This window comes from Bos javanicus, chromosome 1 (genome assembly GCF_032452875.1).
Source record: "Bos javanicus breed banteng chromosome 1, ARS-OSU_banteng_1.0, whole genome shotgun sequence".
NCBI classification, from domain to species: Eukaryota; Metazoa; Chordata; class Mammalia; order Artiodactyla; family Bovidae; genus Bos; species Bos javanicus.
In genome coordinates this window covers 4066602-4210780 of record NC_083868.1, presented here as the reverse complement: position 1 = coordinate 4210780, position 144179 = coordinate 4066602, and the positions used below count along the sequence as shown (strand labels likewise).

The window sequence follows — 144179 nt, the reverse complement described above, 5'->3', positions numbered from 1 at the left end:
CACTTAGGCAAAATAAAGAGGAAAAGTTCTCTTGTGGAGCACCCCTGGGCCATCAAGGCAGAGGGGCCTCAGAGAGGAAGAGCTCAGCCCTGCTAGAGGGCCTGGGGAAGGGTCTAGAAAAAAAAAAATGGAACTTGAGCTGTCATTCCAGGGATAGGGAAAGCTCTGGATGACTGAAGGGAGAGAGGAGGCAAGGTGGGCGATGGGGTCAGTGCTTTCCCACAGTTTGTACTTAGTTGGTAAGGAACTCAGACAGGAGATGGGGTTGGCGGAGGGGGGCGGTCCGTGATATGAGAGACTGCAGCGGGTAGGAAGGATGGGCAGAGAGGATCAAATGACACAGTGGCCCTCAGCTTCCCAACAGAGAGCCTCTGATGGGCACACGTGTTAGCACTGTCACAGATGACAATATGGAGGCACAGAGAGGTTAAACTGTTGCCCAAAGCTGCACAGCTGTGAAGCAGTGGAGCCCAGGCCCCCTGGCTCTGAAGTTGGCACTCTGATCCACCCCTGCTGAGCTGCTCACTTTGATGATGGTGGGAGTCCTGGAAGAGCAGCGTGGCCCAGGCTGCTGGCCACTGAGTTCTGGGCAGAGGGGGTCGGATGAGCTGGAAGGCACAGTCCCACTTGCGTGGGGCAACCAGTGGGAAACAGTGAAAGTGAGAGTGTTAGTGGGTCGGTCTGTCCGGTCCTTTGCGACCCCATGGACTGCAGCCCACCAGGCTCCTCTGTCCATGGGATTCTCCAGGCAAGAATCCTGGAGTGGGTGGGTTGCCATTTCCTTCTCCAGGGGATCTTCCCAATCCAGGGATTTAACCCAGTTCTCCCGCACTGCAGGAATATTTTTTACCAACTGGTAGGGCAGAGGTTTTGCCAAAATCTCAGCTAAGGCTTCTGCAGCCCTGCTCTAGCTTGGGGGATAAAAAGTCAGCTGGGCAACTGGGTTGGCAGGGTGGGGACCTGAGCCGAGGAGAGGGAGGCGGGAAGGCTGGGAAGACAGGGCTTGGAAAGCAGAAAGAGCCTGGGGTCAGGAATGCAAGCAAGCAAAGGACTTTGGAAAAGTGGGAACTTTTTTTATAAAGAGAGATTTTTTTTAATAAAGATTTTAAATAATTTATTTATTATTTTTATTTGTCTGTGCCAGGTCTTAGCTGGGGCATGTGCGATCTAGTTCCCTGCACAGGGATTGAACGCAGGCCTCCTGCATTGGGAGCTTGGAGTCTTAGCCACTGGACCACCAGGGAAGCCCTTTTTTATTTTTTATAAAGACAGGACATAAAGCTTTTGAGTGTTGAGGTGTTGAGGTATCCATTTTAGAAGGTGATCTAATGACTTCCCGGTGTATTCAGCCCAGGTTGGGGACCACAGAAGGAAGCCAGGTTCAGTGCCTGGGCCCAGAGGTTCCACATGCGGGGGGGTGGGGGATGCTGGAGTAAGGCAGGCCCACTCTGGGGCGGCTTCTGCCCCGAAGACAGGACTTGGCTGCACATCCGTCTTGGAAGCTGCTGGGCAGGTTTCATTTTAATTTTTTTTTAATGTGTGTGATAAAATGTCCATTTTATAAAATGTACCATTTTAACAATTTTTAAATGTACAACTTGATGGCATTGAGTACATTCATCTTGTACCATCATCAATCACCACCATCCAGCTCTAGAACTTTTCATCATCGAAAACTAAAACTCTATACCCGTTAAACAGTAACTGCCCTATCTCCTGTCCCCTCAGCGCCCCCGGTAACCTCTGTTTTACTTTCTGTGTCCATGAATTTGCCCATTCTGGGTACCCTGGATATGTGGGATCATACAGTATTTTTCCCTCTGTGACTGGCTCATTGCACTGAGCGTACTGCCTTTAAGGCTTATCCGTGTTGTGGCATGCAGTGTAAATACCCAATATTAAGCTTTTGTTTTTTTAAATAAAGAGAGATTTAAAATAATTTATTTATTTATTTATTTATAATTCTTATTTGTCCGTGCCAGGTCTTAGTTGGGGATCTAGCTCCCTGACCAAGGATCAAACCTGGGTCCCCTGCATTGGGAGCTCTGAGTCTTATTTACCAGACCACCAGGGAAGTCCCTTTTTTTTTTTTTTAAATAAAGAGAGGACATTAAGCTTTTGAGCATTGAGGTATCCATTTTAGAAGACATTTTTTTGAACAAGCATATTTCGTGCTCTGTGACACAGCTATTAGCTAAAGAACCAGATAAGGAACTGGACCCATGCAGGTCCCCTTTGAGAAAACCCTGGACAACCGGGGTAACTAATTAGTGACCTGCCTCTGTGCTGCCGGCTTCTGATTCCTGCTCAAATTAACCAACAATGAGTGAACCTGCAAAGCCTTAGACACCCTGATAAAGGCAGCACCCCATGTCTGCACTCAGGGTCTCTTGCACCCTCTGAACCCATGAGCTTGCTGCATGGGCCGTGGTGTGCTGTGAACCCTCCGTGAGTAATAAATTCTGGTTCTGGTCCCATTGGGGAAGTTTCTGTGGGGCAAGTGCCTGCATGCATTCTTAGCCCAGAGCTTTACCAATGTCCGGACTTTATTTCTTTTTAGAAAAGTTGACTAATGTTCCATGGTATGGATATATCGTCTATTGTTTATCCACTCATCCACAGACAGGGGTCACTGAAGCAATTAGTCACCCCGGTTGTCCAGGGTTTTCTCAAAGGGGACCTGCATGGGTCTAGTTCCTTATCTGGTTCTTTAGCTAATAGCTGTGTCACACAGCAGGCAATACTCTTGTTCAAAAAGATGTCTTCTAAAATGGATACCTCAACGCTCAAAAGCTTAATTTCCTCTCTTTATGTTAAAAAAAAAAAAGGGACTTCCCCGGTGGTCCAGTGCCTAAGATTCTACGCTCCCAGTGCAGGGACCCATCATCTGCTCATGGCCATATGGGGTGTTTCTATTAATACCTTCAGCCATTGTGAATAACACTGCCATGAACACTGGGGTAACAAGGATCTGCTTTCAGTTCTTTTGGGTGCACACCCAGCAATAGAATTGCTGGATCACATGGTAAAGCCATGTTACACTGTCTTGCACAAGGACTGCTCCATTTTACACCTCCACCAGCAATGAACAAGGGTTCCAGTTTCTCCACATTCTCAGTAGCACTCACTGTTCCCCGTGGGGAGGGTTTTGAGTGGTCCAGGCTACCCACACTTCAAGGGGTGGTGAATCCCTTTTTTATTTAATATTTCTTTTTCCCCATTTTGCTTTTCTTTCTCCTCTTCTCTCAAGAGCCACCCCTGATAAACCCTGCATGTGTGACTTTGATGTGCAGGCAGAATAAAGAAGCATGACCATAGCTCTTTTTAGTGACACTGGGCCCCAAGGTACGCGCCGCCACCCCCCGCCACCAAAACCTGTCTCTTTAAGGACACTGCCACTGGGAGACTCACACCTTCTTAGGAGATTCCGCTGTTTCTAGGTGAACAGATGCAGCTGACAACCCACTTTAAGCCGATTTGTTGGGGGAAGGGGAGATGCTTCCTAATGAACCCAAACCCAGGTTCTGCACCCCAACACCAAATTAGATCCCAGAGACAGAGTTTTAGGTGAAGAAGAATAGATTTATTTCTTTGCAGAAAAAGAGGGGGGAGCAGTCCACAGTGGGCTAATGCCCTCAAAACTGTTTGTCTCACCCTGAAGTGGGCAGTGAGAAGTTTTACAGCAATACTTTAAAGAGGGCGTGATCTGCTCATGGACATTGTTCTTTAAAAAAATTTTTTTTTCATTTATTTTATTTGGTTGCACTGAGTCTTAGTTACAGCATGTCAGCTCTAGTTCTCTGACCAGGGATTGAACCCAGGCCCCCTCCATTGGCAGCACAGAGTCTCAGCCACTGCACCACCCGGGAAAGCCCATGGACATTGTTCTGAGTGGTTGGTGGTGAGGTAAGTGGGAGTCAGCACCATCAATCTTCTGGTTCCAACAGTTCTGGGGTCTACATACTTGTGGGCAGCATATCGTGAACTCTCCCACCTGGTGGCGGCTTCAGTATCTGCAAAACAGCTCATACTGTTGTGTGTATCCCTTGATGAGGAACCAGGATCCTGTCCCAAGTCTGCACCATTGCTTCTCTTGACTGTTTCTCCCTGTCTCATATTCTCTCCCTTTCCTAATTAACAACAGCTTGACCCTGCCCATTGGAACTCGGGACAGTCATGGAGGCTGAATGAAGCCTATTTTCTGTAATCAAGAAATAGGCGTGGCAGGGAGGGGGGCTTTCCTGGTGGTTCAGTGGTTAAGAATCCGCCTGCCAATGCAGGGGACACAGGTTCGATCCCGGGTCGGGGAAGATCCCAGCTGCTGTGGGACAACTGCGCCTGTGCACCACAAATACTGATGCCTGAGTGCCCGGGAGTCCATGCTCCACCATGGACCAGAGAAGCTACCACAATGAGAACCCTACAACCACAGCTGGAGAAAAGCTCTCACCATGAAGCAACAAAGACCCAATGCAGCCAAAAAGAAGTAATTTTTTTTTTAAAGAAAGAAGTGAGGGACAGAAAGAAAGAAGTGAGGGACAGAAAGAAAGAAAGGCTTTTATGCCCAGGAATCCCAAAAGGTCTTGCTTGGAATCACTAGGACTCTGGTTGTTAAGGATGTGTTTAAGCATGTGAAACACATTCAAGGCTGTGTGGGTTATTCTCCATTTGCCCCTCCAGACCTGTCCCGTTGCCTGCCTTTCTCAGCCCCACACTGTGCCCTGGGGCTGACCCCTGGGCTTTATCTGAGTTTCCCTCTCTCCTGGCTTCCTGTGGGCTTGGCCCATGGGAGGTATCAAGAGATGAGACCTGGAGGAGAAAGAGGCCAGGGTGTTTCTTCCCTGTACTTCCTGGCCCTCCCACTTTCCTGGGCCCACTTCCTGCAGCAAGTGTGTCTCCTGTCTCTGGCTCCAGCTCTCAACAAGGCTCAGTAACAGTTTCTTTCCTTCTGTTGTTGTTCAGTCCCTAGCCAAGTCCCGTCCAACTCTTTGCCACCTCATGGACTGTAGCATGCCAGGCTCCTCTGTCTTCCACCACCTCCCAGAGTTTGCTCAAATTCATATCCATCGTGTAGGTGATGCTATCTAACCATCTCACTCCTCTGCCTCCCCCTTCTCCCTTTCCACATGAGGGTCTTTTCCCGTGAGTCAGTTCTTCGCATCAGGTGGCCAAAGTACTGGAGCTTCAGCTTCAGCAACAGTCCTGCCAATGAATATTCAGGGTTGATTTCCTTAGTATTGACTGGTTTGATCTCCTTGCAGTCCAAGAGACTCTCAAGAGTCTTCTCCAGCACCACAATTTGAAAGCATCAGTTCTTCGGTGCTCAGCCTTCTTTATGCTCCTACTTTCGCACCCAAACATGACTACTGGAAAAACCAGAGCTTTGACTCCACGGACCTTGTTCTGCAAAGTGATGTCTCTTCTTTGCCTTAGCTCTACTATTGTTACTGACCTCTCAGGGTTCCTCCACACCTCTGTGCATCCATTAACCCTGTAGCTACTTCAAAACCAATGCTTTGTTACAAAGTTCATTTCAGAATTCCAAGGGAGTGTACCTTCAGTTTCCTGCTGGGACTCCAGAATTATAGCCAAGTGTTAATAAGAAAGCTCTGCTCCGGGGTAAGGGCAGGATGCTCATTAACACTGGAATGTTGCCGATGCCAATCAGTTACAGGAGAGAAGACGGATCCCTGTGGATCTGGGAGGGGGCCCCACTCGGCTGATGCCTCCTCCATGCATTCATTCTTCTCCATTTGCCTGCTCAATAGGAAGATGGATTCAGAGGACGGTTGTGAGTGTGGAGGAGAAATATTTTAATGTGAGACAAATCCCTCCAATCCTAGGGCAAAGGTGAAATCAACCTTTTATTGGTTGTTGAGAGTTCTTGGCTTGGTGTCAAATACTTATATCTGTGAAAGTTTGACCAGGCTGATTCCACCATGAGATCACACAACAAATTAAGTAAAGTTAAATAAATATATTTATATAAATTATTGGGCTTCCCTGGTGGCTCAGTGGTAAAAGAATTCGCCTGGCAATGCAGGAGACGTGAGAGATGAGAGTTTGATCCCTGGGTTGTGATGATCCCCTGGAGGAGGAAATGGCAACCCACTCCAGTATTATTGCCTGGAAAATTCCATGGACAGACGAACCTGGCAGGGTGCAGTCCAGAGGGGTCCTAAAGAGTGGGACACGCCTTAGCGATTAAACAACAACAAACACAGAGTTAGATATAAATTATTAATAAATACAGAATCAGATTTGTTTCACACCCATCCTGCTCTGCGTTCTGCTGAGCTGTAGTTAATAGTTTACAAAGAGACCCTAGAGTTCCCGCTAGAATTTCTGTTCTTAAAAGGATCAAATCTATTGAATAGGGCCTATTTGAGGATTCCTTAGCAGCCCCTTTGCCAAGATGGCTCCATGCAGGATGGCCTCAGGACCCCCTTACAAAATGCTCCCTAGCCTCCGTCATCTGGCAGAAGCTCCTTCCCTCGGGCTTTCTGCTCCTGATGTCCTTGCTGCTGCTGCTGCTGCTGCTAAGTCGGTTCAGTCGTGTACGATTCTGTGCGGCCCCATAGACGGCAGCCCACCAGGCTCCCCCGTCCCTGGGATTCTCCAGGCAAGAACACTGGAGTGGGTTGCCATTTCCTTCTCCAATGCATGAAAGTGAAAAGTGAAAGTGAAGTCACTCAGCCGTGTCCGACTCTTCACGACCCCATGGACTGCAGCCTACCAGGCTCCTCCGTCCATGGGATTTTCCAGGCAAGAGTACTGGAGTGGGGTGCCATCGCCTTCTCTGCCTGCTGCCCTTAGCACTGCCAAAATCTTGGTTCTCTGGGCACTGAGGCCAAACAGAAATACAGAGCCAGAGTTATAGAGGAGAAAGAAAGAGTGGTTTTGTTTCTTTGCCAGGCAAAGGGGGCACAGAGTAGGCTAGGGCTTCAAGAACTGTGCTCCCCTCCCTGGTGAATAAGGGAGAGGTTATATAGCCAGGCAAGGGTATGTGATGAGGATCAAGGCAGTAACTAACGCTCTTGCAATCTTCTTCCTTCTGCAAAGTTTCAAAAGGGTAGTTGTTGCTCAGTTGTGTTCGACTCTTTGTGACCCTGTGGACTGCAGCATGCCAGGCTTCCCTGCCCTTCACCATCTCCCGGAGTTTGCTCAAACTCAGGTCCACTGAGTCGGTGACGCCATCCAACTATCTCTAAAGGGTGGAGTTGCTGACAAGATGAGAGGGTGTGCAGGGTCTCAGGTGGCGGGTCTCCTAATCTTGATGAGTTCTCTGGGCCTTTTAATCTTGCCTCATGTGGTTTTGTGGCTGCTCCTCCCTTGATTGCAATTGTTCAAATCTGCTCTTTGGAACTCAGGGAAGGTCATGGAGGCTGGAGTTTTGCCTACAAGAAATAGGGGACAAAAAGGCCTGCATGCCCAGGAGCCCCATAGGGCCCAAGCTTCAGCTCCTGTAGGAAAGTGTCAGCAGACATCATGCCCTTTGATTCTGTTTTAGAATTCTCTGCGGGCTCCCAATTCATCTGTTCCTACTTCCAAAGATACAGGTATTGTCCATGGAGAGTTTCAAGGCCTATGTCTTGATGGCTCTAAGGGAAAGGAGTTAGTGTCTTCCTCCATCTTTTGGATTTCAGTTTTGTATGTCAAAAGTCAATGCAGCCAGTCCTAAAGGAAATCAGTCCTGAATATTCATCAGAAGGACTGATGCTGAAGCTGAAGCTCTAATACGTTGGTTACCTGATGTGAAGAGTCGACTCACTGGACAGGATCTTGATGCTGGGAAAGACTGAGGCAGGAGGAGAAGGGGACGACAGAGGATGAGATGATTGAGGGGTATCACCAACTCAGTGGATATGAGTTTGAGCCAACTCCAGAGATGGTGAAGGACAGGGAAGCCTGGTATGCTGAAGGGGTCACAAAGAGTCAGACATGTGTGACCATGGGGTCATAAAGAGTCAGGATCATGACTTAGTGACTGAACAACAATGTGGCAAAAAGGAATTATCGCTTTTGATGACAGACAATGGAATCCAGTCAACGAAGGGACTGTCATTCAATGGATTCCCTTCGAGGCATTGCAGTGGTTAATTTCATGTGTCAACTTGGGTATGGTAACAGTTGCTTCCTTAACTAGCAGTCTAGATGCTGCTGTGGAGGTATTTTTTTAGTTGTGACCAATATTTAAATCAGTAGATGAGGGGAGCGAGCGATATGCGTGACATCTTTAGAGGTAAACGAGACAGATTATAAATGAAAAAAAAAATTACAAATCATATCTCAGGTGTTTGGAACAGCTCTGACATTGGCCTGGACTTAGGGAAACTTCATAATCAAATACAGACCCTGGAACACTCTTGATTGGATTTTCCGCTGCTGGAGCAGCTAATTACTTTTTTCACACCTTCTCTAACTTTTATTTCTGGAAAAAGCATTCTGTCTAATCTTCTCATAATCATTCTTCCTTGTATTGTCAGGATTCTTTGGCAGAACATTCAGAATCTCACGACTGAGCTGCATATGGCTGTTTTAAGAAATAAAAAGGGGGAGATGCGGGGAGCGAGCTCCGCCCCTGGCAAAGGTCATGAGGAAGGAGGCTTGGCATACACAAAGGCGGGATCAAGCCTCAGGAGTCTCCCTGGAAATTCTCGAGCAATCTACCCCCAAAACCAGAGTCTGCCTACTTTCTGCTTTGTGCTTTCACCTACACCTCTGACTTTAAGGGGGGCTGTCCCCCACTACCTCTCTCTGAAAAAAAGAGTTAGCTTACAGCTCCAGTTAATAATTCCTGGGTGTGACAGTGTTTCAACCTACAAACTCCCTTGGAAGTCCTCTAGCCTGCCTGAATAGGTTTTTCCGGCCACATGTGATTGCTCAGAGCCTCCAAACTGTGAGAGGCATGAGATGTTCTAAACTGTCTAAATACAGATTCCTTTGAGCAGTTAAAAGATTGATTAGAAATTGTATTGGTGAAGGGATTTTCACTTGTTGGGCCAATATTTGCTGCTAACTCTCCATATCCCTTACCTGCTGTGTCCCTGGCAGTGTATTGATTAATATAATTGGTGTAAATAGTAGCTTTAATGTTTGTAACCTGGGACCCTTGAGTTAAGGTATGAAAACTACTTTGGAAAATAAAGTGTGGGCCTTGTTCACCGAAACTTGGTCTCACCATGTCGTTCTTTCTCTTACCTTCTGGCTGAATTATTTAGCCTCTTTTCTCCACTGAATTTTTTCACTGAGCTATCTTTATTTCAGCCGCTTTTCTCCACTAAATTTCTTCACTGAGCTATCTTCATTCTATTATTCTTTATATCCTTAATTAACGTTTAATTAAGCAATTGTTTCCTGATCTTCGCGTACGCCATCTCTCCTTCGAATACCCTGGATCCACCGGGGCTGGACCCCGGCAAGCAGACCTTGAATAAAGTAGATTACCCTGCACAAGTGGATGAGCATTAATCAGTCCGTTGAAGATCTTAAGAGAAACGACTGAGGTCTCCAGAACCGGAAGGAATTCTGCCTCCAACCTGACTTCAGACTCAAGATTGTAAAATGACCTCTTCCCTGGGTCTTCAGCCTGCCCTGCATATTTAGGATTTGACAGCCCCCATAACCACATCAAAAGATGCTCAACATCACTAATTAACAGAGAAATGCAAGTTAAAACCACAAGGGACTTCCCCAGTGGTCCAGTGGTTAACAATCTGCCTGCCAATGTAGGGGACACAGGTTCCATCCCCTGTTGGGGAAGACCCCCATGCTGTGGGGCAACTAATCCCACACACAACAATTACTGAAGCCCAAGAGCTCTAGAGCCCACGCTCTGCAACAAGAGAAGCCATCACAGTGAGAAGCACTTGCACCCCAACTAGAGAGTTGTACATATAAATACATAAAGAATTATATATACATATAAAGCATTAATTTTATATATGCCTGTGTGCTCAGTCACTCAGTCATGTTCAACTCTTTGCGACCCCATAGACTGTAGCTGCCAGGCTCCTCTGCTCATGGGATGTCCCAGGCAAGGATGCTGGAGTGGGTTGCCATTTCCTTCTCCAGGAGATCTTTTCAACCCAGGGACTGAACCTGTGTCTCTTGCATGTCCTGAATTGCAGGCAGATATTTTACCACTACACCACTGGGGAAGCCCTGTGTGTGTGCACACACACATATGTATATGCCATCCTTAGTCACTCAGTCGTGTTTGACTCTTTGGAACCCCATGGACTGTAGCCCACCAGGCTCCTCTGTCCAGGGGGATTCTCCAGGCAAGAATACTGGAGTGGGTTGCCATGCCCTCCTCCAGGGGATCTTCCCAATTCAAGGATCAAACCCAGGTCTCCCTCATTGCAGGTGGATTCTTTACTGTCTGAGCCACCAGGGAAGCCCAAGAAAAATGGGTAGCTTATCCCTTTTTCAGGGGCTCTTTCCAACCCAGGAATCAAACTGGAATCTCCTGCATTGCAGGTAGACTCTTTACCAGCTGAGCCACAAGGGACAGGCTACCCACTCCAGTGTTCCTGCCTGAAGAATCCCCTTGGACAGAGGAGCCTGTTCACAGGGTGGGCTACAGTCCACAGGGTTGCAAAGAGCTGGACACGACTGAGCAACTAAGCACAGTATATATGTATGTATGTGTGTGTGTGTGTGTGTGTGTGTATATATATATAGAGAGAGAATAGGGCTTCCCCAGTGGTGTAGTGACCCACTCCAGTACTCTTGCCTGGAAAATCCCATGGACGGAGGAGCCTGGTGGGCTGCAGTCCATGGGGTCGTGAGGAGTCGGACACGACTGAGCGCCTTCCCTTTCACTTTTCACTTTCATGCATTGGAGAAGGAAATGGCAACCCACTCCAGTGTTCTTGCCTGGAGAATCCCAGGGACGGGGGAGACTGGTAGGCGGCCGTCTATGGGATCACACAGAGTCGGACACGACTGAAGTGACTTAGCAGCAGCAGCAGCAGCAGTGGTGGTGTAGTAGTAAAGAATCTGCCTGCAATTCAGGAGATGCAAGAGATGCAGTCAACTGTATTTCAATTAAAAAGTACTTTAAAAAGTTAAATAAATTTTTAAAAATGAGCCAATTTCTTAAAATCAATCTATTTCACGTATAACACACACACATAAATACTTAAATACATGTGTATGTATATATATATATATGGGGCTTCCCTGGTGGCTTAGAGGTTAAAGTGTCTGCCTCCAATGTGGGAGACCCGGGTTTGATCCCTTAGTTGGGAAGATCCCCTGGAGAAGGAAATGGCAACCCACTCCAGTATTCTTGCCTGGAGAATCCCATGGACGGAGGAGCCTGGTAGGCCACAGTCCACGGGGTCACAAAGAGTCGGACACGACTGAACGACTTCACTTCATTTTATATATATATACACACACATACATCCTATTGCTTCTCTTTCTCTGGAGAACCCTGACTGATACAGCCGTTATTCAGGATAAAAACAGCAATCCAGGCTTCCCTGGTGGCTCAGTGGTAAACAATCCTCCTGCCAATGCAGGCATCAGGGGTTCACTCCCTGGCCCGGGAAGATCCCACACGCCGTGCAGCAACGAAGCCTGTGCACCACGACTACTGAGCCTGAGCTCTAGAGCCTGGCAGCTGCAACTACCGAAGCCCTCATGCCCTGGAGCCCGAGTTTTGTAACAAGAGAAACCACAGCCTTGAGAAGCCCACATGCTGCAACTAGAGAGTGGCCCCTGCTCACCACAAATACAAAAAAGTCCTGACAGCAAAGACCCAGAACAGCAACAAAGAAATAGATAAAATTATAAAAAAAAAAAAAAGGAAAAAAAAATCAAGCAATCTGTTTTCCCAGGAACTTAGTTTCAAGTGCTATATAGAAGGCTAGAATTTAGTATTGCCAAGATTACCCTCATGAACTCCAATTCTTAATAAGAGCCCAACTTGACACAGTATGTTGGTGAGTGATACATCAGCTGTCCAAAACAGTCCTTTGCCCTGTCCCGAGAGATGAGCCAATTGCAGCTCCTGTGTGCTTGTTTTCAGCTGAGCCTCAGTGGAAGTAATTGCTTGTGTATTCAGGGCCTTATTACACAGAAATAAATATATACGTAAAATAGTAGGATCACACTCACAAGGTGAGATCCTCACACTGAGAGTTACCAAGGAACTGAGATCTTCTGAAGGAGTATTTAAGTCAAACCTCCAGTCTTTTTTCTACTCTAGGCCATATATTTATTGACAGGGATAGCAGGCAAAAATCTCCTTCATGAGTTAAGTTCATGTTCTCTCTCTGTTTCTCTCTGCCCCCAATATGCATTTGTAATTGATACTATGTGCTTGTACGCTCACTTGTGTCCGATTCTTGAGACCCCATAGACTGTAGCCCACCAGGCTTCTCTGTCCATGGGATTTTCCAGGCAAGAATGCTGGAGTGGGTTGCCATTTCCTCCTCCAGGAGATCTTCCGGACCCAGGGATCGAACCCATGTCTCCTGCATCTTTTTCACAGCAGTCAGATTCTTAATCACTTAGCCACGAGGAAAACCCCATGTGATGTGAGTTATATGTAAATGCATGTTGGATGTGACTTTACTATACATTAAGAGTGATGGTCTGGGTTTCTATCAGATTTACTGAACGAATTTCCTGAGACTATGGTGTGCTATTAAAGTGGCCTGATTTTGCATTATAAGGCCTCTTTATATCTGTCCCCAAAAAAGTCATCAAGTTTGGATAGAAATGTGAGAGAGACCTCTCTGATCTTGACACAAAAATGCCAGCATAAGTAGCCCCATGGAAAGTCTGTCTTAAAAATTGCTGACCGGGGACTTCCCTGGCATGTCAGTGGTTAAAACATCACCTTTCAATGCAGGGGGCATGGATTCAATCCTTGGTTGGGGAATTAAGATCCCACATGCCACCACGCAGTGTGGTAAAAAAAAAAAAAAAATTGCAGACCGGACTGTGCAACCATCAGTCTAAATTCAAATGCTTCCAAAGAATAAAGAAAATAAAACAGTTGACCTCTTTGTGAACAGAAGCCCTACCATACCACCACGTATGTGACTGCCCAGGTGGCTCAGTAGTAAAGAATCCACCTTCTAACATAGGAGACATGAGTTCGATCCCTGGGTTGGGAAGATCCCTTGGATGAGGAAATGCCAACCTACTCCAGTATCCTTGCCTACAAACTCCCATGGACAGAGGAGCCTGGCGGGCTACAGTCCATGGGGTCACAAAGAGTCAGACACGACTGAGCACACAGGTATATATACTTTATACACTACTGAAAAATCACACATGTAATCGACTTTTAGCATATAGCGTATCAATGTCTGTAGAGATGAAAACGTAGTTATGCTTATACTAAAAAATAATATCCTTAATGCTTCTTTTCACAACACTGGCAAAAGAGTTTGGCCACGATTCCTAACAGCCACCTAGTTTCCTGGTACGTGCATCTCACGTGAGACGTAAAATATACAGACAATACACGTATTAGCTGGGAAGAGGCGGTTTCATTCTTCTTAGCGTCTCTCATTTCTGAATCTGAAGAAAATTTCAAGTGCAGTTCTGTGCATACCAAAAGAGATCGGAAACTTCTGATAAATGTCCTGTTATTTTTCTTCTCAGACCTTTTGGTATGAAGCTAATTTTTCTTTTTTGTTTTAGTAGTTCTGGGGTTATCATCAGAGGTCTAGTTTAACTCTGGTAATGTTCTTATATTGTAATAATATGAGGCTGGTAGCCAGCTTTGTAAGACGGGCCCTCTCTATGAATCCTTACATTCTGCTGTCCACATATTTGTGCAGTCCCCTTCTACCCTGGGCGGGTCTACGTGATCAATAGACGACCGTGAATCTGGCATGTGGCTTCCAGGTCTGGATCATAAGCTACACTGCAGCTCTGCTCTGCTCCCCTGGGTCACTGGCTCTCAGGGGAGTCAGCTGCCACGCTCTGAAGATACGCTCAAGCAGCCCTTGTAGAGGCTCAAGCACAGAGGAGTGGAGACTGTGCCAACCTGCAACCACGTCAGAAGCCACGACGGAAGCCCATCCTGTAACTTTCGTCAAGGCGTAACTCAAGCCCCAGTTTAAGAGGGACCTTAATCCAGAAGTGCACGGCCAAGCCACTCTTGAAATCTTGAAAGATCATAAATCATCATCATTGCTGTTTTAAGCCATTGCATACGTAAGAGGTGATTTGTTAGAACTGAGAAGGATAAAGGGCTCCCTGCCAGATCAGTAAACAAAGGATGCTGCAACCATGAAGCTGCCCGAACAGTGAGCCCTAAGGGACCTGAAGATGGAGACGAAGCAGTGGCAAGTGCTCCGTCACTGCGGCCACTCCAACCGTGTGCCGGAGGGGACTCAGAACAGGGTGTCCTGGGAAAGAACAGGATGCTGGCCCTGGGTAGCTAAGGTGCAGATTCGAGGAATGATTTCAGTGAGCACAGACTCTTGGTTCTTCCCATACACAGAAAAGAGTAAACTCTTTGAGGTATCTGGTTTTCTTTATTAACAGTCATCTTTTGCTTTTCATTGTGACGTCCAGGTCTTTGTTGCATAAACCGTTATATATCCCAGTTCAGTTCAGTTCAGTTCAGTCACTCAGTCGTGTCCGACTCTTTGCGACCCCATGAATCGCAGCACGCCAGGCCTCCCTGTCTACCACCAACTCCCGGAGTTCACTCAAACTCACATCCATCGAGTCAGTGATGCCATCCAGCCATCTCATCCTCTGTTGTCCCCTTCTCCTCTTGCCCCCAATCCCTCCCAGCATCAGAGTCTTTTCCAATGAGTCAACTCTTCGCATGAGGTGGCCAAAGTACTGGACTTTCAGCTTTAGCATCATTCCTTCCAAAGAAATCTCAGTACTGATCTCCTTCAGAATGGACTGGTTGGATCTCCTTGCAGTCCAGGGACTTTCAAGGGTCTTCAACAACACAGTTCAAAAGCATCAATTCTTTGGTGCTCAGCCTTCTTCACAGTCCAACTCTCACATCCATACATGACCACAGGAAAAACCATAGCCTTGACTAGATGGACCTTTGTTGGCAAAGTAATGTCTCTGCTTTTGAATATGCTATCTAGGTTGGTCATAACTTGCCTTCCAAGGAGTAAGTGTCTTTTAATTTCATGGCTGCAGTCACCATCTGCAGTGATTTTGGAGCCCAGAAAAATAAAGTCTGACACTGTTTCCACTGTTTCCCCATCTATTTGCCATGAAGTGATGGGACTGGATGCCATGATCTTCGTTTTCTGAATGTTGAGCTTTAAGCCAACTTTTTCTCTCTCCACTTTCACTTTCATCAAGAGGCTTTTGAGTTCCTCTTCACTTTCTGCCATAAGAGTGGTGTCATCTGCATATTTGAGGTTATTGATATTTCTCCCGGCAATCTTGATTCCAGTTTGTGTTTCTTCCAGTCCAGTGTTTCTCATGATGTACTCTGCAGATAAGTTAAATAAGCAGGGTGACAATATACAGCCTTGACGTACTCCTTTCCAGATTTGGAACCAGTCTGTTGTTCCATGTCGGAGAAGGCAGTGGCACCCCACTCCAGTACTCTTGCCTGGAAAATCCCATGGACCGAGGAGCCTGGTGGGCTGCAGTCCGTGGGGTCACAAAGAGTCGGACACGACTGAGCGACTTCACTTTCACTTTTCACTTTCATGAATTGGAGAAGGAAATGGCAACCCACTCCAGTGTTTTTGCCTGGAGAATCCCAGGGACGGGGGAGCCTGGTGGGCTATAGTCCATGGGGTCACATGGAGTCAGACACGACTGAAGTGACTTAGCAGCAGCAGCAGTTGTTCCATGTCCATTTCTAACTGTTGCTTCCTGACCTGCATACAAATTTCTCAAGAGGCAGATCAGGTGGTCTGGTATTCCCATCTCTTTCAGAATTGTCCACAGTTTATTGTGATCCACACAGTCAAAGGCTTTGGCATAGTCAATAAAGCAGAAATAGATGTTTTTCTGGAACTCTCTTGCCTTTTCTATGATCCAGAGGATGTTGGCAATTTGATCTCTGGTTCCTCTGCCTTTTCTAAAACCAGCTTGAACATCAGGAAGTTCACAGTTCACATATTGCTGAAGCCTGGCTTGGAGAATTTTGAGCATTACTTTACTAGCGTGTGAGATGAGTGCAATTGTGCGGTAGTTTGAGCATTCTTTGGCATTGCCTTTCTTTGGGATTGCAATGAAAACTGACCTTTTCCAGTCCTGTGGCTACTGCTGAGTTTTCCAGATTTGCTGGCATATGAGTGCAGCACTTTCACAGCATCATCTTTCAGGATTTGAAATAGCTCAACTGGAATTCTATCACCTCCACTAGCTATGTTTGTAGTGATGCTTTCTAAGGCCCACTTGACTTCACATTCCAGGATGTCTGGCTCTAGATGAGTGATCACACCATCGTGATTATCTGGGTCATGAAGATCCTTTTTGTACAGTTCTTCTGTGTATTCTTGCCACCTCTTCTTAATATCTTCTGCTTCTGTTAGGTCCATACCATTTCTGTCCTTTATCGAGCTCATCTTTGCATGAAATGTTCCCTTGGTATCTCTAATTTTCTTGAAGAGATCTCTAGTCTTTCCCATTCTGTTGTTTTCTTCTATTTCTTTGCATTGATCACTGAGGAAGGCTTTCTTATCTCTTCTTGCTATTCTTTGAAACTCTGCATTCAGATGCTTCTATCTTTCCTTTTCTCCTTTGCTTTTTGCTTCTCTTCTTTTCACAGCTATTTGTAAGGCCTCCCCAGACAGCCATTTTGCTTTTTTGCATTTCTTTTCCATGGGGATGGTCTTGATCCCTGTCTCCTGTACAATATCACAAACCCCATTCCATAGTTCATCAGGCACTCTATCTATCAGATCTAGGCCCTTAAATCTATTTCTCACTTCCACTGTATAATCATAAGGGATTTGATTTAGGTCATACCTGAATGGTCTAGTGGTTTTCCCTACTTTCTTCAATTTAAGTCTGAATTTGGCAGTAAGGAGTTCATGGTCTGAGCCACAGTCAGCTCCTGGTCTTGTTTTTGCTGACTGTATAGAGCTTCTCCATCTTTGGCTGCAAAGAATATAATCAATCTGATTTCAGTGTTGACCATCTGGTGATGTCCATGTGTAGAGTCTTCTCTTGTGTTGTTGGAAGAGGGTGTTTGTTATGACCAGTGCATTTTCTTGGCAAAACTCTATTAGCCTTTGCCTTGCTTCATTCCGTATTCGAAGGCCAAATTTGCCTGTTACTCCAGGTGTTTCTTGACTTCCTACTTTTGCATTCCAGTCTCCTATAATGAAAAGGACATCTTTTTTGGGTGTTAGTTCTAAAAGGTCTTGTAGGTCTTCATAGAACCGTTCAACTTCAGCTTCTCATATAATCCAGCTCCTCCCTTACTTCTTCTGAGCAGTCCCTCAGAGTAATCTGAGAGGTGTGAGGTCCTGAGAAAGTCCACCAAACACAACATGATTCTCAACTTTTAGGTGGTGTGTTTTTTTTCAGTTGACAGCAGGAATACATAACTAATACAGAGATAATATTGATCATGATTTTATTTTTAAAATTACTTTTGTGTGGAAAAATGATGAAACGAACCATGTTCGACAGCAATTCCTGTGATTTGTAACTGACATACTTCTGCACTCTTACTCTGTAAGTTGTCTTACTTGTTGCTCATTCATTAAGTTGTGTCTGACTCTTCGACCCCATGAACTGCAGCACACCAGGATTCCCTGTCCTTTGCTGAGTTTGCCCAAACGCATATCCATGGAGTCAGTGATGCCATCCAACCATCTCATCCTTGGCTACCCGCTTCTCTTGCCCTCAATCTTTTCCAGCATCAGGGTCTTCTCTAATGAATTGGCTCTTCGCATCAGCAAGCTAAAGTATTAGAGCTTCAGCTTCAGCATCAGTCTTTCCAATGAACATTCAGGGTTGATTTCCTTTAGGAGCGACTGGTTGGATCTCCTTGTAGTCCAAGGGGCTCTCAAGAGGCTTCTCCAGCACCACAGTTCAAAAGCATCAATTCTTTGGCATTTAGCCTTCTTTATGGTCCAACTCTCACATCCAGACATGACGACTGGAAAAACCACAGCTTTGACTAGACAGACCTTTGCTGGCAAAGTGAGGTCTCCCCTTTTTAATACGCAGTCTTGTTTTGTCACAGATTTTCTTCCAAGGAAGCAAGCATCTTTTAATTTCATCCCTGGATATGTTTCTAGATATTGAAGACTACGTACAATTATAAAAATGTTTTTCAGTCCAAGATTTGAATTTAGGAATTACTAGCATCTATATATGTTAATTCCTAATATATTACTGATAGCATAACCTAATACTGATAATAATAAGTTACTAACATCTGTAGTCTTACTAGATGACTGGTTTATTATGAAAGGATATATAACTCAGGAACAGCCAGATGGAAGAACTGCAGAGGGCAGGGCATGTAGGAAGGGCTGTAGACTCCATCCTTCCCCTGGGCACATCACTCTCCTGGCTTCTCCACGTGTTCACTGGCTCAGAAGCTCTTCAAACACCATCCTTCTGGGGTTTTATGGGGGGGTTCATTACACAGGTGTGACTGATTAAACCACTGGCCATTGGTGATTGATGTGACCTTTAACCTCTCTCCCCTCCCAGGAGGTCAGGGAGGTAGAACTTGACAGTTACAACCTCCCAGCACATGGTTGGTTCCCCTGGCATCCAGCCCACATCCTTGGGGGCTTTCCAAATGTCACCTCATTAACTCAGTCAGGGTTGAAATGGGTTTGTTATTAATAGCAAGACAGCTTTATCCCTCTTGGTGCTTCCCTGGTGGCTCAGACGGTAAAGTGTCTGCCTGAAATGCAGAGACCCGGGTTTGATCCCTGGGTCAGGAAGATCCCCTGGAGCAGAAAACAGCAATCCACTCCAGTACTCTTGCCTGGAGAATCCCATGGACGGAGGAGCCTGGTGGGCTACAGTCCAAGGGGTCGCAAAGAGTCGGACACGACTGAGTGACTTCACTTTCTTTTCTTTCATCACTCATCACTTAGGAAATTCCAACGGTTTTAGGAAGTTTGTCCAAAGGATGAGGACAAAGACCAAACATATATTTTTTATTATAAGCCACAGTATTGCAGAAACATTCGAGGAGGAGTTGTGGAGTGAGCCCAGAGCAAACAGCAAAGAGAAAGGGCTTGAGGTGGGAGGGAGATGGTGAGGCTGAGGAGCAGCAGAAAGCCCACTGACTGGAAGCAGGAGAGAACGGTTAGAGGGTAAGAGGTGGGTGGGGCAGACAGCAGGCCCGTGAGAAGGTGAGGGAGGGACACGTGGACTCCTGTGGACTTTCTGCTGAGGGAGGCAGGAAGCCATTAAAGCCATGGGGCAGAGAAGGGGCACCGTAAATTTAAAACCTGAAAATACCGTGTCAGGATGTATAGAATCACAGACTCTCGTGCACCAAGTTCATCCAGTCTAGAGGAGAGTGCCCAGAACACTGGAAAGTTCAGTGTGCAGGTACCCGATCATGTATCAAGTTCATTGTGGAGACAGGCACAACGTAATATGTATGAGAAGGTACATCCTGGTTAGCAAAGAGAATTAGAGTTCTCCAGAGAAGCGGAACGAACGCACCTGCAGGAGACTGGTTTCAGGACCTCCCACAGATACGAAAATCCAAGGATGCTCAAATCAGTTATACAAAATGGGGTAGTAGTTGCATATAAACTCCCCACATCCTCCTATATACTTTAATTCATCTTTAGATAGGGCTTACCTGGTGGCTCAGATGGTAAAGCACCTGTCTGCAATGTGGGAGACCCAGGTTCGATCCCTGGGGTGGGAAGATCCCCTGAAGAAGGAAACAGCAGCCCACTCCAGTACTCTTCCCTGGAAAACCCCATGGATGGAGGAGCCTGGCAGGCTACAGTCCATGGGGTCACAAAGAGTCAGACACAACTGAGAGACTTCACTTTTACTTTAGATCACTTATAAAACTTAATACAGTGTAAACACTGTGTAAATAGTTGCAAGTACAAGGTAAATGTTAGTTGCTGTTGCACAGTAAATGCAAGTTTTGATTTTTGGAACTTTCTGGAATTTTCTTTCCTTTGGAATATTTCTGATCCATGGCTATTTGAATCCACAAATATAGAACCCAAGGATACAGAGGCCAACTGTCATCCTATTTGTATTTGAGACCCTAGAATGAGACCTAAAATAATTGCCTTCCCAAACCATGAACTCACTATGATATTTAATCAAAAGAGGAAGTCCCCTTCCCTGCCCTCCAGAATAATGTGTCTGTCACCATTGGAGGTAGCTATGGGTCCAGCTCCATACTCTGAAAATTGATCATTGAAGGAAAATAATTGAACATTTATCTTGCCTTTACTTTAGGAAATATATTTCAGAGTGACCAAATAGGCCTGAATAATGAGAAAAAGCCAGTTAATAAATGTAAAAAAAATCACAGTATTAAAATTACCATTTTGCAAACTCTAATAAAATAATTGATTCAGGCAACACTCATCATTAGATGAGAAAACCTTTGGGTGAAAGACTGATGGGGAGCAGAGTGTCAAGCACCTTGCCGGAGATTACTTGCTGGTTGAAAGAGGAAAGAGTTCTTCCATGAGGAATTAGGCTTTCATTACCGGAACTCATCAGATCTTAGCATCATATTAGTAATGGGGCAGCCAGATATTTCGAGCACCCTGGTATGTTGAAACACAAAGCACAAGACATCATCTTTGAAGTATTCTTACCAAAAATGCTTAATATTTTTATTAAGCCTGAGCAGGATTTTAGGTCTACATTACTGTTGACAAGAAGTAGGACTGTGTCTGTGCTAAGTGGCTTCAGTCGTGTCTAGCTCTCTGCAACGCTATGGATTGTAGCCTGCCAGGCAGGCTCCTCTGTCCATGGGATTCCTCAGGCAAGAACTGGAGTGGGTTGCCATTTCCTTCTCCAGGGGATCTTCCTGACCCGGGAATGGAACTCGTGTCTTTTATGTCTCTTGCATCGGCAGGCAGGTTCTTTACCATTAGCACCACGTGGGAAGCCCAAGAAGGGGACAGGTTAAATGACTCCATGAGGAGCAACCAACCAAATCCAGAATGTGGGACATTTTGCAGAAAGACTGATTTAGCTGTCTCAATAAAACACTGACATTTAACAAAGAAAAAGCATGGAATTGTTCTACATGAACTCAAATCAACTGTAATAAAGTGGTTTTTTTAAGGACAATTGGGAAAATTCAAATAGAGGTTGTGTATAAAATGGTATTGCTGCTGCTGCTGCTGCAAAGTCACTTCAGTCATGTCCGACTCTGTGCGACCCCATAGACGGCAGCCCACCAGGCTCCCCCGTCCCTGGGATTCTCCAGGCAAGAACACTGGATTGGGTTGCTATTTCCTTCTCCAGTGCATGAAAGTGAAAAGTGAAGGTGAAGTCGCTCAGTCGTGTCCGACTCTTTGTGACCCCATGGACTGCAGCCTACCAGGCTCCTCCGTCCATAATGGTATTAAGGAATTAATTTTTGTATGTGTGACAAAAGAATTATGGTTCTGAAAGATGCTGTCCTTTTTATTTAGGTTTGAGATACTATGATGTTTGTAATTTACTTTAAAATGTTTCAGGAAATTACGTAAAAAAAAATGAGAAGCAAAGAGGGCAAATGATCCTTGGTGAATCTAAGTGATGGGTTCACTAAGAAATTCTTTGTACTTTTCTGAATATTTAAAAATCTTCTTATACAAAAGTTAAACTGGGTCCATGGGGCCCCTAGGAAGAATAAATTCAGAGGTTTCAGAAGTCATTTAACATTTGAGAAGTCACATTCGAACAGAAATTGATGGATATAATCAGATCAGATCAGATTAGTCGCTCAGTCCTGTCCAATTCTTTGCGACCCCACGAATCAAAGCACGCCAGGCCTCCCTGTCCATCACCAACTCCCAGAGTTCACTCAGACTCATGTCCATCAAGTCAGTGATGCCATCCAGCCATCTCATCCTCTGTTGTCCCCTTCTCCTCTTGCCCCCAATCCCTCCCAGAATCAGAGTCTTTTCCATTGAGTCAACTCTTCCCATGAGGTGGCCAAAGTACTGGACTTTCAGCTTTAGCATCATTCCTTCCAAATAAATCCCAGGGCAGGATCTCCTTCAGAATGGACTGGTTGGATCTCCTTGCAGTCCAAGGGACTCTCAAGAGTCTTCTCCAACACCACAGTTCAAAAGCATCAATTCTTTGGTGCTCAGCCTTCTTCACAATCCAACTCTCACATCCATACATGACCACAGGAAAAACCATAGCCTTGACTAGATGGACCTTTGTTGGCAAAGTACTGTCTCTGCTTTTGAATATGCTATCTAGGTTGGTCATAACTTTCCTTCCAAGGAGTTAATGTCTTTTAATTTCATGGCTGCAGTCACCATCTGCAGTGATTTTGGAGCCCAGAAAAATAAAGTCTGATACTGTTTCCACTGTTTCCCCATCTATTTCCCATGAAGTGGTGGGACCGGATGCCATGATCTTCGTTTTCTGAATGTTGAGCTTTAAGCCAACTTTTTCTCTCTCCACTTTCACTTTCATCAAGAGGCTTTTGAGTTCCTCTTCACTTTCTGCCATAAGGGTGGTGTCATCTGCATATCTGAGGTGATTGATATTTCTCCTGGCAATCTTGATTCCAGTTTGTGTTTCTTCCACTCCAGCATTTCTCATGATGTACTCTGCATATAAGTTAAATAACCATGGGGACAATATACAGCCTCAATGTACTCCTTTTCCTATTTGGAAACAGTCTGTTGTTCCATGTCCAGTTCTAACTGTTGCTTCCTGACCTGCATACAAATTTCTCAAGAGGCAGATCAGGTGGTCTGGTATTCCCATCTCTTTCAGAATTGTCCACAGTTTATTGTGATCCACACAGTCAAAGGCTTTGGCATAGTCAATAAAGCAGAAATAGATGTTTTTCTGGAACTCTCTTGCTTTTTCTATGATCCAGAGGATGTTGGCAATTTGATCTCTGGTTCCTCTGCCTTTTCTAAAACCAGCTTGAACATCAGGAAGTTCACGGTTCACATATTGCTGAAGCCTGGCTTGGAGAATTTTGAGCATTACTTTACTAGCGTGTGAGATGAGTGCAATTGTGCGGTAGTTTGAGCATCCTTTGGCATTGCCTTTCTTTGGGATTGGAATGAAAACTGACCTTTTCCAGTCCTGTGGCCACTGCTGAGTTTTCCAAATTTGCTGGCATATTGAGTGCAGCACTTTCACAGCATCATCTTTCAGGATTTGAAATAGCTCAACTGGAATTCCATCACCTCCACTAGCTTTGTTCGTAGTGATGCTTTCTAAGGCCCACTTGACTTCACATTCCAGGATGTCTGGCTCTAGGTGAGTGATCACACCATCGTGATTATCTGGGTCGTGAAGATCCTTTTTGTACAGTTCTTCTGTGTATTCTTGCCACCTCTTCTTAATATCTTCTGCTCCTGTTAGGTCCATACCGTTTCTGTCCTTTATCGAGCTCATCTTTGCATGAAATGTTCCTTTGGTATCCCTGATTTTCTTGAAGAGATCCCTAGTCTTTCCCATTCTGTTGTTGTCCTCTATTTCTTTGCATTGATCACTGAGGAAGGCTTTCTTATCTCTTCTTGCTATTCTTTGGAACTCTGCATTCAGATGCTTATATCTTTCCTTTTCTCCTTTGCTTTTCGCTTCTCTTCTTTTCACAGCTATTTGTAAGGCCTCCCCAGACAGCCATTTTGCTTTTTTGCATTTCTTTTCTATGGGAATGGTCTTGATCCCTGTCTCCTGTACAATGTCACAAACCCCATTCCATAGTTCATCAGTCACTCTATCTATCAGATCTAGGCCCTTAAATCTATTTCTCACTTCCACTGTATAATCATAAGGGATTTGATTTAGGTCATACCCGAATGGTCTAGTGGTTTTCCCTACTTTCTTCAATTTAAGTCTGAATTTGGCAGTAAGGAGTTCATGGTCTGAGCCACAGTCAGCTCCTGGTCTTGTTTTTTCTGAGTGTATAGAGCTTCTCCATCTTTGGCTGCAAAGAATAGAATCAATCTGATTTTGGTGTTGACCATCTGGTGATGTCCATGTATAGAGTCTTCTCTTGTGTTGTTGGAAGAGGGTGTTTGTTATGACCAGTGCATTTTCTTGGCAAAACTCTATTAGTCTTTGCCTTGCTTCATTCCGTATTCCAAGGCCAAATTTGCCTGTTACTCCAGGTGTTTCTTGACTTCCTACTTTTGCATTCCTGTCCCTGTGATGAAAAGGACATCTTTTTTGGGTGTTAGTTCTAAAAGGTCTTGTAGGTCTTCATAGAACCATTCAACTTCAGCTTCTTCAGCGTTACTGGTTGGGGCATAGACTTGGATTACTGTGATATTGAATGGTTTGCCTTGGAAATGAACAGAGATCATTCTGTCATTTTTGAGATTGCATCCAAGTACTGCATTTCGGACTCTTTTGTTGACCATGATGGCCACTCCATTTCTTCTGAGGGATTCCTGCCTGCAGTAGTAGATATAATGGTCATCTGAGTTAAATTCACCCATTCTAGTCCATTTCAGTTGGCTGATTCCTAGAATGTTGACATTCACTCTTGCCATCTCCTGTTTGACCACTTCCAATTTGCCTTGATTCATGGACCTGACATTCCAGGTTCCTATGCAATATTGCTCTTTACAGCATCGGACCTTGCTTCTATCACCAGTCACATTCACAGCTGGGTATTGTTTTTGCTTTGGCTCCATCCCTTCATTCTTTCTGGAGTTATTTCTCCACTGATCTCCCGTAGCATATTGGGCACCTACTGACCTGGGGAGTTCCTCTTTCAGTATCCTATCATTTTGCCTTTTCATACTGTTCATGGGGTTCTCAAGGCAAGAATACTGAAGTGGTTTGCCATTCCCTTCTCCAGTGGACCACATTCTGTCAGACCTCTCCACCATGACCCGCCCATCTTGGGTTGCCCCACGGGCATAGCTTAGTTTCATTGAGTTAGACAAGACTGTGGTCCTAGTGTGATTAGATTGACTAGTTTTCTGTGAGTATGGTTTCAGTGTGTTTGCCCTCTGATGCCCTCTTGCAACACCTACCATCTTACTTGGGTTTCTCTTACCTTGGGCGTGGGGTATCTCTTCACCGCTGCTCCAGCAAAGCACAGCCATTGCTCCTTACCTTGGACGAGGGGTATCTCCTCACCGCTGCCCTTCCTGACCTTCAATGTGGGATAGTTCCTCTAGGCCCTCCTGCACTTAACTTTGCAATAAGCTTGTCTCAGAAAGGCTATTAATCCAATTAAAAAAAATCCACCACTAACAACAAAAATTTAACAGCTGTTTGAGAGAAATTCAGGGTCGTGATAGCAAACTGGTCAGGCCCTCGGTGCTCAGAGGTGGATCAGACCAGGGACCAGAAGACTTGAGTTCTAGCCCTGGGGCTGCCAACTGTTATTTCTTCTAACCTGAGCCTGACTGTTCTTGTTCCAAAGCAGGGAATCTGCATCTGTTCAACTCCGGGAACATTTCTTAGCCATGAACAGTGTTCCAGCACTGGGTTAGGTGCTTCTGAGATGTAGAAAAAACAGAAAAGGCAGTAGGAAAGACAGACAGTAGAGCAAACCAGGGAATTCCCTGGTGGTCTAGTGGTTCAGTTCAGTTCAGTCTCTCAGTCGTGTCCGACTCTTTGCGACCCCATGGACTGCAGCATGCCAAGCCTCCCTGTCCATCATTGACTCCTGGAGTTTACTCAAACCCATGTCCATTGAGTCAGTGATGCCATCTGACCATCTCATCCTCTATCATCCCCTTCTCCTCCCGCCTTCAATCTTTCCCAACATCAGGGTCTTTTCCAATGAGTCAGCTCTTCCCATCAGGTAGCCAAAGTATGGACTTTCAGCTTCAACATCAGTCCTTCCAATGAACACCCAGGAATGATCTCCTTTCAATGTAAATCTAGATTACATTCAGATAAAGGTTAAAATCAGCCAAGAGAAGAGACACACAGGGTGGAGTCAGGAGAGGTCCCTACTTGGCGTCCAGGAATACAAATGTAACTGAGCAGGACTCAGTGGGGCTTTCCAGGGACAGACCCCCTCCCTCCATGTCCTCAGCTTTAGCTCCTCTCCGAAGCACTAAGATAACATTATTTGATATACATTTCTGGAGGTGTTTTTACAGATGTGAAAAACCCCCACCAAAGGGACTATGTTAACTCCTTGATGGACATGAGCACTCAGCCCCCAGACCTACCTACACCTCACAGCTGGTAATGTCAGCACCACCACCCGCTGCGGGAGGCTGCCCTGATACCAATCAACCAGCCAGAGAACTGCGCGTGAGCCGACTACAGACCCGTAACTCCCCTCCCTCACGTGGCCTTAAAAATGCCTCCCTGAAAACCAGAATTGAAAGAGACACGTGTACCCCAATGTTCATCGCAGCACTGTTTACAATAGCCAGGACATGGAAGCAACCTAGATGTCCATCAGCAGACGAATGGATAAGAAAGCTGTGGTACATATACACAATGGAGTATTACTCAGCTATTAAAAAGAATGCAGTTCTAACGAGGTGGATGAAACTGGAGCCTATTATACCAAGTGAAGTAAGCCAGAAAGAAAAACACCAATATAGTATACTAACGCGTATATATGGAATTTAGAAAGATGGTAACGATAACCCTGTATGCGAGACAGCAAAAGAGACAAAGATGTAAAGAAGAGACTTTTGGACTCTGTGCGAGAAGGTGAGGGTGGGATGATTTGAGAGATAGCATTGAAACATGTATATTGTCATATGTGAAATAGATGACCAGTGCAGGTTTGATGCATAAGACAGGGAGCTCAGGGCTGGTGCACTGGGATGACCCAGAGGGATGGGATGGGGAGGGGGATGGGAAAGGGGTTCAGGATGAGGAACACATGTATACCCATGGCTGATTCATGTCAATGTATGGCAAAAACCACTACAATATTATCAAGTAATTAGCCTCCAATTAAAATAAATAATTTTTTTTAAATGCCTCCCTGAGTTGGAGTATTTTGTGTATTCGCTGCCCTGGACTCCTTGTTTGGCACCTTACAATAAATACTAAACTCCTTCATGGCAAGCAGGGTCAGTAGATTGGCTTTACTGTCTGTGGGTTAATTTGCTACATTTGCTGTTATCAGAGTCAATGGCTTAGAGACCACCTCTGGGGAGCTGAAGGCAAAGACCAGATCTCTCTCTGGGCAAGGCTAAATTGTTTATTATACAGGGCCATTTTCTTGTGATACATTCATACCTGCTCATGACCTTGGAGGAAGAGCCAGCCTCTGTGCTCACGTAACCGGCATGAAGAAGAATCCCACTTGGCTAGACAGCAGGACTGGGAAACAGACACGGACAGCCAGTCTGCAACAAAATGTGCAAAAGACTCTGGTTGTTGAGAAATACCCCCAGCGTTTTTCTCTATTCATCCAATATGGAAGAGAAATGTCAGTCTGATCCCACACGGCTCTTGCATCAGGCCCGGTTGGCCTCATTTCTGATTTGGTTGCATTCAAAACCCATAGTCAGCATCGATTTTCAGTTGGAGCAGCAAATCATTTTTTCTTAAAAAGGAGGCAGGGGTGGAATCCCAAAGATTAACAAGCTTCTTGTCTCTATCAGGTTGCCTTTCCCAGTGAGGTAATGTTACCATGAAGACTGCCTTTCAATCTGTACAGGAGGGGGAAGTTCACATCTTTATTCATTCTGGGACCTTGCTGACACTTGAAAAAGTCTTCTGCCTGCACCACAGACAAAGTTCAATAGATGGGGGCCACCAGTCTTACTGTTTATGGATGGAGGAGGGGAGAGGAAAGGAAGACAACTTTGGGCCTGAGGATGCAGGGGATGGGGAAGGGGTGAGAAAGGGACTAGAAGGAAGGAGAAAACCTTTTCACTTGACCTCACAAGTTTTCTCTACACCCTGGGCTATCCCGAAGGAGGAGGGGAGAGTCTCTTTTCTCTGGAGGTTCTCCAGGCCCCCAGTGTCCTCAGGATTTCCATTCTCCTCCAGCTTTCCTCCGATAGGAAGCCAGAGCCACAGACAGATGCTTTATTCCTTCATAACATGGACAAGCAGCAAAAAAAAAACCCATCCAAACCCAACGGCCTGGGTGACCAAAGCCTCCTTGGGGGCCTATTATAAGGACAAGAGTGGATTTTAGCTCTTCCCCCCAACCCCACTTTCCCTCCTGGGCCTCATTCCTAGAGGACCCAGTAGCTTCCTCCTGGGGATATTTTAATTATTTATGAGAAACACTGGGCTGGAAGAAGCACAAGCTGGAACCAAGATTGCCGGGAGAAATATCAATAACCTTAGATATGCAGATGACATCACCCTTATGGCAGAAAGTGAAGAGGAACTAAAAAGCCTCTTGATGAAAGTGAAAGAGGAGAGAGAAAAAGTTGGCTTAAAGCTCAACATTCAGAAAACGAAGATCATGGCATCTGGTCCCATCACTTCACAGGAAATAGATGGAGAAACAGTGGAAACAGTGTCAGACTTTATTTTTCTGGGCTTCAAAATCACTGCAGATGGTGATTGTAGCTAGCAAATTAAAAGACGCTTACTCTTTGGAAGGAAAGTTATGACCAACCTAGATAGCATATTCAAAAGCAGAGGTGTTACTTTGCCAACAAAGTTCTGCCTAGTTAAGGCAATGGTTTTTCCAGTGGTCATGTATGGATGTGAGAGTTGGACTATAAAAAAAGCTGAGCCCCAAAGAATTGATGCTTTTGAACTGTGGTGTTGGAGAAGACTCTTGAGAGTCCCTTGGACTACATGGAGATCCAACCAGTCCATCCTAAAGGAAATCAGTTCTGGGTGTTCATTGGAAGCACAGATGCTGAGGCTGAAACTCCAGTACTTTGGCCACCTCATGCAAAGAGTTGACTCATTGGAAAAGACCTTGATGCTGGGAGGGATTGGGGGCAGGGGGAGAAGGGGACGACAGAGGATGAGATGGCTGGATGGCATCACTGACTCGATGGACGTGAGTCTGAGTGAACTCCAGGAGTTGGTGATGGACAGGGAGGCCTGGCGTGCTGCGATTCATGGGGTCTCAAAGAGTTGGACAAGACTGAGCGACTGAACTGAACTGAACTGAACACGTACTTATTAATACTGAGCATCCATTACTGCCAAGCATTCGTGGGAGTGATGACAGAGAGACACAGCCGATAAAAATAAACAAGGAGTAAAAGAGTGCTGGAATGACTGGGTGGAAGTGCACAGGAACTGTGTCTTTAAGAAAGTGACGTTGAAAAAAAAAATAAAAAGAAAGTGATGTTGAGGGACTTCCCTGGTGGTCCAGTGGCTAAGACTCTGCGCTCCCAATGCAGGGGGCCAGGGTTCGATCCCTGGTCAGGGAACTAGATCCCACGTGTCACAACTAAAGATCCTACATGCCACAGTAGAGACCCAGTGCAGCCAAATAAATCAATTAAAAGCACACACACACACCAGGGGACTTCCCTGGCAGTCCAGTGGTTAAGACTTCACCTTCCAATGAAAGGGTTGTAGGTTTGATCTCTGCTCAGGGAAACTAAGATCCCACATGCCTCGGGGCCAAAAAACCAAAACATAAAACAGAAGCAATGTTGTAACAAATTCAATAAAGACACACACACACACACACACCAAAAAAAGGAGAAGGAGCAAGCAAAGCTAAGAAGGAAGAGAGGAAAAAAACCTTTATTGGACTATGTAAGCCTTGAACTGAACTGGCTGAGATGTTGCTTTTACACCTTGTGGTATGAGTGTTCAAAGTAGAAATTAAGTTCAGCCACAGGAAAATTAGCAAAGCTACAATCTTCAATGTGCTTCCCAGGTGGCGCAGTGGTAAAGAATCCACCTGCCAACGCAAGAGATACAGGAGATGCCAGTTTGATCCCTGGGTTGAAATGGAGTAGGGGAAATGGCAACCCGCTCCAGTATTTTTTTTTTTCTTTAAGGAGGAATTAAAAACATTTTATCTGTGTATTCTGAATCACACATAAGTTATCTTTACAGTTCAATTTACTATATAGAAACCATTTGGATTTTATATTTTCAGTTAAATTCTAAACTTACAGTATTGATTTTTTTTTTTTTAAAAAGGCTGTTAAACTAATTCAGTGCTTTTTTTTTAGCATACCAAATTGAAATACATTAAGTTCAAACTTCAGATTTATGGCAAACAGTCTTCAAATACAACACAAACATTTTTTAAAGTTACCATATTGTTCACATGTGGTACTTGCAACTGTGAGCTGTTATACACAGAATAACTCTCTTTTAAATATGGCAAAACTGACATGCCATGAAGCTCAAAGTTGTATAGTCAAGCCAAGGACTCAAAGTTGTACCATCTCTTGAAAGATTCAGCATTTCTGAACCAAAAAGCACAACATGTAAAGAAGGTTGGGAACAATTCCTCCTCCTCATTACAGGTAAAAGATGTTGCATGGTAGCTTGGAATTTTGCATAAGACCCCACATTATACCTTTGAAAGTTCCAAGGGTAATTAGTTGACATCCGACTGGGGTCCTTTTTCCCACTCCAGTATTCTTGCCTGGAGAATCGCATGGACAGAGAAGCCTGGCGGGGTACAGTCCATGGGGTCGCAGAGTCAGACACGACTGAGCACACACGCATGCACGCACAATCCTTATCACAGAAGGGGAAGGCTGGGAAAAGAACCAGGCCTTGGGTTGACTGCTCCAGGGGTTCCTCCAAGGCTAACTAACCCTCGTGGTGACCCACATCAGGCTAAGCATGGTGGGCTGGTGACAATGTGGACTCCAGAGTCAGAGGGACAAAGCTTTGAATTCTAGGTGTGTGATTTCAGGCAAATACTTGATGCATTGAAGCCTCAGTTTCCTCATCTGTAAAAGGGGTCTAACGAGCCCTCCCACGGAGGTCAGGAGGGCCAGATGTGATGGCCTGTGGGGACTGTTGTCACAGAGTCAGGCACCAAGGGCCCCAGAGGGTGGGGAAAGACACACAGCAAAGGTTCTTGTGGCCCAGGGGATAGACAGCGCAGTGGGATAGACAAGGCTCCCTCGGGTGTTCCGAGGCCTCAGAAAGGAGGAAATGCCTTTACTACCTTAAGGGCTCTTTTCTAGCACGCTCTTCTTGGCAAAAGAAAAACATCACTCTCTCAGACTACGGTTGCATAACTGCTTATGTAACTGCTTAAGGGAAGCATAGCTCTACTGAAGTCTGAGATTTAACAGGATCATCTGTGATCGCTTTAAAATAAACCATTTCCAGACTTCCCTGGAGGTCCAGTGGCTAAGACTCCACACTGCAGGGGGCCCGGGTTCGATCCGCAGTCAGGGAACTAAGATCTCACATGCTGCATGGTGCAGCCAAAATAATAACAATAATAGTTAAAAAATAATAAAATAAACCATTTCCCCACACCACCACGGAAAGAGCAAGCCTAACAGTCAGTGCAGGTGGTTCCCCACCACCTATGAGGTTCTGATTAATGGTGGCAGTTAATATAAACTGAAAGTAAAAGGCAAGAGTAAGCCCATCTTCTCTGGGAAGGCAGGCAATCAGAATTCTAGCCCTGGCTGGGGAGGCTTGCACAAGTCACTTACCCCTTGCTACTCAAAGTGTGGTCCACGCATTAGCATTCTGGGCACTGGGAGCTTGTTGGAAAGGCAGAGTTTCAGCCACACCCCAGATTTACTGCATCAGAGCATACATCGTTAACCAGATCTCCAGGGGATTTTATGCATGTTGAAGCTTGAGAAGCATTGACTTACTATTCTGAGACTTTCTCTCCTAAATGAGGGGCCAGAGTGGCATTTAAACAAATTGAATGTAAGTACGATTGGCTTTTTAGAAGATAAGAAACATATATTCATAAAGAACACATTAAGCAAGACAGTGAAAGTGAAAAGCAAAGTCCTTTTTCAGCCCAGAACTCCCCTTCAATCCACAACACCCCCCAGGCTCTGCCTTCCAATAACCATTCTCTAAATGTCTTCAAGCTCAACCTCATATTCAGCCTTTCTTTCTTCCTGGCAGCCCATCCACACTCCAGTCAGGCCTCGCTCTCTTTTTTTCATGGAAAGGCATTTAATTTTAAATATAGCAGTGTGGACATGTCAGTCTCAAACTGCCCATCTAACCCCCCTCTCTCCCTTCCCCTGTAACCATAAATTCCTTTTCTAACTCTATGAGTCTGTTTCTATTTTATAAATATGTTCATTTGTATCATTTTTTTAAAAAATTCTGCATATAAGTGATATAATAATATGATTTATCTTTCTCTGATTTATTTCACTTAGTATGATCATCTCCAGGCCCATCCATGCTGCTGCAAATGGCATTATTTCATTCTTTTTAATGGCTGAATAATATTCCATTGTTCATAGTACCATATCTTCTTTATCCAGTCATCTGTTAATGGATATTTAGGTTGCCTCCATGTCTGAGCTATTGTTAACAGTGCTGCAATGGACATTGGGGTACATATATCCTTTCAAAGCTAGGTAGGCTTCTCTTGAAGCCCTGTTATTTGCCTTGAGTTTGGGGGGGCATGGAAGTAGAAAATACCCTTTCACCCCAAGCCAACCATGCTCTTCAAAGAAATGCTCACTCTGATCTGGCTGATAGATTCTTCACTTTCTCTCATATTGTTTACAGGAGCATTCCAGGTCAAAAGATTGGTCCAGCCTCCTCTTAGCAAATTATGAGGGGATATCCTTACATCTCTCTTTAGAATATCAGGGACCTGTCCCCTATCATTCATATTAGTGGCTTGGGGCTTCAGCTAGTGTTCCCAGATGGAGGTCTGCTACCATCTTCCAAACCTGAAGTTCTACAGATTGATCGCAGACACCTGATATGTTCACCCACCATTTCATGGCTGTCTCTTTCTCTATTTCTTCAGTGTGATTGTGACTCAGTCAAAATATGGGTGGGCCATTCTGGCCACCCTAAAGGGGATCTCCAAGCACCGTGAGCCTCCATAACTCCAGTCAGATACTTCCCATCTTTCTCCAGATTTAAGCGTCAGGGCATCTCGCATGCATTTGTGCTGTCACATCCAACTCTTTTGCGATCCCATGGACTGTAGCCCACCAGGCTCCTCTATCCATGGAATTTTCCAGGCGAGAATACTGAAGTGGCTTGCTGTTTCCTCCTCCAGGGGCTCTTCCTGACCCAGGGATCGGAACCAAGTCTTCTGTGTCTCCTGCATTGGCAGGCAGGTTCCTTACTGGCTGAGCCATCAGGGAAGTCAGTCTTAAGGTCAGTTTATTAGCTGCAGATTGATTCCAACAACCCTCTTCCTTGGGTTTAATTAATTTACTAGGGTGGCTAACCCTAGTAGCTTAGGGTGGGCTTCCCTTGAGGCCCAGCTGGTAAAGAATCCACCTGCAGTGTGGGAGACCTGGTTTCGATCCCTGGGTTGGGAAGATCCCCTGGAGAAGGGAAAGGCTACCCACTCCAGTACTGTGGCCTAGAGAATTCCATGGACTGTATCGTCCATGTGGTCACAAAGAGTCGGACAAGGCTTGAGCGACTTTCACTTTCAGGGTGGCTCACAGAACTCAGAGAAACACTGAACTCACTAAATCATCAGTGTATTATAAAAGGAAAGGGCTTCCCAGGTGGCGCTAGTGGTAAAAAACCTGCCTGCCAATGCAGGAGACGTGAAAGACAAGGGTTTGATCCCTGGGTTGGTAAGATCCCCTGGAGGAGGGCATGGCAACCCACCCCAATATTTTTGTCTGGAGAATACCATGGACAGAGGAGCCTGGCAGGCTACAGCCCACAGGGTGTCTGCCCAGAGTCGGACACGCCTGAAGCAACTTAGCACGCACGCCTAAAAGGATATGAACAGCCAGATGGATGCGACGTGTGAGGAAAGGCATGCGGAAGGGACGTGGAGCCTCCTTTCTAGGCATCCTTGTCTCCCCCACCTTCACGTGTCCACCAGTTCAGAAGCTCTCCAGATCCTATCTTTTGGAGGTTTTCTGGAGGCTTTGTTACTGAGCAGAGTTCTTGGTCTTCCCCAGTCAATAGAAACTGACTAGAGGCCAGACAAGAAATTTTGGCAAGGCGTATTGGGGCTGCTGCTGCAGCAGTGAGGAGTGAAAACAGCACAGGCTCCCTTGCTTGCTAGCTCCCAGACTGGGAGCAGCCGGGGTTGGCCGGGGAGCAGGTTTTTTCCTTATATGGGGTGAGGGTAGGGGTGTGTCTATGAATCAGGCCAGAGGGGTGGCTTGGGCAGTCTGCCCACCCCTTAGGTGGTGCTGAGTGCAGGGGGCACGTGCAGTGCCCTGCTTTGGCCCCCAACACCAGGCTTTCGCTCTTGTTGTTCACTCCGTCGGGTCTGGCCGGCCAGCTCTTTGCCACTGTTTGTGACCCCAGGGACTACAGCACAGCAGGCTTCCCTCCCTGCCCTTCACTATCTCCCAGAATAGGCTCCTCAAAAGTGGCAGTGGGATTTTTGGTTTCTTTGTATCTTTTGGGTCCAGAATTTGCCCCAAATGGGTATGCTCACCCACGCAGTTATTTTTAGTCTCACATAGTTTCTTTGTTTGTTGCTTGAGGCAAGTTGTGTCCAGGTGCAGTCATTGCCACTCTGTAGCAGAGAGTCCCAGGTCTCAGCCTATCTCTGGTTCATTACATAGGCATCATTGATTAAATCATCATTGGTGACTGATTCAATCTTCAGTCCCTCTCCCTGAGGGGCCAACCTCTGATCAGTTTCTCCTGGCAACCAACTCCCATCCTTCAGTTCAGTTCAGTTCAGTCGCTCAGTCGTGTCCGACTCTTTGCGACCCCATGAATCGCAGCACGCCAGGACTCCCTGTCCGTCACCAACTCCCGGAGTTCACTCAGAATCATGTCCATCGAGTCAGTGACGCCATCCAGCTATCTCATCCTCTGTCATCCCCTTCTCCTGCCCCCAATCCCTCCCAGCATCAGAGTCTTTTCCAATGAGTCAACCCTTTGCATGAGGTGGCCAAAGTACTGGACTTTCAGCTTCAACATCAGTCTTTCCAATGAACACCCAGGACTGATCTCCTTTAGAATGGAATGGTTGGATCCTCTTGCAGTCCAAGGGACTCGAAAGAGTCTTCTCCAGCACCGCAGTTCAAAAGCATCAATTCTTTGGCACTGAGCTTTCTTCACAGTCCAACTCTCACATCCATACATGACCACAGGAAAAACCATAGCCTTGACTAGACAAACCTTTGTTGGCAAAGTAATGTCTCTGCTTTCAAATATGCTATCTAGGTTGGACATAACTTTCCTTCCAAGGAGTAAGTGTCTTTTAATTTCATGGCTGCAGTCACCATCTGCAGTGATTTTGGAGCGCCCCAAAATAAAGTCTGACATTGTTTCCCCATCTATTTCCCATGAAGTGATGGGACCGAATGCCATGATCTTCGTTTTCTGAATGTTGAGCTTTAAGCCGACTTTTACACTCTCCTCTTTCACTTTCATCAAGAGGCTTTTGAGTTCCTCTTCACTTTCTGCCATAAGGGTGGTGTCATCTGCATATCTGAGGTTATTGATATTTCTCCCGGCAATCTTGATTCCAGCTTGTGTTTCTTCCAGCCCAGTGTTTCTCATAATGTACTCTGCAGATAAGTTAAATAAGCAGGGTGACAATATACAGCCTTGACGTACTCCTTTTCCTATTTGGAACCAGTCTGTTGTTCCGTGTCCAGTTCTAACTGTTGCTTCCTGACCTGCATACAGGTTTCTCAAGAGGTAGATCAGGTGGTCTGGTATTCCCATCTCTTTCAGAATTGTCCACAGTTTACTGTGATCCACACAGTCAAAGGCTTTGGCATAGTCAATAAAGCAGAAATAGATGTTTTTCTGGAACCCTCTTGCTTTTTCCATGATCCAGCGGATGTTGGCAATTTGATCTCTGGTTCCTCTGCCTCTTCTAAAACCAGCTTGAACATCAGGAAGTTCACAGTTCACGTATTGCTGAAGCCTGGCTTGGAGAATTTTCAGCATTACTTTACTCCCATCCTTAGGTGGAACCAAAAGTCATCTCATTAACATAAAAAAAGACACCTTGGACTTCCCTGGTGGTCCAGCAGTTAAGGATCTGCCTGCCAAAGCAGGGACATGGTTTTGAAGCCTGGTCCAGGGAGATTCCACACGCTGCAGGGCAACTAAGCCCGTGTGCCACAACTGAGCCAAAGCGCCAAGGGCCTGTGCTTCACTAGAGAAACCACTGCAGTGAAAAGCCCGCGCACCGCGACCAGAGAGTAGCCCCCACTCCTGGCGATGAGAGAAAGCCTCGTGCAGCAGTGAAGACCCAGTGCAGCCAAAGACAGATAAAAAATTTTAAACAAATAATTATTAAAAAAGGACATCTTTATCTCTCTAGTTGCCTAGAAAATAGCAAGGATTTTAGGATCTCTGTGTTGGAAATGGACGAGGACCGAATATTTATTTCATTATGTTATCATACTGAACCCGTGTACAAGCCCCTGTGTCTTTGTCTTCTGAAGTAAAATGCTGACTTAAGAGTTAATTGGGCTCCCCAGGTGGCACTAGTGGTAAAGAACCCACCTGCCAATGCAGAAGACATAAGAGATGCAGGTTTGGTCCCTGGGTCGGGAAGATCCACAGGAGGACATCATAACAACCCACTCCAGTATTCTTGCCTGGAGAATCCCACTGACAGAGGAGCCTGGTGGGCTACAGTTCATAGGGTCACAAAGAGTGAGGCATGACTGAAGCAACTTGGCAGGCACATAAGAGTTAATGATTGGGAAATGTGACCATGTAGAGAATAATGCTCAAAATTCTCCAAGCCAGGCTTCAGCAATATGTGAACCGTGAACTTCCTGATGTTCAAGCTGGTTTTAGAAAAGGCAGAGGAACCAGAGATCAAATTGCCAACATCCTCTGGATCATGGAAAAAGCAAGAGAGTTCCAGAAAAACATCTATTTCTGCTTTATTGACTATGCCAAAGCCTTTGACTGTGTGGATCACAGTAAACTGTGGACAATTCTGAAAGAGATGGGAATACCAGACCACCTGATCTACCTCTTGAGAAACCTGTATGCAGGTCAGGAAGCAACAGTTAGAACTGGACACGGAACAACAGACTGGTTCCAAATAGGAAAAGGAGTACGTCAAGGCTGTATATTGTCACCCTGCTTATTTAATTTATATGCAGAGTACATCATGAGAAACGCTGGACTGGAAGAAACACAAGCTGGAATCAAGATTGCCGGGAGAAATATCAATAACATCAGATATGCAGATGACACCACCCTTATGGCAGAAAGTGAAGAGGAACTAAAAAAGCCTCTTGATGAAAGTGAAAGTGGAGAGAGAAAAAGTTGGCTTAAAGCTCAACATTCAGAAAACGAAGATCATGGCATTCGGTCCCACCACTTCATGGGAAATAGATGGGGAAACAGTGGAAAGAGTGTCAGACTTTATTTTTCTGGGCTCCAAAATCACTGCAGATGGTGACTGCGGCCATGATGAATGGATAAGAAAGCTATGGTACATATACACAATGGAGTATTACTCAGCCATTAAAAAGAATACATTTGAATCAGTTCTAATGAGGTGGATGAAACTGGAGCCTATTATACAGAGTGAAGTAAGCCAGAAGGAAAAACATCAGTACAGTATACTAACGCATATATATGGAATTTAGAAAGATGGTAACAATAACCCGGTGTACGAGACAGCAAAAGAGACACTGATGTATAGAACAGTCTTATGGACTCTGTGGGAAAGGGAGAGGGTGGGAAGATTTGGGAGAATGACATTGAAACATGTAAAATATCATGTAAGAAACGAGTTGCCAGTCTAGGTTCGATGCACGATACTGGATGCTTGGGGCTAGTGCACTGGGACGACCCAGAGGGATGATATGGGGAGGGAGGAAGGAGGAGGGTTCAGGATGGGGAACACATGTATACCTGTGGCAGATTCATTTTGATATTTGGCAAAACTAATACAATTATGTGAAGTTTAAAAATAAAATAAAATTTAAAAAAATAAATAAAAGATGCTTGCTCCTTGGAAGGAAAGTTATGACCAACTTAGATAGCATATTAAAAAGCAGAGACATTACTTTGCCAAGAAAGGTCCATCTGGTCAAGGCTATGGTTTTTCCAGTGGTCATGTATGGATGTGAGAGTTGGACTATAAAGAAAGCTCAGTGCCAAAGAATTGATGCTTTTGAACTGCGGTACTGGAGAAGACTCTTGCGAGTCCCTTGGACTGCAAGAGGATCCAACCAGTCCATTCTAAAGGAGATCAGTCCTGGGTGTTCATTGGAAAGACTGATGTTGAAGCTGAAAGTCCAGTACTTGGCCACCTCATGTGAAGAGTTGACCCATTGGAGAAACCCCTGATGTTGGGAAAGATTAGGGGCAGGAGGAGAAGGGGACAACAGAGGATGAGATGGTTGGAAGGCATCACTGACTCAACGGACATGGGTTTGGGTGGACTCCGGGAGTTGGCGATAGACTGGGAGGCCTGGTGTGCTTCGGTTCGTGGGGTCGCAAAGAGTCGGACACGACTGAGCTGAACTGAACTGAACCTGTGTCCTGGCACGAGACTGGACCGGAGGCTTGCTGATGAGCAAAGGAGGCAAGGTGAAAGTTGAAGAAAGGCACCGCTCTGAGATGGCTTCCCATTCTTTTCAATTCTGGGAGGAAAAACTCTCTGAGAACTGAAAGCCTTACTCAGTCTTGTGAAAAGTTAAACTGAGGTATATTAACTGTTTTAATAGTTTATTTGAGCAAAGAGTAATTTGAGTCAGTCAGCATCCAATCTAGGAAACAGAGCATCTCTGAGGAGCCGTACAAAATGAAAGAGTCCTAAAGGCAGAGGGAGCAGAAACAAGGGGGCAGCGAGACAGGCTAGGACCTGGGACCCTTTGTGGCGGTGCTTGTACCTGGACACACCTCTCCTCTAGCAACAAAATACAAAGAAACTGTATGGGACTAAAAATAAAAATAACTGCCTGCATGAGCAGTTGGGGCAAATTTTGGAGAAAAGATACAAAGAGACCAAAAAAAAAAAAAAAACAAAACCCAACTGCCACTTTTTAAGTTGTTGTTATTCAGTTGCTAAGTCAAATTGATAATTTGGGTCTGACCCTTTGTGACCCCATGGACTTCAGCACACCAGGCTCCTCTGTCCTGGACCACCTATCCCGGAGTCAGCTCAAATCCATGTCCATCGAGTCAGTGATGCTCTCCATCTCATCCTGTGCCATCCCCTTCTCCTGCCTTCAGTCTTCCCCAGCATCAGGGTCTTTTCCAATGAGTTGGCTCTTCACACCAAGTGGCCAAACTATTGAAACTTCAGCTTCAGCATCAGTCCTTCTAGTGAGTATTCAGGACTGATTTCCTTTATGATCGACTGGTTTGATCTCCTGGCAGTCCAAGGGACTCTCAAGAGTCTTCTCTAGTATCACAATTCAAAAGCATCAGTTCTTCAACACTCAGCCTTCATTATGTTCCCACTCTCACATCTGCACATGACTACTGGAAAAACCATAGCTTTGGCTGGAGCAAAAGCAGGGTATTGCACAGGCCCTCTGCACACACCAGTGCTACCTTAACCAGTGTAGGAATCTGACAATTCCTGATTGACTAGTTAAAGATTCCATTTCTGGGAGAGCTGAAACTGTAATTAAATTACAGCTTGGTAACATGGGGCTTAACACAAACGATTCCACTGGGGGCCTGTTATCTTGTTTTAAACAGCCTCAGCCAGAGGTGTAAAATTTATCTTAGTGGTATTTTTAATAGTTAAGCATTTAAAGATATATGTACTAAAATATTTTTGGAAAATACATGAGCATGGTAAATTCAAATGGCCCAAAAGGGTGAGCAGGTAAGTCAGCACCTCCCTTCCCCAGAGCTGATAGGGGAAGTTTTGGTTTAGGGCCTGGGTCGGGGGGAGGGGAGGTCCTGGTAAGCTCTCCTTTCTTCTCAGGCCTGTTCTAGATGCTCGGACCAGAGGGCTCTGGCTTGCTGGCCAGAGAGAGTGATGGTGGGGATGAGATGAGTCCCCAGTCCCCAAGAAAGGCATTGGATTCACATATCTAACTAGCTGTTTAGGTGGGGCTGGAAGTCACTCATTGTCAAACGCTCCTGAGTACGACACTGATCCAGACATTTGGGGTACAGCATCTTGGAGGTGAAGAGCTAGGAAGGGGTGGGTGGATGAGTACCTGATGTGAGAAACAGGGCAAAATCTACCTGCTTCCCCACCACTCTTAACGACAAATCAAACATTCCTAAAACATTAAAAAAAAAAAAAAATGACTTGCTCTTTGAAAAATCCAGCTTGTTAACATTTCTGGAACATTTTATCTCCAAAACAAAAGTAAACAATAAGGACATTCCCCAGTCACTCTCAAACTAACTTATTAAGAACCACTTTTTCAGAACTTGCCTATGGTTCGCCATAGTGTGCTTGTCTTAAATTGTTAATTTCTCTGCTATTACGCAAACAAATTCGTCTTCCTGGTAAAATACCTAGTTCCCAACAAAACCAGATTGAAGCACTCTCCCACCAAGTGAACTGGTGTGACTTGTCTTCCTGGTAAAATTGGACTGAATTTCTCACTTCAAACCAGTTCAGAGTTCTTATTCCCATGCAAATGAAGAGCTTTACGAGAAAAAGAATATATATACCATGTTGGTTCATGCACAACTAATTGCATATGTAGCAGGACTTCTATTAATTTAAATACCTGGTCATCTCTGGAATTACTGTGATTATGAGTCCTGTTATATACAGCACTAAAAGTAAACTCAAAACACGCTTGTAAGAAAACTGTAAGGGGGAAAACAGTCCTGATCAAGTGGCATTTGAAGGAAAATTACTATTACTTTGAGTAATAGAAAGCCAAACAGACCTTAGAGACCTTAGGTACTTAGTATGTGTTTTGTCTGAATCAAGACACGTGAGAGTCTTACAGCGATTAGTCACTTTAATCAGGCTTCACCTGCAAAATTAGAATAACCAAGTGAGGACAACGACAAGACATCATTTTAGACTTTAAAACAAATTTCATGGTGTGCTTCCAAGACTGCTGGCCTGGAATGGACCCTGGTGCTCGTCCGGGTTTTGCCATTTCTAGGCTGTGATCACCTCAGAGTATTAATTCTCAGTCTGTAATTTGGGGATATGATACTTGCCTGGCCTCCTAACATGTGCTTGTGAGTGCAAAGTGGAACAGGAAGTGTGAGAGCAATTCACGGACTTGACTCTCTGTGCCAAGGACGGTTTTGTGTAGGAGGGAGGAGCTCCGGGTAGACAGATGATAAGGCTGTTGGCACCGATACCCTCACAGTGTGAAATGCCAGCCCTCTCTAGCAAAGAAAAAAGTACAGACCTATCACAAAACAAGCAGCTGCAAGCTCATGTTCATAACCAAGTCAGTTCCTTGCACTGGGATGGTCCGGCTTGACATCGCTAGTGACCACCTGGGCATCTTCCTCACTGCCCTGAAGGTTCTGAGGTGTTCTCCGCAGGCTGACTTTCTCTCCTGGCTTTGTGTGCCAGTTAGGATACTCTAACAGGCAAGTGAAGAAAACGCTTCTCAGAATGGCTTAACTGGTCACAGAGTGCATTATCTTGCAGAAGAGATCCAGAGAAGGGACGGGTTCCAGTTAGTTAACTAACAGGCTAGAAAATGCTATCTTTCAGGTTGACCATCCTTAGCTTGCTTTTACCCACATCATGTTTGCAGGATGGCTGCCCTAGGACATTCAGGAGGAAAAGCCAAATTCTTTTCATGTATCTTTTTTTTTTTTTAATAAAGTCATTTCTTTTTAAAAAATATGTATTTATTTACTTGGCTGTGTCGGGTCTTAGTTGTATTATGTGGGATCTTTCGTTGCAGCACACGTACTTTCTAGGTGTAGCATGCAGGCTTGGGAGTGTGTAGGTTCTGTAACTGTGGCAATTGGGTTAGTCGTGCTGCAGCACGACACTGTTAGCTCCATGTTCCATCTTAGTTCCCCGACCAGGGATTGAACCTGCATCCCCTGCATTGCAAGGCAGATTCTTAACCACTGGACCACCGGGGAAGTCCTGGTCATAGTTAAGTTCGTGTTGTCTTGTGGATATCTAAGATAAGAAAGGTAACAATGGACTTTGCCTTTCAACTTCAACTTCACAGCACTTCACACTGTGAGGGTATCTGTGCCAACAGCCTTATCATATCCTGTCTACCAGTGAATCTTTTTTAAAGAAAGCAAACACTCCCCAGAGTCCCTAAATGACTTCCCCGCTCCCCACCATGTCTCACTGACCAGAACTGAGTGTCAGACTTATGGCTCTACTTCTCAGTGACATGTAGAATGGGGTGACCTGGCTGGTTTAGACTGTTTCCTCCAGTCACACAGCTGACGTCAGACACTGGAGCAAAATCTACACTCTGCCAGTCTGCACGGAGAAAAGAAAACAGGGCCGTCAGGCAGGCAGGCAACAGTGCCTGCTGGAATTGGAAAATAATCTTTATAGTTCGGTTCAACTCTGTGTAGAAGTTGAAAGGGAAGGTCCATTGTTCCCTTTCTTATCTTAGATATCCAAGTGACATCACAGACTTTACTATGACCAAAATGAAACTACTGATCTTTCCTTTTCCTCACAAAGAAAACCTGCTCCACCCATAGTCTTCCAGTCTTCCCAACCATCCTAAATAACAACAATCTCACACAGTGAATTGAAACCCTGGAATCATCCTCGACTTCTCTCCTCTTGCACCCAGTACTCCAACCATCAAGCAACTCCTACTGGCCTTGCCTTCAAAACTCATCCACTCTGGGCCCCAGGACACAAAGAGCGGCAGGGAGTTGAGAGGCCACACTCTGGTACCCGAGACGAGGGAGCATCTGGAGGCAGCATCCTGGCGTGGAACTGGGGGCCCTTTTGATGGGAAGCTGCAGAAGCGAAACTGCTCCAGGTGGCTCTGGGGACCACGGAGGGGAACAAGAAGCCAGAGTAGAAGAGGAAGGAGAAGGCCTCGTGGGGGGCTGCAACTGACATTCTGGTTTGTGGGCACCTGTGAGCTGCTACTTGGGGCATGCCCAGAAATAGCTAAGGACACTGGGGGACGGAGAAGAGGGCTGATGCCCAACAGAGCTGGTGGTGCTTGTGCCTGGAAGGAAGTGCAAACGGCTTTTATTTCGTGGCTGAAGGATAATCAGGCTCTTTGGTGCTATAGGTGCGTGGTTCGTAGCTCAGTCACGTTCGACTCTTTGTGACCCCCATGTACTGTATAGCCTGCCAGGCTTTTCTGTCCATGGGATTCTCCATGGCAAGAGTACCAGAGTGGATAGCAATTCCCTTCTCCAGGGGCTCTTCCCAACCCAGGGATCAAACCTGAGTTTTGTGTCTCCTGCATTGTGGGTGTATTCTTTACCACTGGGTCACCTTGGTGCTATAGGTGGGAAACTCAAATGAATGTAATCGGGATGATGTTTTGAAGATATTAAACCTTTATGTTTTTGTTTCCCTCTTAAATCACATTCCCTGGCAGCGTTCCAACTCCAAGTTTGAGCCACCAGCCTCTTTGTCCCAGGAGAGTCCGTTTACTCCTAGAACAAGGAAGTTATGGCTTTGCGTTCCAAAGACGATTTTCTTGAGCTGTAGCATGGGGTAAACAGGCATCCTGGTTTGCCTAGGGCAGTCCCAATGACTCTTGTGATCTTGGCATTATTGTTATTAATATTAATGCACCTAACCATTAAAGGTATCCCCGTTTGGACAAATAAATTATAGTCACCCCCAAATTATAGGCCAATAGAAAGATTTTTGTTGAGAAAAAGGATTTTTTAAGTTCCTTTAGCATCCACTAACAACTCACGTATCAAGTCTTCTGAAAAGATCTTAGAATTTCACTTTAAATTGAGGGGAACAAGAAATCAGGGTAGAAGGTAGACCAGTGGTTCTTGCAGTGTGATTAGAAGACCAGCAGCAACAACATCACCAGGAGGCTTGTAACAAATGCACATTCTTGGGCTTCCCTGGTGGCTCAGTGGTAGAGAATCCACCTGCTAATGCAGGAGACACGGGTTCAACCCCTAATCTGGGAAGATCCCGTGTGCCTGGAAGCAACTAAGCCCATGCGCCACAACTGCTGAGCCCTCGATCTAGAGCCCAGGAGCTGCAACTACTGAGCTCATATGCCACAGCTGCCGATGCCTGAGCACCACAAGAGAGAAGCCACTGCCAGGAGAAGCCTGTGTGCCACAGTGAAGAGCAGCCCCCCTTCACCACAACTAGAGAAATGCCCTTGCAGCAGCAAAGACCCAGGACAGCCAAAAAATCATAAATAAAATAAATGCATGAAATTTAAGAAAAAATGCACATTTTTGCGACTTCCCTGGTTGTCCAGTGGTTAAGACCCCGTGCTCCTAATGCAGGAGACCTGGGTTCAATCCCCAGTTGGGGAATTAGATCCCACATGCCGTGATCCGGTGCAGCCAAATAAATAAATAAAAAATCTTAAAAAATAAAAGACGTGCACCTTCTCAGGCCCCATCTCAGAGCTACTGAATCAGAAGCGCTGGGGATGGGGTTGAGTCATCAGTGCTTTCACAAGCCCTTCAAGGGAGTCTGATGTAGCTCACGTCAGAGATCCTCTGAGGTGGAGAAAGTAAAACATGCTGTCCTTCACGTGATGGGAAGAGACGGAAAGGAGAGAGGGCCATAGGCGAAGCAAGCGGCATGGGCCACTCGGGTCCTCACTTCCTCTCTCCCTGTGACTGCTGAGGTAGAAACACTTAGACGAAATGGAAGATCCTGAGAACTTTATGAAAGCTAGCGGCATTCATATCACAGTGGGTGGAGGAGGAATAAAGCTTTAGGAGAGGGTCCATGTGGAGACATTCCAACATGGTGCCAGGGCGGGCAGTGGGTGCAGAGGGTCTGTGTGAAGGCATCCCAATGTGGCCAGGGCGGGCAGTGGGTGCAGAGGGTCCTCGTGGAGACATTCTAACATGGCCAGGGTTGGCAGTGGGGCGCAGAGGGTCCACGTGGAGGCATCCCAACAGGGCGCCAGGGCGGGCAGTGGGTGCAGAGAGAGTTGTCAGGATAGAGAAGTTGGAGCAGTAAAATGTAGCCTCTGTTTGGTACCTAGAGCCCCTGATGTTCCTGTGCACCCCACTGCTGGGATATGAAAAGGCTGAGTTGACCGGTGGACCAGCAGAAGACTGGAGCAAATGCAAAGAAGTTGGGACTTGGTGACAAGTTGGCAGTAGTCAGAACACCGATGACAGTGGAGGACCAGTCATGCTACAGCTGTCACTGGTCCAGAGCCAGACTGGACCCGCTGCTGTACGGCAGAAACCAGTGAGGACCCTGATGACACCACGTGGACAGGAAGTGCCCGCCTCTACTGCTGCCTGACCTCTGCCAACTAGATGCCCGGCATGCCTCCTAGGGCACAACAGCAGGAAATCGGGGAAACTGGATTTGCTCAGGTGAGAGAGCACTTCCACCATCTGAGCAAGGCAGCCTGGAGAAGACCGGAGGGGCTTGGGATAATCAACAGCCTCCCGGGGAAAGTGTCTGGCATTCATGATAAAATAACAGCAATTTTCTTACAGACTTTGATGAGATTAAGAGCCCTCATGGGCTGTTAGATTTACTTGAACGGTCTTGTTATGAATCACCCAAATTGCTGACCAGACCAGCAGGCTTGTGCTGAACAGACAAGCCTTTCTTGAACCTAATGTTAACAGCATTATCTAGTCACCTTTCCTGCAATTGAAAGTTTCTATAAAACAGAAATATCTGGATTGGTTTTATTGGATGCCTTGTTCCCCTGCAGCAAGTTTAAAATAAAATTTCATGTGTGCTCATAATGAATTCATACTTGAGAAAGTTGTTTTCACATCGAAAAGAGATTGATTTAATCTAAAGCAGTAGGTTTCAAAGTGTGGGCCCTGGGCCAGCAGCATTAGTATTACCTGAGAACTCATTAAAATTTAAAATTCCCAGCTACACCTCAGGGTTAATGAATCAGAAACATAGCGGGAAGGAAACAGACTTCTGGGTAGGGCCAAGTGAAATGGTTAGCAAATCCTTTCCCCAGGAAGCAACTATAAAGCTAGATAAAATTGACATGAACAACATTAAGGGCTCTCGAAGGTGAACAAACAGGTATAATAGTCTGAGGCGTGTTTATGTTTGAAAACTGCTGAACTTTGGGTAAGGCTAGTGGATACCTGAGGCATGCCTGTGAGGACTGCTTCCATCTCCTCCAGCCCACTGGGTGTGGAGGCCCTGCCAGTGCTGGCCAGGCCATGGGGACCGACACGGTGCTGTTATTGAAGGGGACTCAATTGATTTGGTGTAGTGGGTAATACCCACCTCCAGAGGCACTGTTAATAGAAGGGATGACAGCCTTTCCTTTCAAGAAATACTACAGAAACCCCTTCAGATTGAAAGTTAGTGACATCATATCACAATTTGAACGCACAGGAAGAAATGAAAAGTCCTGAAGATGGTAAATGTGTGTGTAAATATAAAAGACTCTATATTGTCCTCATTTCTTCTCCTGATGTCTTTAAAAGACATAAAATTGTATAAAGCAATAATTGTCACACTATATTGCTGGGTTTATACCATATATAAATGTATATTATATATAACTGCAATAACACAAAGGAGAGGGGAGAGAATGGAGCTACCCTGGAGCAAGGTTTCTGTATTTTACCAGAATTCGGTTCGGTTCAGTCACTCAGTCATGTCCGACTCTTTGCGACCCCATGAATTGCAGGATGCCAGGCTTCTCTGTCCATCACCAACTCCCAGAGTTCACTCAAACTCATGTCCATCGAGTTGGTGATGCCATCCAGCCATCTCATCCTCTGTTGTCCCCTTCTCCTCCTGCCCCCAATCCCTCCTAACATCAGAGTCTTTTCCAATGAGTCAACTCTTCGCATGAGGTGGCCAAAGTACTGGAGTTTCAGCCTCAGCATCCGTGCTTCCAATGAACACCCAGAACTGATTTCCTTTAGGATAGACTGGTTGGATCTCCATGTAGTCCAAGGGACTCACAAGAGTCTTCTCCAGCACCACAGTTCAAAAGCATCAATTCTTTGGGGCTCAGCTTTTTTTATAGTCCAACTCTCACATCCATACATGACCACTGGAAAAACCATTGCCTTAACTAGGCAGAACTTTGTTGGCAAAGTAACATCTCTGCTTTTTAATATGCTATCTAGGTTGGTCATAACTTTCCTTCCAACGAGTAAGCGTCTTTTAATTTCATGGCTGCAATCACCATCTGCAGTGATTTTGGATCAGTATTAATCACAACTGGATTTTGGTAAGTTAAGATGTTGCAGTCTACAGAGTAACCACTAATAAAATAAATTTTAAAATAGTAAAAAAAAAATTAACAGAGGAATTTAAATGCTATACTAAAATTTTTTTAACATAAAAGAAAGCAGTAAAAGAAGGACAGAGAAACAAAGAAAATAGGAGACACAGAGGAAACAAATGGCAATTGTAAATCCAAACAGATATTAATTAAATTAAATGTGAATGGTCTACAATCCAATCAAAGAGCAGGGATATACAAAAAGACAAGACAAAAGCAAGAGTCAGTTATGTGCTGTCTGCAAGAGAACACCTTAGATTCTGAGACATAAATACACTGAAACTAAAAAGACTGAAAAAGATATGCCATGAAAACAGTACCATAAGAGAGTTGAAGTAGCTATATGGATAGCAGCTAAAATAGATGTTAAAGCAAAAAAATTCCCATAGACAAAGAGAGATGTTCTAAAATGATAAAAGAGTCACTATAACAGGAAAGCATAACAATTATAAATGTATATGCATCTACTCGCAGAGCCTCAGAGACATGAAACGAAAGGGACAGAATTAAAAGGAAACGTAGACACGAATAATAAATGTGGTGAGGTTGTGAAGAAAAGGGAACCCTCCTGCACTGTTGGTGGGAACGTAAAATGCTGCAGCCACTGTGGAGAAAAGCATGGAGGTTCCTTAAAAAACCAAAAATAGAGTTACTGTATGATCCAACAATCCCGCTCCTGGGCCTATATCCAGAGAAAACGCCAATTTGATAAAGATAAATGCACCTCAATGTTCACGGCAGCACTATTTGCAATACCTAAGACATGGAAGCAACCTAAATGCTCATTGACAGATGAATGGTAAAGATGTGATGTGTGTATGTGTGTGTGTGTATCAGTTCAGTTCAGTTCAGTCGCTCATTCGTGTCCGACTCTTTGTGACCCCATGAACCGCAGCACGCCAGGCCTCCCTGTCCATCACCAACTCCCAGAGTTCACCCAAACCCATGTCCATTGAGTTGGTGATGCCATCCAACCATCTCATCCTCTGTCATCCCCTTCTCCTCTCGCCTTCAATTTTTCCCAGCATCAGGGTCTTTTCAAATGAATCAGCTCTTCACATGAGGTGGCCAAAGTATTGGGGTTTCAGCTTCAACATCAGTCCTTCCAGTGAACACCCAGGACTGATCTCCCTTAGGATGGACTGGTTGGATCTCCTTGCAGTCCAAGGGACTCTCAAGAGTCTTCTGCCACACCACAGTTCAAAAGCATCAATTCTTCGGTGCTCAGCTTTCTTTATAGTCCAACTCTCACATCCATACATGACCACTGGACAAACTATAGCCTTGACTAGATGGACCTTATACACACAATGAAATATTACTCAGCCATGAAAAACTGAAATAATGCCATCTGCAGCAACATGGGTGGATCTAGAGATTATCATACTAAGTGAAGTAAGTCAGACAAAGACAAATATCATATGATACAGCTTATATATGGAATCTAAAACATGATACAAATGAACCTATTTATAAAACAGACACAGATTCACAGCCATAGGAAAAAAACTTACAGTTACCAAAGAGGAAAGGGCGAAAGGGCAAGGGTTTGGGGGCAGGGATAAAATAGGACTTTGGGATTAGCAGATATGAAATGCTATATATAAAACAGATAAAACAACAAGGTCATACTGTACAGCACAAGGAACTGCATTTAATATTTTGTAATAAACTATGAAAGAAATGAATCTGAATCACTTTGCCATACATCAGAAACTAACAGAACACTGTAAATCAACTATACTTCTATCATTTATAAAAGGAAATGTAGACAATACAGCAATAGTACTTGGAGATTTCAATATCCCACTCTCAATTACTTATAGAAAAACCAGACAGAAAATCAGCAAAGGTACAGAGAACTTAAGAAACACTATCAACCAATGAAACTTAGTGATATATGTAGAATGTTTCACCAAACAACTGCAGAATACACATTCATTTCAATAGCAGATAGAATATCCCCCAGAATAGATCGTATTAGATCATAAAATAAATCTCGATATATTTGAAAGGAATGAAATCATACAAAGTGTATTCTTTCAATTTACTGTGGAATTAAACTAGGATGCAATAACAGAAGGAAATTTGGGGAACCCTAATATTTGGAAGGCAAGCACTATAAAGTAATGCCTGGGTGAAAAAAGAAGTCATGAGAGCAATTAGAGAATATTTCAAATTAAATGAAAAAAAAAATGTGACATATCATGTTATAGGCATAGCTAATGCAAGGCTTAGAGGGAAATTTATAGTTTTACATAACCACACTAGAAAAGAACAAAGATCTCAAATCAATAAACAATGCTTTCACCTTAAGAAACTAGACAAAAGAAAAGCAAAATAAACCCAAGGTAAGCAGAAGGACAGACATAATAAAGATTAGATTGGAAATCAGTGAGACAGAAAACAGACAAACAGTAGAGAAAATCAATGAAACCGAAAGTCGGTACTTTGGGGGAATTCCTTGGCAGTCCAGTGGTTAGGACCCCACCTGGGGTTTGATTCCTGCCGGGGGAACTAAGATCCCATAAGCCCTGTGACACAGCCAAGAAACAAAACAAAGACAGAAGCCAGTTCCTTCAAAATGAGTTAACAAAATTGACAACTGCTTAGTTAGACTGAAAAAGAAAATTAGAGAGACAAATAAATAGCCAAAATCAGTAATGAAAGAGGGGACACTATTACTAACCCTATAGAAATTTAAAATTTATAAGAAAATTTCATGAACAACTCTGTATTAACAAACTACACAACTTAGATGAAGTGGACAAATTCCTTAGAAGACATAAATGACCAAAACTGAATCAAGAAGAAATAGAAAATCTGATGTGAATTCTAATAAGAACCTGAATTAGTAATTAACAATCTTCCCACAAAGAAAAGCCTAAATCGAGATGATTTGTCAACTCATTCAATGACACCAGTATTATCCTGATATCAAATAAAGACAGCACAAGAAAATAACATTATAAGATATTAACAAATCAAATTCAGCAACATATACAAAGGATTATACACTCCATTCAAATGGAATTTATTACAGGAATACACAGTCAATTAAACATCTGAAACTCAACATAACACACTAGATATATAGAACAAAGGACAAAGACCACATGATCGTGTTAGCAGATGCAGAAACACCATCTGACAAAAGCTAACACCCTTCATGTCAACTAACTAGAAATAGATGGGAACCCACTCCAGTACTCTTGCCTGGAAAATCCCATGGACGGAGGAGCCTGGTAGGCTACAGTCCATGGGGTCGCTAGGAGTCGGACACGACTGAGCAACTTCACTTCACTTCCTCAACCTGGATAAAGGGCGTCTATGAAAAACCTACAACTAATATCACACTTAAGTGTAAGAGACTGAATTCTTCCCCCAGCTATGGAGAACAACCCAAAGATCTCCACCTATTACCACTTCTACAACACTGTGCTGGAGCTTCCAAACAGTGTTATAAGGCCAAAAATGGGAAAAGACCCACAGAGACAATTCATCAAAGAAGATAAACAGCTAATAAGCACATGAATAGATGCTCAGCATCATTAGCTGTTAGGGAGATGCAGATTAAAACCACAATAAGATACTACATACTCACTGGAATGGCTGTAATTAAAAAAAAAATAATAGCAAGAGTTGGCAAGGATGTGGAGAAAGTGAAATCTTTGCGTCGCTGATGTAGCCCACTGAAATATTGTCTAGCACTTATTTTGAACCAAAGTTAAAAAGCAAATCAAAGAGAAATGAAATTGTATGTCCACAAAGATGTGTATACCAATATTCTCAGCAGCATTATTTATAACATTCAAAACTCGGAAATAATCTTGTATTGGTTTGCTAGGGCTTCTGTAACAAAGTAGCTTAAATAACAGAAATTGATTGGCTCACAGTTCTGGGGACCTGAAGTCTGAGATGAAGGTGTCAGCAAGATGGGTTCCTTCTGGGCTTTGAGAGAGAACTTGTCTCATGTCCCTCCTCTAGCTTCTGGCAATGTTGGGTTTTCCTTGGCTTTGTAGCCTGGTGGGCTGCCGTCTATGGGGTCGCACAGAGTTGGACATGACTGAAGCGACTTAGCAGCAGCAGCAGCATCCTCCTGATCTCTGTCTTCATCTTCACATGGTGTTCTCTCTGCCCGTGTCCAAATTTCCTTTTTATAAGGTCACTAATCGTATTGGGTAAGGGGTCCACCCTACTCCATTATGATCTTATATTAACTAATTTAATTTCAAAAATCCTATTTCCAAACTAGGTGACATTTCATGGGGGTTAGGACTTCAACATATGTATTTTGGAGGTTCACAATTCAACAACACATAATAAATCCAAATGTCCACCAATTTGTGACTGGAAAACAACTTATGGTGTTTCCATGCCATGGAATACTCTTTAGATATAAAAAGGAACAAACTACCAACAAAGATTAAGCTCTGAAACATTATGCTGATAAGCCAGATGCAAAAGACTACATACTGTTTCCATTTATTAGAAATGTTCAGAAAAGCAAATTTACAGGGTAAAAAGCAGATTAGTAGTTGCCTAGGGCTTGGAGTGGGAGAAGGGCTTAAGCAAAAACCAGCATGATGAAACTTGCTGGGCTGATGGAAATGTTCTAAAACTGCATTTTGGGAAGGGTTGCTAATTACAAAAATTTACTAAAAATACTGCTGAAGTGTATACTTACAATGGGTGAATTTTTTATAGTACATGAATTATATAGTAATAAGGCTATTTTTTTTTAAGTTAAAAAAAAAAACCCCAACAAACCTCTGCGGGTGGACCAGCAATCTGAATTTTAACAAGCCTTCTAACCAGCTCTAAAGTATACTAACATCTGAGGGACTTCCGTGGCAGTATAGTCGTTAAGACACCATGCTTTCAATGCAGGGGGCACAAGTTCATCTCTGGTTGTGGAACTAAGATCCCACATGCCATGTGGCACGGCCAAAGAAAAAAAAACAACCCAGGATATTAACATTTGAGAATCACTGCTCTAAAGAATGTTTTAACCAGATGAACTTGAGAAAATGTCAGTGGTTCCTGTGTGTGTATGTGTGTGTGTGTGTTCGGTCCTGTCCAACTCTTTGTGACCCCCATGGACTGTAGCTGAATAGGCTTCTCTGTCCATAGGATTCTCCAGGCAAGAATACTGGAGTGGGTTGCCATTTCCTTCTCCAGGAGATCTTCCCTACTCAGGAACTGAACCTGAGTCTCCTGCATTGGTAGGAGGATTCTTTACCACTGAGCCACCTGGGAAGCTTAAGCCTCACCAGTTTCCTACCCAGTGTGGTAGAGAATCATGACGACAATTATATCCCCTAAAGGGAATAAATGGGCTTCCCCAATGGCTTTGCTAGTAAAGAATCCGCCTGCTAATGCAGAGATGCGAAAGACACGAGTTCAATCCCTGGGTCAGGAAGAACCCCTGGAGGAGGAAATGGCAACCCACTCCAGTATTCTTGTCTGGAGAATTCCATGGACAGAGGAGCCTGGTGGGCTATAGTCCATGAGGTTGCAAAGAGTCAGACATGACTGAGTGTGCACACACACAAAGGGAGTAGGTAACTACATTTTCAATACAAATCTGAATAGCATGTGTACTGGGTCTGATACAGAGCCCACACTTTGGGTGACCCCAAGGTTCACAGTTCAGTTCAGTGCAGTCACTCAGTCGTGTCCGACTCTTTGTGACCCCATGGACTGCAGCCCACCAGGCTTCCCTGTCCATCACCAACTCCCGGAGTTTACTCAAACTCATGTCCATTGAGTTGGTGATCCGGTAGGACCGTGGGCACTGGAACGGCTGTGAGGAGATTCCCCACATCCAAGAGCAAAGGAGAAGCCCCAGCAAGATGGTAGAAGGGGTGAATTCGTGTTTAGAATCAAACCCCATTCCCGCAAGAGACGCTCAGAGCGCTCAAACAAACCTTGTGTGCACCAGGACCCAGGGACCCCACAGAGACAGACAGAACTGTGTGTGAGCGTCTGCTGTGGAGGTGCCGGTCGGCGGTGGTCTGCCGCAGGGCCAGGGGCTCTGGGTGCAGCAGACTTGGGTATGGCATAAGTCCTCTCGGAGGGGGTCACCATTAACCACACCACAGAGCAGCCAGAACTACACAGGACTGGGAAACGGACTCTGGGAGGGCACAAGCAGAACCTTGTGCACCTGGTCCAAGGAGAAAGGAGCAGTGACCCCACAGGAGACTGTCCTGGACTTGCCTCTGTGTATGGGAGTCTCCGGCAGAGGCGTGGGTTGGTGGTGGCCTGCTGCAAGGTTGGGAGCACTGAGTGTGGCAGTACATGCATGGGATCTTTAGAGGGAGGTCACCATTATCTTCATTACTTCCACCATAGTTTGGCCCCAGGTAAATAGCAGGGATGGAACACAGCTCAACCCATCAACAGAAAATTGGATTAAAGATTTACTGAGCACAGCACCAACCATCAGAACAAGACCCAGTTTCCCCCTCAGTGAGTCTCTCCCATCAGGAAGCTTCCATAAGCCTCTTATCCTTCTCCATCAGAGGGCTGCTGCTGCTAAGTCACTTCAGTTGTGTCCAACCTTATGCGACCCCTTAGACAGCACCCCACCAGGCTCCCCTGTCCCTGAGATTCTCCAGGCAAGAACAGTGGAGTGGGTTGCCATTTCCTTCTCCAATGCACGAAAGTGAAAAGTGAAAGTGAAGTCACTCAGTCCGGCTCTTCGCAACCCCATGGACTGCAGCCTACCAGGCTCCTCCGTCCATGGGATTCTCCAGGCAAGAGTACTGGAGTGGGGTGCCATTGCCTTCTCCAAGTAGACAGACTGAAAACCACAATGACAGAAAACTAACCAATCTAATCACATGGACCACAGCCTTGTCTAGCTCAATGAAACTATGAGCCATGCCATGTAGGGCCACCCTGAGGTTCACATCTGTGTTCAAAAGGATGCATCCACCTCAGCACTTCCAGCTTCCTCAGGCACCCAGATGCACCCTTGTCCTGAATGAAGGTCTGAATCTGGACCTTTCTTTTCATGGTATCAATAAGTGGCAGCTCTATCCTCCACTCTGGCACCCAATCCCCACATCTGGGAGCTACCCTTTGCCCTGCTTCTCCCTCACACTGCAGGTTTGGTCAGGTCCTGAGGCTGAAGTTTCCTTTTTCATTCTCTCTGCCCTGTTTTCTAGCAATGGCCTCCGACCAGGACCTTATATCACTACTCCCAAATAGCCTTTCTGCCCTCAGTTTCACTTTACTCTCTTCTGATCTACCCACATGAGTATCTAGGATCCATCTTACTTATGTACATAATCAAGTCCCTTCCTGATAAAACTCCCCTGGTGGCTTCTTCTCTCTTTCAGTTGGAACTTACTTTGAACTGCATGTAACAGAAGCCTGGTTATGCTTGTTTAACCAAATATAAGTTTTATTTATTCGTAGGATACAAAGTGCCAAGGTAAGCAGCCCATTTCCAATGAAGGCCATTACCAGTTTCTTATGTAACTTACAGCAATGTCAAATGCATCTACCATTTAAATAAACACAATTTAAAGATGTGAATGTAATCGGGCCCAAGCACACTGTTTTCAAAAATCTCCTGGGTCCATGGGGTCACAAAGAGCCAGACACAAATGAGCAACTAAGCACATATACAAAAACATATTTTTCATCAGCAAAAGTTTTGGTGATAATCCCTTTGCGATGTGTGATGTGAAGCAGATGAAAAGAAAACTACTTATTTATTAAGCACCATGAAGGTGTAAAGGAGGATCTGCCTTGCGATTTCAGGAGAAAAAAAATGACTTTGGGAAAAAAGGGAGATGAAATAAAGGAGTGCTGTGCTGTGCTTAGTGGCTCAGTTGTGTCTGACTCTTTGCAACCCATGGACTGCAGCCCGCCAGGCTCCTCTGTCCATGGGATTTTCCAGGCCAGAATACTGGAGTGGGCTGCCATGCTCTCCTCCAGGGGATCTTCCCAACCCATAGATTGAACGCAGGTCTCCTGCATTGCAGGCAGATTCTTTATTGTTGGAGCCACTGGGGAAGCCTGAAATAAGGGAGAAAAGGGAGAAATGAACCCTAAGAAAGGAAAAGAAGAGAAAAAGGGTGGAAATGCAAGACTGAACAGCTGGTCTACCTTCTCACTTACTTCTTAACCAAACATTGATTTTCATGCTCAGGAACACCAGAAGGACACACGGTAAACTGCTGAGTCATCTGCACATGAGGCAATCTGTTCCAAGGCACCCAGTCCTCTCCATTCCCTACAAAACTCAAGTCTCTCTGGGTCAACGTGCCTCATCCTGACTGTCAGAGGCCAGCCACATTCCTGGGCTCAAGACAACCCAACCTCCTTTTGGATTCCCTCAACTTCCTGGAGATAATGACTCTCAATGGGATTTGAACTTTTCAAAACCACCTGAGTTCTCTGATCACACACATGACCTTTGGGACTAGATTAGGGGGCAGGAGCACCCCAAAGCCACAGAATTGTGGAATCTAAAGGTTGAAATGAATAGGCCTGCCAAAGAATGCTCAAACTACCACACAATTACACTCATCTCACATGCTAGTAAAGTAATGTTCAAAATTCTCCAAGCCAGGCTTCAGCAATATGTGAACCGTGAACTTCCTGATGTTCAAGCTGGTTTTAGAAAAGGTAGAGGAACCAGAGATCAAATTGCCAACATCCGCTGGATCATGGAAAAAGCAAGAGAGTTCCAGAAAAACATCTATTTCTGCTTTATTGACTATGCCAAAGCCTTTGACTGTGTGGATCACAATAAACTGTGGACAATTCTGAAAGAGATGGGAATACCAGACCACCTGACCTGCCTCTTGAGAAACCTGTATGCAGGTCAGGAAGCAACAGTTAGAACTGGACATGGAACAACAGACTGGTTCCAAATAGGAAAAGGAGTACGTCAAGGCTGTATATTGTCACCCTGCTTATTTAACTTATCTGCAGAGTACATTATGAGAAACACTGGACTGGAAGAAACACAAGCTGGAATCAAGATTGCCGGGAGAAATATGAATAACCTCAGATATGCAGATGACACCACCCTTATGGCAGAAAGTGAAGAGGAACTCAAAAGCCTCTTGATGAAAGTGAAAGAGGAGAGTGTAAAAGTCGGCTTAAAGCTCAACATTCAGAAAACGAAGATCATGGCATTCGGTCCCATCACTTCATGGGAAATAGATGGGGAAACAATGTCAGACTTTATTTTGGGGCGCTCCAAAATCACTGCAGATGGTGACTGCAGCCATGAAATTAAAAGACACTTACTCCTTGGAAGGAAAGTTATGACCAACCTAGATAGCATATTCAAAAGCAGAGACATTACTTTGCCAACAAAGGTCCGTCTAGTCAAGGCTATGTTTTTTCCTGTGGTCATGTATGGATGTGAGAGTTGGACTGTGAAGAAAGCTGAGCACTGAAGAATTGATGCTTTTGAACTGTGGCGTTGGAGAAGACTCTTGAGAGTCCCTTGGACTGCAAGGAGATCCAACCAGTCCATTCTGAAGGAGATCAGCCCTGGGATTTCTTTGGAGGGAATGATGCTAAAGCTGAAACTCCAGTACTTTGGCCACCTCATGCGAAGAGTTGACTCATTGGAAAAGACTCTGATGTTAGGAGGGATTGGGGGCAGGAGGAGAAGGGGACGACAGAGGATGAGATGGCTGGATGGCATCACTGACTCAATGGACGTGAGTCTGAGTGAACTCCGGGAGTTGGTGATGGACAGGGAGGCCTGGCGTGCTGTGATGCATGGGGTCACAAAGAGTCGGACACGACTGAGCGACTGAACTGAACTGAAATGAACACAGGACAGGGGCAAGGGCATAAAGGGACGCCTTTGTACCACATGGATCTCCTTCCTACAAAACAACTTAGGAATGTGTGTCAGACCTTCATCCTTCAGGGACCTGGGAGCTAGGTAACGCTGCTTTGTGGCTGGCTTATGTCTAAATTGCTAGCAGTTCCTCGGTTCAACAGCTAGTCTTTGTTTCTCCATCTTCATGTTTCCTGGTCATTAACTCTTTGAAGTCAGTCCAACGTATTGCGTGGGCTTCCCTGGTGGCTCAGTGGTAAAGAATTCATCTGCTAATGCAGGAGATGGGTTCCATCACTGGGTCGGGAAGATTCCCCAAGAGGAGTGCATGGCAACCCACTCCAGTATTCTTGCCTGGAGAATCCCATGGACAGAGGAAGCTGGAGGGCTATAGTCCTTGGGGTTACAAAGAGTCGGACATGACTGAACGACTAACACACACAACCCTGTTCTAGAGGAAGGGGTAAGACTCTTGTGGGAGCATCTTCTCAGCTCCACACCTCTCCCCAGGGGAAATACCGCCTAACGAGGAACAGAACAGGGCCCTCTGCAGTGTGGAACCCCTTGCCTAGGTGTGAGGGTAGTTCTAGGAATGAACCTCAGGGGTCCTCGAACCCTGCATGACACAGCCCTGGCACTGACCCAGGCTTTGTCTACCTATCTCAAAAGAGGAGGAACCTGGATCCCAGCACCACTGCACATGGGGTAGATTGTTGGCATGTGAACTGAAATCTGATTCCAACTTCCTGGAAGCCAAAGAGACTTTGGCCTTGGGCAAAGGACCTTTGGCTGTGATTTGCACATTTATGCAACTTACAGGCTAACTAGAAAATGCTAGTTGAGTACAACAAGCAAAATTACAAATATGTATACTTTCAAGAGGATGATAAAAAAAAAGTGAACTGTGTATCTGTGATAGATGACGGTATGAGCCCAAAGGTAGAATTAAATAAGTCATGTGCAGCCAAGACGTGGCTGAAGTAGTTTCTGCCTTGTTTCACTCTGACCTTGAACTAGGTCTCACTCAGCATTTCACCATCCCCACAACTGTGTGTGTGTATTACGTCACTTCGGTTGTGTCCGACTCTTTGCTACCCCATGGACTGTAGCCCACCAATCTCCTCGGTCCATGGGATTCTCCAGGCAAGAATACTGGAGTGGGTTGCCATATCCTTCTCCAGGGGATCTTCACCACCAGGGAATTGGACCCGGGTCTCTCACATCTCCGGCACTGGCAGGCTTTACCCCTAGCGCCACAACTAAATCCTCCCTACATTAGACGGAAAGGCAGATTGTGTTGGGAGTTCACTGGGAGAAGCAGAGGATTTCAACAGAAATCCCTAGCAGCCAGATCTCTCCTCCCTTAGGTGTGTCCCTCATCGGCCCCTGTCTGGGTCTCCTTAACTCCCTGTTTCTTTTCAGTATACTTTCCCCATCTCCTCTTTTGAGTCAAGTAGGTCCAGCTCTTGCCCTCAACTTGCCTACTTCACTGGGCATGAAAAACAGCTGCAGGTCAGAATTTCTCAACCTGCCAACATGAAAGCTCCCTGGGAACAAGGGAGGAAGGTAAATTCCAGGTTCCCACCACAGACCCACTGGGTCAGAAACACAGCAATCTGCAGTTTAACGAGCCTTCTAGATGAGTCGAAAGCGTGCTTCCTGATTGAATTAACCTCATCTCTGAAAACAGTTCACTCATCTTTGTTACTCAGGCAGCCCGCTGAGGAGGGAAGAGGAAGATTCTTCTCTTGATGCCCCCTGGCAATCCCGTGGTTATCAAACTATTTTGCCAAGAAAAGCATGTTTGTGGGGGTGGGGCCAGATGGTGGCGGTGGTGGGGATTCTCCTGAGCCAAAGTGTTGCAGACAAATGCACAGTGAAAAGTGTAAAAGTGAAAGCGTCAGTCACTCAGTCCTGTCCGACTCTTTGCGGACCCCACTGGACTGCAGTTGGCCAGGCTCTTCTCTCCATGGAATTCTCCAGAGAAGAATACTGGAGTGGGTAGCCCTTCCCTTCTCCAGGGGATCCTTCTCACTCAGGGAGTGAACCCAGGTCTCCTGCATTGCAGGCAGATTTTTTACCATCTGAGTCAGGAGAGAAGCAAATGCATAGTCACTGTGAAAAAAAAATATTTTGAGAGAACATTAGTAAAAGTTAAATTTGCATTTCCCAAAGGTACCCACCCACAGTCTCCTGTACATCTTTCTAGAGATATCCGAGCACACAAGTAAACATGTTTATACTTTTAAATAAAAACCCACAGAAGAAACGCCTTCCTTGAAGGTTAAGAAATGTATGGAGGTATCATTCACCCATTCTCCCCCTCTCCTTGACTGTTGGGGCAGCAGACAAAACACAGAGGGATGTAGAAATCAATCAGTTGGCTTTTTTTTTTTTTGGGGGGGGGGCATTTTCAGGTTTGTGGCCTTGCCACACAGGAAATATTCGAAAAGACGTAATTCTGACAACCAAATACGTAAGTTTTATGGGTTTAGGACTAAGAATTGCGGAGAAGAAAAGGTGAGACCCGGGACGGAGATCCACCGTCTTTACAGACCCTCAGAAAGCCACAACGCAATTTAAAAAAAATGGAAATTATCACAAACACCCAGCATGAGCGTCTCAACTTGTGAAACACAAAGGCGACAACGTCAGGACCAAAGTCAGTTATCACTCATTAACATTTGCGGACAAAGGGACTTCATATCTTCCAGGCGTGCCACGTATATACCTCCCTGTCCCACTTTCGTGTACTGCAATCCGCAGATCACACCCTTTCGAGGAGAAAGCCTGGGTGGAGGTTGTTTTTTTTTTTTCCCCACGGATCCAGGTTTTACTGCGCGTTTTCACACAGCCCCAGGGCGGAGGGGGCCGGCGGCGCTTGAGTGACGGGCTCCCCACACCGCCCCTAGGCTCCGCCCCTCCGTCAGGGCCCCCCCGAGGCCACCCCGTTGCGGGGGAGCGCGCTGAGAGCGCGGGCGGCGATTGGTTGAGGGCCAGGTTGGGCGGGGCGCGGCCGTCCGGCCCTATAAAAGTGCGGCGGCGCGCTTGTCTCGGTTTTGCGTCGGCGTGTGTTCTGCGGCGTCGTTTTCTCTACTTGGTTGGGGCCTCCCTAGAGGTCCAGGCCAGAGAGCCTTTCCCCCGAGTCATGGCGACGAAGGCCGTCTGCGTGCTGAAGGGCGACGGCCCGGTGCAAGGCACCATCCACTTCGAGGCAAAGGCAAGGGCTGCCGGGGACGAGAGGGGAGACAAGCGGCGAGCGCGTGAGCGCCAACCTGTGCCCTGGAGCGGGAGGCCGGCCCCGCCGGGCCTCGGGCCGCCCTCGCCACGCCTCCCTCCCCCGGCGCGCGGTTCGGCGGGTCCGCGGTCCCCTCCCACCCCCGGGCCGCCCCGCGCGCCCGCAAAGTGCTGAGTCATCGGGCGAGCCCGGGGGCGATGCGAGGCGAGGCCTGGGCGGGGGTGCAGGAAGGGAACACCCGGTCGGCCCCTTTGTGTGTGTGGGGGTGGGGGCGGTGAGGCCGACAACCACGGGCCCGGGAGGGCGGAGAGAAAGGGAGGGAGGAGGAGAACCGGATGCCACGGCGCCCCTTCGACGTCCGCAGGCCCCGACGGAGACCTGCCTTGCTTTGAGGAGGCCGTGTGGCTATTCCCCCCCCCCACCCCCCTACCCCCTTCTTGGCGGGGTCAGTGTCTGGGTCCTGACATGCTGCGGATTCTTGAGTTGCGCAGTCCCGAGGCCTGGCCCGTCCTTGAGATCTCGGGGTTGGCGGGGTGCGGCCGGGCCTTCAAGAATCTCGTGGCATCCGTTATCCTTTTGGGGCTTCCTTTGCAGCTCCAGTGCTCCAGCTCAGGGATCTGCGAACCACGCGCACAGTCTGTGCCGGGTTTGGTGTTTGTACAGCCCTCGAGCTGAGTGGTTCTATCTGTTCAGGTCTTTGTATTTTTATTTTTGTTTTGTTTTAATGTTTGTGTTTAAAGGAAAACACTAGTATGCAACAGTGACCCTTTACAAAAAAGTTTGCTGACACACCCTGCTCTAGGTCATGGTCAGGCTCTGTGGGGACGGAGAAGACGGCCCTGGTCAGAGCTCCAAAAAAACCCAGAGATCTAACAGACTCCCTTGTTTGGGGGGTTTTCTAGAGAGCGATATTAATCCTGGGTTGCACGGCAGATTCAGACTCACCGCGTGCGTGCTAAGTCGCTTCAGTCGTGTCCAGCTCTTTGCGACCCCATGGACTGTAACCCGTTAGGATCCTCTGTCCATGGGATTCTCTAGGCAAGAGGAACCGGAGTGTGTTGACGTTTCCTCCTCCAGGGGATCGTCCCAGTCCAGGGATCGAACCCAGCTCTGCTGCATTGCAGGCAGATTCTTGACCCGCTGAGCCGTCAGGGAAGCCCCAGAGTCACTGGCAGAGCTTTTTAAAATAGAGATTCCAGGGCTCAACTCCGGATCAGTTACGTCAGAACTTGGTGCGGTGCAGTCTGAGATTTGGTGTTTTTAAAGCCTCCAAAGTGATTCATGGCGGATTGAGAATTCTGTTGATAGAGGGCAGTGGATGAGGTTCGGGAGTCCAGGGAGAGGAGGGCTAGAGTAATTTCCTTTGCACGGAATTGTCATTTCTGTGCTTGGAGTATTCCTGTAAACATTTTCAGTCATGTGACTTTGAAATTTCTTTACCGGTAGGCCTGTTACTGAGAGGGTATTGGACAAACCTGCACGAATCATGTAAAACAAAGTGTACAGAAACACAGTGATAATACTGTGAAGCACGGATGTTGTGAGGAGTGTGAAACATCTTTTCACAGATGTTGTGAAAAGACTGTCCCAGATCTTAGGTTGCCAGTGGGTGGAAAATTGTGCTGGCTTGTTAATCTTGAGGGAGTATTTAAGGTACCAATGAGATTTACAGTGGTTTATGGAAACATGAGAGGATACGCAAAGTGTCCTATGTGAGATTTATACAAGGAGAACTTAAATATTTGAGCTTAATTTTTTCCTTTTGGTGGTTTCCAAATTTTCTGAAAAGGCTTTTTGACATTAGACTAAACTTTGCTCTTTTCATTTGCCAGACTGTCTTGTCTCTCCTCTTACCTCTCACTAGAGAACCTAAGAAGCCTCTGAGGAATTCTTTCCCTCCTCCACTGAGAGGCAGCTCCTGGTGTCACTTAGATTCAGAAGCCAAACTGTGGAACCTGACGCAACCCGGGCCCCCTTAGTTTTTACGCCTTCCCTGCGCAGCTTGTATGGCTCCCTCTTCTGGGTTCTGAACCTCTGCTTTGGTGGTGCTCTCTGCACCTGATAAAAGACCCTTGGGTATGCAGATGTATTAAACTGTCAGTAAACTATCACCTGTACTTCTTGGCTTATTGAGTGTTCAAAATTTTTGGATTAGTTTCCAGTTTTCAAAAATCGGAAATTTTCACCTTTTAAGTCCAGAGTCTAGCTTGTCTTGAAAATCATCTGGAGAAGGCCCCTGCTGAGCCTTCGTTAGCCTAGAGTGACACTGCGGCCCGTTTCCCTTCCTCCTGCTTCCCTGATCTGTTTCACCCATTTGAGAGAATAGCCCAGTTCCCGCAGGATGTACCAGGCTGCTTACCCTTGAACTTCTCCTGTGCATTACCAGTTGAGTGGGCGTGTGGAAGAGCCTGCGTGTTTGCCTCTCTGTGCTCTTGATAACATGGTGCAGAGAGCACCACCAAAATGGAGGTTCAGAACCCAGAAGAGGGAGCCATACAAGCTGCGCAGGAAAGGTGTAAAAACTAAGGGGGCCCGGGTTTGGGGGATAACGGTCACATTTGGCTTTTTTCAGAATGTTCTATTAAATTTCGGGTTTTTCTTTACCTAGAGGAATCATAGTGTATCTGTCTTCAAAAAGAAATACAAGAGGCAGCAGTCGCCACGCTACTTTCCAGGAGCAGTGATACCTAGCCAGTGGAAAATCAGATCTTCAAGGCCTAACATGTCTTGTAACTGTCGGCCCTGTCTTTTTAAAAAAACAGAAACACCATCTGCTATTCCTATATGGTGTGGTTGCTGTGTTAGGTTTATTTTAGTTGCTAAGATCTCTCTGTGGCTGTGGAAGTAACTTCTTTGACTTGTCTATGTAGCGTGCAGTACCATTACCCATCACCTTTGCTGGGATTGCAGTTTTGTTTTTCTTCACCTGCTTCGGTGTTTTATTGTCCCTTCTTTTTGATCTCAGGAGTGGAAAGGTTATCTAGGTTTCAATGCCTGAAAAGCCTCGAGAAAGCAGTACTTCTGGTTAGACTAGGATCAGCTTCCCAGTGGCAATGAGGAGGATATTCTCTGGCTACAAACCAAAAATATCCATGTGGGAAACTGATAAACGTCCCTCTCCTGGGAGGAGTGGAGAAGAGGGACCATGGGATAGCAAGTTGAGTATTTCCAGGAAACCTTTTTTTTTTCTTTTTAAGACAATCTGTGTGTTTGATAATACAGCAGTGTCTGCATGAAGAAGATGCTGAAAAGTGTATGACGTGCAAGCAGTTGGGTTCACAAGTTTGATACGTGCACATATACTTAGCCACACACGAGCACAACCTATTTGAAGTATTTACAAAATAAGCAAGAACTTACTCGTATTACACATGAGTGGTTAAGCAGCTACCTAGGGGTTCATTGCTAGAACGTGGTGGGCCTTTCTAGCCAAAAACCTTGGACACAGGCTTTTGACTCCCGAGTTGCTGTTCTTTTCACTTTTCCTGTGAGTGGTAAAGGTAATTCAGTCGTTTTCTTTGCTCAGAAGCATTTGCCCTCTTTTCAAACTTCTCTCACTTTCCTTTGACTAAAGGGAGATACAGTCGTGGTAACTGGATCCATTACAGGATTGACTGAAGGTGATCATGGATTCCACGTCCATCAGTTTGGAGACAATACACAAGGTGGGTGTTGTCCTGGTGACGAGCGATTCACAGTCACCTCACCTAGTGAGATAAACCTAGTAGTGTGTGTGTGTGTGTGTGTGTGTGTGTGCGTGTGTGCGTGCTCTCGTGTGCTTAGACGCTCAGTTGTGTCTGATTCTGCAACCCGTGGACTGTAGCCCTCCAGGCTCTCTGTCCATGGGATTTTTCAGGCAAGAGTACTAGAGTGGTTGCCATTTCCTTCTCCAGGGGATCTTCCCGACCCCAGGGATTGAACGCAGTCTTCTGTGTCTCCTGCATTGCAGGTGGATTGTCTATCTGCTGAGCCATCCAGGAAGCCATCCCCACACATTAAAAACTTGCCAACAATTTTTTAAAAAGTCAATAGGACTACTCAAATCAGCCTCAGGGACAAAAATGACTGACTCATGGAATGGAAGGGGGAATTGATGTTTTTATCTTACTATTGGTTGATTATGTAAGAGTCTCAGGTGTTTTTAACAATAGAAAACATTGCTGCTACTTTCTGACCTTCTTGGCCTTTGGTCCTTGTGAGCTGGGGGTTGAGGGTGGGTGTGACAGGCAGGGGGTACATTTATCATTACCCTGGAAGAACAGCTCCACAGCTCCAACACAAGAGCCTTAGTTGGGACGGGGTTGGAGGGGAAGGAAGAGACAAACTGATGATGTCCTGTGAAGTGTTAGTGCTGTGGATTGAGTTTGATTTTCTCCATTTGGGATCAGAAGCAAGTTAACAAAATTTATGGGTTAAGTTGCTGTATTTGAGTAAACGTAGTCTTTCAGCCTTCTGTGATGAGAACTTAATTCATTTTGCTGGAACCTGTTTTTAATGTCCCATAATTTGGTTCCTTTAAATAGTGATTTAAGGGTCAGATGTGATCCACTTCAACAATTATAAAAATTCCTGGGACTAAGAGGTGGTCCAGTGGGTAAGACTCCACCTAGTTCCCAATGCAGGGGGCCTGGGTTGGATGCCTGGTCAGGGAGAGGAGTCCCCACATGCACGCCACAACCCAGAGGCCACATGCTGCTGCCTAAGGACCCTGCGTGCCTCAACTAGAGATCACGTGTGCAGCAGTTGAGACCTGGCGCAGCCAAAGGAAAAACATTCCCGCCTCCGGTGGGAGGCGACTGCTGTTTGGCTTCGACTTACTCTGCCACGTCCTGTAACCTGCGTGTCGTCTCCCTGAGTGGGGAGGGTGGGGGCTGTTCACAGCCTTTATCCATCCCCCACCCCACCTGACAGCCATCGAGTGAAGACCCATGTCCTGAAAGAGCCGCCTCCATAGTTGTGGAAATGCTCTTCCCCGGTGCTCAGGAGTGCCATTTTCACAGAGTACAACCTTAAGGCCCAGAGTCGTGCAGGGCAGCAGCCCTTGGACTAGGATGCTGCTTTATATTCCACAAGCATCTGGCAGTGTGTTGCTGGGGAGACACGTTTTTTGTAGTTGAGGTATCCTGTCGTCTTAGGAAGTAGGATCATAATCATGGGATTTTAATAGAAGGACCATTGAAGTGCAAGTCGGGGCAGAAGCACCCAAGCCCAGAGAATGGTGTTACCTTGACCAGTGTCACACAGTAGTTAGAATTTGTCTCTACTCCCTGCCCTCTGTTGCTGTTGTTACTAGCCCAGAAGTCACATTTTGGGTCAGTACTTTTCTCCAGTTGAGGCTTTTAGCAATGACCAGTTTCGTTTTTAGAATTTATTTTGGAATTGTGATTTATAATTTAGCTGCCTTTTTTTTTTTCTTTTGTGAACAGGCTGTACCAGTGCAGGTCCTCACTTTAATCCTCTGTCCAAAAAACACGGTGGGCCAAAAGATGAAGAGAGGTGAGTGACCTTAATTCTTTTTTGAAATAATAGTGCTGGCTTTGGGCAGGGGTGGTCAGTATGGTTTACTACTTGCAGATTGTATGCTAAGATAATTGCACTTCTGCTTTTGAATTTGTTGCTCCACGTAACGCCTTGCCCCCAAGTACTGGAATGGCATTACTCCCTGGGCTAAGGAATTGACAAATGGGGACACTGCAAACGATTTGGGTTTTGTAGCGTTTATTGAATAAAGAACTAATACAAGTGTCAAAGGGAACTAATACAGGAAATGTCATGAATAACAGTACTGTCAACTACTAGCAAAATTAAAACATCATTGTGAAACTCTGGGAACTTTGTAGATGAAAATTTAATGTTGAAAATTCACTGAGACTCCCCTTGTATTTGTTCGTTTTCTGAAAGCCTTTCAGGAAAATATTAAATTTTAAGGACAAGGATTAATTTACGTTTGTATCAAAGGGCTAGGGGCATAACTCTTTTAGCCATGCCAAGTATTAATAGGCATAACTCAGTAACTTAGAGTTTACCCTCTTAAGTTTACTTTACCTCTGAGGTTAGGGGTGCACCCCAAGTCTTTCCAGAGTGTTGCTTTATAGACTTGAAGCCTTGCTTGAAGAGCTGTGTGTCTGGAACATCTTGTTAGTTGTTTAATTTGTATGTTTTCAAAGTTTTGTCAGTATGGAAAAGTGGATTCTATTTGATAATACCGTATTGCTCTCTCAAGTCACCCTTATATATCTGACTCATCCATTTTTAATTTAGCTTATGAACTAAAGTTAGATAGACAGAAATCAGTCCTAATCCCTCTGCTTTTTCAATGTTAGGCATGTTGGAGACCTGGGCAATGTGACAGCTGACAAAAACGGTGTTGCCATCGTGGATATTGTAGATCCTCTGATTTCACTCTCAGGAGAATATTCCATCATTGGCCGCACGATGGTGGTAAGTTTTCATATAATAAGGATATGCATGAAATTTCTTATAACATATGATCATGTATGTTGTCATGACTTCACAATTGTTAATCCTGGCTTCTAAGCTTCCATATAAATTGTACGTTCGGTTCAGATTAGGAAAAGCAATTATTTTGTTGGACACTTAACAGTGAAGGTGAATTAATGGTCAGGGTCGGTTAAGACCAGTTTTGCTAAGATGCAGTAATAAAGCAGATTACCTTTGATCAACCCTGGGATTCTTGAGGCAAGAACACGAGTGGGTTGCCATTTTCTTCTCCAGGGCATGAAAGTGGAAAGTGAAAGTGAAGTCGCTCAGTGGTGTCTGACTCTTTGTGATCCCATGGACTGCAGTCCACCAGGCTCCTCCGTCCATGGGATTTCCCAGGCAAGAGCACTGGAGTGGGGTGCCACCGCCTTCTCCAATGGAAACAGAAGCTGTCTTTGGTCTTCAAATGGCCAGGCTTTCTGTCACTACTGGGTTTCCCCCTTGCAGTTAACCAGAGCATTTGAAATCTAAAGTCTGGGGTGGACCTCGGTGCCAGTATTCATTCACGTCTGCAGGTTGCTGTCACTTGCGTAACGTGTGGGAGGCCGTTGCCCCAGGCTATGTAGCACTGCATCCGGTTCCTACGGAATGCCTCCTGAAGGCTCCCAGAGGACAGCTAACTTTCAGTAGACGCTTCCTATCAGTTCACCCTTTTATCCTTAGAATTAATTTCCTTCTGTAGTTATGAAGCAGAAAAGTCACTTATCAATGTTTGATGTGCTGTGCTTAGTCACTCAGCTGTGTCCGACTCTGTGCCACTGCTGGACTTGCAGCACGCCAGGCTCTGTCTATGGCATTCTCCGGGCAAGAATACTGGGTTGGACTGCCATGCCCTCCTCCAGGGGATCCTCCCAACCCAGGGATCGAACCCAAGTGTCCTGCATTGCAGGCAGATTCTTTACCATCTGAGCCACCAAGTGGTGGCTTAATGTTTTATGAGCAAAATTTAAAAGGCTACTGCTTGAATATTCAAGATATTTTTAGGGCCTCCCTCATAGCTTCAGTTGGTAAAGAATCTGCCTGCAATGCAGGAGACCCGGGTTTGATTCCAGGGTCTGGAAGATCCTCTGGAGAAGGGCATGGCAACCCACTCCAGTATTCTGATTTGAATATTCAAGATATTTTTAGGTTTATCTCTTATTTATGGGTCTGTAGCTAATTAGGCAAAGTTTTTGTAAGTTTATAGTTTTTTTTGGTTCACCTTTCCCCTCAAACCAGTTTGTACTATGAAAGAATGTCTACTCTGATATTACTAAAATTTCTTATGGTAGATTTAGCATGTGGATACTTTGTAACCTAATTCTATGGGTTTCTCGTCTTTTTGAGATAGTACTGCTAACCCTTTATGATGTCTGCATCATCAAGAAAAAGCTCTGAATAGTAGTTTCTACTTTTTACTACTAAATATTTATGTATTTTCCTACTAGTAGGATTATTTTAACATGGTATTTTCTAATATTCAGTGGTTCTTAAAAGTCTTTTGGGTATTGTTGAGGAGATGGTAATTGCTTGATAGCCTGAGTTAATTTGTTGTTAAAACTTTTTAAAGGTCCATGAAAAACCAGATGACTTGGGCAGAGGTGGAAATGAAGAAAGTACAAAGACTGGAAACGCTGGAAGTCGTTTGGCCTGTGGTGTAATTGGAATTGCCAAGTAAACATTCCTTGGGACATGGTCTGAGTCCTAGTAACTCATCTGTTATCTTGCTAGTTGTAGAAATTTAATTTGATAAGCATTTAACACTGTAAACTTAAAAAGTGTAATATGTGTGACTTTTTAAAAATTGCTTTAAGTACCTGTAATGAGAACTGACTTATGATCACTTGAAAGATTTGTATAATTTTATAAAACTCATGCAATTAAAATGTGTTTCATTCATCTCTGTATTTTGCCAGACTTAATCACATGTATATTATTTGTCTGAATTTCTTCGATTCTCTCAAGCCTGCAATAAACATTCTCTGTGGCACTGTATTTTGAGCCTGTTGAAGTATTTAAATTGAAATTCTAAATTAACTTGATATTCATACATAGAGCGTGAATTATTACTAAATCTCTTAGTGATATGTTGACGGGTATTAACTATCTTATAGAACTTTTTTTTGAAAGTGTTTTTAAATGAGATCATTCAAATGTTAAAATTTTAGCGATTGGTAAATTTAGCTAAGACTAAGCTGAACTTTAATCTCAGACAAATAGGCCATTCTTTGTTAGCTTTAGGGAAGTTAAGGTGGTAACTTTATTTTAAAAAGTAGCTGTTTACAATTTAAGAGAGCCCTTTGATAACTTAGTGAAATTGTAAATGGCAAGTTACAGCCTTAGCAGAGTAAGATTAATTTACCTACCTGTCAAAATGGCACATACTCCATTTTTATAGACCCATGGCCACTTATTTTTAATAACAGTAGAGTTTGGCACAACCTGCTTTCAGATATGCCCTTTAAAGAAATACATTATACCCACTGTAAGGTGGAAGCAAAGAAATGACTTAGTTGTGAGTTCTGCCTGTTTAAATACAAGAATTTCTACACCCAATTAGTAATTCAAGTCTGTTTCTCTAAACACGTATGCCTATAGAAGAATGCTTTAAAATGAAGTGTTGATCTTAACACAGGTTTGACTGTGGGTTATAGTTTATTAATTGAAATTTATAGGATATTTGACAGAGAAGCCAGAAATAAGCAACTGTTTTGGTTGGACTTTAGCCAGTGAAGATCACTTGGAGAGGAAAAGCTAATTTAGAAAAATAAATGTAGTGTATTCAGTTTTAAGTTGGTGATAACAGTATGCTCACAAATTAACATTGGAATTTAAAAACCAACATTAACATTTCATAAGGTAGTTTGTTACATAAATGGACTTGCTTGGGTCTTTAAGGCCTCAAATGTAATTACTCCCACTTAATACTTCTGGGGTTTTGTCATGAGCAAATAGGGTGACCTTAATACTTTCAATTGGAAATACTGGACTGTTTCCTTGAAACCCGAACACTAATCAGATGTGTATTTCCAGAAGCGGTTTCAGCTAGGCCTTTTGACACTCAGTGGGCCAACATACACCAGGGTAAGCTTATGACTCAGGTCTACATATGTGAAACGGGATTTTCTCTTATTTTCCAAACGTTGCCCGGGTACATTTCCCCCCACCACCCATTAAGGATCTTGCTGCAGAAAATCAAAACCAAATAAAGCAGCTTGGCCTCGGGATGAGGGTGAAGAAGCTGTACCAGCACACAAACTAGGACAGTTTAGACACATAATTTAAGGAGAAAAGAGCTTCAAGGCCATAAATACTTGGGTTGTGTTAATGGTTGGTCTTTTCCTTGGCACTAGCTCAGCAGCTTTATGTAACCGCTTCTCTGTACTACTTCAGGTACAGGTTTTCCCTTTAAATATCTTCATGTAACAGTTCTTGGATAACTCACAACCGTTCTTCCTAGTTAACCCAATTATTTTAAAGAAGAGCGAGTACTTTGCAGGGGTGAAAAGCTCAGTTTACCTCTGCTCAGTAGGGGAAAAGAGAGGCAACAGGCAAGGGTTATAGAAACAGTGGGGGCTGCATTTAAGTTCTTAAACAGATGAGACAAAAAGCTAATAAAGCTGCAGACACTAACGTTGATTTTCTTTCACCTTTTTGAAAAATTTAATGGGATGGTAAGAAAGACAACCAGCCTTCTAAAGAAGTAATACCCAGGCAATAATTTATAGTACAATTGGCAATGTTGGGGTCCAATGTTCCCTTAGCAAAGAATTTTTTTTACCAATTATTTAGGGCAACATTTACCACAAAGCCAATGGGTGGCGGGTGGGGAGGAGAACACCTTGATTGAATCCCAAAACTCAAGCTTTTCAGTTAACATTAAAACCACTAACTTTTGCCTTAAGATTGAAATGCTAAAAATCAAAAATATTACAGATCAAGTGTTTGAAAATAACTACATAAAGATGTCTGTTCCCATCAAATCAACAAGTCTAATTTAGACTAATACAGCATTAACCGCTCAAACTTTGATGAACAGTCCTTTTCTACCTTAATGCAGTGTAGGAAGAATAGCACACGTTAAAAGTTTGTTACGAAAATAGAGTTTATTAAAAACATCCCTATTGTTTTTTGAGGAGCTTTCACCGTTACCTTGTCTTAAATTAAAAAAAAAAAAAATAGAGAGCACTTCTAATTACGATTTGTAAACTTTTTAAAGTCAAAACTTTTAAAAAGTTACAGCAAAAAGGGTAATATTTATTCATATTTTCAGTATTTTTTTTGTTGTTATTTTGTGACTATTTTTAAATAGAAGGGAAGCAATCAAATTGCTTACAGCTCCCACCAACTACTGCGGGGCTGTGACATAGCGGGAGCAGGTATAATACAGCATCTGTACACCCCAAGCCCTACCCTCCTGTGTTGCTGTCATATCCGACAGATCCCAGTCTCTTAACGAGGAGCCTCTGCTGCTGAGCCGGGGTCCTTCTCGGGGTTGACGGATGAGGTAGCCTCAGCAGGTAACTCTTCAGAAGGCTTTGCGACTGCAGGCCCAGGCTCCCCCTTAGGAAGTTCTGAAACAGTGTCTACGTTTCCCGCTTGGCTAATGGGAGGTTCCACGGTCTTGTTACTGCCTGCCCTGTCTGCCACCTCGGGCTTCTCCTTGCCTCGGTTTTCTTCCTTCTCTCTACGAGACTCTCTATCTCTAGAATCTCTCTCTCTGTCTCGATGCCCACTAGAACGTCTATTCCTGTCTTCCAAGTCTCTGTGCCTGTCCCGGTCGGGGCTCCTCCTTCCCCACTCTCTCCTCTCACGGTTACTATTCTCTCGATCATCGTTACGGTTCCCGTACCGTTCCCGGTCATTCTCCACCCTATTTCCAAAGGATCTTCTTCCAAACCTTTCTTGGTCTCTACCTGAATTGAACTGCTGCTGCCTGCTGTCATTTCTGAACGGCTGTGGCTGCTGCTGAGCCGGCGGCGGCTGCTGGGCTGGCGGCGGCTGCTGCGGCGGCGGCTGTGCAGGTGGCTGCTGCTGTTGCTGCTGTTGCTGCTGTGGCGGCAGCTGCCTTCCGTCTCGGTCCTCAGGACCCCCCGGGCCCGGCCCCGGGCCCCCGAGCCCTGGCATCCCGCCAGGCCTGACGAAGGGGCCGTGGGGTGGGAATGGGCCTTTCATTCCATGAGGCGGAGGCATTCCGAAGCCCCCCGGGCCTGGTGGTGGGCCTCGGTGCATCATGTGTGGAGGCATGGGCCGAGGTGGCATCAAGGGAAACCGCTGTAAGTGAGGTGGAGGCATTCCTGGCGGGCGCTGGAGTGGGATCAGGCCAGGTCGGGCACCGAGAAGACCAGTGGACGGGGCCTGGAGCCCAATGACGGGACCTGGTGCAACTCCTTGGGTACCTGATGAGGCAATAAAAATGAGACTGTAAATAAAGCAACACAGAAGACGGCATATTCTATTTTCAGCTGTTTCCTGTGGTGCTTGGAGCAAAATGAAATTCACAATCTTCCAATGTCATACTGTTTGACAGTCTACCCAGGAGAAACTCAATGTGAAGTCCCAGCAACAATCCATGGCAAGCAGTCCTAAAGATACATCATACAGTTATGTACACACACCTACCTAATACAGGTTGAGGTCCAAATATGTCACATAAGGAGACTAATATACCACATTTTGGAAAAAGTATATCAAAACGTCCTTCCGCACAGCCTTGATTAGCAGCTGTTTTACCACTCAAAATGCTTGAGAAACACAATGTACTATGTCCTAATGAGATAAAGAAATGAACTAGCTGAGCCAACTGAAACTTATTTCAGGTGTACTCTTAGAAATTTTTTACTCTAAGTCTTACTTTGACTTTCTATTAGGAGAAAAATGGGGTCAATGACCCAGAAAATCCAGTGAAGAGGGAGGTTTCTTTGAGTCTATGACACTAAAATGCTTTACGTAGTTAACGTGCAGTCATGTGCTCAGTTGCTCAGCCGCTTTGTGACCCCATGGACTATAGCCTGCCAGGCTCCTCTTAGAAGTTTTCAGGCAAGAATACTGGTGGTGGTCCATGAACTGTATAGCCCACTAGGCCCCTCTGTCCATGGGATTTTCCAGTCAAGAATACTGGAGTGGGTTGCCATATCCTTCTCCAGGGGATCTTCCCAACCCATGGATCGAAAACACTAATGCTTGTAAAACAAAGATCAACACAAGAACGGAGAGTTTGTTTTCACAAGTCTCTTTTTAAAGCACAGCATAACATGTAAACTGCTATGCCAAAATGACTGCTGAACTATGCTGAGTGCTCAGCTATTCACCTTCTATTCATTTTCCCAAAGATGGCAAGACTGATAAAAGTTAGTGCTGCTGAAAGTGACAATGACTACCAGTCTTATTTCCTACTTACAGGAGGCATTTTGTTTATGCTTTATTGTAACAGTCAAATTCAACCCATCATGTATGATATAGAAAAGGAGGATTTGTTTCACAACTTAATTAAGTAACAGGTATCATCACCTCTCTCATTTCTCTGCAAATATTAACAATACAACAAGTTACTCGAAAAAGGAAAACGTTCAGGTATTATCAGAAGGTGCCGTCTACTCACATACTGCAGAGATGTCTTTGGCAAGTTGTAGGTTATGACTATCAAGTGGCCATGGTGAGAGAAATGCTTGTGCAACACTGACAGAAAAATAACCTGGAAGTAAACCCAATACTTTTTCATCTTTCCCCCATCCCCAACATCATGTTATTTTATGTTTACAGTTTCAATCACTTCCTCCCACTCACTTTAGCAAACATTTAAGGAAGTCCTACTAAATCCTAACAATAGGTTTTCTGTATACACAATTATTACTAATATGGAAGACAAGAATTTCTACTTCAGTTTTTGCTCCTCCGAACATATGGTCCAATACTACTCTGTCAGACTTAGGAACTAAAAAGAGTGGACTGAAAATGTACGTGTATCAGTTATAACTCTTAACATGAAGTTGTAACTCTTATCACTTTACTTAGAGTACCTTCTTTTAAATGCTTAAAGAGAAACATTTGGTGAAAAAAACCTCACACAGGAGTGACCCTGGACACATGCCTCAGAAATACGGATAATAATACCTGCTTTTTGCTGATATTAAATGGGATAAAACACTTAAGCATGAGCTCAGAGCTTGGCATATCGCTAAGTGCTGCAGTTATTATTCTACACATCTATTTTGACAAATGGTAAATATCTTAACACTAAGTATTTCACTTTGCAAAAACACTATGTTTTGTATTTCTGATCATTAAGATCTTATTAGCCTCTCCTGGTTCCCCAATATCCACCACAGTTTAGAGTCAAGCAGTTTGGTAATTGAAAGAAATTAAGCTTCCATATATCAGGCCTAAGAAAATGTTAATTACCATAATGAAAACCCACAAATGATGAACTGGATGAATGAGGCAAAGACCTCAGCCCTTCATACACTCTTCACACTCTTAAGAAAATCCCAGACAATGAGCATAACACAGAACTTATACTCTACCTCAGAATGATATGAAATTCACAGCAAACTTTCTTGATGCCACTTATTGTACATTTACTGAGACTGGACCATATAGTGAGACAACCTGGCATCTAAGGTTATTTCCTTGCTCCCACTTTTTAAAGAAATCATACAGTACCAACACTTGTGGACTTTAACTCAAAACAAGCAACATAAAGTGTATGTACCCATGTACAGTCTCTTTCAATAGTTAATCATATACAGAAGCACCTAAATAAAATTTTCATTTCCCACCAGCTTTTACTCAAGGAAAAAAATGATAAATGTTTACTCTGTTAAAAGACTTGGTGTGGCACATTCTAGGACCTAACTATAAGCTCAAGGGGCCAATACCAAGTTTTAAATTACACTACAAAAAAAAAAAATAAATTACACTACAGGGATGGGGAAGGGATTAAAAGTATCTTATTATAACAAAAGAATTAAGTTCAGATGAATCTTTAAGAGGAAACAGACCTTTGCAGGACAATGGGAATACTGACGGCTTCCTCAACTGCCAATTTGACAGCTGCCAAAAGCCAATCTCTATCTTTGTACAGAGATCACATGGGCAATGATTCTTTCTAAACCCATCTCTAGGAACGCATTTCTAAGTTCTTTGTAACATGCATCTGAGGGTACATACAGACGGACTTAACAGGGTTAACTTTTACAGTACATGCATATATATATATATATGTATATATTAATATTTATTTTGTCAAACCAGGTCTTTAGTTGTGGCGTGTGGGATCTAGTACCCTGACCAGGGACTGAACCCCAAGCCCCTGCACTGGGAGAGTGAAGTCTTAGCCACTGGACCACCAGGGAAGTCCCATATAATGAAACCTCCTACAAATAAATTTTTATTTATTAATTTTTGGCCACGACATGAAGCTTTTGGGATCTTAGTTCCCCAACAAGGTATTGAACCAGAGCCCATGGCAGTGAATGCAGGGTCCTAACAACTGGACCACCAGGGAATTCCCCAAAGCATATTTTTATAAAGAAAAAAACCCATTGCCTAATTTATCTATCTAACATATGTGGATATTTAGGATTTACTTAAAATATTATACACTCAAATAATTTTTCTCTTTCATAAATAAGCTGATTTCCCTTTAACCCTTTATGGGCCAACAAAGTACAGACTCCCCTGACAGTATTTCCATAGTTTCAAATGTTGGCCTTCAAAATACACAAGTGGTAGAATTACTGATTTTTTTGCTCATCTGTTGTTGTTCTGCAGTGAACAAAAAAGTACTGCTTTTAATTAAAGTTACATTTGATTAAAAAAATATATCAGGTGGTGTAAGTTCCTGGTAGGGATAACAGCTGAATTTCATTTTCATTAGGAAAGCTGATGTTACACACACACCAGTGGATATGTAGTGAGTTCCCCAGGTCTAAAGGACATTCAACGTAATTATTCATTTTATTTCAAAGTTTGATGTGCAATATACCATGGACAAGTTTTCCAGAGTTACAAACTTCAAAAAAAAAAAAAATCACCCATACGTATGTTGAACATCGAAGCTTTTTTTACATTGTTACCACATTTACTGTGCTGGGGATGTTGTTCTTTAGTGGCTGTGTCCCAACCTGTGTCTACCCTGTGGACTGTTGCCTGCCAGGCTCCTCTGTCCATGGGATTTCTCAGGCAAGAAAACTGGAGTGGGTTGCCATTTCGTTCTCCAGGGGAATTTTCCGACCCAGGGATCAAACCTGCATTGGCAGGTGGATTCTTTAACACTCAGCCACCAGGGAAGCATGTGCTGGGGATATAAGGACTAAAAATAATAATCTTTTCCTTCAAACAGAATACAGCCTAGTAGAAACAAATGTTAACTGCTCTAAGAGATGGCACACACTAGGATGGTGACAAAAGTAAAACTGATACAAGTCGGTGTGTGTGAAAATGAGCAGGAGTCCCATGAGATGTCTGAATTAGGTGTCAGCAGAAGACAAAAACACTCAGGCCAACATTAGGAATGAAGAATGTTACGATCAAGAGGATGGCACTGCTGAAAAGGCCTATTAGCAAGCTGAAGCAGTAAAGTGTGCTGTTACTGCAGCAGAATGTCTTTTGAATGAAAATCGAGGAAAGAAGGTGAGGTTTATTATTGAAGCAGCTACAACCTGTACAAATATAAATCGCTATCAATTACAAATTAGAAAAAGAAAAAAAGATGAGATGTGTGAGGCTGAACAAGGTAGGCCGGGGCATCCAGGTCTTCCATGCGTGATAAGGAACTTGGACTGATCTAGAGAGGTGGGAAAACCACACAGGGATTTTTAGCAGGGATGGTCCTATGTTCGTTTTCGGAAGATCCCTCTTTCAGGAAAGCAAGAAGGGGGAGGAGGGAGGATACTAGAGAGTAGTGAGGCTCTTATTTCAAGAATCCAGGGGACAGAGGTGAGAGACAACTGAAAGAGGTGCTAGAGAAGGAGGAACATTTAAGCTTTTCAACAGCAGGACTGGAAGAATCCAAGAGCTGGAGGAACACAGCTCTCTGCTTTGAACGAGGATGGAGGCATCTGTGCAATGCAGAAATTTAATAACAGAAGCAATTTTTGGAGACAGACGACAAACTTCACATGGTAACACTGAGGGTTGGAGAGGCCTGGGCTACACCTGATGGAAATGTGCTCAAGAGATTGATTAAATGTATAGAGCTCAGAAGATTAAGAGTCATGGTGTTAACTTATCCAGAATATGGATGAAACAAAAAAGGAATTCAGACCTGGGGAGACAGTACAGTAGATAGAAAACTCCAAATTTTCTAATGCAGCAAGATTTTAAGGCAGACAAATTATTTAAATTCAAGGAGTAGAAGAAACTCGTGCATGTGTGCTAAGTCAGTCATGTCGGACTCTGCGACCCCATGAATTGTAGCCCACCAGGCTCTCCTGTCCATGGAATTCTCCAGGCAAGAATACTGGAGTGGGTTGCCATACCCTCCTCCAGGGGGTCCTGCTGACCCAGAGATCAAACTTGGGTCTCCTGCATTGCAGGTGGATTCTTTACCGTCCAAGCCACTGGGCAAGAAACTCATTGGAGTTTAAATAGCCAAGGCTATTTCCTATGAGTCAAAAAGCCCTCAACTGTTCCACAACTAAAACACAAGTATCAAGATTAGAGAGATGCCACTGCTTTCTATAGCAAAGATGTTGGTGATCATGGGAAATAAGAAACAAGTATGTTAAAAGGCTAAAGGGGTGGTGTGGGAGGAGAAGGTTGATATGGTTAGAGACCAGTGTGGACCTTGAAATCTCAGAAGAATAAAGCTTGACTTATTTACTGTGGTGGAGACCAGCTGAATGTGTTAGTTGTATTCTTTCACAGATGATGTAAATTTAAGTTGGATTTTTTTTTTTTTTTTTTTTAAAAGCAAGGATCTGCTATGTGAAGAAGGAAAGGGGGGAAAGCAAGGGGAGGAAGGGCAGAGGGAACATCTGAAAAGGCCAATCAGCAGAAAGGATGGTTCTTCTGCCTCTTCTCCACCAATCATCATGTCTTTCATTCTACCACAGCCAATGCCTCTGGGAAGTCCTGGACTTTTCATCAGAAGCAACTTCGTTACTTCAAAATTCTCATTTTCAAGTGCCCCAAACAACTGTCAATCCCACTAGGATCATGTTCCCCATGCCCGCAACGTCTTTCCTTTCCTCCTTACCTGTCTTGGGAGTCCATGGTTCTCCCTCACCATGCTGCTCAGAAATTGGTTTTAAATGCAACACTTCTACCTAATCTGCACCTGAATACGGCTGGGCACCACCCCCAACATGCTGACTGGCCTCATTTTGTTTGTAACTACAACCACAAATTCTCCCTTAATCCTGGCCACCAATTCTAATTTCGTGAGTCAATTCACATTCATATGCTTCTAGGTATCTGTTTCAAATGTTCATTTTTCCTTAATTGTCTGCTCTTACCTGGTTGGTTTTATATAGCTTTTGAGAGGTAAAATTCATATAGCCTACAATTCACCCATGTAAAGGGTGTAGTTCAATGTTTTTAAATATATTCAGTTGGGCAACCATCAAAATAAATTTTAGAACAATTTTTATCATCTCAAAAAGAAACCCTGTATTCATTAACTACCATTCCCCATTTCCCCCCAACCTCCAGGCAACCATACATCCCATTTCCTGTCTCTATGGACTCGGCTATTCTGGACATTTCATGTAAGTGGAATCATACAATACACGACCCTCTGTGACTAGATTCTTTGACTTAGCGTATCCTTTCAAGGCCCATCCAAAGTACTTCATTTCATTACCAAGTAATGTTAAATGGAAGTAAGTTTTATTTATCCTAGTTGGTATAGCATTAAAAGAAGGCATTTATTAAGACTTTTTCATCCACCCACCTACCACCAAACCTACCCTTTACCTGCACCTGTATCCGTATTGCTCCTTCCGTCTGTGAACATCTGTTTGGAACATGTGTTCCAAAGGCTAAATGAAGCCCCACACTCAAACACCAAATCTAGGGCCCCCTCTCATCTACCTAAGAATATCAACCTAGCAAATCTTTTTTGCTGCATCAAAAATTTCCCCTCTCCCGGGTTTTCCAGTAATAACATGCTGGAGTTTTGTCTATCTTTTAGAAATAAAAACAAAAAAACCCTCCCTCACTGTGGATCTCCCTTCAGCTCTCACCCCCATTTTAATGTTCCCCCATATGGCACATCTCCTCAGAGTAGGATGTCCAGAATTACTGTACCATTGCCTCCTCTCTCTCATTCTCTCCTATATATATATATATATACACACACACACTCTTATACAGGCTTTTGAACCCATCACTCCAATAAAACCACGTTTCCCAAAGTCACCCAGAAGCTTTCATTTTGCTAAATCCAGTTGGCAAGTCTCAGCGCTCCTCTTTGACCCAACAATGGCCTCTGGTGGTTGCCGTCTCCCTCCTCCCTAGGAACTTTTCTTTACTCAGCTTCCAGAGTACCTCCCTCTACTGTTTCCTAGCTCCCTGGCTGCGCCTCTGCTGGATGGAACAGCACAGGACAGTGGCTAAAAGCATGGGTGTTGGAACGAGGATACCTTGAATTCTAGGCACTACCACTTGGAGCTGTGACCTTGGGCAGGTTATTTCATCTCTTTATGCCTCTTACACTCTATCTACAAAATGGGGATAACTGTGTCGACTTCAAAGAATTGTAAGGCTTAAATGATTGATATACACAAACTCTTAGTTCTCCATACTGTATTTTCAACTGCTAAGTGCTGCAGTATTCCTGGGCTCATCCCTCGTACTACATCCCCTCCCTAGGTAATTTCACGACTGGTGGCTGTAAATGTCGTTTATATTTGCTGACAACACCAGAACTTATCTTTACCAGATGTTTAGCTGACATCTGCACCTAAATGTCAAAACATCCAACATATTTAACTTGACATCCTCACCCTAAACCCACACCTCTTTGAGATTTTCCCATTTCAGGAATGGCGATTACACTACCAAATGCTCAGGTTAAAAAAAAAACAAACAACAAAACGTAGTCATTCTTGGCTCTTCTCTCACGTATGTAAGTTAGGAGAGTCACTTTGAAGGCTCTATCTTCATCCAAAATAGTCCCCTCATTCCACTCTTACCAACTCTTGCAGTTTGCTTTCTCCAGAACTGCCATATACAATCCTTTGAAAAATGGAAACTAGTTCACAAGTGTTCAAACCTACACTTCCTGTTGCACTCCTGACTGACCCTTGGTAACTAGCTCTGAACTCATCACGGCTGCTCTTATGTTCACCTTGTTCCAGCCCTACAGCCCTCTGTAGTTTGTTCTCAGTCCAGGCTCCCCTTCTGTCTTCTCTAAATGAGATGTTCTTCCTCTGTATCTACACGACTCTTTCCTCTTATTATTTCTCTCTATATTACCTCCTCAGAAGCCTTCTCCAGCCATTTTATTCAAAACAGTACACTTTACACGACATTCCTCCAATCCCATTCTCTGCTTTACTCTCTTCACAGGAATATCTTCATGTGAAATTATTAGTTTACTTATTTATCTAAGTCCCTGCTAGAATGTAAGCTCCAGGAAGACAGGCCTTCTCGTCATTCAGGTATCTCTAGTACCCAGAACGCTGCCTGGTCCACAGTAGGTATTGGGAGTAAACATGTAGAACATATGAATGTATGGTGGTGGCATAAACCGACAACTAAACTCATAGACAAGATACCTCTCAGGGGGCAAAAACAGTCTCTCCCCAGGGTGGTCTCTTTCCTTACCTATGAAGACCTGAAATTTATTTTGAGAAAAGCTGCAATGTTCTTTCACAACCTCCTTTTCCGCTCCCAGTTGCAGTTCCACCTTTTTTGATTCCAAAAGAATGCCACTGTGGCACTGTGCATGAACCTAATTCGAAATCTGTTCACACAAGGAAAAAGATATACCAGCCACTCTTCTCTCTCCCATCAACGCCCTGAGAGCCTCTAGGCATACAGATATATGGTTGTTGAACCACTGAAAGCTGTCTTTTTTCTTTTAAACTACAGACCTTCAGGAAATTGAAATAATAGTACAACCCAAACATGTATTTCCTTTGCCTAGATTCACCAATTAATAACAATTAGGGCATAATTATTCTGAAGAGACTCCCAGGTGATTCTTCTAGCAGGTACTGTGTTGGGAGCTGGGGAGAATGAAAAAAATGAGCTAGTTTTCAAAGAATGAGAGAGAGAGCACATGTTAGATTGCATTATACATTACTACACCAAAAAAAAAAAAAAAGGTATGTTAGCAAAAACTTAAAAGAAATTTGAGTTTCAATAATATAGTGTAAGTACACTAAGCCGTATATCTATTTTTAGCATGGCATAGGACATGAAAACCCTAATTTTAAATGAAAAAAACAGAAACCATTATCTCTTAAAAATGACTTCTTGGTTTTTTTTTTTTGCAAAACAATCTACAATAAGGTTTGGTCAATTTTCCTATAGATCTTTTATAGTTGTTTTTTAGAATTTGAGTTTGTATTCAGAGGCATAACAGGTGTGACTTGGAGTTAAGAGTTGTACTACTGGAGTCAAGAAGTCTGGGATATACTGGTAATCCATCACTGAATGAGATCATCCATAATTCTCAGTGTTATCTGGAAAAAATCTTACCTGCAATTCTTCATAGCATTATACTTGTCTACCAAAAATCAATCTAGAGCCCAGAGTTTCTGTCCCTCCTACCTTCCTTAGGCCCCAAAAGCTGTCAGGTTTCAATTAAAAAGAGACTCTTTAGGTTGGAGTTCTGCAGCCTAGAAGGTGCAGACAGAGATGGAGACAATGTGATAAGCACCTTTCACGTTTTTGTGCAAGACTTTGCCAAGGTTTTGTTTGAAGTGCTTCACCTTCTGAGAAAATACAGTATATTCATGTATAAATTCATACCCAAAGTAAGTATTTGTTGTGGATTGATCACTATTAGTCATTCATTGAACAATGTTTTTTATACAAAGTTGAAAGAAGCACTGTGATGAGTATTTTGGAAGCATTTCTAAGTATAAAACACTAGTGGAATAATAAAACGCAATATTTAGAGCACCAATTCAAATATTTTAAAGCTTTCAAAGAACACTTTTACAGGACAAAGGAACATTTGGTAGACCCCTCTAGGTTATAATTTAATATAACCAACATCACAACCAAGTCTACAATAAGAAAAAAATTAAAATGTAAGAAGTGTTTTAAAAATTAGACATTACCATTAAAAAAATATTGAGAATTTTCTTCAGAATTCCTTTAAATGTTATTCACACTATTAGATTGGTGCTCTAATGTTCTAATTTACAATATTAAAAATTATCAAAAAATCAAAATTCTGGGGAGAAAACTGTAAAGCTAAGTGAAATCACAACTTAAAATATCAATTTTAAAGCACAGTTGACCCTTGAAAAACAGATTTGAACTGTACAGACCCACTTACACAGACTGCTTTCCCAGTAAATACATACTACAGGGTATGTAGTTGGTTGAATCTACAGATGTGGGACCTCGGTTACTGAGGGCCAAGTATAAAATTAAAAGTGGATTTTCAACTGCACGGGAGTTGAAGCCCCTAATCCCAGCACTGTTCAAGAATCAAGTGGAATTACAGAAGTTGACAATAAAATTGTTCATCTTCAAGACAGTATTAAGGTCACAGCTATGGCATAAAAGCAAATATAACTGTTTAATTTACAAACCAATTTGGTCTACATAATTCTTGACATGTTCAAATTATGGAAAATCAAACACCAGGCAAGGAAGTGTGAAAAATCAAGCTCGAAATACATCATACTACTGTCTAGCAATTCAGCTTGTAGGCCACTGATCTGTGACTTGTGCTTTAAATCTTTGGTAACAAATATTATCAAAAAGAAGCAATCTAACACATACCCAATTCTTACTTATGAAGTTTACCATCATTTATAGCACTGTGACAAAACCGGGGAGAATCTCTGTATAATAATAATTAATGAATGTATGTACCTGACAAGAGAAGAGACTTTAATTTTGCACAATAGGAATGAGTCTGACTTAGCTTAATTTCTTCCTTGAAAAGATATTTTGGATATGCTGGTAACACAATAGATATGTAACACAAACAAACATTTTTTTGTGTATTTTTTTATTGTTTGGAACACCAAAGTAACCCAAATTTCACATTACAATGAAATTTTAAATAAGAATATGTTGTACACTGTATTAGAGATACATGTTATACATAAATTTGGAAAAGTAATAAATACATACACTTATACAGTAAAGAGAATGTACTGAATTGCTATCATCTTTAATATTCCTTCTCTTCTAAATGGTCAACAACTATAAATTATTAACTTTAATGAAATGACCACTGCTCTAGCAAGCTACTTGGGAGTGTGAGGTATTAAGCACAGATTCCTTTAAAATCAAGTAATGAATTATTATTGTGCATCAAATAGTTCTTACGTTTTCAGATTATCGGTTACTAAAACAATAAAAATCTCTAGAAGATGGAGGTGGTTCTCTACAAATCTGGTGGTGTGGGCTACTTCAGCCCAATTCCAGAGAGTCATCACTTCCAAACTAACACCTAAACTTAAGTCTGATCATTCAGAAAACTCTTTAAACCAAACCATCCTTAAAGCACCCCACTGCCTCCTTCATAACCAAGGCCCACAACAGAATTTTGGAAGATCTGTTGAACATTTTACTGGCCCCTCTAGTTTAAAAATATCATTGCCACATTTCAGAAATTAAGATCCAAGAACTCAGTTAACTCTCAAGGATATATTTACCTTTCATTTTAAGAAAACAATTTGAGTATCACTAATAGGATAAATACAGATACCATATCATGCTATTTAAATGAAATGCCATTACTATATAACCAATACACATTTTATCACTAAGCCATGATGGAACTTCTATATATGTGAACTTATCACCTGGTTTAATATACTGTAAAAATATCTGAGGCAACCATGCCAAGATACATACTTTCCTAAAAAAGCTACTTCTACTGCTGACAATTAGAACAATTTAAAATAAATTATAGGTACAGTAATACAATTTTAGAATTTTCAAGTATAAATACTCTTCTTTATTCTAAATATTGTCTATGATATTTCTTACCTGTAATAAGCACCCACTATTCACTGAGTGCCTACTTTGTGACAGGCCCCATGTCAGCTGTTTATATATGTTTATGTTAGTCCAACTGAATCACCCCAACACCCTGGTTTAACATTTTTATTTCTTGTCTCACAGATGAAGAAGCTGAAGTTTAAGTATCACCTCCTAGGCTTAAAATTTTCTGTATAGTGTAATGTTGGTTTTTATTATCTTAAGAGAAAACATTAGAGCACCAAGGGAAAACATGAAAGCATCTTAGCTCTAGTCTTCTGTTTCATGGTTGACATCAACAGTATCCAACCTACTTAATTGATCCTTTAGTACTACAATACTGCATGTGATTACTATATTCCTTTATCAAAATGATGGAATTGTGATCAGTCTTTTGGATAAATCCTCCTTTATTTGCATATACATTAAAAAGTCTCACTTCTATAAAAGGTCAAAATTCATGGGATACTCTTTTCAAGATTTCTAATCGAAGGGAAACAAGTGTATTTTTTTCATGATTCAAATAAAACTATTGCATTTTACTTAAAAGTGCTTATTTTAACAAAACTGTTCTTATTTTTATGCTATATCAGATTTTAATGTTTCCAGATCTGGAACAACCTTTATTCCCTAAATTTTTTGTTTTAAAAGTTAAGGACAAAGATCATCGTCAGAGGTGAAGTATAAACAGCCCTACACTGAAAAGCATCCATCCATCCACTTACATAATAAATGTTCCTCTCTCATGGAGCTTCCAGTCTGGTGGGTAGGAGGAGATGGACATCTAAGCAGGTATGTTACATAACAAAAAACGCTAAGACATTTGATTATTTTTCTAGCACTGACTAGCTTTGATATGTTTTGTTTCACATGCTGGCTGAGAGTTTAAATTATACATTTCAGTAGTGATGAGAAATTAAGGGCAGAGTTTCCAAAGCCTAAATGTTAAATAAAAGGTAGGCTGTTTATTCTTATTTGTTTTTGGCTGTGCCATGTGGCTTGCAGGATCTTGGTTCCCAGCCCAGGGACTGAACCTAAGCCACGGCAGTGAAAGCCTGGAATCCTAACCATCAGGCCACCAGGGGAACTCCCTGGGTTATTTATTCTTGAAGGTTGTTCAAAAGTAGTGGTTATCAAAGTCTTAGAGATGATGAAATCTTTTCACTGATTTAATGAATTTACTAAACCCAGAAAAAAAGCACAAATGCAAGCAAACAGTCTCAGGTGATTAATATCTATGGACACGAGAGTAGGAAATTTCATTTCAGTGAGAATTCATAATCAGGGGCATGGGTGTGGGATAAAGGAAAGAGGGTGATCAGAAAATTCTACCCAACTTAGATTCACTATGATTCTTGTATAATCATCTTATTACAAATATTGGGGGGGAGGGGGTTTGTAACAAAACTGAGATCCAAAGATACTGAGGTTTCCTGGCTCCCAGTCTACTACTGTTCCTTCTACTTTGACTTCCATCAGGGCATAGACCTCTTAAGCAACTTCCCCATCAAACAAATCATTTTGCATCATTACAATGACTACTGTACACTACTTGTGACAAATTTTAACCATAAATCCTCTTTTACTATTACTCAGTCTGTGTACTAAAATAAAAATCAAGTTTATTATTAACCTAACCTCAGTCTTGGAGAGGGCAGAAGACAGCATGCCATTTAAAAACAAATTAATTTTTATTATAAATGTAGTACACGCAACAAAGTAAAATTTCCAACAGTCCTGAAAACTGCAGGTGAAAAGTAAAAGTCCTACATCACAAACCAATGTCCCACAGCCCTATATCCCAGGAGTATAGGGCTCTTTCCTTAAAAAATCTAAGATTAGGAAAACAAACATTTGTGCACAAACACACACCTTTAAAAAATACAATGAGTTCACAGGATTGAAACATTACAATAGTAAGGATAAATTAACTACCCATTATCAGAATCAAGTGTTAATTATAGTTAGCAATACCACTTCAAATATAATAATTTGTTATTAACACTTGAAACAAGTATAGGGCATATCATTTAAATTCAAGCAAGCAAGGGTAAGGCCTCTTAAAGATGTGAACAATCTAAACCACACTTTCTTGGACCTTAGAAGTTGAGTTGTGGGTAAAGAATACAACAGGTTAAGTCTTATAAGAAACTGAGGGGTCAGTGGGAAAGCACTGCCTCAGGCTGTGCAACTGTCACTCAGGTAACAAAGCCATTTTATTGCAATGTATCAAAGATAGTCTCTTTGCCAGCCTACAGAGAATGGTATCAAAGTCCAGGAATTTTAAATATATAAAAATTCATCCAGACAGAAAAAAAACCTATGTTGCTTAAAAAAAAAGTCTGTATCTTACTATGCCAGGATGTCTGGGGTTCTGTTAATCATGGACTATGTACCAATTCCTGTTCATAGAGATTAGTCTGATCACTTTTTTATACCAAATTAAGATGTGCAAATCCAAAGTTTTATTTAAGACAGAAACAAATAAGATTTCATTTTTGAGGCTGTCTCTTAAGGGTAGACTTGGTGAAGACCATGTACACATATTTAAAAGAAAGGTCTTCCTCCAAGGAAAATAGCCTCAGAGAATAATTTACCAAAATGAACACTGTTTCTAAAAAGCCTAACTTGGGAAGGGGAAAGAAAACTAATGATAAAAAAAATGAACTTACCAAGAAGTGAAACAGGCTGGGTTACAGGAGGGGTAGGCAGATTCGTGGGTGCAGCAGGTGGCACAGCAGAGCCATACATTTTCACACTGTCACCAGACTCGGCGTTTCCTCTAGCCCCAGACACCACTGTTGGAATGGGATTTCCAATAGATAAGTCTTTTGTAGTGTCTTCATTTATACCAGCGATAGTAGCTAAGGAATATAATTACATCAACATGTGAAGCTGAATAATTAATTATCACCCCGGTTAACATGCTTTTGCCATACTACAGAACCTATTACTGGTCCATTCTCCCTCCTACTCCCAACTCCAAGAGGACAAGTGAACACAAAGGAAAAACATGCTTACAGTTTGGGATGCTTATTGGTGGAGTGTGAGGAGGAGGAATGGATACTGGTGGAGTTATAGGAGGTGGGGGTCCAGGGGGAAGAAAACCTAGAATAAGAAAAACAATGCCAACTTAAGTTGTGTCACTTTATTTCAGGCTCTTAAAAGAGAGTATCTTCTCAAATAACTTAGTGTACCTGGTGGCAGATGCATTGGGTTGAATCCTGGGCGCAAAAACGGTGGCGGAGGTGGAGGAGGAGGAACACCAGGCCCAAAGCCTGGAGGTGGAATTCCCAAAGGAGGCGTGAAAGCAGGTGGCTGGAGAGCACCAACTACCGGAGGTCCTGGCTGATGTGGTGGGACCTAGAAAGAAAGAAAGGAAAATGAAGCCGCGTATCTAGCCACCCTCTCACTCATATAGTGGGTAGAGACAAAGAAAATACCTTGCTGAAAAAAACCAGTATCTCTAAATTGGGCTTATTATGTGAATACATTTATTAGATAACAGTGGTAATCTGTACCCACTCCAAAACAATGGAAACTACATACTTTTCCCCTTTTCTAAAAATTCTGGGCTGCTTGCTCCATGTGGCTTGCAGGATCTTTGTTCCCCCACCAGGGATTGAAGCTGCAACTCTGCAGTGGGAGCATGGAGTTCTAACCACTGAGCTACCAAGGAATTTCCAGAAATCAGTTTGCCCTATACTTATCAAAGCAAATACCACACTGTGATTCACCATCACCTACACTGGTGTTCTGCCAGAATATTGTTAAAAAAATGTCTCACGGTCAGGTCAATTAAGTTTGAGGAATACAACTCTAAGAAAAGCTACCAGGTAATTTGCACTTAACTGTGATTAAGATCACAGTTCCTGGGGTCAAACTGCCTGTTCCCCCTTTTAAGTCATTTTGTGACCCTGAGAAAGCGACTTACATTACACTCTGCAGATCTCAGTTTACTCATCTGTAAGATGAAAAAGTGCCAACCTCACATAATTATGGAGATTAGAGAATAAATAAATGTGGAGTGCTAATGCCTGACATTTAATACATACCCAACACTTTAGTTGTTGCTTAAAAAAAAAAAAAGTATCAATCTTAACAGATTAGTCAAGTTTCTTTAAGTGAGCGCTGACATACACTGAAACCTGCACTGGAAGTCATATCCAAAAGGTTGCGTAAGGAGTGCCAATTTGGGGAATCCATTTATAAAATGTCACCGCTAAGAATGTACCAAAGCATGTACTTTTCTCCTAACATTGAGGAAAATCAAGAAGCTAGGCAACCCAGCCCTGAGATAGCTTAGATTTACTTATTCGGTTTTAATGTGAGAAACTGAGGAAAGAAGGTACTGAAAGAAGAGAAAAATCTAGTGAATCACACATGAAAGTATGGATCAAGTACTTCTAATTCTTACCAACACATTAGTTACTTAGCTCTTAACATGTTGCAGGAAAATCACATTTCAAGTCAAAAAGTTTATGAGGTAATAAGATACTGAATAATCTGGGCAGATGTAAGGCAAAATGAAATTTACTCTGGTTTTTGAAAGCATTTATAAATATTAGGTCTGACATACCAATATATAAGAAATTAATACGCACGTCTATGTACTCACATCTTTTGACTATGAATCTAGACATACATCACCAGTAAGATTTAGAAAGGTATCTTTTAGATGCTTGAAAGCTTCAACAATGCCCCAAGTACTCTTACCTGTGGAGGCGGTACTGTTATCGGTGCGGGAACAGGAATAGGAGGCACAGGCACAGGCAGAGGCTTAGGTGTGGGTGACACTGGCTCTGTGTGTGAGGTTTCAGCTCCTCCATTTTGGGCAACTTCGTTTTCATGCTTCTTGGGAATTCCCTTCCAATCTATGAAGAGTTAAAGAAATATAATCAGAAAGCTCTCTGATTTTAATATCATCAACATTAAAAAAAAATCATTTCTGCGTTTAAAATTATAAACTGAAAATGTAAGCCTTTGTTACACACATACATACATACATATATACACAGATGTAATAGTTCTATTTATTATTATTCCCATTTTATGAGAGGAAAACAAAGTCACACACGCTTGGCAGAGGCAGAGATGGGATTCAACCCAGATACATCTGGCTCTTAAGTCTCTGTTCTTAACCACAATGGTGGAGGAGGATGTCTTTGGATCAAAGACCCTGGGAAGGAGGAGCAGAGTTCTTTTTATCCTGGACCAGAGACGCCCAGAACACCTAGAGCACAGACCTTCAACACCTGTCTGCCTGAACAGAAACGCCTAGCTCTATCCGTAAGTGAAGGCGCTGTGCACGCGCAGGGAGGAGGTGGTATGTGGGGCAAGTCCAGCTCCGCACTCCTGACTGAAGTTCTGTAATGTGTGAAATATTTCCTCTATTTTGCCATGCCATCCTGTGCTCCTCTTTGTCCTGCTATCTCTCTTTCTCCAGGTCATGTCCCCACAGGCTGGCATTTTCCCCAATGAAAATTCCACTATCAACCTGGCATTTTTAATATCCAGGCTTCAAATAACTGCATCTCCTCATCTTACATGTTTACTTTTGATGGCTTCTCTGGACATTTAAACATTTTCAAAGAAATTATTATGAGGCAGTGGATCTTACTAACAATGTTCAGTTTAAGACTCATCTGATCTGTTAGTTTTTTACACTGAAAAAGTCTACTTAAGATCCACTTAATATTATAATGAATAATGAACCCCACAATCAGTAATTATTTGTGTCTGCATCTCTCCCACTAAATGTAAGTTGCATAAGGGCAAAGGCCACATTTGTCTTATTCACCATTGCTCCCTTAGTTTATAATGGAGAGACTAGCACCCACATAGTGGGTATTTGAAAAACCTCAAAAAACAGTTCCTAAGGCAAAGAATAAACATTTGTCATAGTACTACCAAGGAAATAAATACATTAAAAAAAATTAAATACTACTTTACCTGGATTAAGTGTATCACTGTCCAACATTCCTCCTTCACAGAAACTCTCCAGTTCTTCAGGCTTGACTTTGTCCCATGGAATATAAGTAACACCAAGTTCTACATCCCAATACTGCTTATAATCTGCTTTTATTCCTTTGTTTAGGGCCCAGGCAATCTAGTTCAACATTTGTTAAAATATAAAAAGGAAAGGAGAAGAATGTCATAAACTGTTTCCCATGATTCCAATCACTCAGACTTGGTCAGCAAGGGAACAATCTGGCCTGGCTACCCATGGGGCTCACTCAAAGCATCTTTGGCACCAGGAATCTGGTTACCCTTTCATCCCACTCTTGTTTGTCCTAGAAGGAAATCTGACTGTCAATGACCTTCCTTCTCACTCTTCCAATCACCCCTACTCAGACAGCATAAAACTAAGAGAAAAGGGAAAATTTTATCAGGGACTGGCTGATTGGGCATAAGAAAGTAGGGAACACTTTTAAAAGTCTTGGGTACATCAGAATTACTCAACATTAGACAAAATCCTTTTGCAGTGAAATCCAAGTGTGGAACAGGGTATTGGGACTTTAAGGAAACACTGACTCTGACCCCTCAGAGGAAGAACACCCATGTACCTATATCTTTCCCTCTATCTTTAGTGATTATTTTCCATAGTTCTGAGATGGCAAACTTAAAAAAAAAAAAAAAAAAGACAAAATTCTACCATATACCTAGCATTTAAAATTGTAACCCTTAGGAGATAACCTCTTAAAAAAAAGATGCACATGTAATAATACGCCAGTGTCCAAAACTACAGTTTTTAAAAGTCTCATAATATATGTTACATTTTTTAAAAAATGAATTATAAATGATAAAACAGTACCTTTATGGATTTCTGGTTCACTTTGTAGTTCCCTCGGCTCAGTTTTTGCAGGGCACGATAAGCATCTTGCCTATGAACCATAACAATATAGGCACAACCTCTGGGAGGAATCATCTGCTCAAAAAGATTTTAATATTATAAAACATGATAACAAAACCAAAAAGCAACAAGACATAATATTAAGCAGTCAGTTCCAACAACCTCAATTCCAATCCCCTACACACTCCAGAGCCCTGTGTTCTATAACTGGAGTTTAAAAAAATTTGAAAACTGGTGGCTCCAGTTTAGTCTCAACTGCCAATCATCAACAATCTACAGCCCCAAGCTTTGTTATATAAAGTCATTTTTAGAAAAAGATTTTAGATTAAATTTGGTTATCCAAAAAATGTACTTAAATGCTAAACAAAAACTTAGAACACCTCAACTCCAGCCACATCTTCTACAAACCTAGACCAATTTTAACTTAGGTCTCAAGTCCTTAATTTCGCAAAATAACATTAACCACTTCTATCTACTGTGGTTAAGAAATTTAATAAATACTCACATTAATTGATTCAATTGGACCAAACTCTTCTAAAAGACTGGCAACATCCTGCTGAGTAGTCCTTTTGTCCAGCTGTCCCACCCAGAGTGTAGTACTACAAACTTAAAATAAAATTATAATCATAAAAATATACACATTCCATACTGAGCAGCTCTGTACTTTACATGAAAAAAATCATTACAGAAAACATGCATGAGTTACATTATGATATCCACAAGTTTAAGAATAAAGCACCATATGTGCTACGGCTCAATTGCTCAGTCCCGTACGACTCTTTTTGATCCCATGGACTGTTGCCCACCAGGCGCCTCTGTCTATGGAATTTCCCAGGCAGGAATACTGGAGTGGGTTGCCATTTCCTCCTCCAGCGAATCTTCATGACCTAGGTCTCTTGTGTCTCCTGAAACTACAGGCAGATTCTTTACCACTGAGCCACCTGGAAAGCCCAAAACCCCATATAAGTTTTAAAAATTCTAGAAAATTACAGTAGTACTTCCAGAAATGGAACCAGGATCAGATCAGATCAGATCCGTCACTCAGTTGTGTCTGACTCTTTGCGACCCCATGAATCGCAGCACGCCAGGCCTCCCTGTCCATCACCAACTCCCGGAGTTCACTCAGACTCACGTCCATCGAGTCAGTGATGCCATCCAGCTATCTCATTCTCTGTCGTCCCCTTCTCCTCTTGCCCCCAATCCCTCCCAGCATCAGAGTCTTTTCCAATGAGTCAACTCTTCGCCTGAGGTGGTCAAAGTACAGGAGTTTCAGCTTTAGCATCATTCCTTCCAAAGAAATCCCAGGGCTGATCTCCTTCAGAATGGACTGGCTGGATCTCCTTGCAGTCCAAGGGTCTTCTCAAGTCTCAAGAAGACTCTCAAGAGTCTTCTCCAACACCACAGTTCAAAAGCATCAATTCTTTGGCACTCAGCCTTCTTCACAGTCCAACTCTCACATCCATACATGACCACAGGAAAAACCACAGCCTTGACTAGACGAACCTCTGTTGGCAAAGTAATGTCTCTGCTTTTGAATATGCTATCTAGGTTGGACATAACTTTCCTTCCAAGGAGTAAGCATCTTTTAATTTCATGGCTGCAGTCACCATCTGTAGTGATTTTGGAGCCCAGAAAAATAAAGTCTGACACCGTTTCCACTGTTTCCCCATCTATTTCCCATGAAGTGGTGGTATCGGATGCCATGATCTTTGTTTTCGAAATGTTGAGCTTTAAGCCAACTTTTTCACTCTCCACTTTCACTTTCAGCAAGAGGCTTTTTTAGTTCCTCTTTCCTTTCTGCCATAAGGGTGGTGTCATCTGCATATCTGAGGTTATTGATATTTCTCCCGGCAATCTTGATTCCAGCTTGTGTTTCTTCCAGTCCAGCGTTTCTCATGATGTACTCTGCATATAAGTTAAGTAAGCAGGGTGACAATATACAGCCTTGACATACTCCTTTTCCTATTTGGAACCAGTCTGTTGTTCCATGTCCAGTTCTAACTGTTGCTTCCTGACCTGCATACAAATTTCTCAAGAGGCAAGTCAGGTGGTCTGGTATTCCCATCTCTTTCAGAATTTTCCACAGTTTATTGTGATGCACACAGTCAAAGGCTTTGGCAGTCAATAAAGCAGAAATAGATGTTTTTCTGGAATTCTCTTGCTTTTTCCATGATCCAGTGGATGTTAGCAATTTGATCTCTGGTTCCTCTGCCTTTTCTAAAACCAGCTTGAACATCAGGAAGTTCACGGTTCACATACTGCTGAAGCCGCCTGGCTTGGAGAATTTTGAGCATTACTTTACTAGCATGTGACCTACTACCCAGGTCAGTAGGTGCCCAATATGCTACTGGAGATCAGTGGAGAAATAACTCCAGAAAGAATGAAGGGATGGAGCCAAAGCAAAAAGAATACCCAGCTGTGGATGTGACTGGTGATAGAAGCAAGGTCTGATGCTGTAAAGATCAATACTGCATAGGAACCTGGAATGTCAGGTCCATGAATCAAGGTAAATTGGAAGTGGTCAAACAAGAGATGGCAAGAGTGAATGTCGACATTCTAGGAACCAGGATAGTGAAAGGTAAACCGATGAGGTGGGAAAAAACTGGTCTTTTGAAGACACATCTAAAGATTTCATCTATGTAAAGAGTCAGAGAAGCAGCATCTTGCCCAAGAATGCCCTTGGCAAGTGAACAAAGGAGTTAAAGCCTTGATCCCAAAGACCTTGATCACCAACCAATTCAGTGCTTTTGTTCACTGTAAGTAGCTGTCCCTTTTCAACTGTCGAGTGTAATGATTTTTGTTTCATGCTGTGTCCTAGATAATAAGCCCTGCAGAGTCAGAAGTTTTATATATGCCCAAGTCATATTATCAATTAAAATTTCATTAACAGCTATAGACTTATATCAAGAATATCTACTATATATTATTAAACATATTCTAAACATATCATGAAATTCAGGAGATAATGCAAGCTAACACACCCTATAAATTGTGTATCTTTATAAAGTAAGAGGGTATTAGTTGTTCTGGAGGAGCACCCCCACCTTTCCTCAGTGTGCAGAACTAGTTAACAACTATATTTTATACACTTGACTCAAGACACACTATTACGTATCACTGTTAGTTTGGCTCACTTCTCGTTGCTGATTCACAGCCAGCTATAGGTACAAAAGCAAATCTAAAGGTATACGCCAGAGTACAAACAGACAAGACCCAAGAAAGCAGTATTTTCCTAAGTGGTTACAAAGCATTTAAAACTTACGACATGAAAAAAAAAAAGCAGGAAATGTGAATTATAAATGTTCACTTACCACTTGCGGTTTCTGCTTTGATCTGAGGAAGGCCTTTCTGTCGGCGTTCTCTTTCCTTTTCTCGATCTCGTCTTTCTTGGGATCGAGACCGAGGAGAATGTCGGCGTCTATCTCTGGACCTAGATCGAGAACGTCGATGCCGAGACCTTCGAGATCTAGAACCAGATCGAGATCGTCTCCTTTTCGGTGACCTAATATTTTCAGGACAAAGGAGAATGGATTAATATACGGAAATAAAGAAAACTTCAGCATGTGTTAATCGCAAGAAGAAAAAAATACAACTAGGGAATTTAATGTAAGATATGTAAGAATTTGTAAGATGTGTAAGAATTTGACAGTAGGGAATTCATTTTAAGGATTTTTAATATGCACAAAGTTAGAAAGCATATATATATTATAAACAAGTTTGCTAACTTATAAAAAAGTATCTCTCATCTTTGATACCTCTAGTATTATTTTAAATGACATCTTTGTAATGAAAAAGCTAATGTCATCAGAGATATACTGTGATTGCTATTCTCTATCTTCTCAGAAAAGTCTTTTTTTCTGTAGCAATTAAAAATATGTGATCTGATTATAGTATTCCTTACTTTCTTTCCACTTTTTTTTTTTTTGCTTGATAAATTGGTAAAGGAACTTTGAATACATAAATCGTACAATTCCATGCATATCTGTAAACAGGCATTACAGAAACTCAGAGGGAAAAAATACTGGCTAAGATGACTTAGTTTTTTAAAACTAATATGTCTCCTGCCCCCATTCTACTCATGCATACAAACATACCAAGTGTTATTTTATTAATCCCATACATCTAAAAATAATTAAATACTAAGTCTCTCAAAACATGAACATCTGGATTAACATTTTCTATAAACTACCTGGATGCTGATCTAGATCTTGACTTTCTGTGATCAGATATGTGCCGCTTAGGCTCTTGAATACAAGGTTGTTCTACTTCCATTTCCTTTGAAAAGAAAAACAAAATACAAAACCCATCATTAAAGGAGAAAATGGAAATTATAAATAGAAAAAAAGAGGCCAAAAACTTACAAAATGCTAAATTACAAATCTCTTGCCCAGAAAGTTCTCTTATGATTACTTGAGACCTAATTACTAGCTTAATGATGACTGGGCATGAGTGGGAAAAGTTTTTTTCATATGGCTCACAAACCAAGAAGAAATACTTATCTACTTCTGGAAATTATTTTGTGAAAGTTAACATACTGTGTTAACAAACCATCACCTAAAGCAATGAATTAGGCACTGTTTAAGCATTCCATACTCTATCTCAATCCTCATGAACCCTATGAAAATTTATAGTATTATTATGTCCGCTTCCCAAAAGAATAAGTTAGGTCACAGAAAAGGTGAATATATTCCCACAGTTAATAGTTTTTCTTCATATTCAAAACTGAAGATAGAAAGCCAACAAACAGGCAGGAATCTGCTTGTAAATCAAGGGAACCAAAAAATAACCAGCAACCGGAGAATGAAGCTTTACCTGATGTGCCTTCTGTGTAAGTGGCTCATTTTGTGCCTGAAAGGAAGTTTGGAAGGGCTGCTGCACAGGTGGAGTTGGAGGAATCACGGGCTGAGCCATGGGAGGAAACGGAGGTGTAGGAAGAAGGCCAAAGCCTGGCATCTGTCCATTAGGAGGAAGTGGAACCTTGTTTGTTTTAAAACAAAAAAAAAATTGTATGAGTAGATTTTAAGTAACTGCTACCAAAAATAATTTTTAAAAAATTTTAGTTAACTTTATATAAAACTAAAACATCTTCAATAAATTTTGATCAAGGAAAAACTATGACATTCAACCATGACCAACAATTTCTACATATACAATTTTTATCCAAAGAAACTGCTTATATCCAAGAACACAGCTTAAAAATCCTACAACTCATTTTAAAATTAACACAAATGTCAGGTTTTATAATTTAAAAACATACCTTCATTTATAAAAACATACCTTCATTTATATGAGAAAGCAATGTGACAGACTAAACTTAAAATCAGAGGTACTCTACTGCAAATATTCTCTCTTCAACTTTAAAGGCAATTAAGCTTTAGGGGAGGAAAAGTATTTAGAAGCACTGACTTCTAAGTTTGTTTTAAGTTTTACTCCAAGGGGAGTTTCAGCCAACATGCCTACGGCTGAATTTATTTAGGGTTTGAAATATCATTATAATGAGAGTACTATGTTCACAATCTAACAATTTTATACACTTAACATTCTAATGCCAATACAATTATACAATACAATTATAGTGTAATATCACTATAATATAAAAAAGCAGTCTCTCTAAATTATTAATAAACTATCAATAATTGTTAAACACTTGGAATTAAGTTCATAGGTTTCATTTGTATTTTAAACAGGATGAGAAAATATTTTTTAAATTTCATCTATCAACAAGTCATAGAGTTTTGTCAAGAGAACACATTGGTCATAGCAAATACCCTCTTCCAACAAAACAAGAGAAGACTCTACATGGACATCACCAGATGGTCAACACTGAAATCAGACTGATTATATTCTTTGCAGCCAAAGATGGAGAAGCTCTATACAGTCAGCAAAAACCAGACCGGGAGCTGACTGTAGCTCAGATCATGAACTCCTTTATTACCAAATTCAGACTTAAATTGAAGAAAGAAGGGAAAATCACTAGACCATTCAGGTATGACCTAAATTAAATCAATCCCTAATGATTATACAGTGGAAGTGAGAAATAGATTTAAGGGACTAGATCTGATAGAGTGCCTGAGGAACTATGGACAGAGGTTCATGACATTGTACAGGAGACAGGTAGCAAGACCATCCCCAAGAAAAAGAAATGCAAAAAGGCAAAATGGCTGTCTGAGGAGATCTTACAAATAGCTGTGAAAAGAAGAGAAGCAAAAAGCAAAGGAGAAAAGGAAAGATATACCCATTTAAATGCAGAGTTCCAAAGAATAGCAAGGAGAGATAAGAAAGCCTTCCTCAGTGATCAGTGCAAAGAAATAGAGGAAAACAATAGAATGGGAAAGAATAGAGATCTCTTCAAGAAAATTAAGAGGTACCAAGGGAATATTTCATGCAAAGATGGGCTCAATAAGGGACAGAAATCGTATGGACCTAACAGAAGCAGAAGATATTAAGAAGAGATGGCAAAAATACACAGAAGAACTGTACAAAAAAGATCTTCATGATCCAGATAATCACGATACTGTGATCACTCACCTAGAGCCAGACATTCTGGAATGTGAAGTCAAGTGGGCCTTAGGAAGCATCACTACGAACAAAGCTAGTGGAGGTGATGGAATTCCAGTTGAGCTATTTCAAATCCTGAAAGATGATGCTGTGAAAGTGCTCAATATGCCAGCAAATTTGGAAAACTCAGCAGTGGCCACAGGACTGGAAAAGGTCAGTTTTCAATCCAATCCCAAAGAAAGGCAATGCCAAAGAATGCCCAAACTACCGCACAATTGCACTCATCTCATGTGCTAGTAAAGTAATGCTCAAAATTCTCCAAGCCAGGCTTCAGCAATACGTGAACTGTGAACTTCCTGATGTTCAAGCTGGTTTTAGAAAAGGCAGAGGAACCAGAGATCAAATTGCCAACATCTGCTGGATCATGGAAAAAGCAAGAGAGTTCCAGAAAAACATCTATTTCTGCTTTATTGACCATGCCAAAGCCTTTGACTGCGTGGATCACAATAAACTGGAAAATTCTGAAAGAGATGGGAATACCAGACCACCTGACCTGTCTCTTGAGAAATCTGTATGTAGGTCAGGAGGCAACAGTTAGAACTGGACATGGAACAACAGACAGGTTCCAAATAGGAAAAGGAGTATGCCAAGGCTGTATATTGTCACCCTGCTTATTGAACTTACATGCAGAGTACTTCATGAGAAACGCTGGGCTGGAGGAAGCACAAGCTGGACTCAAGATTGCCAGGAGAAACATCAATAACCTCAGATATGCAGATGACACCACCTTTATGGCAGAAAGTGAAGGGGAATTAAAGAGCCTCTTGATGAAAGTGAAAGAGGAGAGTGAAAAAGTTGGTTTAAGCTCAAGATTCAGAAAACTAAGATCATGGCATCTGGTCACATCACTTCATGGCAAATAGATGGGGAAACAGTGGCTGACTTTATTTTTGGGGCTCCAGAATCACTGCAGATGGTGACTGCAGCCATGAAATTAAAAGACGCTTACTCCTTGGAAGGAAAGTTATGACCAACCTAGACAGCATATTAAAAAGTAGAGACATTACTTTGCCAACAAAGGTCCATCTAGTCGAGGCTATGGTTTTTCCAGTAGTCACGTATGGATGTGAGAGCTGGACTATGAAGAAAGCTAAGTGCCAAAGAACTGATGCTTTTGAACTGTGGTGTTGGAGAAGACTCTTGAGAGTCCCTTGGACTGCAAGGAGATCCAACCCGTCCATCCTAAAGGAGATCAGTCCTGGGTGTTCATTGGAAGGACTGATGTTGAAGCTGGAACTCCCATACTTTGGCCACCTGATGCGAAGAACTGACTCATTTGAAAAGACCCTGATGCTGGGAAAGATCGAGGGCAGGAGGAGAAGGAGACGACAGAGGATGAGGTGGTTGGATGGCATCACCGACTCAAAAGACATGAGTTTGGATAAACTCCAGGAGTTGCCGATGGACAGGGAAGCCTGGCGTGCTGCAGTTCATGGGGTCACAAAGAGTCAGACACGACTGAGCGATTGAACTGAACTGATCAACAAGTCACTAAATCACAATGTCAGTTTCATATGACCAAATACAAGCATATCTCAAAATATGATGGATTTGATTGCAGACCACTGTAATAAAATGAATACTGCAATAAAGTGAGTCACATGAATATTTTGGTTTTCACAGCATTTAAAACTTATGCTCACACTTACTGCAGTTCAGTAAGTGTGCAATATATCCAAATAAAACAATGTATATGCTTTAACTAAAAAGTACTATCTTGCTAAAAAAAATGCCAATAATCATTTGACAACCCATGGTTGCCATAAACCTTCAATTTGTTTAAAAAAAAAAAAAAGTGCAGGATCTGTGAAAAATAAAAAAACAAGGTATGCCTTTATATATAATGGATTGAACATGATACAGATAAGAAAATGAATATATTCTAAAAGGTTTCTTAGAGCACTTTCTAAATTAAGTCTAAAAGGAGCATTTCCCAAAGGCTGGTGGTACAACAGAATCATCACATAATTAAAATAAATAAAGATTCTCTAAGATTGACTATAGCACCAGAAGTCTAGGATATGTATTTTGTAGTATGTTCCTCCAACTGAGATGTATGGACAAGTTTAGAAAACTCTGAATTAGAGAATTTATTAAAATAGATCCAACGAACAAACACAGTCTAACTTCCTGATATTCTCCAGTATGATGTCCTCCTTACCTTATATTGCAGATTTCAAACTATATTCCTGACTGCTGAAGAGCTGAAAGCCCTCTAAAGCAACAAGTCACACAACATTAATAAAGAAAAAAGGGAGACCTCCCTGGCAGTCCAGTGGTTAAGACTCTGTGCTCCCAATGCAGGCAGCACAGGTTCAACCCATGGCTGGGGAACTAAGATCCTGCAAAACACAGTGTACCACAAAAATTAATAAATAAAAGTGAAAAGCGGGGGAAAAAAAGGCTTCTCAGAAGGGGAAAAGGTGTATAACTAAATAGCTCAGTTCCTTAAAATAGAACCAACAATCTCTCTCTAAACTATTTAAATAAAAATACCTATTAAATTATTAGCATGAATATTTAGCATCCTTGTTTTAATTAAAGCAAAAAAGCAACTCAAATCAGTTATGTGCTTGACAGCTTTTAGTACAGCTTAAGGACTATTCAGCCACCCACACAGCTAAATACTACTACTCTGGCAAGTGCAACCCAGACGCGCTAATGAACACGTCTTAGGTAATTAGAAATGCCTCTACCTGATGGTGCACTGGATCCTGCTGCACTGCCATCATTCGAGGCGGAAACTGATCCATGTTCTGATGTTGGGCATATGTTGGTTGCGGCATGCCATCTCCAGGAAACCCACTAAAAGAGATGAGCAGTCTTCTTTTTACCCATTCAAAAACACATCATTCTTGGCCACATTTACGCTACACAAACTTACAGATTGCTGTTCAGGAGTTGTTAACAATCAACATTTTACTTAATCATTTATTTACCTATATTAACTTAAAAACTCAGCATTATTCCCAAAATAAAAGTCATTTTTTATTGTAAATCTGACAGGATCCCCTCCCCATTCAGAAGAAATCCCCAAATACCACAATTTTTAAAAGAATTTTAGAAGACGCTATATGAAAAATGACTATTAAGTGTTACTTGCATTATGCCTTGTAATGACTACCAAAGTTCTATCTGCTGAGGAATCAAAAGAAAGTGACGTACAAGGGTGCCTGTGGAGGAGAGGCAGTGGGCGCAGCCACAGAAGGTGCGGCGGCAGTGGCCGGCGTAGTGGGCACAACAGCGGCAGGAGCAGGTGTTGTGGTGGCCGAGGCGGCAACAGCATCTTCTTTCTTGGATTCTTCCACTGCTTCTGGCTCATCATCATAATCAAATCTATCAAGTAGCTTCTGCAAGAGGTATGCCAATATTCCATTTTAAAATTCAGGTTGTGATTCACTGCACAAAAAAAACTTTATAAAAACAGACATTCACCATCATCTATAACCCTGCTATGCTGTGATGTACAATTTCATTTTCCCACATGCTTCTAAGGGAATTTGGCGCACAGACAATTTTTGCACACACAAAAAAGGTACTACCATTGCTTTTTTACAGAGGTATACAGTGAATATTTAAGTAACTCAACATTAATAGAGTCAATGACAGGAGCCAAAATTAAAACTCGGGTCTAGGGCTTCCCTGATGATCGGCTCAGGGGTGAAGACTCTGCCTGCCAGTGCAAGAGACACAGGTTTGATCCCTGGTCTGGGAAGATTCCATATGCCGTGGAGCAGCTAAGCCTGTGTGCCACAACTAACGCGCCTGTGCTCGAGAGCCCGAGAGCCGCAGCTCCTGCAGCCTGCGTGTCCTAGCGCCTGTGCTCCACAAGAAAAGCCAACACAAGGAGACTAGAGAGTAGCCCCCGCTTGCTGCAGCTAGAAAAAGCCTGCACAGCAACGAAGACTTGGCACAGCCAAAAATAAATAAAATATAAAAAACAAAACAAAAAAACTTAGGTTTAAACTATCTACAAAAACAACAAAAGAACTCTCTGCAGTTTATCACATATAGACATGTTCCTCAAAAGTTTTACGATTCAAACCTATTGCTTGGGGAAAACATCTGAAGCAATTAAAAAATTTAACTGAGCCCTACTATCTAAAAAGATATTTCTGCTGCTTTTAAGGAAACTGAACATCTACAAAGAGGCTGAAACAGACAAGCTGTTCCCAGTCAGCTGTTTGACTAGCTTAAAATAGACCTTCTCAGTCAAAAGCAAAGCACAATTCCTTTTTCTAAACTTAATGTAAAGAACAAACATTGATCAATCCACTTAAGATAAAACACTAGAGGAATTAGTTGCAATTCAAATGAACAACAAAATACGAATGCCACTGCTAGCACTGTTATTACTCAACATTTTATTTTTCTGGAAGTCCTAGCCATCAAGACAGTAAAAAAAAAAAAAAAAAGAAACAGGTCTAGATGTTGAAGGGGAAAAGTCAAATTTAGCAGCCTACAAAATGTGAGAGAACCAACTAGAGAAAACAAGATAATTTACAAGATAACATAAAAATTCAATAGTTTCCCTCAACAGCATCAATTGGGCTTCCAGGGTGGCTCAGAAGTAAAGAATCTGCCTGGAATACAGGGGCCATAGGAGGTGCCGGTTTGATCCCTGGGTTGGGAAGATCCCTTGGAGGAGGAAATGGCAACTCACTCCAGTATTCTTGCCTGGAAAATCCTATGGACAGAGGAGCCTAGTGGGCTACAGTCCATAGGATTGCAAAGATTTGGACATGGAAGTGTTATGAAACACTAAACATGAAAAATGAGTAAACTATCTAAGAATAAATGAAACAAATATAAAAAAAATCAGAAACCTAGTAAATTGAGATTCTATATAAGAAATTATCAGTACTTCTTAAATTAACTTGTAAATTCATAAAAATTTATGCTAACACTCAGCTCATCTGGAAAAGCATGCTGTGATGGTCAACTGTATACGTGCCAACTTGGCTAGGTTATGATGTCCAGTTGTTTGGTCAAATATTAACCTAGATGTTGCTCTGATGGTATTTTAAAAATGTGATTAACAGGGAATTCCCTGGTGATCCAGTGGTTAGTACTCTGCACTTTCACCACCATGAGCCTAAGGTTCAATCCCTGGTTGGGGAACTAAAATCCTTTAAGCTGCATGGAGCAGCAAAGAAAAAGAAAAGTGACTAACATTTAAATTAGTGGACTGTGAATAAACAAACACCTTCCACAATATGGGTGTGCCTCAATCAATCAGTCAAAGGCCTTATAGCAGGGTTTCCCAAAGACAGCATTCTCAAGACAGCAACAGGAAAACCTTTTGCTTTGCAGAATTTAGACTCAAGACTGCAGCATTAACTCTTACCTGGATTTCCAGCCTGACACTCTAACTTACACTTGACAACTACATGAACCAATCCCTTAAAAAAAAATACCCCCCTTCTCCCCTTTGTGTGTCTGTGCCTGTAACTGGTCCTGTTTCTCTGGAACATACCAATTCACATGCCCAAGAATAGGCAAGGAATGTCTGAAAAAGAATAAAGGCAGAAAACACATCCAGAAATGAACTGTAAGTTGCAAGTGTTTAAACTGCTATGATGCCAAAACAAACACAGATACTAGTGGGACAAAATGGTATCTAGAGACAGACACAGAAAAAAGTGTATGACAAAAATTGTGAGGGAGAATTGGCTATTTCCAAAAATATAAAGGTTTAACTATCTTGAACTGTATGCTAATATAAGTTCTTGATACATTGAGACAAACATAAAAAACAGAAATGTAAAACTACTAGGAGAAATAGAGAATTTTTAATACAAGTGGGGAGAATTTTCCCAATCACAACATAGAACAGAAGACTAAAAAACAAAACCATAGCACTTAACAATTTATGTTCACATATGCAGAGGAAACAGGTCTGAAAAACCATACACAAATCAGTGGAACTGATTTCCCTTTTCACTTCAGAACTTTCTGTATTATCTGCATTTCTTCCCCCTAAAAGCATGTACTTCTTTTGTACTCAAAAATTTTAATCCAACCTTCTTTTAATCAGTAGTCACTCATAAATCATATAGATAGAATAACAAGCAGTAATTTCCATATAGATTCTTAATATTAACTACTAGCAACAGTTATTGTATCTTAGAATGCTAGAAAGAAACAGATATTTAGAGATGATTAAATTAAAAGTTCTTTCTAGGATTATCAAACTTTTGTGTTTTTTTGTACTGCAACTTGTAAAATGAAATTAAATTTTATATTGTCATATATAGACAAGACACAAACAGGTAAGAGTGGAGTTGTTTAGGCAAACATTTCAACAGGAAGCTCTGAGCTGTGCATTTTCAACACACCTATACCCTTAGTGCGGAGAAGGCAAGCCACTCCAGTACTCTTGCCTAGAAAATCCCATGGATGGAGGAGCCTGGTAGGCTGCAGTCCATGGGGTCGCTACAAGTCGGAAGCGACTGAGCGACTTCACTTTCACTTTTCACCTTCACACAATGGAGAAAGCAATGGCAACCCACTCCAGTGTTCTTGCCTAGAGAATCCCAGGGACGGCAGAGCCTGGTGGGCTGCCGTCTATGGGGTCACAGAGTCGGACACGACTGAAGCGACTTAGCAGCAGCAGCAGCATACCCTTAGTGGGAGCTCCTTAAACATAACTAAGGCCCAAAAGAGAAGTTTGAAAACACTAAACCAACCCAAACTTTCATATTATAGATAAGGTAACTAATGTTTTCAACAACAGAAAACAGAAAGCAACTTAAATGTCTTTCAACAGGGGAAATGGTTAAACTGATGTGTCCATGTAATGGAATAATCCTAATGAGCACTCAGTACATAGTAGATTTGTATCTATTAACCTTAACAACCACCCAGAGACATGAGGATTAAGATGAAAAATAAACCAGTTAAAAACAATGTGTATATGTATTTATGTATATAGATTAAAAATACCTATTTTTATATATGTATGTACACACACATACACACAAACACACAGATACATAATGACCAAAAAAGAAAAGACTATATCCACAGGAAATCAATTCTGAAAAGATATATAGCAGAATGTTACAGTAGTTATCCTTGAGTAAGGGGGTTAATGATGAATGCTCTGTTTCCTTTATACTGTTTACTTTTCTCTTATATTGAAAATTCTGCAATGAATATATATCACATTTATAACCAAGAATAAGAGTCAATGTTTTGATGCCGAGGGGGAAAATCCCTCAAATAACTAAATGAACAATCCAAGTAAGTCAGAAAAGGGTTAACTTCTACAGAGCGATATAAACAATGGGATGGGTTATGTGAGAGAAGCATACCTTGTCAAATGCAGTTTTTTGTTCAGGTGGGGGGAAAGCAGCTTTTTGTTCAGGTGGTTGTGTAGGAGCTGTCTTTAACTGAGCTGTGATAGCCTGAACCTGAGCCATCACGGCATTGTCAATGGCGGGAGACTGTGGTTTTGGAGGCTGTTGAAAAGTCTGAAGGATCTGCTGAAGCTTAAAGAATGGGAAAACTGATAAACCACACAACAAAGGATAATCACAGTATCAAAAGTTAATTTACTTAAAAAAAAAAAAAATGGTGAATCAAAATAGCACAGGCACAGAGGAACTTGGAAAAAGGAACCAACCTTTTAGTAATGGTTAAGTTTATCCTGAATAAATATATCAGGGATACAATGTGTGTCACTTAAGGTTAAAAGTATATGCTGATGACGCCAATGGTAGACAATGATGGTCAGAGAGAAGAGAAAATACACTGAATTGTGAACAATGTATATATGTTTTCTAAAAAAGTGTAAAAAAAATCATCTGCATTAATCCATATAATTTTGTAACTAGCACTGTGAGCAACTCCACCACCCTGAGAGCTCTGCAGCTCTCTCCAAAGGGGCACATCATTCCTCAGTGTGCTGCTCCCTTGCTTACCTCTCCCACATGTCCCCTAGTATCCTTCCTCACAAAGACTTTTCCAGTAGATATATTCCCTCCTCACAATGTGCTCGGTAACCAGGAATGTAAAATAAGAACTGACAACAGTACCTAACTGCAAACTATTTAATCTTTGGATAGACAGTTTACCTGTTGACCTTGAGTTGTCTGAAACAGTTGGGCCACAGCAGCAAAAGCATCAGAGCTGGGCAACTGCGGTACAGTTGGTACAGAGTTTGTAGTGGCTTGTGGAGGTTCAGAAGAAACTTTAACTGGAGGTGGAGGTGAACCTAAAAAAGAAAAGATCATTAAGGCCTCAAAAACTTTTAACTCATAAATATTTCCTTTAAACTCCATTAAGCTTCTTTACTAAAACAATACTCTATTCAGTTTAACATACAGTAAAAAATATAGATTATGGTATTACAGCCTATACTGCAACACGCACTGAATACTTTTATTAGAAATAATGATGGGAAGAAAACTTTATCTTCCAAGATGTAAACTCAAGTTTCCTTCTTATAGAAAAATTCCATCACTATAAATAGATTCCAAACATATCATGTACAAAAAATGACACAATTCTCTAAGTGCACAGACACACCTGACCTTACCTTCATTATTAGTAACATTTTCTGTTACTGGAGCAGCATTACTGGTTCCTGCTGCCATGTCCAAAAGAGGCTGAATAATTTCAATTTTGAATACTCCATTTTTTTGCCAAAGGTTCAATACACGAACTATTTTACTCTGTTATGTGAAAAAACATGAATATATAATAAGTATTAGCATAAATAATTATACCTCTTATGAAAAGAGAGAATAAAACACCACAGGCTAACATTTCCATGCTATATCTGTTAGAAAACAATCTATCAGCAGAATTACAGCCTCATTAAACTACTCTAACTGGCCTTCCTTCAGTAGTGTAATCCAGGGTAAGAAACAGGGAGAGAAAAAAAAAACAAAAAATTAACCTAGAGAGTCAAAAGAAATGCATTAGAATTACTTGAAATTTTCATATTTATGATTACAAAGAAACCAAAAAATTCAGTTATCTAAGAAGAGTAAAATCCAGGATGATTTTAATAGTTAAAATATTTAACACAATTAACTGGCCTCTAATTGCTAGGTAAGTTGTTTTGTGGGTTACCAAATTTGAAGGAGATCCAGAGAAAATGTGTTATTCATGGTTACAACTCTTATCTCCTCCTCTAGGAATGAACTCTTCTCTTGTATATCTTTCCCACAAGAGCATTCCTCCAAGAATACAGCGAATCCATAACATGCAAATTCATATGTCCTTTATTATACAGGCTCTAGTCTTTGTTATTCTGAGCTTACCAGTGTATTTCTCCTATCTATTAGAGTCTAGTTTTTTGTCTATGTTTTTCTATCTTTTTATAGTACAGAGTAAAACCAGCTATAAATGTGAGGAATTAAATACAGTAGTCTGATTGCTAATGAATATCATTTATACTTCAACATCTCTATATGATGGGGAAAGTCAATGATTGGTCCCTTCCTTCTGGAATAAACAACAATTTGAGATAAGCACTGTCCTCCTCTACTGCAGAATTTCTTTACCATTCAGTCACAAGAAATCTTTCTAATAATGTTTTCTTTAAAGAAAGATGATGCTCCTTTTTTTTGTCCAGTGGTCATGTATGGATGTGAGAGTTGGACTGTGTAGAAAGCTGAGTGCTGAAGAATTGATGCTTTTGAACTGTGGTGTTGGAGAAGACTCTTGAGAGTCCCTTGAACTGCAAGGAGATCCAACCAGTCCATTCTAAAGGCGATCAGTCCTGGGTGTTCTTTGGAAGGACTGATGCTAAAGCTGAAACTCCAATACTTTGGCCACTTCATGTGAAGAGTTGACTCATTGGAAAAGACTCTGATGCTGGGAGGGATTGGGTGCAGGAGAAGGGGATGACAGAGGATGAGATGGCTGGACGGCATCGCCGACTCAATGGACGTTGAGTTTGGGTGAACTCCGGGAGTTGGTGATGGACAGGGAGGCCTGGTGTGCTGCGACTCATGGGGTTTCGAAGAGTCAGACACGACTGAGCGACTGAACTGAACTGATGCTCCTTTTGTATTTCAAAAGTACAACATTTCTGAAGGACTTCACAAGAAAATAGATATGACTACTATAGAAAAAAACTGGGTTTTGTTTCAAGTTCACAGAGATCACTATGTGATTACCTTTCTAATAATACAGTAGGCTTTAAATACCTAATATACATTTAAGAATAGAGTAAGAATACAAGTTTAATTTAAAAATTATAAACTATACCTTATCTTCAGATGGACAAAGATACAGATATTGGAATGTGGCAGTTATGTTTTTAGAGAATCTTGGCCCAAAAACATCTTTATCAGTTCCAAACTGATGACGAGACTGTCGCACAATTGAGTCGATTACATATAATCCTGGAACCTTGTATTCTGGTTTACACTACAAAGATTAAAGATGTAAAGTCAATACAAGAAAAGTAAATCACAATTTGACACCCATTAATCTCACTCTTATGAAACTATATATTCAAGGTTATTTCTACAGAAATAACTAAAGTTATTAATTTAAGTAATTAACTACTTAAATGTTAAATTCTCTTATTGGCTAGCCTGTCAAGATTCCCACAGGTCTGTAGAGAACTACCATTCTCTTGATGTTTCAGACTCCCAATATTTTACTTTTTTCTGATCCCTCTGTCCTCCCCCACTTCCAACTTCCTAGAATCAGCATTACTTTATCAATGCCTAAGCCACCTCCATACAGATCTACTTATTATGGAAAAATCTACTCTCATTCATCCTGCTCAAAAAATAACTTTTAACTTTTAAAATTATCAAAAAGCCAATTTTAACCAAAATATTAATTTCAATTCTATTAAAGTACAGTATCAGAGAAACAAAACCCAAAAGGCAAAGTCATTCTTGGCCTTACAAACTGACAAGATAAAATGAATAGATAGACACCTGCAAACATTTCTGGTGGTACAACCTTTATGAAAAATAATTTAGCAATAAACACAAAGCCTTGTTTGATCCAACAACCCTATTTCTAGAAATTTATACTAAGGAAAACAGACTCCATATTTCCAATGCAGGGGGCACAGCTTGATCCCTGGTCGGGGAACTAAGATTCTGCAAGCCACGTGGCATGGCCAAAACAGTTAAAAAAAAAAAAAAAAAAGGTACAGCTCTAGGTTGGGGGAGAAGACAATGATGTCTAAGTCTCCTTTCTCAGTCCTTTACTGACATAGACATGTGCTAATGTTACATATGTTATCAAACAACATATAACTGTAGAAGTGAAAAGTGGTTTAATTATGATGGGAGAAAGGGAAGTTGAAAACACCACAGTGATTTCATTTGAAGTACTACAAGATAAGTTAAAAGTCAAAAGAGTCATCAGGGCAATGGGGAGAGAAGGCTCGAGCAGACAAAAAACTATTTCGAATCCTGACTCATAGTAAGTACTCAATCAACAGTACTGCTATATATTTTCGTTTTGTTATGAAACAAAAAAACAAGACTTCCAGTGACAACTTTTCTGTAGAGTGACTTTAGAAGTAATTATTCAAATTACAACTCACAAAGTACATTACAATACTGATCATAACTAAAATGAGGTAATAATAAAATGGATAGTTACCTTTTTGATGAACTTTTCTACTATTTGAACCACATGCTTATAAAGCTGAAAAGAACAAAAAGAATATCATTATCCAGCTAACACACTTTTCTCTTCAATACATTTCCTATAATTAGAAAATACCTAAAACCTCAAAATTTGTACAATTTGAATAATTCTCAAGGTAATACTGAACGAACCCTAGTAAATAATCCATAGTCAACAACTCAAAAAATTCTTAACCACACATAAACAAGGTAATTACGTGAGGTGATGGATGTGTCAATTAGTGTAAGGTAATCATTTCACAACGTACATGTGCATCAAACCGTGCTCTATTACCTACTACTAAATCTGTCAACTATACCTCAATAAAGTTAAAAAATATAAAGAGGAAATACAACGTAACAGATTTTGAAATATGTTACAATGTAGACACATCATACAGTTGTTATTATGTACTTTCAGCAAAACCTGGTTAGTGCTCTTTGACTTAGGCCTGAACTACTTCACAATATGAAACCTCAAATTTAACAATAATATTTTCAACATTTTAAAAAACACCTTCCAAATTAATATATTTCTTTTACTCTTACCTTTATAGCTTTAATAGCAGCTTTCGTGATGAGAATCATCTTGGCTCGAGAGATGGGAGGTTTCATATCCATAAGTGAAAAGAGCTTTAAAAAAAAAAAAGGAAAAAAGTTTTAATTAAAAGTAAAATTAGAGGTTTACCCTTCATTTCAACAAATATATTTGTAACTAAAAGAATAATAAAATTTCTAAAACTAGGTTTAATAATTTGTCTGGTAAAGAAAAACCAAGAGCTTTCTTACATACTAGCATCACCACTTTGAAAACAGAATGGGAAAAGATTATGCTAAAATCAGCAAAAAAGGGGGAAAAGGTAAAAAAAAATTGACAAAATCTATAACAGAAAATTTACAAAACCCTACTGAAGAACTCAAAACTGATTTGAATGGAAACAAACACACCATGTTCCTATACTGAAAATGGCAATACTGTGACTCAATATTTAATATTTCAAATCCAACCTCACTGAGATTTTGCAGGACTTCAAATAATTCTGATGTTCATTTGGAGATACACATGTATTACATCAGGTAAGAAACTTAACACGTCATTATAAAACTTGAATTCACAATTTCTTGATTAGTCAGGAATAAAAATGACACCGTATTTAACAAATTTCACTACAGTAAATCCAACAATCAGGGAGTCCCAGGAGATGAAACCACACAGGCACACTCCTTTCCCCTAAAATTTAAACCCAACCAAAATATAATGAGAGCCCATAAAGAGTAATAAAGATAAAATTCTGACATTAAGAAGAAGCTTATATCTAGTTTCTTAAAATCTTGTTTTTGTTTTAACCATAAGCATACATATTCTTCTAAAAATACATTTTGAAATAAGTTTCAGGGCCTTCTAAGCATTATCAGTCTTACATGAATCATATTTCCATTTCTCTCCAACTAATGCTGGAATTTCAAATATGGAACCCCTAAGACACAGACTATCTTTACTGGACACCTACTAAAAAGGTACCCTAAAGAACAAGTCTCCTTTTCCAGAATAAATAGCCCTACCTGTCAACAAAATACTCTGGCAACAGAGTTTTTGCAGTTTTTCAAAACTACAGACACAATGGGACTATAGATAGTGGTAACAGTAATTTTTTAAAAAAGTATGCAATGCAAGATATGATCAATATAAGAACTAAAAACGTACTTTGTTTAAGCAGAGAAAGGTAGAATTTTTTGATAAATGATACTAAGATGAATTTGAGTAAACTCCGGGAGATCGTGAAGGACACAGAAGCCTGGCATGCTGCAGCTCATGGGGTCACAAAGAGTTGGACATGACTTAGGACTGAACAAGAACAACAATACTAAAACACAGAGAATGGGAAAAACAAAGATACTAACACAAAGACTGATTTTTTTAAAAAGGCATTATCTAATTCGGGTCATTATTCTTTATTTCCAACAAAATAAAAATTCTCCGTGAAAATAAATGCTCACTAATTGAAAAACAACTAGAGACAGTAATCTTTAAAACTATATAAACCAATGAGAAACTAAGAAACGATTTAAAGTATTTCAACTCCAATACAAACTGAAAAATGTATGCAGCACACAGTTTATAAAAGGGCATATTCTGCCCATTTCTAAGTTACAAAATCTATTGAAACAGTTATTTATTACTACAGTTCTATTTCCTTTTCTGGATCTTAAAGCAGAGAAACTGGATACAAAAAGAGTTTATACACGATCTCAAGAATGAGTAACAGCGAGAACTACTTTTCTGGCCATTAAAAGCTTAGAGAATCGTATTTCTCTGAAGCCTAAGCCAGCACGAATATTCATTTAATGTCCCACATTCTTGATTATTTCTACAGTAAGGAACTCCCCATATTAAAAAACAACAACAACACACACAAAAAACCCCAGCCAACTGAGGAGACAAGACAGATTAGTGCTATCTTCTGATGAAATGCTCTAGTTTATATTTAAATCATTTATCTTAAAAAATTAAAGTACAGACTATACCATATAGCAGTATAACTATCACTCAGGCAATAAACCAGCAAGAGAGCATTTAAGTGCTACCATTTAAGAGACAGACAGAGGAAGGGTATTTATTCCACTAAAGAAGGCACAACTCAAGACAAAAGGAAGTTGATTTTGAATCAACACTAAGTGCCTAAGTATAAGGTGGTACATCATCTTATTTAATCATATTAACAATTAACATAGATTGTCACAGCTGTTTTGAGCCGATACCAAAAAGGATTACATCTGCTTTCAAATGATTCCCAGGGAATGTGTCTGGACTAGAATTTGTTGATTGTAAAGCTCACAATCCTTAAGATTATCAGTTCAGTTCAGTCGCTCAGTCGTATCCAACTCTGCGACCCCATGACTGCAGCATGCCAGGCCTCCCTGTCCATCACCAACTCCCGGAGCTTGCTCAAACTCATGTCCATTGAGTCAGTGATGCCATCCAACCATCTCATTCTCTGTTGTCCTCTTCTCCTTCTGCCTTCAATCTTTCCCAGTATTAGGGTCTTTTCCAGTGAGTCAGTTCTTTGCATCAGGTGGCCAAAGTACTGGAGTTTCAGCTTCAGCATCAGTCCTTCCCATGATTACTCAGGACTGATTTCCTTTAGGATGGACTGGTTGGATCTCCTTGCAGTCCAAGGGACTCTCAGGAGTATTCTCCCAACACCACAGTTCAAAAGCATCAATTCTTCAGCACTCAGCTTTCTTTATAGTCCAACTCTCACATCCATACATGACTACTGGATAAACCATATAGTCAACTCCTTATACAATGCTGCTTGTTGTAAATACATGCAAAGACCATTAACTCTGATGGAGAATGCAGGCAAAATACCAAGTAGGCATCTGTGCTCATCTCTCTCTATATATATTGCATTGGTTCAGGGATAACGATGAGACATACTGAATTTAACTTGGGATGCCTACTGAAAATCCAGGCAGAGATTTCAGCACACTGGAATATGGATCTTGAAAAAGCAGAGGTCCTTCTAGAAACTGAGAGGTTACAGAATCAAAACCAGGAAGACGAGTAAGAAGGGAACAAAGATACAACTAACTACAGTATACCAAATATTTCAATGTAGCACAGAAAAGGGGGCGACACAAAGGAACACCAGGACAAACACCAGAAACTAAACCTTTACTGCTTTAGTTTTTTTCATATGGCTTGACTAACATTCCATCATGTAAAATGCCAGGCTGGATGAAGCACAAACTGGAATCAAGACTGCCGGGAGAAATATCAATAACCTCAGATATACAGATGATACCACCCTTATGGCAGAAAGCAAAGAGGACCCGAAGAGCCTCTTGATGAAAGTGAAAGTCGCTCAGTAGTATCCAACTCTTTGCGACCCCATGGACTGTAGCCTGCCAGGCTCCTCTGTCCATGGAATTCTCCAGGCCAGAATACTGGAGTGGGTAGCCTTTCCCTCCTCCAGGGGATCTTCCCAACCCAGGGATCAAACCCAGGTCTACCACATTGTAGGCAGATTCGTTACCAGCTGAGCCACAAGGGAAGCCCAAAAGTGAAAGAGGAAGAGTGAAAAAGCTGGCTTACACTTAACATTGAAAAACCTCAGATTATGGCATCCAGGCCCATCAATTCATGACAAACAGATGGAGAAATAATGGAAACAGTGAGAGACTTTCTTTTCTTGGACTCCAAAATCACTGCAGATGGTGACTGCAGCCATGAAATTAAAAGACGCTTGCTCCTTTGAAGAAAAGTTATGACCAACCTAGACAGCATATTAAAAAGCAAAGATATTATTTTGCTAACAAAGGTCCACTTAGTCAAGGCTATGGTTTTTCCAGTAGTCATGTATGGATGTGAGAGTTGGACTGTGAAGAAAGCTGAGTGCTGAAGAATTGATGCTTTTGAACTGTGGTGTTGGAGAAGACTCTTGAGAGTCCCTTGGACTGCAAGGAAATCCAACCAGTCCATCCTAAAGGAAATCAGTCCTGAGTGTTCACTGGAAAGACTGATACTGAAGCTGAAACTCTAATACTTTGGCCACTTCATGCGAAGAACTGACTCATCTGAAAAGACCCTGATGCTGGGAAAGATTGAAGGCAGAAGGAGAAGGGGATGACAGAGGATGAGCTGGTTGAATGGCATCACCGATGCCATTCAATGGCATGGACATGAGTTTGAGCAAGCTCCGGGTGTTGGTGACAGACAGGGAAGCCTAGCATGCTGCAGTCCATGGGGTTGCAAAGAGTCAGACACGACTGAGCGACTAAACTGAATGACTAGTACTATCATCTGCAACTGGGCAAATGCTCAATAAACATCACTAGGTGCAGGGCTCTCTTTGCTACTACACATCTGCATTCAGAATTAATGTGATCTGTCCAAAAACAAAAAGTGTCAACGCACCCACAGAAAATGATGCAATTCTGTTATAGAGGATAATAGCAGCAGTTCGCCCTAAAAGGTACAAAACCTCCTTAGAAAGCCTTAGTAAGAAAAACATATTTGCTAGCAATAGACACAAGTTTGGTTTTTTTTGTTGTCATCAGTTGAATAACTATTAGAAAAACTAAACATGAACCCTGTTCTGCTGGGTGCCTGATATACAAAGTATTCTAAAAATTATGAAAAAAAAATCACTCACAATGATTCCTATTATCAATAAAGAACAATTTTAAATTTGGCCCATCACACTTATAGAATTCACAGGGTTTGAGGGTTAGTCAAAATAACATGATACTCTACTATTTATTGACTGCATAAACTTTGACAAGTTTAGTTAAAACTTTTCTGAATTTCAATGATGTATGAAAAAGAGGATTAGTAATATTCAATTCACTTCATAAAACTGTTGGGCTTCCCTGGTGGCTCAGAGGTTAAAGCATCTGCCTGCAATGCGGGAGACCTGGGCTCGATCCCAAGGTCGGGAAGATGGCAGGAAATGGTAACCCACTCCAGTATTCTTGCCTGGAGAATCCCATGGGCGGAGGAGCCTGGTGGGCTGCAGTCCATGGCACTGCAAAGAGTCGGACACAACTGAGCGACTTCACTTTCATAAAACTGTTAGGATTAAATGAGATAATGTATATATAAATCTCTTGGCCTAGATCTGACACATAAATGGCTCGGTAAAAAGAAGTACATAATGCCCTGGGAATCTTAACACAGATCTCAAGTTTAAGTTTTTGTCGTGAAACTGAAGGCGTTAGTGGTTCAGTTGTGTCCAACTCTTACTGACCCATGAACTGTAGCCTGCCAGGCTTCTCTGTCCATGGAATTCTTCAGGCAAGAATACCGGAGTGGGTATCCATTCCTTTCAGGGGATCTTTCCGACCCAGGGATTGAACCTAGGTCTCCTGCATTTGCAGGTGGATTCTTTACCATGTGAGCCACCAGGGAAGCCCAATTTTTTATTATGGCTTAGCATAAAAACTTTATTGTGTTACATCTACTATTCAAGTGCTGCATTTGGAGAAATTTTCTCTATACTGAAAACACAGCAGTATCAAAGACTTCTGCAGCTGTATAGCACCTACTACCTAATCTAGTATTCATACTAAATTCAGAACTGCTTTCACAATATATCTGGCAGGTCCCATATTAGTTCACAGGGTTACTAACTCATAACTAATCAGCTCCAACGGTTACAGCTGTCATCTTTGTACTGACCCCAAATCTCCCTTCTGATAACCTTCCCTCCCTTTTCCTGCTCTAGTTCTGCCTCTGGAGCACAGAACAATAGTGATCTTTCTCATGTGAGAAAATAAACATAACTAAGCATGTTTTCTTATCGGCTTCAACTATTAGCCAAATGATATGATTTCTAGATCTGACTATAATGGCTAATTCCTTTTAAAAGTATGATAAAACAAAATAAAGAGGGCCTGGATATATTCCTGTGGAATCTAGTGGGTTGTCTTTTGTATCAGTTTCCTCTTCTTGCAGGAACACATTACCACAAACTCAGTAGCTTAAAACAACACTGTGGAATTCACAACCTCATTAGTCTGAAATCAAGGCATTGGTAGGGCCGCCTTCCTTCTGGGCACTCTAGGTCAAAATCTATTTCTTTCCTTTTCTAGCCAAAGGGTGCCTAAATTCCTTTGGCTCTTTCATCTTCAAAGCTGGCAGCATAGCATCGTCTGTCCTTCCTTAGCCTCTGCTTTCACTGTACCTCACTTTCTCTGACTTTCATGTCTCTCATTTTAAGGACCCTTGGGGTTACACTGGGTTCACCCAGATAACATGGGACAATTAACTCAACTCAAACCCTTATTCACATCTGCAAAGTCTCTCTGCCAAGTAAGGTAACACATTCTCAGGTTCTAGGATTCAGAACATGGTCACTCTAGGGTAGGGGAGATCATCTATTATTATTAAATTTTAAAATACTGCTTCAGTTCAGTTCAGTTCAGTTCAGTCGCTCAGCCGTGTCCGACTCTGCGACCCCATGAATCGCAGCACGCCAGGCCTCCCTGTCCATCACCAACTTCCAGAGTTCACTCAGACTCACATCCATCGAGTCGGTGATACCTTCCAGCCATCTCATCTTCTGTTGCCCCCTTTTCCTCCTGCCCCCAATCCCTCCCAACATCAGTCTTTTCCAATGAGTCAACTCTTCACATGAGGTGGCCAAAGTACAGGAGTTTCAGCTTCAGCATCAGTCCTTCCAATGAACACCTAGGACTGATCTCCTTTAGGATGGACTGGTTGGATCTCCTTGCAGTCCAAGGGACTCTCAAGAGTCTTCTCCAACACCACAGTTCAAAAGCATCAATTCTTCGGCGCTCAGCTTTCTTCACAGTCCAACTCTCACATCCATACATGACCACAGGAAAAACCATAGCCTTGACTAGACGGACCTTTGTTGGCAAAGTACTGTCTCTGCTTTTGAATATGCTATCTAGGTTGGTCATAACTTTCCTTCCAAGGAGTAAGTGTCTTTTAATTTCATGGCTGCAGTCACCATCTGCAGTGATTTTGGAGCACCCCAAAATAAAGTCTGACACTGTTTCCACTGTTTCCCCATCTATTTCCCATGAAGTGATGGGACCAGATGCCATCTTCGTTTTCTGAATGTTGAGCTTTAAGCCGACTTTTCCACTCTCCTCTTTCACTTTCATCAAGAGGCTTTTTAGTTCCTCTTCACTTTCTGCCCTAAGGGTGGTGTCATTTGCATATCTGAGGTTATTGATATTTCTCCCGGCAATCTTGATTTCAGCTTGTGTTTCTTCCAGCCCAGCGTTTCTCATGATGTACTCTGCATATAAGTTAAATAGTTGGGGCTTTCCTGGTGGTCCAGTGGATAGGAGTCTCCCTACCAATGGAGGGGTCATGGGCTCAATCCCTGGTCTTGAAAGATCCCAAAAGCCTGTGCTCCACAACAAGAGAAGCCATTGCAATGAGAGGCCCACGTTCCGCAATAAACAGTAGCCCTCCCTCACCACAACTAGGGAAAGCCAATGAAGCAATGAAGATCCAGTGCAGTTTAAATATATAGTGCTCAATTCATTATTAACTCATATTTATAACCAATTAAAACCCTCAGACTGTTTCACTGCAATCTTCATCAGAACTAGAACTTCATGTTGATTTTATGTTGGTTTCTGACAGTCCTTCAATCTACTTAGGTAGTCTAGAAATCACTTTCTGTTTTCAACGTAGCAGCTATTCCAATTAGTTTGTAACTTTCATGAATCTGCTATATAGATGGCTTTTTTCAACACCACGGTTTTTTAAAAATTAGAAAGACCTATACTTGAAACTACCACCTGACCTGCATCTTGAGAAACCTGTATGCAGGTCAGGAAGCAACAGTTAGAACTGGACATGGAACAACAGACTGGTTCCAAATAGGAAAAGGAGTACGTCAAGGCTGTATATTGTCACCCTGCTTATTTAACTTATCTGCAGAGTACATCATGAGAAACACTGGACTGGAAGAAGCAAAAGCTGGAATCAAGATTGCGAAGAGTTGACTCATTGGAAAAGACTCTGATGCTGGGAGGGATTGGGGGCAGGAGGAAAAGGGGACAACAGAGGATGAGATGGCTGGAAGGTATCACCGACTCGATGGACGTGAGTCTGAGTGAACTCCGGGAGTTGGTGATGGACAGGGAGGCCTGGCGTGCTGCAATTCATGGGGTCGCAAAGAGTCGGACGCGACTGAGAGACTGAACTGAACTGATACTTGCAACTTGTAGGAAGACTTTATCTAATATTCTGTGGACCCTGCCAGTTAGATAAAATTCACTTAACAATACTCTCAACTTATCAATATTTTTTCTAATTTATTCAAGATGAAATCATGACAAATATCTGAAATATATGCAGTCCTCACTAGATGAAACACATTTTCTTTCTTATGAAAGAAAAATGTTTAATTGGTCTGTGAGAATCTGTTCTAGCTCCAAGTGACTAGAAATCTCTAGGCAGAATCTCTTTCAATGGTGTACTTATCCCATCTTATCCTCTTAAACTTACTATAATGAATTATACTTTAAGATATCTAGTATTCCTTTCCTTTGCTATTATGATGCCCGTGATGACAAATTCTGCCTTAAGCTCCTATTATTAATAATTAATTACAAAGTTTAAAAAAAAAATTTGGATGCTTCCAAAAATACATACACATACTCACAGTAACAGGCTGGTACTCAAATCTCCCTTCTGACAGATCAAGTTATCAAAGTGTTCAAGTCTACAATCTCCCTCCCTCTTTTGTTCATCTGTCTCATCAAATCTGATACATTGGCTTCAACCAAATCAAGAGTTAAAGCCAACTTAACTTAAATGTTTACTGATAAAATATACTTTATAAAAGCACACATTAAATTTAACAAAAGAAAACGTAGGGGGGAAATCTTAAAATCATCTCCACAAAGATGCTTTGTCCCTCTAATTATAGCCTGAAGACAGCTCTATAAAATAGTGCTAGAACAATCAGGTAAGAGATAGTTTAGTCTCTTCTTAACTGGCATTTCATTTTATGCCTTTACCAAAACTTTGTCTGAGCTAATTCTTTAATACTGGGCACTTAATGTGACCGTGTGAATGTATATGAGACAAAGAGACTGAGAGAGAGAGCGGGGGGCGGCGGGTGGGGGGTGGGTGCAGCGCAGGGAAGGAAAGAAGAGCTGCAAGCCAAGCATGTTAGACAAGTACCATTATACCACTCTACCCTAAAGCAGAATACTGTGCATGAGTTAATAACAAACACTAAGAAAAACAATAAAACTGGAAACTGTACAAAGTATAACAAATAGAGCCAGAAACTAATTAATAAACATGGAAAAAAATGTTCAGTCTTACCAATAGTCAAAAAAGTACAAATTAAGACAATGAGATAACAGTTCACTTAGGTATCTAATGGGCATGAGTGTAGATTAGCAAAAAGCAAAGAAAGCACTCTGCTGATGAGAACTAACGGGCAAGTTTCAATTTCAGAGAGAAATCTAAAGCTATATATATCAAGAACTCAAAAAGTCCGTATCTTTTAAACCAACAATTCCATTTTTAGAAATTTATCTAAATCAGATGTTCCCCAAATTCCCAAGATGGCTTTTAAAATCAGAAAGTAATTCATGTTATCAAAAAGATCTGGTAACCATATCCAAACACAAGTGGAAGGGGAAAAAAAGACTGACATACTCTAAAATGTTAAAGATATTTGGTGGGATATCTTCTTACTTAAATTTACCTAATTTGCATTAGTTCAAAAATAAATAAATTAAAATCATGGGTTAAAAATGGAAAACTTTACATTTGTGCCTGAGACACAGAAATGCATTTCTCCAAGTTGACTGTAAATGTATAGGACCATCATTACCAAGTACGAATTGTCTGTGGAGTAAACCATATCTTTGAAGTTAACACATATGTTTAAATTAATGCCTTATAAATCTTTAATTTAACTTTTCAAACTGCTAAAACAAAATTTTTAAAATAAACATAAAATCTGCCATTTAAAATCTTTATATCTGAAGTCTTTGTGCATAAAACCCAAAACTGAAAAATCACTTAAGTATATTTTTTGACCTCTGTGCATTAAAGAAAGCATCCCTTTAACTACTGATATATGATTTTTGTTGTTTTGTTTTAGTCACTAACTTGTGTCTGACTCTTATGACCCCATGTACTGTAGCCCTCCAGGCTCTTCTGCCCATGGGATTTCCAAAGCAAGAACACTGGAGTGGGTTGCCATTTCCTTCTCCACAGGATCTTCCCAACCCAGGAATTTACTCCCATGTAAGTTATATTTACTTTCCAGAGAGTCAAATCCTTTGAAACCCAAATATTTAATCAATTTTCCACCTGGTTAAAGGAATGTATGGAGATAAGACAGGTCTGGCACTAATATACAGTATGTCTAATAACAGGGCAAATTTACATGGCTCTTTAGATGGGAAAAAAGAAACTACACAGTTCCTCTGCTCCTATGGAGCAGGGTCTTTACTTAAACACTACAAATCAGTTCTACTTATTTCCCCATAAGGTTATAAACCAGGTATTTTTACAAACAGCAAAGATGCATATACTATTCTCAAGTTTAAAGAGTCTTAAAATTTTTCATACTTACTCCTTTCTACACTTCTTTACCTTACTACACTTACCCACAAACTCACCAAATTTTCTCCTGGTTCCAGAACCAAGGGAAATGCTTTACAAAATACACACAAATAAACACAAACATATACTGTTAAATTATGTATGAAACCACTTTCAAGTTAACTATTTATGTTTCTGTGTGCATTATGAAAATAGAATATAGTAATATAGCAAACAGTAGTTTAAACTTCCTCCCTATTTAATTATATCACCAATCCCTAATTCTGTTACCATTTGCCGCTGCCAGAACTAATTTTCTAAGCAGTTAATTTCTGATGACTCACTCCACAAAGTATGCCCTAATTTATTCTTCATGTAAGACTAACTCCCTTACAATTTACAAGGGTCTACCTTTCAATTAAACTTTTTACTTTAGAACCAAGGCTGCTGCACCCCCGCTGTCAGGCCTTTTAACCCCCTCAGTTCCACTTACTAGGTCATTCTTTATTCCTTACCTCCATTTTGATTCACTGAACTGCAATCAATCCTTAACTCCTTTGTCTTCACTTGCTCACGAAATAGGCCAGGATTTGATCTTTGCAACTGCCAAATATTCTACCCATACCATTACTCCCCATTTTACTAGCATAGCTGCCAGGTTTCAAAATTGCTTTTATTGTGCCTCACTAAGTAAACTTTGTGTTTACCCAAAGCTGGCTATCAAACATTTTAATGAATTAAACAGTTCCTTCCAGACTAATTGAACAAATAAAAACTGGTTCCAGGATATAAAATCATTTGATTAGAAGAAAAACATTATCCTATACATTGTATGTTTTATCCATATCTACTTTTCTCCCTACCAAGTTGTAATGACTAGATCTACACACAAGCATGGGATCAAAACTGAAAAAGTTAACATTTATAAAATCCCCAATTAATTAAAAATTTTAATTGTGACCATAAATTAGCAAATGAAATATAACATCTAAAAAGCAAATCTTCAGTTTAAAACACTGACTGCATCTACTGCATTACTGTAGATGACTTAAAAACTCCCAAACTTCATCATTCTTAAACTCTGGCAAATCCTCCCACAAATATACATTACAGTGCCCTTGCTACTTTGAGTCAAATATACAACAGTTGTTCAGGAAGCCCTCTCCCTTCATTAACAATACAACAGACAGAGATGAGCTGCTCAAAAAACTTCAGAGCAGTATTGTGGGGCTGTGGACTGGACTCAAGCAGCCTCTTAAGAGTTCTCGGTCAAATAACACCATCCTTTCCAGCTTCCTTACCTCTAAAATAGAAAGAAAGGTATATATAAGAAATATATAGAATATATAAAATATAAAGAAAGGTATATATAAAATATAAAGAAAGGTATATATAAGACACCTAACCCATATGCTAGTATCTAGTTGGGAATAAGCAAATGCAAGATTCATTTACTGCCCTTCCCTTGAACTGTCTCTGCTGGATTACTTCTTAAAATAGCATGTAAAAACTAAAGATATCCTTTCAACAAACTTATGATTCAGGATCAACAAAACAACCTGCAGAGCCACTCAGCAGCTAATAGATATTGTTTTCAATCTGTCAATCAAATCAAGCAATAAAATAATGAAAACGGTGTTAAAACATAACTTTTCTGTGTTATTTTTAAAAGAGCTCTGAGATATAATTCATATACCATAAAACTCACCTCTTTAAAGTGTACATCTCAGTGGCTTTTGCTATATTCAGAGTTACAACCATCAACACTATGTAATTTTAGAATTATTTTCATTATACTTCAAAGAAATCCCATACCCATTAGTAGTCATCCCCATTCTTCCTCCATCCCCTCATGAATAACCTACTTTCTCTCTATATAGATTTGCCCATTTTGGACTACTATATTAAAACAAAACTCCAAACTTTATAAAATATGCTCTTATATTAGTCAACAATGTTTAAGGTCTTCATAAAGATTTGAACATATCTCCAACTGAACCCCAAACTCGGCTGTCCTTGATAAAGTGATTTATATCATTCAGCAACTTGTAATTACAGTGGACCAGGTCATATGTGACTGTTTATTTAAAGAACAGTTTATGTTTTCTGAAAACTTAAAAGGGTATTACCATAAATTTCCCTATTATAGGCTTTCTATAGGGTATTCTAATTCTACATCAGCTAAGACTAAACTCTGACAAAAGAAGGATTAAAGTGGAGTATTCATGATAAAAGGCATAAAGATATACAGGGGATACTGCAGAAGATTTACAGACTATAGCATTAGATACTTACTGCTCTCCAGAGTAATAACACACCTAGAGTGGAACAATGGGAGAAGTCCACCCAGGGGCAGGCAAAAAGTGGGTGAATTGTCTTTAAAGACTTACAAAATAATAAAACTGTTTGAAAACTGTTTTATCATCAGCAAATACTAGCAATTCTAAATGATATAAGGGATAAAATATTCCTTTCCCTAAAATATTTGGTTGACCAAGATTGTTTTTCAGGATAGCCTGTACTCTCCTCAGGCTCATTTTACATCTCCAATTCTGCAGTTCCTAAGTGTATATATTCAAATATTTAAACAGTACATTTAAAGTATGATAGCTGCAGTTCTTCATTCCTGATATATCTTTTTTTTTTTTTTGTGGTATAAATATTTATAAACAGCAGAGTGAGTCTTAAAGAAAACACAAAGCTTAATGATCCATGAATAAAAATTATGGAGAATGCCATTACACATAATCTTAAAGAGGTTCATCAATTACAATAGAGACCTATATAGAAACTGTGGGTGAAAATATTTTAGTGAAATTTTTTTGACTGACAGTACATTTGGAAGTCACTAGTTGTTTAGCAGAGAAGTCATATCCAACTCTTTGCGACCCCATGGACTAAAGCCTGCTAGGCTTCTCTGTCCGTGGGATTTCCCAGGCAAGATACTGGAATGGATTACCATTTCCTTCTTCAGGCGATCATCCTGACCCAGGGATCGAACACATGTCAGGATGCCAGGATGCAGGATGCATTGGCAGATGGATTCATTACCACTGAGTCGCCAGGCAAAGTCACTAGAATTGATGTCAAAAAAGACATGGGTAGCATTTTGATTTCCAGAATTTATTGTGAAGTGAGCTTTTCTTAAATTTCTGCCAAAGGTAACTTTATGTTTAAGATTTCCCAACTATTGTGTATCTGCCGCTACACATACAACCTTTAGTAAATAGAATTAATGAGAAGTGTTCTTCAACCACTTAGAAGTGGAGATAACACTGCTAAATCTGACTACAATTTGCTGCTGCTGCTGCTGTTGCTGAGTCGCTTCAGTCGTGTCCGACTCTGTGCGACCCCACAGACGGCAGCCCATCAGGCTCCGCCGTCCCTGGGATTCTCCAGGCAAGAACACTGGAGTGGGTTGCCATTTCCTTCTCCAATGCATGAAAGTGAAAAGTGAAAGTGAAGTCGCTCAGTCGTGTCCGACTCTTAGCGACCCAATGGACTACAGCCTACCAGGCTCCTCTGTCCATGGGATTTTCCAGACAAGAGTACTGGAGTGGGGTGCCATTGCCTTCTCCATACAATTGTCTACTGAACTCAAATACTGTGAAGATCTACACTGACAATCATTTAATAAATATGCAGAAGTTAAGACTTAAAAGAGCCTGAATATTATTATTCATTACTGTTATAGAGCAGTACGTAAGTAAGATTTTCTACATATAACAGAAAGAAGTATTAAAGAAAATTTAAAACATTAATCAATTATTTCTTTGTTGTAATATTTACTTGAAAGTGACATGAAGTTCAAATTTCTTTCCTGGCTAATTTCATGATTATATTTGAAAATAATTTTGTTGTAAAAGAGGAATTAAGCTAAAAAAAAAAGTTCTCAGGATGTCAAATATGTTAGGTATGCTACTGTCTACAATCTCCTCCACATGACCCACTTGGATTTATACCAAAAATCATGAATTATCCAAACACCAATTATAACCTTTAAGGGGTACCTGTATGGCCCTCCACTTTTCAAGAGCCCTGGTATTTCCCCCATCCCATCTGAACCTTGGCTTCTAATTCTTAAATCCCCTTCAGAGTGTCACTGGATTTCTTGCTGAATTCACTACTAACCTATACAATGCTTTCTCAATATTATCAAAGTTTCTATAAATACCTATGGCTTCACAAGCACCAATAGAGTCCTAACACAATAAAATGTTAATTGATAAGCCATGCAAATATTGAAAAGGATGAAGGTGACTGAAGCATAATAAATTATAATACCGTTTCAGCAATTAATCTTCTAGTTCGCAAAAAAAAAAAAAAAATCATGAACAGTACATTGTTAATTACACTTAATATTAACACAGAAATGTTAACATGTCTCTTCTAGACTAAGCTCACAACGGAACTTGGTAAAACCTAACCAAATTTAACTATTACCAACTCTATCAAAACTTACATTGTTAATAGCTGCTTATCCTATACACTACCTAATAACATAGTACAGCTTGTTTTTAGCTTATTGTTAAAAAGTTGTATGGTGTCGCTCTGAAATGATTCTGTATATTATCTTAACAAATGTTATCACAAACTTCTAAAGGTTGACCATTTATGTAGCAATGTTTTCCCTGTGTTATCAAAGTATATTTGAAATGAGTTTTAAACGCATGCAGATTATCTACAGAAAAATTACCTGTCATACAACCCAAAAAAAAAAAAATCCCCAATCAAAAAATGGGCATAAGACTTAAATAGATGTTTTTCCGAAGAAGATAAACAGATGGCTAATTGGCATATGGAAAGATGCTTAACATCGCTAATGATCAGAGATATGCAAGTAAAAACTATTACAATGAAGTATCACCTCACATCATTCAAAATGGCCATCATCAGAGTCTACAAATAATAAGTACTGAAAAAGGTTTTGAGAAAAGGGAACCCTCTTATATACTGTTGGTGGGAATGTAAATTGGTGCAGCCACTATGGAAAACAGTATGGAGGTTCCTTAAAATACTAAAATAGAACTACCACATGATTTAGCAATTCTATTCCTGGGTATATATCTAGGGAAAAAAAACACCCCTCTAATTTGAAAAGATACATGCACCCCAATGTTCCACAGCAGCACTAAGTGCCCACCAACAGATGACTGGCTTAAGAACACGTGGTAAATATACACAGTGGACCTTTGTTGTTGTTGTTCAGTCACCCAGTTGTGTCTGACTCTTTCCGTAACGGAACATTACATGGACATAAAAACTGAAATATTGTCATTGACAGCAATGTGGATGAATCTGGAGAGTGCTTAGTGAAATAATAGAAAAGTATTGATATCACATATATGTAATCCAAAAAATAATACAAAGGAATTTATATACAAAACAGAAACAGACTCACATAGCAAACAAACTTATGGTTAACAGAAAAGGAGCTGGAGAGGGGAAGGGACAATTGATACTACAAGATAACAAGGTATCTCTGTAATAACATAATAATAATGGAATAGAATTTGAAAAAAAAATAAAAGCCTGGAATCACTATGCTGCACACCTGAAACTAACACAATATTGTTAATCAACTATACACCTGCAATGCAGGAGACCCCAGTTCGACTCCTAGGTCAAGAAGTTCCACTGGAGAAGGGATAGGCTAACCACTCCAGTATTCTTGGGCTTTCCTGGTGGCTCAGATAGTAAAGAATCTGTGCATAATGCAGGAGACGTGGGTTCGATCCATGGGTTGGGAAAATCCCCTGGAGGAGGGTATGGCAACACACTCCAGTATTCTTGCCTGGAGAATCCCCATGGACAGAGGAGCCTGGCGCGCTACAGTCCTTGGGGTTGAAAAGAGTTGGACGTGACTGAGCACATAAAAAACAAAAACAAAACTCTCCCCAAAAAACCAACGGCCATCTTGTCAACTTTTTATCAGGTACTCCCCCCACCCTGCGAATTCTGTTCCACAAGATTTACAAGCCAACTTTTCCATTATTCCCATTATTCTCTGAATCAGTTCCTTATCATATGTCCACGTATTTTTTTCTTCTGAAACAAAATTCTAAACAAAATAATAGACTAGGGAGTGGGCTGTTTTCAACAAGAACATCAGTGATAAATTCTGCTACAGAAAGCTCTGAAGAGCCAGCTTTATTCCACTCATCATGAAGCCAGACTTCTACTATTGTCAGAGATAAGTAAATCTCTGCAAGTCCAGAGGAACAAAATTACAACTAACTTTTAATATTCCAACCCCTGTTATAAATAGTGTAACAGTCAGATGAGTCATGAGAAACCTCAAAATTTACTTCTGTTGCCCCGGTCCGATACGTCTCTTCCATACAGTTAAGAACTTGTTTCAAATCCTGGTCCGCTTTAGACAGACCTCTCAGAGAACAAGGGAATAATCAAAAACAACCAGATTAACATTACAGGTTAAAAAAAAAAGTTAACAAGGTACTGTCATCATATGATCTAAAGTCTAGAAGACAATCATACTAGTAATTTTAAGAGGTAAAATACAGAACAGTTTATATAGAACAATTTCCACTGGGACTAGGAAGCTCCCTAATGAGATGTGGAACTCAATTCTTCTTCAGAGTAACATGGTTCAAGACTGACAACTAAGTGGTTAAGGGCAGTAATGTCAACTCATATGTTAAAAGTACTCATAAAGTTTAATTTGTCTGATTTTAAAGATAAACAAAAGAGACTTCCTTAGTGGTCCAGTGGCTAAGAGTCCGTGCTCTCACTGCAGGGGGCCCAGTTTGAATCCCTTGTCAGGGAACCAGATCTCACATAATGCAACTAAGAATTCACATGCTGAAACTAAAAGATCCCATTTGTCACTAACATCAGGAGCAGCCAAAAAAAAAAAAAGATAAACACAAATGTAAAAGTACTCCTGTTTTCTTCCTGCACTTTAAAGTATCATTACATGCATACCATCTCTATGTTGTAGTTCTTAAAAAGACACTCTAGGATGGAGGGGGGTGGGCAGGGGTGTCTGACTTTCTTTCAGTGGTCTGTGAGGTAAAAACTGTTTTCATATTAATGCTAAGACATTCCTTATCCTTAATCTCACAAGTATACAGTGGAGTTTTCCAAAGGCTACCTGACTTGTGTAACAGCTGGAAACTGAATGAAGTATATACAAGAATTCAAGTTTTATTAAACGTAAGTTTAAACGAGATCTGCAAACAGATAAAACCATGTCATTTTCTCACTAGGTTTTTTTGGTCTTGGAAATATTATTTTTCATTAGAAATGTTATTTATGGTAATATGTAACAGGTTTATTATTTTTAATAAATCTTGTTCTTGGTTTGAATTTCTCATACAGCAAATATCAAGATATAATCCATAGATACAAAAAGTCTCTGTGGTCCTTAACTTCTAGAGCTTGAAGGAGTCAAAATCCAAAGTTTGAGAACAGCTGTCCGAGAGAAACTCTTACACAGAGACATGTCTGAGAAAGTTCATTGATTGCAGTGTCTATCAGTAACAAATGAGAAACAAACGTTCATCAACTGGGGAACCAGATAAAATTCGGTTTATTCAAATGATAGAATACTACACAATGGTCAGAATGAACTATACAGTTCTTAACATACAGCATCAGTAATTTTTACACACAAAACACTGGGGAATATGTTATCAAAACAGATTTTATACACACACACACATACACACACACAGTTTAGGGACCACAGAGATTGATACTAAATTCATTACCTGATTGCTTCTGATTTGGGGGTTGGTGGGGGGGTAGAGGGGTGGGAAAGGGAGGAAACGAAGACATCATAATATTTTATTTTTAAATTAAAAACACCTAATAACAACTGTCAATTTTTGTTATATCCTCTGCACTTTTTTTGTACTTTAATTAAAGATCTTAAAATCACAGATGCTGCAAAAAGAAAAGCGAGGATGAGGGAAGAGTTATTCTTTTTGATTTAGAGAAGACTGATTAAAGGCTAAAAATGCAATCAATGGATTAAAAAATTCCAATCTATAATCTTTATCCATGTAACCAACCGTCACAATAAGGAGTATATATAGAACACAATTAAGAGATCACTGATTTTTAAACTCATCTTTCCATTCTTTACAACACTTCACAGTGTCTTGCCATGAAAGTTCTCTCAAAAGGTCTTTAACCATATCTTTATCTTCCTCTTTTTCTGTATCACAGATACATACTTTTACCTGTGCTTCTGATCCGTCCCCTTCCTTTCATCCACAATTTTGTTCTAAGTTAACCAATCCCTCTAGCCACTTGAACTACGCTTTTTTGCACATCCCCTCCCTCAACATGCTCTAGCATCTACACCCATCTGATAAAGACCAGGGCTTGAACACCACTTACTTAGGTTAAGACCTTATATATACACTATATATATAAACATATCAAAGGGCTAGCACCAGCGTCTACTACATTGTCAATTGCTCTTTCTTCCCTTCATCCTTGAAGAGACTTTTCCCCAGAACACCTTACAACCAAACTTCTAAAACAACAATAAATCCCAAAACACCCAACTACTTTATATTTGCTACCTCTTATCCATATCTCTCCCATCACCATTCAATCTTAAACTACAGATCCCATGTGCTCAAAAAATTTTGTGGCCTTTGTATTACTTAACCTATGACCATTCCCTTGGTATTATGTAAAATATTATTTTCAGGCAGTAATTAAGATGGGACCATCTGTATTTAAACTTCAGCTCTGCCATGAACTAGTAGTATGCCCCTGGGTGAATTACTATTTGATTTCTTTGAAACTGAAAATCAGCTTTCGTGTACGCAAGGTGGAAGGAGTATTAACTTCGATATGTATATACAAAGCACCTCACATGCTATAGATGCTTATTATTAATTCATTTTGTCTCCCCCTCTCAATTTTCTCTAAGGCAATCTGAGAGTGACTCTTTGATGTCTTCCTCCAACTCTTTGTTGCTTCCAAGTTTGAGTCCAATATGATCAACTGCTAGCCAAAAACTTCCACATGACTGTTTCACTCAAACATAAACTGTTCAAAATCAAACATATTTCCCCCTCCACTAAATATACTTTTGATGACTGCTTGATGTGTCACCCCTCTCCCAGAGCTTAGATGTCCAGGGCAAAAGGTGCCTATAAATCTATCAGATGTCAAATCCACAGATTCTTCAGGTCCACATCCTTCCCCTCCTCTCTAGTCCCTTTATAGATATGCCAAGCTCAGATTCTACTTTCTTCTCCCACCTCAGTCCCCAACCCGCCATGTTTCCCCAAACCTTTGCCTTCTACAATACATACTATAAATCAAGCAGTATTTTGACTATATTACTCCCCTGCCTAAAACCTTCAATTTATCCACAGAGTGGGAAAAAAAGAAAAAGGAATTCAAACATATTAGACAGACTTGAAACTTGTCAGGCCCCAAACTACCTTAACCACCCTTTCAGTAGCCTCAGGAGTCAAACTACTGTTCCTTATTTCTCACCAATGTTGCCTTTGAATTACTTTTCCTACACCTTTGGAAATTCTGAGACTGACACTCTCTTCTCCCAGGTCTAATGCCCCATGGCCACCCCACAGTACTTTAAAAAGACCCCAAAGGAAATTGTTCCAGCACACATTAAAGTTACTTGTCTAAGTTTTGTGTCCTCTATTAGTTTAGGCTCCTAGGGGGCAGAGATCCTTAGTGGCAGTGCCATCCTAATTAGGACACAGCTTTACAGCTAGGCAGGCTCTCAAATATTTGTAAAATGAACATTTCGGAGATTTAAGGTTACATGCAACTAACCACTAACATTTTATGAATGGGGAGAATTAACTGAGAAGCACTACGTCAAGCAGGGACAAGGAGATGGATTTCAAAGTCAGACTAATTTCTCCGGAAGAAAGTTTTTGGGGAACAAAGTTTGGCAGAAAAGAGCTGGAATTGGTAACATACACCTAACATAATGCAGTTAATAAAGACTAGGAACGGAAATAAAAATTATTTAAAGAGGAAAATGATCGATGATAGGAAAACTCTTACTTTGTACATTTTAAAAGGTCAAAATGCTGTTTTCCTTTTTCAAGAAGACACTATCATTCCTCATCTTGGTTTTCAAAGTAAAAACTACTGATCACATTTTCCCAGAATTAACGTGATACTTAGTAACGTGCTTAATGTCCATAATGCCTCAATCATAATTAAATAATTCTGGTCTTAAGAATAGGCTAAAACCCTTCCTCTTTGTTCACTGAAAACATCCAGAAAGTTTTCATCTTGAGAAAGAAATGTACCTATCTTTTAAAACACTGTGTCATTTATATAAGTTATGTACCTATCTTTTAAAACACTGTGTCATTTGTATAAGTTCTCATTCATTCAACAAGTTTTTTCCAAGCATGTGCTATGAGGAAGCAAAGGACAGAAACTCTCCACCCTCATGAAGCCAACATTCCAGTATATTTTGCCTTCAGGAAACAAAGTCAACTTCCAATCCTGAAATCTTTGGGGCATTATCACAAACGCCCTAGCCATCAAAAAAAATCAGGAAATACTATTTCATCATTTTGAAAACAGGCAATATAGAACTTTAAAAGACACTGTCCAACTTTCTGTATTCATCAGTTAAAGACAAATCATGTCTAGGATAACTGACAAGGCAATGAACGGTCCTAACTGCAGTGTTACTGGAGGCGCTACAAAGTGAAAGTTACTGCACCCTAATTGTTACAAGTGAAACTACAAAATCACGTTGTGCAGGGTGCACCAAGTCATCAACGTGGTCCCAAGGCATCTAGCACTGCTACATCTGTTTTTTTCAGTGTTGGGTTGATCGGCGGTATTTGGAAAAGGAAGATAATCCAACTCAACATATGCCAATTGTTTCCATTTTGTAGGTACGTTTGCTATCAATGGTCAAGACCCCTCTCCCTGAAATGGATTCTGAAAAATAGAATCTGTGGACTCGACACTTCAAAAACAGCACCTGGAAGGTTTTGAGATAAAACCAGAGAGCTTTAGGGCGGCAGGCAGCTTTGTTACCGGTTTTGGGAGGTTTTTCACATGTAAATGTTCCCAAAGAAGGGAGCCAAGGATTAACCAACCGCGAGGAGGGTGCGAGGGTGGGAGGACTGGAGGCCAAAGCCGGCTTTCTAGCGGTCTAAGGCGGAGAAGATGCTGTCCTCTCCCATTCAACTTTTTAGGTGTCACGTTGGGGCCACGGAGCCCGTAACAGGGTTGAGTTCACGACTCGGGAGGGTAAAGAGCCCCGTCTATTAACTCCATTTCCCAAGTGCAGGAATCCCGAAGGGAGGGGGGATGAATACCCTCACCAACTCCTCCCCGACCCGAGATCAGAGTCCAGCAGCCGGCGCGCCGCGCGGCCTGAGCAACAGGAGAAGCCCAGGCCACCGCTCTGCCGGCCCCGCGACCGGCAGATGCTCCCGGCTTCCCCACCCACCCCCCCGACCCAGGCCCGCCCGCGTTTCTTTCTTAGCCCCTTGCGGGCTCCCGGCACCGCGAAGCCAATAACGGGAGCAGAGGGCGAGAGCGCCCAGACCTGAAAAGGGTGGGGGGCTAAGTTAAAGGCACCGGAGGCCGTCGCTGGGCTGGACGAGGCCGGAAGGGGGCGAGAGGGGGCAGCCTGAGGTCGCCGCCCGGGGGTGGGCGGTGGGGGAGGGGTGTGGGGGTCGGCGACCGGGCCGCCGCGACCTCCCCGGGCCACACAGGCCCGCTCCGCGCAGGCCCGCCGCCCCGGAACCGGGGCAGGAAGCGTCCCCACCCCGACCTAAGCTTTAAACCTCAGGCGGCGGGAGAAACGACGGCCCAGCTCCCCCTGGTAGGCCCCCGGCACCCCCTTGTCCCGATCACCCCTCACCTCTTGGTTGAAGGCGTTGACGGCGTCCATGTTCGCGCTGCGGCGGCGACGGCGGCTGCTCCGGGCCCGCCGGTCACATAAGACCTCGCGCCGCGGCGGAGAGGAGCTGAGGAACCGGCCGGGCCTTGAAGGGCCGGCGGAGGCAACAAGCGGCGTAGCCGGAGGCCGGGCAGGAAGAGGCTCGGCCGAGGCGGCGGGGCAGGCGGCTGAGGCTGAGGAGGCAGAGGGGTGGCGGGCCCCCTCTCAGTCCCGTTCGGAGGATGAGGAAAAAGAGGCGGCGGCGGCGGCGCTAGGCTCCAACATGTCCGTTCGGTGGCGGCGGCTGCGCTCTGCGTCTCGCTGACACGGCCCCCAGCGCCCTCACGCACTGGCCCACACTGGCCCGACCGGCAAGCGGGCGGGCCTCTCCTCTGCCTCTCGCCAGCGGGATGGCGGCAGCGACCCGAGTCCACGCCGCGCGGGGCACACTGGGACGGCTCCGGCCTCCCAGCGCTTCCTGTGCCTGGCTCCCGCCCCGCCCCGCCCCGCCCACGCCGGCCACGCCCCCGCGCCCGCCCCGCCCCGCGCGCGCGTGCGCGCGCCGCCCGGCCAGCCGCTGGCGCGTGACGCCTGAACGCCGAGCCCTTTCCCGCCTGCTGCCGCCTCAGGCCGGGGAGACCGCCAGGCACTTACACCGGGTCCCCGCGAGGGGCGCTGGAGAGTTCGGGGAAATCTCAGGGCCGGGAAGGGGGCACGGGGAAGGCCCGCGGACAAGCGCGCCCCTACCGGACGCGGTGGTGCCCGGTGCGTTTTTGTGTGCCATCCTGCCCAGGCAGGCCCTGCACCCGTCGGAGGACTCGGAGCCGCTTACCCTCCGCCGCCTGGAACAAAGGGCTCAGGATTTTTTTTTTTTTTTTTTACCTCAGCCCGCTAGGCATGCATTTGCGGGCTCCTCGCGCAGCCTCTGCCGATGCTGTACCCCGTCTGCCCTGATGGTGCGGGTTACATCTGCTCAAGCTGAAGCCCCGAGAAGGACTTGCAGGCCCTGGACGTCCACGCAGGCCTAAAGGGAGCCCTGTATTGCCGGCCGCGGGAGGAGTGGATTCGCTTACAACCGCGTTGTTTCCTTTTTCGGTGGCCACACTGTTCTGATTCACTTCCCTCGCAACCTTACTGTCAGCCGGGCGCTGTGCTGGGTTCTGGGAATATGGAAATTAAAGGATAATTTCTCTTTCCGCAGACAGCTCGTTTTAGTGGGAGAGGACAGGCAAATGAACAGGTAATAACGATGGCATGGTAAGTGTTAGGGTAGGGACCCTGGGGAATAAAGATACTCGTCTGACTGGAAGTCTAGGAAGGCTTCTTAGAGGAAGTGGCATCTTCCTGTATCTGGAAGAAGTGGCCAGAGTGGTTGAAGAAGGCACTCTGGCCTGACTGAGCTTGCTGAGCACGGTGGCGTTAACTCAAGGAGAACCAGCTGGAGTTTAGAGAGTGCCAAGGACTGTGACCAGGCCCTGAGCAGTCTGTGCCCTTCCAAGGAGTCTGGGTTTTGTCCCCAAGGGCGGCATTGAAAGGTTTTTAAAAGGAGGATGGTGTCCAGTGCGCTCTTTCAAGACTACTGTGTATAGTAGGAGAGTGGGGTCAGGGAAAGAATAGCCCTAGCCCCATGGGATGCTGAGGGTTTAAGGCAATGGAGTAGAGAGACAAGGTCAGATACCTTATGAAGGGGGAATGGATGGGCTGGGACAAAACAATTGACGTTAAGGTAGAGGGAGACATCAAGGAGGATGCTGTAGGTTCTGGCTCAATGAAGTGCATGGGTTTATTTTTTAATTTATTATATATATGTATATATATAAATTTATTTATTGGCATTCAGGGTCTTCATTCCAGCATGCAGGCTTAGTTGTGCTGCAGCATGTGGGACCGTAGTTCCCAACCAGGGATCGAACCTGTGTCCCCTGCATTGGAAGGTGGATTCTAGTCTTTATTGTTTATCTTTCACGTATGTATGCCTGAATGCTAAGTCGATTCAGTCCTGTCCCACTCTTTATGACCCTTTGAACCATAGCCCTCCAGGCTCCTCTGTCCATGGGATTCTCCAGGCAGGAATACTGGAGTGGGTTTCCATGCCCTCCTCTAGGGGATCTTCCCATCCCAGGTATTGTGTGATATAATTAGAAGGCGTATGTGAGCTAAGTCACTTCAGTTGTGTCCAACTTTTTGTGACGCTATGGACTGTAGCCCACCAGGGTCCTCTGGTCCATGGGATTCTCCAGGCAAGAATACTGGAGTGTGTTGCCATTTCCTATTCCAAGGGATCTTCCTGACCCAAGGATTGAACCCGTGTCACTTATGTCTCCTGCATTGGCAGGTGGGTTCTTTTCCTCTAGCACGACCTGGGAAGCCCTATCTGACATGCTAGTCTGTGTTATTTCATTTAATCTGCATAATGGGCTTCTGTATGATGTGACTATAGGTAATTCCCCTGTTTTAGAGTTGAGGCAGTGAGGCCCAGTTAACTACCAGGCCCAAGGCCAGATGATTTCCTTACAGGGCCTGTGGAGTTTGAGCTGCCACTTGGGGCAAATAAGTGAAGATGTCTAAGAGGCAGTTGGGTAAACAGTGGAGTCGGGAGAGATGCTGAGAGGAGGTGGAGATCTGGGAGTCATTAGTGTACATAGTGATGGGAGAAGCTGAAACTGACAACTCACTGAAACAGACAAGGGGAAAGGAGGCTGGGAACTGAGCTGTGTGAGAGGAGAAAAGCTAGAGTTAGAAAAGGCCGAGGAAGAATACTGCAGGAGAGGTCAGGCTTCTCTGATGCTGGAGTTGGAGGTCAGCAAGGTACAGATTGGAAAGTACCTGAGAGCATCGGGGACCTCCGCAGGAATGTGGGTGAGAGTGTAGAACCGAAGCCAAACTGGCGTGCACTCAGCGGAAGGCAGCAGGAGGTATTCGACAGTCTTGACTATGAAAGCAAGTTTGTAAGGGCCCCAGGGAAGAGCTGTAGAATGAAGGAAGACTGTGCTCCTTTCTTTTAGGTTGTGAGAAGTGCACTCTTAATTTTGTTGAAGGAACAAGCAGAATATTCTTTCAGGGCCCATCTGGCCTCTACTTCATTACACTCCCTTTTTTCTGTCTCAGTTGAACTACCATTATGTTTTTTAAAACCCATTTGGCTTCTGTAGAAGTAGTTACCCATAGGGCCATTGCGTTAGAAAATACAGTTCTTAGAAGATCTTCCTCTTGGCTTTTCTGGATATTCCATAGTCTGCCAAAGACTATCCAAGACTCCCACACCATGTTTCCAGCCTACGGCCAGGGGCCCAACCCAAGTTTGGTCATTCCCTGGACACACCTTTGCGCTTATGTAAAACCCCTCCCTGCGTCTCGTGTAGGCAGGCCGATTTAGCACCTGGTTGATGTTCAGACATTGTGTATGTGTGTGTTACTCACTCAGTCATGTCTGACTCTTCGTAACCCCATGAACTGTAGCCTGCTAGGCTCCTCTGTCCACGGAATTCTCCAGGCTCCAGGCAAGAATACTGGTGTGGGTTGCCATTCCCTTCAGGGGAATCTTCCCAACCCAGGGATCAAACCCAGATCTCCTGCAGGTGAATCCCAGGCAGGTGGATTCTTTACTGTGTGAGCCACCAGGGAAGCCCATTCAGATGATACTTCCTTTCAATTATTAATCACTTCTCAGATACCTACTTTGTGTCAGGCACTGTGCTGAACAGCTTCTCTCTTCTCCTCCCAGCCAGACTCAACATCTCCCACCATATGCTTCCATGACCCCAGCACCTCTTACCTTATATTGCTATTATCTGAAAAGGGGGCGGGAGAAGGTCTGTTGTGCCCTTGGCCTTCTTCTACCTCTTTCTGTGAACAGCAGCAGAATTTTAAAAGGGATCTATAAAGTCTAATGGAGTTCCTTCTCCCTCAATTCATAACTGCAGTCTTCTTTCCTCCTGTAATTCAGGGAAGTAGATTTGGCCAAGGAAGTTTGAAGTCTTGAGCTGGGGGGAAGGTGGTGACTTCAGCTTCAGATATTTGGCATTTGGGACTCAGCAATGGCACCCCACTCCAGTACTCTTGCCTGGAAAATCCCCTGGACGGAGGAGCCTAGTAGGCTGCAGTCCATGGGATCTCGAAGAGTTGGACACGACTGAGCGACTTCCCTTTCACTTTTCACTTCCATGCATTGGAGAAGGCAATGGCAACCCACTTCAGCGTTCTTGCCTGGAGAATCCCGGGGACGAGGGAGCCTGGTGGGCTGCCGTCTATGGGGTCATACAGAGTTGGACACGACTGAAGTGACTTAGCAGCAGCAGCTATTTTTAAAAAATATTTCTTTATTTGACTGCTGGGTCTTAAGATGCGGCATATGGGATCTAGTTCCCTGACCAGAAATGCCTGGAGTCTTAGCCACTGGACCACCAGGGAAGTCTGCATGAGAACTGAGGGAATGATGGCCCAGAGGAAAACATTTTCTGTGTACCGTTCTATTGAGATTTGAATGTATAAGGAACAAGATTTGACATCTGATATCCTTATGTTTTACAGCAACTTCCCACTAGCTACCCCAGGTGGCGCAGTGGTAAAGAATCCACCTGCCAATGCAGGAGATGCAAGAGATACAAGTCCGATCCCTGGTGGAGGGAATGGCCACCCACTCCAGTATTCTTGCCTGGAGAATCCCATAGACAGAGGAGCCTGGCAGGGTACAGTCCATGGGGTTGAAAAGAGTCGGACACATCTGAGCACCCAGCACCATCCTTAAGTTTGAGGGCTTTTTAAGTGGCGCAGACAGCAAGAGATGTGATTCAATCCCTGGGTCAGGAAGATTTCTTAGAGAAGGAAATGGCAACCCACTCCAGTATTCTTGCCTGGAGAATTCCATGGGCAAAGGAGCCTGGCGGGGTACAGTCCATGGGGTTGCAAAGAATCGGATGAGACTGAACACACATCCTTCTGTTTGAAGTAGATAATTAGATGCAGGGGGTGCTATTCTGAATAGGGTTGTTTGGTTTATATGTTGATAGTATTTGGGAGGTCTTTTAGACAAGTTGTTTAGGGAATATGTGTTATCAGCTAGGCTTTGGGTGCCTTGGCAGCATTTACTACAAATTTTCGGTTCAGAAGATGGCAGCACCTCTATTTGCTTTGGGATATCTGACAACCATTTGCAGAACTACTGCTGGATTTCCATCTCTGTCTCTCCAGGCATACAAATCAAACCCTCCAATAGGAAGTGAAAATGTTAGTTGCTCAGTCGTGTCTGACTCTGCGACATCATGGACTGTAGCCTGCCAGGCTCCTCAGTCCATGGAATCCTCCAGGCAAGAATACTGGAGTGGGTTGCCATGCCCTTCTCCAGGGAATCTTCCCAACCCAGGGATCACACCTGGGTCTCCTTCATGGCAGGCAGATTCTTTATCATCTCAGCCACCAGGGAAGCCTGGCAACCATTTGCAGAGCTACTGCCAGACTTCCATCTCTGACTCTCCAGGCACACAAATCAAATCCTCCAATAGGAAATTTTGGGCAAATAACAAAAATTCATGAGGACTATCCTTTGTGAGCAGACCTTGAAGCAGTAGGAACGCAGCCTGTTAGAAAGATGGCTGGTGAATCGTAAATACATGTGGCAGAAGTCAGCAAGACATTTTATCCACCTGCAGACTTTCCTTTGCTCAAAGAACATTGACTTAGATTCATGTGTTCATAATGTGGGTGTGGAAATAGTTCTTAAAAGCCATTCCAAACAAACTTGTTTTTAAAAAGAGTAGATGAAATCAATTCAGAGGAAAGAAAAGATGACATTCAGAAAGCAATATTCCTGTTAATTCTGTGCCCTTCACATGTCAACACATTCTGTTGAATGCTGGCTACAGTCTGTAGGGGTGGAAACCAGAAAGCAGCTCACTCCTGAAGAGCTCAGAAAAACATTCATAGATAAAGAGTTCAAGAGGAAACAGCATTGTTTCTAATGCTTTAGACTGTATGCTTTCCGGAGCAAGTATAAACTAATGATACTGTACAAGACTCTTCTTTCTTCTTGGTCTGCTTTCCTTCTCTGGCCAGCGTCCTCCCCTTCCTGAGATGTCACCTGACATCTCAGTGATTGCTGTCCCTCCCCACTTACAGGTCTGAAATCTCCCCTGGTTGGCAACTGTATTTCCAGCTACCGACTAGAAAATTCCACGTGGACATCCTCCTTTGTCCCCAAGGGACCCACCTGGTTCGTTTTTGTGTCAGCCTCTGTCTCTGAGCTCTTTATGTGGTTGGCACCAAAATAGTGGAATGAGCTCTGAGGAAAGGAAAGTGGAAGAAGGAAGAGCTCATGCACAGCAATGAAGACCCAGCACAACCAAAACTTGAAAAAAAAATGATAATAATTATTAGAAAAGAAGAAGAAGGTGCAGAGACTTCCCTGGTGGTCCAGTGGTTTAAGATATCACCTTCCAATGCAGGGAATGTGGGTTCAGTCCCTGGCTGGGAGCTAAGATCCCACATGCCTTGCAGCCAAAAAAACAAAACATGAAACACAAGCAATATTGTAACAGATTGATTGAGGACCTTAAAAATGGTCCACATTTTTAAAAAAAAACTTAAAAAAAAGAAGGGTGAGGAAGAGCCCTAAGGTATGGCTGTTGAATGAACAACAAAGATTGACTGCCATCTAAAGACATTTGGTGTGTGAATGTGTGCTGTATGCAGGATATATGGAAGGGTATATGTACAGTTGTTGGCACATGATCCATCACAGTTGGGAAAGGGGCCCTAATATGGATGAAGCAGGAGAGGAAGAAAGCGCACACACACACACAAATGTTCTAAAAATACATACAGTATTTATATAAATGAATATTTGTATTTATATGTATTTACATGAAATTATGTACGTCTGTGAGTACTCAACACATTCTCTTGAATGCTGGCTACAGTCTGTAGGGGTGGAAACTAGAAAGCAGCTCACTCCTGAAGAGCCCAGAAAAACATTCATAGATAAAGAGTACTCACAGATGTACATAAATCAATTGGAAGATTAAAAAAGCGGCTCCAACCCCATCCAAAACAAAGGTCATTTGAGGGGTGGAATGGCAAAATATCAGCAATATGGCTGAGCACCTGCATTCAACCAAAAGATAAGTAAATGAAGGGCAAGTGAATGAATAATGTCTGGAAGCAGCCCCAATAGATATTCCAGCTAAACAAACACAAGTCTTCAAACAACCAAAATAGATGTCTTATTGTCCACATATAAAGATCATACCTGCTACCGACTGGACAGTCACTCAGCCCTCACTCTTACGGTTATCCAACAATTATAATACCTTGAGTCTTTTAAGTCCAAGCACATTAAAAGCACTGAAATAGGGAAGGAGGCTGCTGGAGAACGGTAAACACAGCAACACCAAGCGGCTGCCGGCAGGGCTTATAGTGAGGAAGGAGACAGAAAAATCTGTAGAAAGCAGACACAAGAACTCATCAAGACAAAACTGTCAGGGCCATTCATTTTAAAAGAAACTGGTTCTAGGCACTTCCATAACCACCACCCCCAACCCCTGCTGGCATCCTTTTCACAGTAAGTCACAAAAAGGTTGCTGTGATGTCAGACCCCAGCTAACAAGGAAATTGAGGGTGTGTGCCACATTGTTTTAGAAAGCAAGACAGCATATATTAGAATAGCTATGCCTTTCTTGAGAAAGGAACTCTGCCCAGCTCATTGTGACTTTCAAGGCGCAACCTTCGGCTGTCTACTGGACGCACCAGCTGGAGTCTGCAGCCACTTCCAGCTCAGTGCATCTGAAACATTTCCCGCCTCATTTTCAATTAAGGTGCCAGTTTGATATCAATTACCAAAGTGATTGTGAAGCAAGTCCATGTATGAACATTTTCAAGGGAAATGTCTGAGAAAGTGTTTGTTAAACTCTTAAACACCCTCCCCCACTTTGAGGTGATAAAAGTGGTCAGGGTACCAAGAGAGAGGGTTTGTTGTAAGGACTGGAAATAAGAAAGCGGCTGTTGGGGCTTCCCTGGTGGTCCAGTGGCTAACATTCTGCTCCCAGTGCAGGGTGCCCAAGTTTAACCAGGTCTAGTCTGCCACAACTAAGACCTGGCATGGCCAAATAAATAAATAGATAAAGAAATTAATATATTTTTTTCAGTGACTGTCTTTCTCGGGCTTCCACCCCATCTGTTTGGGAAGTGAAATGAAGAATGGAGGAATGCTACCTCTAACCTAGGGATCGGCAAGCTTTTGCCTGCAGGCCAAACCTGGTTGTCGTTGTTGTTGTTTGGTTGCTAAGTCATATTCGACTCTTTGCAATCCTATGGACTGCAGCACGCCAGGCTTTCCTGTCCTTCACTATCTCCTGGAGTTTGTCCATCAAGTCAGTGACGCTGTCTAACCATCTCATCCCCTGTTTCCCCCTTCTCCTCCTGCCCTCAGTCTTTCCCAGTGTCAGGGTCTTTTCCAATGAGTCGGGTCTTTGCATCAGGTGGCCAAAGTATTGGAGCTTCAGCATCACCTTTTCATAAATAAAGTTTCACTGGGACGCAGTCATGCTGATTGGGTTATGTTTTGTCTCTATGCTGTGTTTCAAGCTACAATGCAGAATTGAGTAGTTATGACACAGAGCTGGAGGCTACAAAGTCTAAAATATACTACTCAGCTCTCTTCAGGAAAAGTTTGCTGACCTCTCTTCTAATCTCATGCCTCATGAGGAAGACTTCAGGGGTCAGTGGAAGAGTATTGAAAAGATCTGTGGACGTTGGAGACAGGTATAAACCATGTCTCAGGCAACGAAGGTAACCCATGGGCTGGGATCTGACTCCTAGGAAATCTAGAGGGTGAGCCTTTTTCTGGTGGCAGAAACAATCCTGTGATGCCTGGATCCAGGATGGGTAGGGGAAATGACTCTGAGTGTTTCCTGAGGACCAGTCAGGACTGAATGGGAGGCAGAAAGTGGTGATAAGGTTCATTTGGGGTCTTACTGGATAGGCCACCTGGAGACCTAGGCAGAGCTGACCAGGTGTTGCTTGCCCAGAGATTAAAGAAGATCATATAAGAGACCACACAGAATAGGTACATCCTTTGTGGTCAAAGGAAGAAGGGGAGAAAAGGGTCCAGAAGAAAACCTTTAAAGAGTCCACAAATGAACCCATGAGAGAGAGCCAGAACCAACCATCTGTCAGCCCAGAGACTCAGTGTGAAGGCACCAACTGAATGAGAGCTGGTCTAGACCCCTGTTTCCTCCTCGCCCACCCCTGCTTTGCCCCAGTGGCACCACAGCAACGACTGGCGATCTGGGGAGGACGTGAGCAGGGGAAGAGGGGAGCAGAAGCTTCCAGCCAAGAAGTCAAGGGAGAGTAAAGGCTTAACACTGTCAAGTTGAGTTTTCTGACATTCTAACTAATAAAACTGTGACTTAACATGACTCATGTATTACCTAGAAATGAGTAGAAAAGCTATGGGACTTCCTAGAATTTCATCTAGGCTCTTTTGATGAGAAGATAAATTCCACTGAGAAGAGCTTGAAGGATTGAGGGGAAACCCACAACTAAGGTTTTGTTTGTGGCACGGTCCATGCTTGTTCAACATACTGGATGTGATAACTAATACTTATGGAGCACTCACGTGTGGCTGGATACCATGCCAGGCACTTCTCATGCATGAGCATACTTAATCCTCTCAACAAGTCCCTACTGTTAAGCCAGCTTTATTGGTGGGGAACTGAGACAAAAGGAAGATAAGCTGTGGTCCACAGTCTCACAGCTAGTGAGTGACAGAGATGAGATTCAAACTCTGGCAGCCTGGAGCCAGGCGAGCTTCCGCTCACTCACTACATCATGTTGCCTTGTAGCATATTAACCCTAGAGCCGGCTCTCTAAAGGTTTGCTATTTGCTCAGGGTTCTTAGCTTTTCTTAGATCCATATGGTTGTCTGCTTTGGTTCTTCTATCAGGGCCTGCCACAAACTTGTTGTTGTTCGGTCCCTAAGTTGTGTCCGACTGTTTGCAAGCCCATGAACGGCAGCACGCCAGGCTTCCTTGTCCTTCATTGTCTCTTGGAGTTTGCTCAAACTCATGTCCATTCAGTCGGTGATGCCATCCATCTCATCCTAGACTCTATTGCATCCCAATTGGCCAGAGACATGTCAGGCCTCATTGGATCAGCTGGATCACAAGTGCTAAATGGCAGAGTAGCTGGTACTATAGCCTGGACCAGCTCTGGACCATCTCATTGTCCAAACTGAGAGTTGAGTCACCCATAGAGTCAGATGGCAATGTATTGTACAAATCTAAAGTCCACAAACATGGCACCTGATTCCTAGTGATAGGGCTTTCAAGGTATAACAACTTACTCTTCATTTTGGAGATAGAGCCCTATATGTCCTCCATTATTAGACCCTTTCCCCCACCTCTTCCTGAAATCCACTGCCCTAAATCCAGTGTAGTTTTTTTGAGACTTATGTCTCACCCTTTGATATAAATTGTCTAATCCAATCATCCTGGGTATCTGCTGCTTCAGCTTCCTAGATTCTGTCAACTTGATGTCCTTTGGACAATTGAGGTTGCTTCAGACCCAACTGTGACACAAAACCAGAGAAGTAACTTAATGGGATAAGATAATAAAAGTGTACTATTGTCCTTGCCAGGTAAAACAAGCAAGCAAACACTTGCTTCTGGTTCTCTTTGTGTGCTGGGATAGAGAAAAAACACTTTGGCAAATCCATAGATGCATACCAAGTGCCAGGGTCTCTGTATGTTTGCTTCTGTCAAATGAAGCCTGCTGAGATGTAGATGTAATTACATAAGATTATAATAATCTATTGTCACTCTCTAAGACCCACCTGGTTTTCTTCACTGACCAATCTAGAAAGTTAAATCGGAATGTGGTAGCAATCATCATCTTTGGTCTTTCAGACCTTTTAATCTCTGAAATTCTTCTAGGGATGTGATATCACTTATGATGTGCTATTTTATGTATGGAGAGTTTGCACTTGACCATTCCTATCATAATAGCCCTTAATTCATGGACTAGAGAGCCAATGTGGAGAACTGCTCTTTGCTGTATGTATCAGTTCCAGTTATAACTCCATAAGCTGAGGAAATGAACACAGATTTGGGGGCTCATTGAGCCTAATGAAGACAAACAAATCAATTTATTACCTTATTGCCCATAATCTTCTCTCTGGTAGACAACAGTGGCATTCTGTTTCCGTAGGAATTAGCATTAATAATGGACCAGTTTGTAATAATCCTCTGAAGATCTAGGTACTTCCCCTTCTTTAGTACACGTTTACCCTGACTAATGATGATAACTGTTTTAGAGGAAGATCAGGATGAGGATTTTCAATACATATTTATGATCTTATTGTAGATCTGGGCTTCCCAGGTGGTACAGTGGTAAAGAATCTGCCTGTCAATGCAGGAGACTAAGGTTCAATCCCTGGGTTGGGAAGATCCCTTGGAGAAGGAAATGGCAATCCACTCCAGTATTCTTGTCTGGGAAATCCCATGGACAAAGGAGCCCGGAGGGGCTACAGTCCATGGGGTGGCAAAAGAATCGGACATGACTTAGCGACTAAAATGACAACAATGAAAGTGTAGTTATTCATCAGTAGTTCCTTCATTCAAAAGGCTCTGAGTCTATAAACTACTTCAGGTCTAAGATTTGAGACTCTCTATTGAAATTCCTCTGATTTGTCAGACATGAGTGGGCTCCTTATGATTTTGGACCTTAGAAATTCCATGGTCAGTTAGCCATGACGAAAGAGCCCTGCTAGTCAGACCATTCAGATTCTATTCTGGCCCTGCTTCTTTGGGTCACTTGCTCCTGATTCGCTCTCTGGGGATGGCTGAAGGAAGGGAAAGGGTCCAGTTGGCTAAATCTAGGTCATTTGCCCACCTCCTAGCTACATAAGCATCTGAGGAGTGACAAAATCTGTTTTTCACTTTTAATGATGGGACTTAGAATCTGCTCTCCACTAGGATTTATAATCTGGAGAAATAAATCCAGATTCTTATCCCCAATATATGAAGGAGGTTCAGAGCTGCTCAGCCAAAAACAGCAACAAATGCTTTTCCTGATCCATTTCATCCCTCTGTTGTCTAACAACTATGAAGTTAAGATTAATCTCAACTCCAAAGGTAACCTGTGCTTTA

The 144179-nt window shown here is 42.4% G+C and overlaps 2 protein-coding genes and 1 non-coding gene across 4 annotated transcripts; 2 read left to right on the top strand and 1 right to left on the bottom strand.

Annotated features, from left to right (window-relative positions):
• The first annotated feature begins 29344 nt into the window (after positions 1 to 29344).
• On the top strand, positions 29345 to 29417 carry TRNAG-CCC (transfer RNA glycine (anticodon CCC)). The gene has a single exon. It is a non-coding gene; the product is annotated as a tRNA-Gly (tRNA).
• Positions 29418 to 60244: 30827 nt separating this feature from the next.
• On the top strand, positions 60245 to 68944 carry SOD1 (superoxide dismutase 1). Its single transcript, XM_061415652.1, has 5 exons — positions 60245 to 60451; positions 64044 to 64134; positions 65896 to 65965; positions 66793 to 66910; positions 68520 to 68944. The coding sequence occupies exons 1-5, from the start codon at positions 60380 to 60382 to the stop codon at positions 68625 to 68627; spliced, it is 459 nt and encodes a 152-aa protein (XP_061271636.1). The 5' UTR covers positions 60245 to 60379; the 3' UTR covers positions 68628 to 68944.
• Positions 68945 to 71036: 2092 nt separating this feature from the next.
• On the bottom strand, positions 71037 to 132463 carry SCAF4 (SR-related CTD associated factor 4). 2 transcript variants are annotated; one of them, XM_061415499.1, is made up of 20 exons: positions 132022 to 132463; positions 109649 to 109732; positions 109074 to 109118; positions 107709 to 107870; positions 106027 to 106162; positions 105563 to 105702; positions 104801 to 104977; positions 100650 to 100834; positions 100181 to 100289; positions 95739 to 95903; positions 95116 to 95201; positions 94238 to 94428; positions 91432 to 91532; positions 90888 to 91001; positions 90026 to 90182; positions 88790 to 88947; positions 87271 to 87436; positions 87095 to 87181; positions 86746 to 86937; positions 71037 to 72348 (listed from the first exon to the last, which is right to left on the bottom strand). In XM_061415499.1, the coding sequence occupies exons 1-20, from the start codon at positions 132049 to 132051 to the stop codon at positions 71402 to 71404; spliced, it is 3432 nt and encodes a 1143-aa protein (XP_061271483.1). In that variant the 5' UTR covers positions 132052 to 132463; the 3' UTR covers positions 71037 to 71401. The 2 variants fall into 2 exon arrangements, with proteins under 2 accessions (XP_061271483.1, XP_061271512.1); XM_061415528.1 differs by having other exon boundaries at positions 86746 to 86871.
• Positions 132464 to 144179: the final 11716 nt, after the last annotated feature.

Coding starts and splice junctions, on each gene's coding strand:
- SOD1 (XM_061415652.1), top strand. CDS start 60,380: ATGGCGACGAAGGCCGTCTGCGTGCTGAAGGGCGACGGCCCGGTGCAA. Junction 65,966..66,792: donor GGGCCAAAAGATGAAGAGAG/GTGAGTGACCTT, acceptor TTTCAATGTTAG/GCATGTTGGAGACCTGGGCA. Junction 66,911..68,519: donor TCATTGGCCGCACGATGGTG/GTAAGTTTTCAT, acceptor AACTTTTTAAAG/GTCCATGAAAAACCAGATGA.
- SCAF4 (XM_061415499.1), bottom strand. CDS start 132,051: ATGGACGCCGTCAACGCCTTCAACCAAGAG. Junction 100,835..104,800: donor AAAAAACTGCATTTGACAAG/GTATGCTTCTCT, acceptor TACCTCTTGCAG/AAGCTACTTGATAGATTTGA. Junction 100,290..100,649: donor TCTCCTCCACAGGCACCCTT/GTACGTCACTTT, acceptor CATCTCTTTTAG/TGGGTTTCCTGGAGATGGCA.